The sequence below is a fragment of the Neolamprologus brichardi genome, chromosome 23 (genome assembly GCF_056152115.1).
Source record: "Neolamprologus brichardi isolate AB-2024 chromosome 23, ASM5615211v1, whole genome shotgun sequence".
Lineage (NCBI taxonomy): Eukaryota > Metazoa > Chordata > Actinopteri > Cichliformes > Cichlidae > Neolamprologus > Neolamprologus brichardi.
This window is the reverse complement of record NC_142125.1, coordinates 40,308,775-40,430,670: the sequence shown is the minus strand read 5'-3', so window position 1 is coordinate 40,430,670 and position 121,896 is coordinate 40,308,775. Positions and strand designations below refer to the sequence as shown.

The window sequence follows — 121,896 nt, the reverse complement described above, 5'->3', positions numbered from 1 at the left end:
ACTCGTAATAACACTAAATCCTCCTGTTTGTAGCAGTGTGTACACCTGAGACTGTCACCTGTATGTCTGTCCTGCACTCTCTCTCTGTTTCTTTCTCTCTGATTGTGGAATAAAAGTATGAACATGTATTTATAAGTTACACTTGTGTTTGAATCCTGCAGCTTATCACACATTTGATTTCCATGTGTGACAACTGCAAGTGTCCAGAGTGAGGACAGACTGAGGGACTCACTGCTGCACATCATCTGTGAGGCTTTGCACCCCTGATGATCCACCAGGACAAACTCAGCAGTGTGCGAGGAAGAGGAGGAGGAAGAGCCAGCAGCAGCTGACAGATGGAGAGAATAGACAGACTGTTCCCTGTTTGTGAAGGACTGCTAGGAAAGTTTAACATAACTAATTGTCTGTCCTGAATCAGTCTTATTAGGTAATGTTCAAATAATTTGATCATTCCAGTGTTTTCAGTGTGGGAGAAAGTACTCAGGGCCTTCAAGTTACACACTATGAAAGGCAGCAACAAGTTTAATGTTCAGAAACCTAAAGTATGTATCAGCAGCAGAATGGAGCTAAAAATAAATGTTTGTTTCAGTTCTATGAAGCTTTGAGTATTTTGGATCAGTAGCACTGCTGTGTTTGTTGCATCATATTTCTGTAATTGTTTATATGCTTTATATATTCTGAGCTAAGTTGATCTATAGTGTTACATCATATTCTATAAGGATGATATGTGTTTGTTTACTTTCTGCCCAGTTTGACACATTTAACAGAAGTCAGCCTGTTTAAGGCTCTGATATCTATTCTGTATGACTTAAAGCATGGTCTGATTTTCTCACCCAATAAAGGAATATTTAATATATCAGTCTACTCTGTGTGGCGGAAAACTAACACTGCACATCCCTCTGAACACACCATCCCCACTGTCAGATATGGTGGTGGCAGCATCATGCTCTGGGGGGGCTTCTCTTCAGCAGGGACAGGGAAGCTGGTCAGAGTTGATGGGAAGATGGATGGAGCCAAATACAGGGCAATCTTGGAAGAAAACCTCTTGGAGTCTGCAAAAGACTTGAGACTGGGGCGGAGGTTCACCTTCCAGCAGGACAACGACCCTAAACATAAAGCCAGGGCAACAATGGGATGGTTTAAAACAAAACATATCCATGTGTTAGAATGGCCCAGTCAAAGTCCAGATCTAAATTCAATCGAGAATCTGTGGCAAGATCTGAAAACTGCTGTTCACAAACGCTGTCCATCTAATCTGACTGAGCTGGAGCTGTTTTGCAAAGAAGAATGGGCAAAGATTTCAGTCTGTAGATGTGCAAAGCTGGTAGAGACATAAGGCGAACCGGATTATAAGGAGCACTGTCGATTTCCAGAAACACCAAAGGACTGATTTTTAGAGTGCCTTATTTTTCCAAAAAACACAGTAATAACATAATAAAAACGGGCACTCTGATAGGGGGGAAACTGAGATTTCAGTAAAGCTCAGTCTAAAGCCCTTTCCTAATGATTTCCCTGTAACATTAGTCCTCGAGGTCCCGTCATAGCAGACTACTGTGAGCGCCACCAGACAGTTAGAGACAAAAACGAGACGCTCTTACAGCCAGGAGGCTGCTTAGAGATGAAGCTTGATTAATTTGATTGATTATGTGTGAATAAGTCTTGAGCCTCTCCTCGGTTCTTTATATTTTGCCTGTACTGAGCCAGATGTTCTTCTTCTTCCTTTCTTTAGACTGTCTGAAGGTCATTTAAAGTTTTTCTTTGGACATTGACTGCTTTTTCACCCATTTTCAGTCCAGTCCTTGTACCTGATCATAGGGCTGTGCGATATGACCAAATTCTCATATCCTGATATAAGACATCTATCGTCCCGATAACGATATAAATCACAAAAATTTAACATTTTCTGTAAATTCTGTGAATCTCGGGCAGCTCGACTTGCATAAAGTGTTTCCAGCTGTGCGTCGTGTAGCTGGAGTCGAGTGTTTTAACCAAAGCATGAAACTACACATTTTTAGACATAAGTTGTAACGGCCGCCGTTTTCTTTGTGAGTATTTATTACACGGCGTGCTGCGGGGAAAAGCCTGTTCTAACGTTTGAGTCTAAGGTTTATTTTTTAACACCTGGCGGCTCTTTTTTACTTTTCATCCGTAAACACTCTGCATCTTTCACGTGATTCAGTTTATTTTGAAAAGTCTCAACAGGATCTTGAGCTTTATTGTGAAAGGTTTATGTGGAACATAAACAAGCGGACACCGGTGGTTTTACCGTCATTGTTGCTAACGACAACGCATAAAAACAGTCGCTTGTCCGTCCGTAGTGTGGTTATATTAAATATAAGAGAAAGAGAGAACTTTAAGAAATGAATATAGCCACTAAAATGGTGAAAAAAATATTGCCGTAAAGTTTATTTTGCGACACCACGAAACAAACGATAGCGTAAAATGAAACGATAGATGTTTTTATATCGTCATCCGATATATATCGTTATATCGAACAGCCCTACCTGATCACTTTCAGAGCGATATTTTTGTGTTTTTGGGGGGGTTAAACCACTTAACCTTACTCAAGGGACAAACCCGAGTTGTCAAATACAATACAAAACACACAACTTAGCAAAGAACCAATTTTAAATTTTATCTTTAGGTACTTTGTTACTAGCAACCTGTCACAGAAACACACCATTTCCTCTGAGTTCTTTGGATTGGAAAAGTAAAAGACAGAAAAAAAGGGGACAGGCTGAAAAATCTATCTACAGTGGAGGAACAATACCTGAAAGTCATGTCAAAAAAAAAAAATCAGCAAACACCTGACACAGGACCTGAAAGATGCACTTGGTCCTTCAGTTGGTCCATCTAGTGTTCAAAAAACAGCAGGAGCTCGGTGTGAGGCCACAGTGGGCCAAAAAAAACACACACAAGATGACCTCCAGCAAGGACAAAATGTATCTGGACGTCTCTGTGAGCATCTGTCTCACTGTGTAAGTGTAGCACAGTGTCTGTGTGTGCATGGCTGGGGAAGAGATACAGCACAGCTGAGAGCCAGCACTCAGACGAGGACCTGGTGCATCGTCTGTGTCTCATCTCAGCCAGTTTACTTACAAACTCTTTAAGTTTGAATTTTAAAGCTGACAATGTGCACAGGGCAGTGATATTTAAAATGAAGGTAAACTATTCCGATCTCTGGAGCCCCAATTGTGTATCTCACGCACACACACACAGTCCTGAATTCATTACTGAAGTCTCATCCAGACGTTCAATGTGTACACAAAGGAATTCTTCAGCAGGAGGTGAAAGAAAATGGCCCACAAGTTAATCCAAAATGATGGTTTTATCAACAATGGCCACCAGCGGTGATATTGGCACCTGTGACAAGTTTGAAAAGAACTGTGGGTAATTTGGTTTCACAAAATGCAGCACACACACACACACGCTAAGTTCTCCTCCTGCCTTCAGCCCAACCGTTGAGCGCGATGACAAATAGAGCCGCAGAATTGTGCTGCTCTGTAATTAAATTGAGACGTGGAGTCAAAATTCCCACCTAGATTGAGTGAGATGAAATATAAATCGGCTCTCCTCTAACTGACTTTACATAAGCTGCATTTATAACTGTTATTAAATAACAGCAGCACACGAGAACTAAAGTGTAATCCCAGCACATTTCACTTCGCTTGCACTGATTATTTAGAGATGACGACTGTGGTGGGTAATTAAGGGCAAACAATATACAAGTCGCATGAAAAATGGAGGCCGCATTACCTTTCCAAAGCTTCCTTTCTCGATGGCCCGCAGTATCTGGAAGTGGTCAAAGTTGACTGTGGAGAAAATGAGAAGCGGTTAGTGAGAACGTGTCAGTTTGAGCTGAGCGATAAAACAGGGAGCATGACATGTACAGCACTGTGCAAAAGTCTTGAGCCATCCCTCATTTGCTTCCAGGGATCCGGACTTCCCTGTAATCTTTAAAGTGGTATTAAGGAATAGCTCTCCAGGCTTTTTAAAGGGTTTCTGATTTTTAATCCAGGGCTTGTATTTGACCAGTTTTTGTCTGTTAAGACCTTTCACACTAATCTCTGAAACATTCAAACATAAACAGACACCTAAGTCAGAGAAAGGACCAGAAAACTTAACAAAGAACCAATTTTAAATTGTATCTTTACACATTTACTTGCAGCCTATTGCAAAAAAACAAAACCCCACATCATTTGTTCTCACTTCTTTAGTTAAAGAATGCAGTTAATAACACCGTTAACACAGACTGACCTGGCAAAACATGAAAAAATAAGGGGGTGGTTCAAGACTTTTGCTCGGTACTGTATGAGAAATGGAAATCCAGACTCTTTCTGTGCACTTCATAATGTATCGCTGCACTTTGGCATTACTGTGAAGATTAAATGTTTTTTTCAAAGAATTAAAAAGTCGGAGCGCAGTGGGAGAGAATAATGTGTGTGTTAGATAATGAAACGGGAAAGATTGAAAGGTAGAAATAATGAATCACAACAGTCAAAATGTAAAAAAACAAAAACATTTTCCCTGGAGGATCTGTGCAGTGACACACCGTCACAGTATCGACGATTAGCAAGCAAAACAAAACCCCAGAAATAACATTTATTAAATGAAGACTCAGCTAAACCTTTTTTAAACTTCACATCTGAATAACAAATAACACACGCAGCACATAGAAACAAATATCTAAAATGAGTTAGATCCCAGAAAGTTAGACAAGCTTTCATAAGTTTTATGATCGACTTTTACGAGATTAAATTTGAGCAAGTAAAGACATTTCACAGCTCAGAGGCAGGAGAGTTGTACTTCAGAAAGACATCCAGCTCAGAGCGCTGAACTCATTCATCTTACTTTATTTTCCTATTTCAGTATGCATAATAACACAGCCAGATGTTTTCATTCATTGCCACTGCAGCAGATGCATGTGTGTGTTCTGCAGACTGAATCCTTCTGTACGCAGCTTAAAATGAGTCCTGAGGAAAAAGGTTGAATGGAAGTGGTGAGGAAGAGTGTCATGTTTTTTTCCTCTGTAATAAATAAAAAAAATAATAAGCACAAATATCTTTGTTTTCCAAATATATTTTTTATGAGCACTGAACATGTGATCAAGATTAGACGATAAATACAATTAATTTCACTATTCTGCTGTATTTCTACTTAACACCTACCTGACTCAACGTGTGAGACTAATATTTTTAATCAGATCTTAATTTATGCAAAAATATCCATCATAGACCCGAGAAAAAAGCGTGAATAAAAAGAACACCCAATCCATGATATTAAAAAAGCCTTGATCATTAATAGCAAGTCTTTTTAATATCAACCAATAAGAGTAAAGTTAGCTTAAAGGCACAACCCCTGTTTTTCAGGCAGAGGAGAAAAAGAGGAGCTTTGTTTAAGATAAAGAAGCATGCAAAGCTACTCTAGTAGAGTCCAAGAATAAGAATATCATGTTGGAAACGAACATGAGGATGATCAAAACACATTCCATCCAACAAATAAATACTATAGAGAGCGGAGCTGCTTCATCATTTTAAAAAAACAACGTCTTTGGCACAAACACAAGCGCTCAGGAATCAGATTAACCAACAACAGACAAGATTTGTTTCAACAAGTAAAGAGTAATGAGCTAACACTGAGTAACTGTTGCCAGTAAAATCAACAGTTGCTAACTTTCACATGCAGCAGCTCATTAAGACACTTAAAAGAAATCGGATTAAAGACATTTAAATGTTGGTTGTATTTTCCTTCCCGATGCATGTGAAAGGTTAAGACTTACATCTCCAAATGTAGTGGAACTGATTTGAACCAGAGGACTCAGCCACACTGTTACTATGTACTGCATGCACATGTTTACTGATGAAGGTAAATCAGACACTGTCCTGACTGTGTGGCTGCATTTTGTGCTGAAAGCATCAAATCAATTTAATATGATTAACTTGCTATGAGAGGTTTTTACTCCAAGTGTGACTTTTTCTGGGTTCATACACCTTTCAGGGTCAAATTCAAGCACTTTGTAAGCACGTTTAATGTCTATTTTCAAACTTTTCCAGCACATTACCATAAAAAGGATACATATTTCACTTCGCATCACCTGAGTAAGACCATGTGAAAGGCCAAATTAATACGTTTTTCATCAGATATTGATGCTTCTTTCTTATGTGACACAAAAAATAGGAGACAGATCTTTGCTTGTGTTGTTTTTTTAAGTTCATTCATTCAAAACTAACTGCAAGACGCTTAACTACATTGCAGTCTGTGTTATTGTTGTAGACCTAATTATCACCTTTAAAGTGTTTGTGCTAATAACATCATGTAGAGTAAGACAGGCATAGAGAACAGCACTGACTGGGAGAGGCTTTGAACAGATGAAATACTCAGATCAATTCAACACTTTAAAAATGCACAAGCGTCTTTCAAAAACCTATTGATTTAATCTATCATCATTGATATTATTATGTACAGTTATAATGTACTGTTCATCTCACTTAAATAAACAGGCAGCCTTAAAGTGTGAAATAGTCACTTGTCTACTGTCTCAGTGGCTGATAGTGCCCCACAGGCCTCAATGTGAGCTTGAAGACATTATGTTTAAATTGTTTAATGATAAACAGATTTTGAATGAAAGCGAGGAAACTTCGGTAGCACAAAAAAGTGCCTATTCTTTGTTCCCATATGGTTCAGTCATATTACCGTTATTTCCCCCTAAGGTGTTCCCAAAGACACCAGGTTAATACTTGAAAAAGCTGCAGCAACACACAAAAATATCATCAATATTCTGTTTCCTTGGTGACAACGTCTCTTTTAGCCTTCAATCAGAAAGCTTGACGTTGGCTAGTTAAGCACCGGGCTAACGTTTAAAGCTTTCACTCGAGGGAAGTAACTCGTATTACTGCTACTGCTGTGTAATCTTAGTTAAATTCACAGCATATTCTAGAAGTTACCCTGCAATAACTAACTGTTAGAATAGCGGCACCGTATTGTATCGCACTGAGTGCACTTCAATCCTTTATCTCGCGAGTTTGCTAGCTAGCAAAATAATAATACCAATTTTAAAAAATAACATGTGTAACGTACACACCCGAGAAAATTATTTACTAGGACTTACGCAAACTCCCCCGTGGTGAAAACGTACAAATCCTTCTTGAAGACTCGTTTTCCAGCAAACACTCATTAAAACGGAAACCTCCAGGCACGTTAGTGCACTCACCCCCGACTGATCAGGGAGTGGGTGGGGGGGTCACACATTGAAACAGACTAACGTGCAGAGGTACAAGGCAGCCCAGGCAGAGAAATGTTGCTTTTAGACTTTTCGACTCATTTTATTTCTCTATCTGATAAGAAAACTATTCAATCAGATAGTTATTTGTGGTGAATGAAATACGGTTACAGTTTCAAGAAGTTTTAAGCACCAAATCCAAAATCCAAGCACTGCAATATTAAAATCCAATTCAATTTCTTGTTTGCTCTACGACATGACTATATACAGAAAAGCTTGACATGGTATGCAAAAAAAAAACAAAAAACGAAAAAAATACAAATACACGAACAAAAAATGTTTTAACTGTCAGTTTTGTCATTTTAAAATTTTCCAAAACTAACATTTTCTTTGATTGACTGATATTAAATTGATTAGGATCAAATTTAGAGTGAACAATATTACACAAACAAACACGTGTGTGCGCATGCGCACATATTAGAATGCTTCGATCCCTTGTTACGTGATAACTTTGCTTTGATCTTTTCTGACGTGGTAACTTTGCTTTGATCCCAAACCCCTTAAATAGGAGCGCTCACCTATGTTACTTTATGCTTAACGGACATTGACCTGCAGCAACTAAAACCCTTTCGAGAAGTTTTGAGAGCAATTTACAGGAGAAACCAAAACAAGTTCAGTTTTGTTTCTCACCAATTCACAGCACAAACAGACACATAACACCATGTCAGCCAACCCATCCTTCGGCTCAGATGAGCTTGAAATATCTAAAGGGACCATTTTGGGAGATCACCACGTGGTGGAGGCTTTCCTTGGAGAAGGAAACTTTGGATTGGTAACCAAATGTCGCGATACAAAAAACAACCAAACTGTGGCTATTAAAGTCAACAAAAGCGACCCTGAAATTCTGCTACAGGCAAAACTGGAAATTTTCATCCTGGAGCAGCTACGACGCTTGGATCCAGACAGGTGCAACATTGTCGAATGGAACGGCTATTTCCTTGATGGAGAGCGCATTTGCTTAAATTTTGAACTCCTCGACCAAAGCCTGTCAGATTACATAGGGGACCGGAATAACCAAGGTCTCCCAATGAGAGAAATCAGGCCAATTTTGCATCAGCTCGCAAATGCTCTGTTCCACCTGGGTTCTGTGGGAATAGTGCATGCTGACCTCAAACCTGTCAACATTATGGTTGTGAACCGCCATGAGTCTCCCGTCAAAGTCAAACTTATAGACTTTGGCATCGCATGTAACACTTCTGCAGTGATTGCTGGTGGTGCTGTGGGGACAATTGGTTATTGTGCACCTGAGATTATGCTTGGCATTCCATATGATGAAGCAATTGACATGTGGTCTCTGGGGCTGGTAGCCGTGGAGCTTGCTACAGGGGTGCCTCTCTATCCTGGGGAAGACGATTATGATGTTTTGAAGTTCATAATTGAAACTCAGGGTCAGCTACCAGATCATCTTCTAAAGTCTGGCTTGTACACTGACTGCTATTTCATCGAGGATAACTACAACGAACAGCGCTGGACATTTAAGACCCAAGAACAATTTCAATACGAGACATATTATCAATCCAAGGAAACTCGATCGATAAAACTTAAGTGTCTCGATGACCTCGAACAACTACTGGAGGTTAGGCGAGGACCGGAAAATGGCCAACCATTATTTGTAAGGCTAATCAAACAAATGTTGGCCTTGGATGCAAATCAGCGCATAACACCCTCGGAGGTTCTGAAGCATCCCTTTTTCGACCCTGGCCTCTCAGGGAGAGCCCCCTGCACTGACATGAATAGCACACGGGGACAAAACCTTGTGCTCTCTCAGCAGCCTTCAAGCTGGAAAAGTCATGGATCACAAAAATTCAACTGCAGTTTCCAAAACTCAGTTGAATTTCCTCAAAAAGGACACGTCAACACCTCAGCCAACCCATCTTCCTCTGAAGATGATCTTGAAATAACGGAAGGGACCATTTTGGGAGATCACCACGTGGTAGAGGCCTTCCTCGGAGAAGGAGGTTTTGGTTTGGTAACCAGATGTCGCGATACAAAAAACAACCAAACTGTGGCTATTAAAGTCAACAAAAGCGACCCTGAAATTCTGCTACAGGCAAAACTGGAAATTTTCATCCTGGAGCAGCTAAGACGCTTGGATCCAGACAGGTGCAACATTGTCGAATGGAACGGCTATTTTCTCGATGGAGAGCGCATTTGCTTAAATTTTGAACTCCTCGACCAAAGCCTGTCAGATTACATAGGGGACCGGAATAACCAAGGTCTCCCAATAAGAGAAATCAGGCCAATTTTGCATCAGCTCGCAAATGCTCTATTCCACCTGGGTTCTGTGGGAATAGTGCATGCTGACCTCAAACCTGTCAACATCATGGTTGTGAACCGCAGTGAGTCTCCCATCAAAGTCAAACTTATAGACTTTGGCCTCGCATTTCCTGCTTCTGCACTGATTCCTGGTAACCGTGTGGGGACGGTTGGTTATTGTGCACCTGAGGTTATGCTTGGCACTCCATATGATGAAGCAATTGACATGTGGTCTCTGGGGCTGGTAGCCGTGGAGCTTGCTACAGGGGTGCCTCTCTATCCTGGGGAAGACGATTATGATGTTTTGAAGTTCATAATTGAAACTCAGGGTCAGCTACCAGATCATCTTCTAGAGTCTGGCTTGTACACTGACTGCTATTTCATCGAGGATAACTACAACGAACAGCGCTGGACATTTAAGACCCAAGAACAATTTCAATACGAGACAGATTATCAATCCAAGGAAACTCGATTGATAAAACTTAAGCGTCTCGATGACCTCGAACAACTACTGGAGGTTAGGCGAGGACCTGAAAATGGCCAACCATTATTTGTCAGGCTAATCAAACAAATGTTGGCCTTGGATGCAAATCAGCGCATAACACCCTCGGAGGTTCTGAAGCATCCCTTTTTCAACCCTGGCCTCTCAGGGAGAGCCCCCTGCACTGACATGAATAGCACAGGGGGAGAAAACCTTGTGCTCTCTCAGCAGCTTTCAAGCTGGAAAAGTCATGGATCACAAAAATTCAACTGCAGTTTCCAAAACTCAGTTGAATTTCCTCAAAAAGGACACATCAACACCTCAGCCAACCCATCTTCCTCTGAAGATGATCTTGAAATAACGGAAGGGACCATTTTGGGAGATCACCACGTGGTAGAGGCCTTCCTCGGAGAAGGAGGCTTTGGATTGGTAACCAGATGTCGCGATACAAAAAACAACCAAACTGTGGCTATTAAAGTCAACAAAAGCGACCCTGAAATTCTGCTACAGGCAAAACTGGAAATTTTCATCCTGGAGCAGCTAAGACGCTTGGATCCAGACAGGTGCAACATTGTCGAATGGAACGGCTATTTTCTCGATGGAGAGCGCATTTGCTTAAATTTTGAACTCCTCGACCAAAGCCTGTCAGATTACATAGGGGACCGGAATAACCAAGGTCTCCCAATAAGAGAACTCTGGCCAATTTTGCATCAGCTCGCAAATGCTCTGTTCCACCTGGGTTCTGTGGGAATAGTGCATGCTGACCTCAAACCTGTCAACATCATGGTTGTGAACCGCAGTGAGTCTCCCATCAAAGTCAAACTTATAGACTTTGGCCTCGCATTTCCTGCTTCTGCACTGATTCCTGGTAACCGTGTGGGGACGGTTGGTTATTGTGCACCTGAGGTTATGCTTGGCATTCCATATGATGAAGCAATTGACATGTGGTCTCTGGGGCTGGTAGCCGTGGAGCTTGCTACAGGGGTGCCTCTCTATCCTGGGGAAGACGATTATGATGTTTTGAAGTTCATAATTGAAACTCAGGGTCAGCTACCAGATCATCTTCTAAAGTCTGGCTTGTACACTGATTGCTATTTCATCGAGGATAACTACAACGAACAGCGCTGGACATTTAAGACCCAAGAACAATTTCAATACGAGACAGATTATCAATCCAAGGAAACTCGATATATAAAACTTAAGTGTCTCGATGACCTTGAACGACTACTGAAGGTTATGCAAGGACCTGAAAATGGCCAACCATTATTTGTAAGGCTAATCAAACAAATGTTGGCCTTGGATGCAAATCAGCGCATAACACCCTCGGAGGTTCTGAAGCATCCCTTTTTCGACCCTGGCCTCTCAGGGAGAGCCCCCTGCACTGACATGAATAGCACACGGGGACAAAACCTTGTGCTCTCTCAGCAGCAATCATCGTGTGGGTGGCCAGAATTCTAGGGGAGCTAGAAATTCTTGTGGAAAAAAAGCCCAAAACAATAACATCAACAAAAACAACCAATGAATATGTTCTTAAACTTGGGCACAATTTGGCTTGAAATCCATCAACTAATCTCTCAATATTCAAAGCGGAGCAGCAGACAACTTACCATCACATCAGTCCTTCAATCAGACCTACAACAAACGTCTTCCTTCTCTCACCCCAACCGGTCGCAGCAGATGGCCCCGCCCCCACCTGAGCCTGGTTCTGCTGGAGGTTTCTTCCTGTAAAAAGGGAGTTTTTCCTTCCCACTGTCGCCAAAGTGCTTGCTCATAGGGGGTCATATGATTGTTGGGTTCTCTGTATGTATTATTGTAGGGTCTACCTTACAATAATACATACAGCCTTGAAGTGACTGGTGATGTGATTTGCTGCTGAATGAATTCGGAACTAATTGGAAATCTGGATATTAATTAAATAAACCTGCTTTGAGCATCAATTAATTGTTGTTTGAAATTCTTTATAAATATATAAATATAGTGCCACTCTTCTACTGTTTAAATTGCAACTGTTTAAAACTGACTAATTTATTCATACACTTGAGCATAAACAAACACACGGTAAATGGCCTGTATTTGTACAGCGCTTTACTTAGTCCCCAAGGACCCCAAAGAGCTGTACACTACATTCAGTCATTCACCCATTCACACACACATTCACACACTGGTGATGGCAGCTACAGTGTAGGCAGCATGGATCCATCCTTTCATGCTATTTATGCCAAATTCTGACTTGATCATTTGCATGTCAGAGCAGAAATCAAGACTCATCAGACCAGGCAACATTTTTCCAATCGTCAAGTGTGTAGAACTGTAGCTTCAATTTCCTGTTCTTAGCTGACCAAAATGCTCTTCTGCATTCTTTGGCTGCAACAAATGGTTGTATGAGCTACGGTTGCCTTCCTATCAGACATTTTTCTCTGACTGTTGACATCAATAAGGCAGTTTTTCCGAGAGAACTGCCTTTCACTGGATATTTTCTCTTTTTTGTCACCGAAAAGGGTGTCTGTGTTACTTCTTGTCTTATTTTGATAATCCTAGTCTGTGTTCCCATGTTTGTCCACTTCCCTGATCAGTGTATATATTGTCTCTGGGTTAGGGTTAGAGTGTCTGTTCACCTACCCCCTGTGTCTCCATGTTCCCAGTGTTCAAGGTTTCCGAGTGTTTTCCCAGTTTAGGTTTTCATGGTTGGTTCTGTTTGCTACTCAGCCAGAATAAACAGCTCGCTCTTTTAAAAAGTAGGCTCCAGAATGGATGATGGGATGTTCGCATGTCTTTATGTAACACTGAGTGTGCTGAACTAAAGGTAGGCCTAGTTTCATTTTCATGGTCATTATTATCAAGACAATGATTACGCCTTATTCTGATTATTTCTCCCTTTTGGAGGTGTAACGTTTACATGAGGGGTGTAGGAACATTTCCCCCTAAATATATTTTGATAAACTAATGTTGAAGTCACTGTTTTTGTCGTATTGATGATGCAGCTCAAATAAATGCTTTTAAATAAAAGAATAACCATTCAAAGTGCTCAGTGGTGAAACTGTAACTCTTTCAGAGTTTGACAGCTGGACAAGTGATTTAAAGAAACATGAGATGAGTGCAGCATATTATCTGAACAGAGATCATTCAATGAGCAAGAATAAACACTGACAAGAGAAACACTTCACTGTTGATTATCATATGAAGTCTAATGAAAGCTGTTAATCTGTTAATATCCTGTTAATCTGCATACAGCAAATAAAGAACATGTGACTTTAAAGCATCCAGCAAAGTGATAACTGTCCTCTGCCCACTAAGTAGTGACTCTACAAAAGATTATTTTCAATATCATCTTTATATTATATTTATATTATATTTAGTTAACCAATCACAGTAAGGAGCTCTGTGATTGGTTAGGAAAGGACAGAGTGGCTACCTCGATTTTTCTTCACTGCAAATTGATCCATAGCTTTGCTCTGTAAAGGCTAACAAAGTGCTTTTGCTTTACAAACACATTTAGCCTCGGTATTCACTCTCTTAAAATGCCACTGGACACTGGAGTTAAATGGAGCCCTGATCCTCAGAGTTTTGATGTTCCTAACATTTCTTATAGATAGCACAGTTAGTGCCCCACTGCAATAATCACTCATGTCTAGATAGTCCTGTTAAAAAGGAGTTTTTCCTCCCCACTGTTGCATAGCAAACCTAGCAAACACAAACTATTCTATAAAACGATCTAATTTAAACGAATAATCCAGTTGAAGCTTCAGACAGCCGTCATATGACAGTGAAACACTGCCATCTGCTGGACTCAAATAACAAAGACGCTGCCTTGACAGGTGAGGGAGTTTCAACAAGTCTGCAACGACTCAAGCATCAAACTACAGAACTATTAGAGCGGACATGGTGCTCTAATGGCTGCTTCGTAGGTCAGAAAGGATCAAACATATCAATAAATTATAAAACACAAAACGTCTCTTATTGCCCAGGGCCCAGGAAGTGAGTGTGTTCCTTATAGCCGATTAAACCTTAGCAGGTTATTTTGATGTGTTACAGATGAAACAGCTATCCAGTAACATTCAGCTACAAAATGGTTTTTTTATAATTACTTTTTTACAGCTTCGCACTTTTACACAAGTTTCATCATCAGTCACAATGGCTGCTGCTAAAATTGAGTACAAGATATTTGTTGGCCTGATTAAAAGGTCTTGATGCGTGCTCAATCATCCAGGGAAGTAAATCTCCAAAAGTTGATTCTGTTCTTCTGGACGTAGCGTTTTCAGTCAGAGAAACCAGCCGACTGAAGGAACAATGGGCTGGGAGGTCAGTTCCTTAATCATGATTATGCAAATTCTCATGACCATTGATCAACAACCACTGATCAATGGTCTTGAGTACCATTCACAGAGAATTGGAGAATGGCTGCAATCACAGCACTGTAAGATGGTGAAAGATGTACCCTTAGGCCCCCTCCTTGATTCAGAGATGGTCTTTCCCTTTTCATGTAAATGGCCTCCTTGACTCCGCCCTCAAACCAGCGTTCATTGCAGTTATTGTTGACAATCATATTGTATCGTGTAACCATCCAGCTCACATATTAAATGTAAATGTAAATGATTTGTTGAACTTAAGACATGATGAATGTTCCTGCATTAAAACACATCCAGACTAGTGTTCTCACTCTACCTAAATGGATCTGTTACATTAGTGATATATGGGAGTTGTGTTTCAGTCTTTTCCACATGAGGACATTTACATTTAGTTTTTGCTTTACAGATGAGTGGCTGGTTAACCTGCAGTGGTTGCAGTATGTGTCGGTCGTCTGGAAGCGTAGGTGTAGAAGATGTCTTTAATTAATGTAATGCTCTGAAGGTGTCAGTGATTACTGTGAATTCATTATAAAACTGGATTTCAGTGAATAAACTGAATAAAGACAGGCCCTCATGGTGAAGCTCAGGTGTCCATAAAGTGTAACGGGAGAGCTTTGTCGTACTTTCAGATATTTTACATGAGCCAGTCTTTCAAAAAATAAATAAATAAATAAATAATTCATTTATCCACAGGAAACACAATGCTCATATCTGAAAGTAAACTCTGATATATATCCCCGACTAGGGTTACTACTAAATAAAGGATTGCCCCAAAATGACTAAATATATAAAGACACTCTCCAAAAGAAGAAGTTAAAGGGATTTTATTTACTGTACAAGCAATATCTTCATAAGAATTACAAATTCTGCAGACATATTACCTTCTTACTGAACCTGAATAACTCACACACAGACATGTCCACACATTTAGAATCTGCAGCTTAGAAACATCTTCAGGTTTAAAAGATATATATAGCTGGATGTCGTCTGCGTAGCAGTGGTAGCGAATGTCCTCAAAGGGGCTCAAAATATGCTGGAGAGGAAGTAGATATATTAAAAACAGCACAGAACCTTGTGGCACACCATGGGACAGGGACGTGGAAGATGACCTGTACTTAGAGACCGCCACAGAAAAGTATCGTTCATAGAGATACGAGGAGAACCACTCTAAGGCAGACCCAGATACACCAACCCAGTATTTCAGCCTTTCAAGCAAAATGTAATGGTCAACGGTGTCAAAGGCTGACGTGAGGTCCAACATTAGGAGTACAGAACACTTTCCTGCATCGTTTTGCATCAGAATGTCATTGGAAACTCTAAGAAGGGCTGTTTCAGTAGAATGAGCTCTACGAAAGCCAGACTGAAATTTGTCAAAGATATTATGTTAACAGACAACAGAAGCAGACAGAGTTAACCTGAGCTTGAAGAGTCAGCAGAGTGACTTTTCACAGGGGAACAGGACCTGTTGATTTTTCTAACTGATGGCTACACACAGCTCTGCAGAACAGGTAATTACCGCTGTTCGGTTTAATATTTGATTTTAAACAGTGTTTGAAGCTAAGACAAATACAGATCATATATTTTCATACAGTGATGTTCCAGTCGGGTTAATGTTTGTGTGTCCTCACTGTAAAGACTGCAGGTTACTGGAGCGTGTCTGAAAATGTGACCCTTCAGTCTAATATTGACACCGTTATGCCATCTGCACTTTGATCCCGCTACCTACTCTTGAAAACGATGTGCGCATCTACTTCACTATTTACGGTTCAACATGTTTCCTGTTGCTCTGAGGTGCATCCAACAAACACACAAATCATTTACCACTAATAATAACAATTTTACTTTATTAATTTATTAATATAAACATATATGTAGCAAAGGTTTTATTCAAATTTATGCAGCCCAGGATAAAAGTTGGTCTTTTTTGATATAGGATATTTGGAAGTTATTTTATTGTTATGATTTTTGCATTTTGTTATTTAATTGGTTGCAAAAAAGAAAACAAGTTTATGTAAACAAGTGGAAATTAATCCTCCTGAGAATAAGCCTTTTGAATAACCTTGGTGGGTTTTTTGGTTGTTCAAGAGTTGAACCATACACAGGATCATAGGTGGCTGAATGCAGTTAGGTAATCTCATACATGTCACAGCTGTGTAAGCACTGATATTGATAATAGATGGGATCACAAAGAGAAAACATTTTTGCTAAATGTAATTATTATATTAGAAATTTATAAAACTTGTAATTCGAATTTTTCCAAATGAGAACATATACCTTTTTTTTTGCTTTACTGATCAGTGGTTGGTTGGTTAACTGCAGGTGTTCAGGCACAAGTCAGTCGTCTGGAAGAGCAGGTGGTGAAGATGACTTCAGCGACTGAAATGCCCTGAAAGTGGAATTAACGTTAAACTTTATTTGAACATGAATCGGCAAAGACAGGCCTCCATCCTGACATGCAGTACTTGCATTACTTATGTATGATATGCATCCTCACAGAACCCAGATGATGCCAGCATGTTTTTTAAGCCAATGTCTGGATATGAGTATATGTGCATGTGAGTATAAGTGTGGCAGGAGAGTGAGTTCGCCCTCTTTCTTGGAAGTATGCAAAAGCTAACGAGTTCTTACCGAATGAGAAGTGAAGCCTGGAGATGAGCAGAGATCAAGTCAAGTGCAGTTCAGACACGCTGTTAAGTGAAAGGACACCTCAGAAACAGCCTTTTTATACATGCTGTAACGACACATACACGCTTACGTTTTTTGTTTTCTATATTTAAGTTAAAATCTCCAAACCACAAAAATGTTGGACTTCCAAATCGTCCGAACACACTGTGTGCTCTGTCACTTTTACACTGTGCTGTAATCAACGAACATGTGTTATTGTCGTGATGTTACTGCGAGAAAATCATTTTTGCAGTTCAATGTGGAAGCTGCAGTTAATAACCAAGGTTTGCATGTTGTCGCTGTAACATATGACGTTTAGCACAATAATATATATCAAACTGTGTGACATTTGCCACCGATAAAAGGTCTTTTTGACAGGTAATCTTTCGCTTACGGCCATACCACCCTGAACACGCCCGATCTCGTCTGATCTCGGAAGCTAAGCAGGGTCGGGCCTGGTCAGTACTTGGATGGGAGACCGCCTGGGAATACCAGGTGCTGTAAGCTTTTGCACTTCCACACACAAACTGCAGAGGGCGCCGCTGCCCACTCAGTGGAGGCAGCTTCATGACAACGCTCCTGATTGCATTTCGCTTTTGTGCAAAACAAAACAAAAAAACAACAAGAACGAAATATTTAGGAAATACACGAACTTATTTATTCTGTAAATGTAGAAAATGTCTATGGCTAGTCCGTCTGGGCTCAGTAGTGAGGAACTTGTTAACCTTGTGCAGCGGGCACAGCGTCAACCTGACACCCATGTGCAACGAGTTTGAACTCTTATTGGCTGCCGACTGCGGCCCCGAAGAATACTGAATAAATGCGCATCAGTGTGCTACCCTGAGCAGGGAACACGATATCATGGAGTTTCTAACATGGAGCAAGGTGAAGGTGACGCTACTATGCAGGACCGCCCCTGCTTAGCTTCAGAGATCAGATGAGAACAGGCGTGGTATGGCCGTAAGTGAGAGGCTTCCTCGATAACGGGGTTCATGTAGATACTGTAACCCATTTATTGGGATTTAAAAAACAATTTAGAGTGAAGGATACTGATTAGTTTCTACTTTTATTTTTAATAGCTGCACATGACAGCACAGTTATAATGCATACTTAATGCTGCAATATTCACGTCATAAACAATTGTGAGTGTTTGCAGAAAAACATCCACAGGTGCTCTGTGCATGTACAGTGATATTGATGTAACGCTTGAAGAATTTGACATTACTACACCAGTGGAAGAGCTCTTTGCGCAAACTCACTAACCATCCTAGAAAATGAGCTTAAAGAGTGCCTCAGATCCGTTTCAATATTTAAACTGTCATTTGTGTGTTGAAGTGCAAAAGCTTACAGCATCTGGTATTCCCAGGCGGTCTCCCATCCAAGTACTGACCAGGCCCGACCCTGCTTAGCTTCCGAGATCAGACGAGATCGGGCGTGTTCAGGGTGGTGTGGCCGTAAGCGAGGCACGGCTTCAGAAACAGCCTTTTTATACATGCTGTGATGACACAGTCATGCTTACGTTTTGATGTCCTGTATATAAGTTGAATTGTCCAAAGCACAAAAATGTTGGACTTCCAAACACACTGTGTGCTCTCTGTGACTTTAACACTGTGCTGTGAGAAACGAACATTTGTTATTATGGTGACGTTACGGCGGGAAAAGCATTTTTGCAGCTCAGTGTTGAAGCTGCAGTTCACAAGAAAGGTTTGCATGTTTTGGCTGTAACACGTGACGCTTAGCACAATACTATCTTTGAAAGTGTGTGACATTTGCCAAGTATAAAAGGTGTTTTCTAGCGGGCTTTCCTCGCTTACGGCCATACCACCCTGAACACGCCCGATCTCGTCTGATCTCGGAAGCTAAGCAGGGTCGGGCCTGGTCAGTACTTGGATGGGAGACCGCCTGGGAATACCAGGTGCTGTAAGCTTTTGCACTTCCACACACAAACTGCAGAGGGCGCTAAAACTGTCACTACTCCTTCCTGCTCTTTCTAGTTTCTTCCTGCTTTCTTTTAAGCACAAAAGCGCCTCGCTGACCATTTCCCAGGCGCTAATTACAGACCTCTCATAGGGAATATTTCCTTTTGACAGTAACAGCCATAAAACCTAAAACAGCACCATACTGTCAATAACTGATTAAACGGACAAAACACATTTACTAGGGAGAGAATAAGATGGAGACATAGTAAGTTAGAGAAAAAACAAACAAACAACATGTGCCAAGTGGAATTTAATCTAATTATAAAAAACAATCAAACAGTTTTGGTTCATAGTTAACAGAGAATTACAGGAAAAACACCACATCACATTCATTTTAAAATTCTTTTATTTGCTTTTAAAGCCCTCCATGGCCTAGCCCATAGGTGTCAAACTCTGGCCCGAGGGCCAAATTTGGCCCGCAGCCTAATTACATTTGGCCCGCAAAGCCATACCAAATTACTATTAGAGCTGGCCTACTGGTATTATACAGCTAATATATATATATTGTTTAGTATTAAGCTTTGCTTGTTCCATATTCAGTTTTTCAGCAAAACATGTTTGAGTCCATAAGAAAAGATTCATTCTTATATCTGGAGGAATAAATATATTTCAATATATATTAACGTTAGCCCGCGACTTTGTTCCAGTTTTGAATTTTGGCCCACTGTGTATTTGAGTTTGACACCCCTGGCCTAGCCCCATCTTATCTCTCTGAGCTGCTACAGCCTTATACGTCCAGCCGCTCTCTCAGGTCAGCTGGTCAGCTGTTCCTGAATGTACCCAGGACTGAGCGTAAACTTAGAGGACATCGTGCTTTTGCTGCAGCATTTCCCAAACTGTGGAACGATCTGCCTGTAGAGATTAGACAGGCCTCTTCTCAGCCTGTTTTTAAATCACTCCTGAAAACCCATCTCTTCACCCTGACCTTTGACACCTTGTAAGATGTTAGTTTTAGTTTATTTTTATGTTAGTTGTTTTAGTTGATTATATGCTGTTCTGTCTTGTTTTTTTTAAATATAGGGCTGCTTTAATCTTTACTATGTGTTTTATTTTATTCTGTTTTGTTTTATTCTACTGTTTTTTTTTTTACTTATTTACTGTACAGCACTTTGGTGCTGCACTGGGTACTTTAATTGCAGATGTTGCTGTCAATCCATGTCAATCAACCCTTTACATTAGTGCCATCGTGATGCTGCAGTCAGCTATTTCCACTAAAAGTTGCCATAATTTAAATCTTGTTGGAGACTGTGTGTGTGACAATGTGTGTGTGTGTTCCACTTTTCTTTTGTGATTGTATATTCCGGCAGATGTTCCGCTCATCTCATTTGTCTCCAAGCTACAGTCTGTCTGTGAGACAGTGTTTAATAAAGTAGAAATTTCAACATTAAAGTAGAAAATCTATTTTGGGGGAAAAATGAAATGTTGAGATTACATTTGTTGTTTCAAGACAAACTGCTACAGTTGCTACACCCTCTGAGTTAGTGAAATCATACTTCACTGCATCTGGTGAGACAGAAAATGAACAGCTGCATGATTATCAATGGTTACATCCGATTTCAATACAGAGGATTTTTGGTGTATCACAAGACGTGCGATCAGTTTATTTCATTAAGTCATGTAAACAAGGCATTTTGCAGGCAGTAAAGCAAATGTGGTAGTTTGTCTTGAAACAACAATGGCAATCTCCACATTTCAACATGTTTCTCTAAATTGAATTACAACTTTATTCTTGAATAATAATAATAATTTTGACTTTATTCTCCAAGTAATCAGTAATATTTGTTTTCTTAATGTGGCCCTAACACTCCTTCATGCAGGTGTGTACACAGAAGGAAGCCCAACAATGTTTGACCCTGATCTTTGCAGCAGGAGTGATAGCAACAATATTTAGACTTTTGCTATAATTCTGATGCTTTAAAGCTCATCTTAGAAATAAAATGTTGGCATAAAATGAAAGAAAAAAGCAATAAAATGTAATAACATTAAAAACAAAAAACATCTGAGAGGCAGGGTGCTGAATATGAACATTTCACCTTAGGAGTCCTGTGACTGGTGATGGTAAAAATTGAAGAAAAAAAATGTCAATAAACAAATCAAATAAAAATATTTTATTAGAAGCAAGTTTGATTGAAGATATTATTTCTACACAGCATCCTACAGTCGGTACAGTTAATATATCAGTATTGGTGGGTTGAATATAGTTTGAAAACAGTTTTATATTATTTAATGAAATGTGTGAAGCTGGTCACATGTTAAATGTAACAGTTACTGATAAGACAGGCTCGAGTGAAAAATTGTAACGAACAAGATGTTTCCAGCGACTTTTGGTTAGAGCTGATGATAAATGTTGCTCTTTTGTTTTCTCAGACATGTATATTTGTGGGTACAGAGGTAGAGTCCATGGGGATTTTTCCTATAGTTGCGTTATTGGATTCAAAGGTCACTATGTCCTTCTCATAGTGCACAGGTAATCCTCCACATCGCACTACAACAATTCTGTTAGTGAGAAGTTTGCCTTTATACTGACAGTTGGGTTTCCTGCCTCCATTATTCTTTAGTTCACATTTAACAATACTGAACTTTGCTTTACTCTCTGTCAAGCAAGTATTCTCATAAGGTGACCCATGACCATTACAAATGGCTTGGACCTTTTCATAATCACTAAGGATGAACGTGTTTGTGTCCTTACAAGTGTTGTCAACATTGTAGATCTGCTTGTTTTTTATTTCTGCATCACATTTTTTCGCAGTCATCTTGGCATCTACATGCTGTCGTTTAAACTTTTTATCAGGGGTTTCATTCTGACGCTTCTCAATTGGTTTGGGTTTAAGATTGGCTGGTTTTGAGAGTCCAGTGGCAAAGAGCACCATAAGCGGCAAACAGGCAAACAGGATCCTCATTGTTTCCTGGAGAAAGAAAAACAGGAACATTTTCCAAATTAAGAATTTGGAGCAGAAAAAATATCTTGTCATTGTCGAAGTGGATTAATTATTTAATCTCCTGCTGAATTTGTAATTTTGCTCCATTACAAAGGAATGAACAGTCTCTAATATTTATGGTAGTTTCATTTTAATGGAGAGACAGAATATCAACCAAATCCAGAAAACAACACATCACATAAACAAACTGATTTGCATGACATTGATTGAACTAAGTACTTGATCCCCAATAACCAAGCCAGAATTCTGGCTCCCACAGATTGGATTGCACTTAATAAATTAGCCATTTAAAGACAATCTTGATCTCAGTTTATTCTGTGTAAAAAGCACACCTCTACAGTATCAGTCTCTTCCATTCCAACCTCTACACCACCATGGGGAAGACTGCAGAGGTGTCAAAGGATTTGTTACTGAGGTCTACAGGGACAATACAAATCTACAGTCTTGTGCCACCATAGTCAAGACCGAAGACCTCTTATCTTGCTGCATGCAAGATCTTGCCTCATGGGGTGATGATGATCGTGAGAAAGGTGTTGTCAACAGGGGATCAAATGATTATTTCCCCATGGTATGCAATGTAAATACACAGAACCACGTGACAGATGGTAGCTTCTTTTCATGACCATCTTTTTACTTTTTTTGTCTTTCTTACAAGCTGCTGACCAGAAAACTTTTATTCATAGATGTTTATTGTTTCAGATAAATTTGCAAACTGAACTCCACGTGTCCCATCTCTCAGTTTCTTTGGCAGAGTTTACTTTTCATTAATGGCATTTAATGGCTTGTTGTTGTTTTTTATTGACTTATATAGAAACCCACACAAGTTTAACTTTAAAAACAACTTATGTAACAAAAAATGAACCAACTTAATGGATCAACATAAATAAAAGGATAATTTCAGTGTTTTTCATCTATTTTTTATATAATTTTTCCAAAACGTTTTCAAACGTTCAGATCTATCTTTTATTTTCTTGTTTTAACATTATACATGGTGAACTAAAAACCCTGGAATATGGTTTGAAACATTGAAGGCACCATGTTTCGCTTTTTGGCAGCTTTTATTTTGAAACTGCAACACTAATCAGTACTTCCCCACACCTGTGGTGCACGCGCTGCGCAGACCCCGTCGGACATGCGCGGGAGAGGAGGGGGCTGACTTGAGCAGAAAGCGCGGAGAGACAAGTCGAAAGGAAAAGACAGACGATCTCTGGTAAAGCAAAGCAGACAGAAAGAATTTACCTGAGCTCTCTGCTGGACAGGTAATTACCGCAGTTTGGTTTAATATCTTGTTTTAAACAGTGTAACTACGAAGCGAACACAAATACAGATCATATATTTTCATATAGTTATGTTCCAGTCGGGTTAATGTTTGTGTGTCCTCACCGTAAAGACTGCCGGTTATTGGAGAGTGCCTGAAAATATGTCTGCGAAGCACCCCCTCAGTTCAAATATTAATTTTGGCCCGCTATCTACTCTAGAAAATAATTTGCGCGACTACGTCGCCATTTACGGTTCAATGTGTGGCCGTAAGCAAAGCATTCCTGGTGCTCTGAGGATCATCTAGTAAACGCCAACCATCATTTAAAAATAACCAAAAACAGCTGTCGTTACTTTCTTATTCCCTCTAATGTAGTCTTTTAAGTCATTAAACGATAAAATAAAAAAAATCAAAATCAATATAACAGCTTCAAAAAATTCAACATCTAAACCAGTCAATTTTTTCTTCAGTAAATATTTTGAAACTTATCAGAGAGGCGCTGGAGGACATGTTGAACAATAATATTGTGTACGTTTTTTAGAGTATTACTGGATATTTTTAAAACAGGCAATTGTAATCATTTACTTACATATGGTAGATATGGTAAACGAGTGAAAATGAACAACAAATTAAGTAATTTAAATAAATTTGATGATTTTTGAGTCTCAGTTGAAGAGTTCATGAGGTGTATCTAAAAGCAACTTCTCTACTTGCATCCACACATTGAACCTTACAGAGGGAAACGGTCATTGCACTCAGTCATGACAACATTCTTGCTAAATATAATTATTTATATTATAAAGTTATGAAACTTTTAAGCAAACTTTTCCAAATGAGGACACTTACCGTGCTTTTTGCTTTACTAATCAGTGGTTGGTTGTTTAATCTGCACGAGTCAGTCGTCTGGAACAGCAGGTGGATGTCTTCAAGATGTCTTCAGTAAATGAAATGCTCTAAAGGGGGAATTAAAATTGAACATTATTTGAACATAAATAAAAAAAGATAGGCCTCTGCCTGTGCATGCACATTTCTTATGCACGATATTCATGGTCAGAAAACCCAGATGATGCATGTTTTAAAGCCCATATCTGGTTAGTGAATGTGAGTATGAGTGTGGCAGGAGATTGAGTTATTCAAAAATAAGCCTGTTGTCTATAAAAGATTTTAAATATACAAATAAAAAGTTCTTACCAAACGAGGAGTCAAGATGAGCAGTGACCAGATCTAGTGCAGCTCAGCTGTTTTTAAATTCTACCTGAGCAGGTTGGAGCTCATTTGTGTCACAGAGCAACAAATAACACTTTGGGGGCTTCAGCTTTTAAACATTTCAGCAGCCCCACCTTAAATAATCACTAGCATCAGTGTCTACCTCACTAGCCCACCAGTTAGCACTGCTCTGTTTGTGGTTCAGAACATGCTGCAAACATGATGTGAGGACCAGTGACCACAGGTGCAGATGCAGGTTGTCTTTCATAGCTCGCGTTACAACAATTGCAGCTATTTTTTTTTAAATTCTATAAACCACATTTTAAAAATAAGTAAATTAATAAAATATTGACATTTGTGAAAAAGTACAGAAATTGCATTTTGGCTTAGTTTTTGTTAAGTAAATAATGGCACGGTGTAATATATCACGTGCTGTTATTCCCCTGATGTTGTATATACCTCATTTTAAAGACCTGACCTGAATGCATTGTGGTGCAGGACACATTTTGCTTTTGCAAGATCAGCCACTTAGAATCTCTATAGGCTCCTCTTGTTCATGTGACTATGTTATCTCTTTATTTATTCATTTCTATTTGTGTTATTTCAGTTATTACACTGGTATAGTATGACTATGTCACCTGCAGCCTCCAGCAGTACCAGTTACCTGAGACCACACATCTCAGCGACGTGTGCGTGCCCATCCCAGCAGGGAAAAGAGGGAAGCCCCAGCTGTCCCAGCAGAACACAGCATAAAAGATGATTGATGTCACCCCAGAGTCATAGAAGGTCTTCAGAAACTCCAAAACAATTGAATCTTGCCTTCTAGGTCTCCATCAGGTGTGATGTCAGAGCCACCCGCCTGCAGCTGTTGTTCATTTACATCTGCCTAATTGATCATTTATCCTCAGCACATTTTTCAGTTACCTTGCCTGAAACTGGACAACATGTAAAGTCTAAATTCAAACAAAGGTTGGGGAAACCTGCACTGAGCTGAGACAGAAGAAGTCGGAAGTCGAACTCGGATGAGTGACAGAGCGTTCCTCCTACTGAAAACTCTATGTCCAGATGAACAAAATTAACTTTTCGGGACAGGTCCCCAGATGTTTTCTCTTCTCAGAATCCTCTTCACAGATCAGATCTGTTTTATCTGACATACAGTCATGTGGAAAAGAGTGTTTTCATAGGAATCTATAGAATACTCTGAAAAACTAAGCACAGTACATGAGTGAGTAGGTTGTAGAGCCACCTTTTAGCAGCAACAGTGTCACCAAATTGTTTCTGTATGACTCTTAGTCTGTCACACGGTTGTGCAGGACTTTTGGCTGACGTTTCTTTACATTGTTTCGTCAGTTCATTGAGGTTTGTGGTATTTGTTTATCTAAGGCTCTCTTAAGTTCCCAGCACTGTTTTTCAGGTTGAGGTGTGGACTGTGACCGGGCCATTGCAACAACTTGATTCTGTTGTAGCTCTGCTGATGTGCTTGGGATCTTTGTCCTGCTGCATTACCAAAACTCAGTTTTGACTGTAGACTACTTGGCATACAAGGAAATTCATGGAAAACTCAATGACTGCAAGGGGCCCAGGTTCTGTAGCTGCAAAACAAGCTCAAATCATCACCCCATACTAACAGATGGTATGAGATTTTTGTGCAGTATGCTTTGCAACTTTGCTACCAAACTTGCAGCCATGCTGTCATGCTGTTTTTAGAGAGAAGAGACTTTCTCCTTGCAACCCTTCCAAACAAGCCACACTTATTCAAACTTTTTCTAATTGTCATGGCCTTTAACATTTAACATACTAACTGAGGCCTGTAGAGTCTGAGATGTAGCTTCTGGATTTTTGAGCTTTTTCTGACCACTGCACAGTTTGACCCTGGGGTGAATTTTCTGGGACATCCGTTCATTCAGATATATATAGATATAGGTGTATATATATATATATATATATATATATATATACACCTATATCTATATATATATATATATATATATATATATATATATATAGATATATATAGATATCTATATATAGATATATATATATAGATATAGATATATATAGATATAGATATAGATATATATATATATATATATATATATATATATAGATATATATAGATATATATAGATATATATATATATATATAGATATATATATCTATATAGATATCTATATATCTATATAGATATCTATATATATATATATATACACCTATATCTATATATAGATATAGATATACACACAAATCACGCAATTATAAATATCAAGAGGTGAGGGGAAATATGTGTGACTGACATTTAAATCTAACTTGTGAATTTTGTCATTTGTCATTTTACTGTAGAACATGTGCCAGTGGGTATAACTGTATTTGATGGAGGAGTTGTACAGGGAGATGGCCACGGGCAGGATTGATTTCCTGTGTTGTTCAGTGGTGCATTTTAATAATCTCTGTCTCTCACTGAATGTGCTTCTTTTCTTGGACAACATCTGCCTCTCAGACACCCTAAAGGAGTCCATCTCCATCTCCACTCATTACTGGTCTTGCGGATCAGTTTGAGCCTGTTGGCACCTGTGACCGTCAACCTGTTGCCCCAGCATGCAACAGCATAGAGGATGGCACTGGCCACAACATATTTGTAAAAAATCCTGAGCATCGTCCTCAGAAAATAGAGACGACTCTGGCCCTTCCTGTAGAGTGCAGCTGTGTTCTTAACCCAGTCCAGTTTATTATGCATGTATACTCCAAGTCCAGTTAAAAGGCAGGAGCAACTTAAACATAGTTTTGAAATATACAATTTATATTTTTCAATTCATATTAAAATTGACTGATTAAAAACATTTTTATAGAGATTTAAAAAAAACATTCCTGCTTAGATTTAGTCACAATGAAATGATGACTGTAAATTTTTTAAAGTGAAATATATAAAGAGTTCGACACCCCTGGTGTAATCTATCTGTAATGCATCAAATCTAAATCTGTAATCATCTATAAAAGGCCTTTTATGCATTATGTCTCTCGCTTACGGCCATACCACCCTGAACACGCCCGATCTTGTCTGATCTGACCTCAAAGGGGCTCAAAATATGCTGGAGAGGAAGTAGATATATTAAAAACAGCACAGAACCTTGTGGCACACCATAGGACAGGGACGTGGAAGATGACCTGTACTTAGAGACCGCCACAGAAAAGTATCGTTCATAGAGATACGAGGAGGACCACTCTAAGGCAGACCCAGATACACCAACCCAGTATTTCAGCCTTTCAAGCAAAATGTAATGGTCAACGGTGTCAAAGGCTGACGTGAGGTCCAACATTAGGAGTACAGAACACTTTCCTGCATTGTTTTGCATCAGAATGTCATTGGAAACTCTAAGAAAGGCTGTTTCAGTAGAATGAGCTCTATGAAAGCCAGACTGAAATTTGTCAAAGATATTATGTTAACAGACAACAGAAGCAGACAGAGTTAACCTGAGCTTGAAGAGTCAGCAGAGCGACTTTTCACAGGGGAACAGGACCTGTTGATTTTTCTAACTGATGGCTACACACAGCTCTGCAGAACAGGTAATTACCGCTGTTCGGTTTAATATTTGATTTTAAACAGTGTTTGAAGCTAAGACAAATACAGATCATATATTTTCATACAGTGATGTTCCAGTCGGGTTAATGTTTGTGTGTCCTCACTGTAAAGACTGCAGGTTACTGGAGCGTGTCTGAAAATGTGACCCTTCAGTCTAATATTGACACCGTTATGCCATCTGCACTTTGATCCCGCTACCTACTCTTGAAAACGATGTGCGCATCTACTTCACTATTTACGGTTCAACATGTTTCCTGTTGCTCTGAGGTGCATCCAACAAACACACAAATCATTTACCACTAATAATAACAATTTTACTTTATTAATTTATTAATATAAACATATATGTAGCAAAGGTTTTATTCAAATTTATGCAGCCCAGGATAAAAGTTGGTCTGTTTTGATATAGGATGTTTGGAAGTTGTTTTATTGTTATGATTTTTGCATTTTGTTATTTAATTGGTTGCAAAAAAGAAAACAAGTTTATGTAAACAAGTGGAAATTAATCCTCCTGAGAATAAGCCTTTTAAATAACCTTGGTGGGTTTTTTGGTTGTTCAAGAGTTGAACCATACACAGGATCATAGGTGGCTGAATGCAGTTAGGTAATAGCTGTCACAAAAAATATTATCTTCATACATGTCACAGCTGTGTAAGCACTGATATTGATAATAGATGTGATCACAAAGAGACAACAGTTTTGCTAAATGTAATTATTATATTAGAAATTTATAAAACTTGTAATTTGAATCAGGGCCGTGCAGAGAGGTTTAAAGGGGCGGGTGCTCAAAGTTAAAAAGGGGCACATTGAACCAGGCTGAATAACAACAACACACATTCATCAAGAATCTAATATGGGCAACAAGGCAAAGCAAACGTAGCCGATGCTTTACCCGATGTACAATGTTGCTGTAGAGGGGTTGCTGTGGATAGTGCTGGAGGGCAGGGCTGTGTTGATCTGAGACTGTAGACATTAAAAAGTCCATAGGAGAGATGGTAGCTGATTAAACAAGTGTCATGAGATAATAACAAAATGCAAAGATTGGTGACAGCGCTTGGAACCATAAGGCAACAAAAAACTGTGAGAAATAATTTAGGCTCTGCCTGTGAATCACTCTTTGCTTCTCTTCTTCCTTCCATCCCATCATTTCATATATCACTCTCCACTTGCTGTCTATCTGAGAACAAGGCACAACTTGCTATTGCAATAAACTATAATCTAATTATCCACACCTAACAACTCTTGCACTTAATCTATAATAAAATGATGACAGAAAAATGTTATAGCACTGCCTTTAGTAGCCTCACACAGCTCCTACTGTTTCCTTCTCATGTCCTTACCAGCCATGTCTGGACAATGTTATATCATGAGTAATATATATTTTTTAAATCCATCTAAATAAAACACACACATGCACACACACACAGTGACATTTTAGACCTTCTTCAGAATACTGTATATACTATGGGCATCACGGTGCTGATCCAGAATCCTTACATTATTATTTATTACTAGAGCTACAATAATAAAGCAATGAGGAGGGAGAAGTAATAAATATGAAATAATGTATTTATGATGATTCCATTTGTTTCACTATCCACTCTGTGCAGGGCAAAGCTTGTTACATTTTTAAACTGTAGAGATACAATCATTTTACTGCTGTAAAATCCAAACTTTGTCTTATTTAAAATATAAATCTAATATAATCTGCTTCTTAATGTATGTTCTTTAAAATACAGCGTGTGGTTTTTAATATATTATAATTATAATACTGCATAATTATGTGGACATGCATATTAGATCGTTTTTTAGTGAAATATAATCCCTCCAGAAAGGCAGGAAAAGCCCGGAAACTTACTTTAAAACTAAATATGTTCCCTAAAACGGTGACAGAGCTACAGACCCATGACAGCCTTACACAGGTAGCCAGCAGCTATGACCAGCACTACTTGTGCCGTTAATAAAAGGACAGTTAATGTTTGTCACGCTGTTGCACACACAGCACGCTCGTTTGCTTCAACTTACCAACGTGTACATAATAAGCTAATACTCCTGTGTGCTATACACTACAGTGTACGCTGTACACCTACTTACTGGTTTTGTCGCATCAGTCTGTGTCTCTGAGTTAACTTGTTTCTCCTACAGCTCCGGACCGCAAAAAATGCGCGTGCTCTTTGTGAGCTCGTTCCCGGCTCGTAACCAGCGCGTTCTGCCATCAAGGGCGATCATTGGTTAAATGTGATCATGTGACTGATGCAAGCCAGATCCTTTTATTTAGCAAAACTGTGATTAATAGTTAAATATTATTGTTGAGGGGCACAGACAGGACTCCGCACGCACACACACATTAAAAAAAAAAATACTTTTTTTTTTAAAAAGTTGCCTCAACAAAAGGGCACTTTGGGCACCCATCAGGAAAGGGGCGGGTGCTCAAGCCCCTCTAGCCCCCCCCCTCTGCACGTGCCTGATTTGAATTTTTCCAAATGAGAACATATACCATTTTTTGCTTTACTGATCAGTGTTTGGTTGGTTAACTGCAGGTGTTCAGGCACAAGTCCGTCGTCTGGAAGAGCAGGTGGTGAAGATGACTTCAGCGACTGAAATGCCCTGAAGGTGGAATTAAAGTTAAACTTTATTTGAACATAAATCAGTAAAGACAGGCCTCCATCCTGACATGCAGTACTTGCATTACTTATGTATGATATGCATCCTCACAGAACCCAGATGATGCCAGCATGTTTTGAAGCCAATGTCTGGAGATGAGTATGTGAATGTGAGTATAAGTGTGGCAGGAGAGTGAGTTCACCCTCTTTCTTGGAAGTATGCAAAAGTCTGTTGTCTTTAAAAATGTAATATATAAAAACCAAGTTCTTACTGAATGAGAAGTGAAACCTGGAGATGAGCAGAGATCAAGTCAAGTGCAGTTCAGACTCGCTGTTATTAAATTCTACCTGAGCAGGTTATAGTTCACCTCACTCACAGAAGAACAAATAACATTTGGCTCTGGGAGCTTCAGTTTGTATACACTGTTGTGGCACCACCTTAAGCAGCCATTTGCATCAATACCTACATCACTAGCCCAGCAGTTCTAAGAAACGTCTCCGTTTGTGGTTCAAAACCTAATGTGACACCAATGACCACAACAGCATGCAGCTGCAGGTTGTCGTGCATACCTGGCTTTACAATAGAAGAGAATAAAGAGGCATTTTTCTGTAAAACTTTTCTGTAAAATATTACTTTTAAATAAATAAATAAATAAAATGTGTCTAAAAATAAAATTAGGTAAACACCCAGAATAATGATTTTTTTTTTGTTTAAAACTGCATTTGGCTTAGTTTTTGTTAACTCGGTGTAATATGTCATGTGTTGTTCAGCTGAACTCTTCTTCCACACAACATGATCCCTGTGAGTGCTCCAATCAGAGACAAGGTCAAATGTAGCACTATTAAAACAATGAGATTAATGCTGCATAAAAATGAGCATTTAGCACATAGCACAATTAGAGCCCTGAAACTTCTAATTGGATATGTTCAAACATCAAAGCTTACTCAAAAGAGACATGGAATCACTTTAGTTTGTCTCCAGATCTGTTCTTCCTGTCATCCCCATTTATAATATTTTCTGAATCATCACAGAACGTTTGCAGGAATCATTTAGCAATCATGTAGCAAAATCTGACTCAGTGCAGGATGAATGACGGAGCGCTTCTCCCACTGAAAACGCTACGTCCAGGTGAACAGAATTAACTGTTTGGCACAGGTCCCCCCAATTTTTCCTCTGCTCTGTATTCACACATCATGTCTGTTTTACTTGTGAGCTATAAGGTATAAAATTCTCTTGTGTATATATTTGTCTTCACAGATGTACAGCAGAGCTTTTTGTGAGAGTCAAATAAAAATAAAGCAGTAAAACCGCCAGAATAAACAAAATAAACCACCTTTCAGTTCAACTTTTGCTGTCTCAACAATATTCTCATTTATATTGTTTGCTGTTTAACTTACCAAATATTTCCAGTAAGACATTTGATCAGGTCTTTTAGAACTTCCTGTTAGCCAAGCAGCATTCTCCAGCTGCTGCTGCACTGTTAAGAAAATCTTAACTTAATCCTCATAGCACAGTCAGAAGAAAACAAACAAACATACAGTCATGTGGAAAAGAGTGTTTTCTGAGGAATCTATAGAGTACTAGTAAAAAATAAGAACACTGATTTAGTAACTTATAGAGCTACATTTAGCAGCAATAATGTTACCAAATTGTTTCTGTATGACTATCAGTCTGTCACAAGGTTGCTCAGGATATTTGACTCACTCTTCTTTACATGGCTTTGTCAGATCATTGAGGTTTGTGGTATTTGTTTATGTACAGCTCTCTCAAGTTCCCAGCACTGAATTTTAGGTTGAGGTCTGGACTGTGACCGGGCCATTGCAAAACCTTGATTCTTGTCTTTTTTTTTTAGCCATTTTGTTGCAGCTTTGCTGATGTGCTTGGGATCTTTGCCCTGCTGCTTGACCCAAACTCACTTTTGACTCTAGAGTACTTAGTATACAAGGGAGTTCAGTGAAAATTTGATGGTGCAAGGGGCCCAGGTTCTGTAGCTGCAAAACAAGCTCAAGTCATCACCCCTTCACCACTGTGCTGACAGCTTGTATGAGGCGTTCGTGCTGGTATGCTTTGCAACTTTGCTACCAAATTTGCATTCATGCCGTCATGCTCTGTTTAGAGAGAAGAGACTTTCTCCTTGCAACCCTTATTCAAGGGCCACACTTATTCAAACTTTTTCAAATTGTACTGTCATGGACTTAACATGCTAACTCAGGCCTGTAGAGTCTGAGGTGTAACCTTGTATTTTTGACCTTTTTCTGAACATTGCACAGTTTGACCCTGGGGTGAATTTTCTAGGACGTCCATCTCTAGAAAAATTATGACACTGTGTTAACTGCCAATTATGCTTTCATAGAAATGCTCACACTTGCTGGTAAACCAAGAATCAAGTGCAGTTGATTAGCAGCATCTGGCTGCTATTTATCTTCTTCATTTGTATTGAAGCATTAAAAGTGCTTTCTGAACAACATGAGCTGTGTGAAGTAACCCTCACTGAGTCTCGTTTCAGTTTGGGTCAGAAAGACTTCAAACTACATACCAGTTTTGAGAATCACCTTTAGTGCTGGAAGAAACGGTAAAAACTGCATCTTCTAAGGATGTAACGAAAAAAAAAATGCTAGTAAAACGTGATTTCCATTTCGTATTGGGGGAAAATGCAGCATGACGGCCAATCACAAAATTATATGGCTGCTGAGGAAAAGGAGAAGTTGTTAAAGTGAAGGCCAAACAGCGACATCAACAGCGAGTTTTGAGATTTGTGGCATTTTTGGAGTGTGTAGTCTAGCCTTTTATGTTTTTTTGTTTGTGGTTTTTGAGTGTCAAAAACGCAGCCAAATTGAAATAATAACTGTATATTCTTATTTGTGCTGGTGTGCTGAAAATAATGACACCAAACAAGGCGAAATAAGCAGTTTCTAAAAGTGAAATATATAAAGTTAAACTCAAAAGTAGTCAAAAACGGCCATTTATAGGCTTGATTTCAGAGTTTTACATGACACAAAGTGTTACATTATATATAATGTAACACTTTGTAACACCATATTATAACATGTGTAGTTAGTGTGATAACATCTAGAGTTATTGCAATTGTAGAAGTTTCTTCTGCTCTCAGAACAGATTCAGTTGTTCACAGTTTTGGTACACGGTGCATTACCAAGCTGCAAACACTCATAAGGTGCTGAGTTGTGGTCATAAAAAGAGCAAAGTGGTTAATGATAATTCTGTGATGCAGTGTCATCAGATGTTTGACAAACCCTCAGTCTAGCCACAGTGTGACAGCACGGCTTCACGGAAAGTCATGTTTTGAATTACTTCTCTTGCAGTGTTTTCTGCTCTTAATGTCATGTTCATTTACTTGACCAAGCCTCTGATGAATGTCATCAGAACATATTATATAATGAATTTGTTTTTGTTTTTTACTAATAAGTCGAGGATGAACATTTGGAGTAACATTGAATATAGAGGTTTTCTATCTCTGAAGGTCAGTTTCAATTATGAATTGTAAACTCCTCCTTCATTATTCCATCAATTTGTGCAATGGATCAGTGCCACTGATCCATTGCACCGGAGCATGATCCTACCACCACCAGGCTTAACATCTGGCACCGTGTTCTCAGATTTCAAAGGATCACCTTTGATACACCAAACATACTGTTGTCATTGTGGCCATATAGCTCAGTCATAGTCTAGTCTGCCCATAAAGCTGTCTTTCCAGAAGTAAATTGTTTTTTTGTGGTTGGGATCCTCTCAGTTCACAGTAATAAGAAATTCCCTCTGATCTAAGGGGGACTCTTTGGTCTTCTTCCAGTCCTTGGCAAAGTGGTAACACATTAAAGCAACTTGTAATTACAAACGATTGTTTGAAACAAATCTGTAAGTGTATAAAAATGGCTTAAAATGGTTTACAGTGAGTTCCTTGGACTTTCCGTTGTTCTAAATATTGGTCAATCCAACAAGTGCTTTTAAGATAATCCTTTTTATGCTGCAAAGAGAAACTAACACTTGTCATGATCACTGATAAGAAGTTAATAGGGCTTGTTGAGTTAAATGGTAAATGGCCTGTATTTGTACAGCACTTTACTTAGTCCCTAAGGACCCCAAAGCGCTTTACACTACATTCAGTCATCCACCCATTCACACACTGGTAATGGCAAGCTACATTGTAGCCACAGCTGCCCTGGGGCGCACTGACAGAACATTGCAGAACCTTCACCTCGTATGAAAAATATTTGACTGTGATTTACATCTTCCACAGAAAAAACTGCACATTACTGAAACTTAGTATACTGGACTTTGTTGTTGTCCCACACAGGTTCAATTTTGAGTGGTAGATGGCTCAGTGCTCAGTCAACCAAGATTTTATGATAGTGGGCACAATGAGATAGATAAGCTGCTTGTAAACAGTACTTTTATGCTCTCTTTTTCCATTTGGATAAGAAAGAAATAACCAAGAAACAAAGGCAAACAAATAATCTGTGCCTTTATCCCAGATTCACATTATAGGAACAGCTGCTCAATGACCACTGTAGTCTTTGCTTACTGCACTTTTATCTAGATCTACGCAAAGTGATCCACTACACCTACTTTTACATTTAAATCATTTTATGAGCACTGATGCCATTTTAATCTGAGTTTCTACTCAAATACAATCAGTAAAGAAAAACACAGTCTGTGACGTTTGTTTTGAAGGAAAAGGTATTCCCTGCAAATGTTTATCTGTGCGAGACTATTCAGAAAACAGTAATTTTGTTTTATAGGCGAGACACTTGGCCTCTTTTTTCCTTGTTCTATGTTTGTCTTTTGTCCGATTACTCTGGAACACAAGATGGAAAACTGATATTCTCATGTTAAAAAGATAGAAAAAGGATTTTATCACCCATAAATGTTAACTTCTCTTGCCTCTAAGCACAAGCAGGAGCAGCAGCGCCCTCTGCAGTTTGTGTGTGGAAGTGCAAAAGCTTACAGCACCTGGTATTCCCAGGCGGTCTCCCATCCAAGTACTGACCAGGCCCGACCCTGCTTAGCTTCCGAGATCAGACGAGATCGGGCGTGTTCAGGGTGGTATGGCCGTAAGCGAAAGCAGAGCTGTAAAAAATACCTTTTATCGGTGGCAAATGTCACACAGTTTGATATCTATTATTGTGCTAAACTTCATATGTTACAGCGACAACATGCAAACCTTCGTTATTAACTGCAGCTTCAACATTGAGCTGCAAAAATGCTTTTCCCGCGGTAACATCACCATAATAACACATGTTCGTTGATTACAGCACAGTGTTAAAGTGACAGAGAGCACACAGTGTGTTAGGTCGATTTGGAAGTCAAACATTTTTGTCGTTTGGACATTTTAACTTAAATATAGAAAACAAAAACGTAAGCGTGTATGTGTCGCTACAGCATGTATAAAAAGGTCGTTTCTGAACAATCATTTCGCTAACGGCCATACCACCCTGAACACGCCCGATCTCGTCTGATCTCGGAAGCTAAGCAGGGTCGGGCCTGGTCAGTACTTGGATGGGAGACCGCCTGGGAATACCAGGTGCTGTAAGCTTTTGCACTTCCACACACAAACTGCAGAGGGCGCTGCTCACTCAGTGGAGGCAGCTTCATGACAACGCTCCTGATTGCATTTCGCTTTTGTGCAAAACAAAACAAAACAACAACAAGAACGAAATATTTAGGAAATACACGAACTTATTTATTCTGTAAATGTAGAAAATGTCTATGGCTAGTCCGTCTGGGCTCAGTAGTGAGGAACTTGTTAACCTTGTGCAGCGGGCACAGCGTCAACCTGACACCCATGTGCAACGAGTTTGAACTCTTATTGGCTGCCGACTGCGGCCCCGAAGAATACTGAATAAATGCGCATCAGTGTGCTACCCTGAGCAGGGAACACGATATCATGGAGTTTCTAACATGGAGCAAGGTGAAGGTGACGCTACTATGCAGGACCGCCCCTGCTTAGCTTCAGAGATCAGATGAGAACAGGCGTGGTATGGCCGTAAGTGAGAGGCTTCCTCGATAACGGGGTTCATGTAGATACTGTAACCCATTTATTGGGATTTAAAAAACAATTTAGAGTGAAGGATACTGATTAGTTTCTACTTTTATTTTTAATACCTGCACATGACAGCACAGTCATAATGCATACTTAATGCTGCAATATTCACGTCATAAACAATTGTGAGTGTTTGCACAAAAACATCCACAGGTGCTCTGTGCATGTACAGTGATATTGATGTAACGCTTGAAGAATTTGACATTACTACATCAGTGGAAGAGCTCTTTGCACAAGACTCACTAACCATCCTATTAGAAAATGAGCTTAAAGAGTGCCGCCTCAGATCCGTTTCAATATTTAAACTGTCATTTGTGTGTTGAAGTGCAAAAGCTTCCAGCACCTGGTATTCCCAGGCGGTCTCCCATCCAAGTACTGACCAGGCCCGACCCTGCTTAGCTTCCGAGATCAGACGAGATCGGGCGTGTTCAGGGTGGTGTGGCCGTAAGCGAGGCACGGCGTCAGAAACAGCCTTTTTATACATGCTGTGATGACACAGTCATGCTTACGTTTTTATGTCCTGTATATAAGTTGAATTGTCCAAACCACAAAAATGTTGGACTTCCAAACACACTGTGTGCTCTCTGTCACTTTAACACTGTGCTGTGAGAAACGAACGTGTTATTGTCGTGACGTTACGGCGGGAAAAGCATTTTTGCAGCTCAGTGTTGAAGCTGCAGTTGACAAGAAAGGTTTGCATGTTTTGGCTGTAACACGTGAAGCTTAGCACAATCCTATATTTGAAAGTGTGTGACATTTGCCAAGTATAAAAGGTGTTTTCTAGCGGGCTTTCCTCGCTTACGGCCATACCACCCTGAACACGCCCGATCTCGTCTGATCTCGGAAGCTAAGCAGGGTCGGGCCTGGTCAGTACTTGGATGGGAGACCGCCTGGGAATACCAGGTGCTGTAAGCTTTTGCACTTCCACACACAAACTGCAGAGGGCGCTAAAACTGTCACTACTCCTTCCTGCTCTTTCTAGTTTCTTCCTGCTTTCTTTTAAGCACAAAAGCGCCTCGCTGACCATTTCCCAGGCGCTAATTACAGACCTCTCATAGGGAATATTTCCTTTTGACAGTAACAGCCATAAAACCTAAAACAGCACCATACTGTCAATAACTGATTAAACGGACAAAACACATTTACTAGGGAGAGAATAAGATGGAGACATAGTAAGTTAGAGAAAAAACAAACAAACAACATGTGCCAAGTGGAATTTAATCTAATTATAAAAAACAATCAAACAGTTTTGGTTCATAGTTAACAGAGAATTACAGGAAAAACACCACATCACATTCATTTTAAAATTCTTTTATTTGCTTTTAAAGCCCTCCATGGCCTAGCCCCATCTTATCTCTCTGAGCTGCTACAGCCTTATACGTCCAGCCGCTCTCTCAGGTCAGCTGGTCAGCTGTTCCTGAATGTACCCAGGACTGAGCGTAAACTTAGAGGACATCGTGCTTTTGCTGCAGCATTTCCCAAACTGTGGAACGATCTGCCTGTAGAGATTAGACAGGCCTCTTCTCAGCCTGTTTTTAAATCACTCCTGAAAACCCATCTCTTCACCCTGACCTTTGACACCTTGTAAGATGTTAGTTTTAGTTTATTTTTATGTTAGTTGTTTTAGTTGATTATATGCTGTTCTGTCTTGTTTTTTTAAATATAGGGCTGCTTTAATCTTTACTATGTGTTTTATTTTATTCTGTTTTGTTTTATTCTACTGGTTTTTTTTTTTTACTTATTTACTGTACAGCACTTTGGTGCTGCACTGGGTACTTTAATTGCAGATGTTGCTGTCAATCCATGTCAATCAACCCTTTACATTAGTGCCATCGTGATGCTGCAGTCAGCTATTTCCACTAAAAGCTGCCATAATTTAAATCTTGTTGGAGACTGTGTGTGTGACAATGTGTGTGTGTGTGTGTGTGTTCCCTTTGTGAATTCACTTTTCTTTTGTGATTGTATATTCCGGCAGATGTTCCGCTCATCTCATTTGTCTCCAAGCTACAGTCTGTCTGTGAGACAGTGTTTAATAAAGTAGAAATTTCAACATTAAAGTAGAAAATCTATTTTGGGGGAAAAATGAAATGTTGAGATTACATTTGTTGTTTCAAGACAAACTGCTACAGTTGCTACACCCTCTGAGTTAGTGAAATCATACTTCACTGCATCTGGTGAGACAGAAAATGAACAGCTGCATGATTATCAATGGTTACATCCGATTTCAATACAGAGGATTTTTGGTGTATCACAAGACGTGCGATCAGTTTATTTCATTAAGTCATGTAAACAAGGCATTTTGCAGGCAGTAAAGCAAATGTGGTAGTTTGTCTTGAAACAACAATGGCAATCTCCACATTTCAACATGTTTCTCTAAATTGAATTACAACTTTATTCTTGAATACTAATAATAATTTTGACTTTATTCTCCAAGTAATCAGTAATATTGGTTTTCTTAATGTGGCCCTAACACTCCTTCATGCAGGTGTGTACACAGAAGGAAGCCCAACAATGTTTGACCCTGATCTTTGCAGCAGGAGTGATAGCAACGATATTTAGACTTTTGCTATAATTCTGATGCTTTAAAGCTCATCTTAGAAATCAAATGTTGGCATAAAATGAAAGAAAAAAGCAATAAAATGTAATAACATTAAAAACAAAAAACATCTGAGAGGCAGGGTGCTGAATATGAACATTTCACCTTAGGAGTCCTGTGACTGGTGATGGTAAAAATTGAAGAAAAAAAAATGTCAATAAACAAATCAAATAAAAATATTTTATTAGAAGCAAGTTTGATTGAAGATATTATTTCTACACAGCATCCTACAGTCGGTACAGTTAATATATCAGTATTGGTGGTTTGAATATAGTTTTAAAATAGTTTTATATTATTTAATGAAATGTGTGAAGCTGGTCACATGTTAAATGTAACAGTTACTGATAAGACAGGCTCGAGTGAAAACTTGTAACGAACAAGATGTTTCCAGCGACTTTTGGTTAGAGCTGAGGATAAATGTTGCTCTTTTGTTTTCTCAGACATGTATATTTGTGGGTACAGAGGTAGAGTCCATGGGGATTTTTCCTATAGTTGCGTTATTGGATTCAAAGGTCACTATGTCCTTCTCATAGTGCACAGGTAATCCTCCACATTGCACTACAACAATTCTTTTAGTGAGAAGTTTGCCTTTATACTGACAGTTGGGTTTCCTGCCTCCATTATTCTTTAGTTCACATTTAACAATACTGAACTTTGCTTTACTCTCTGTCAAGCAAGTATTCTTATGAGGTGACCCATGACCATTACAAATGGCTTTGACCTTTTCATAATCACTAAGGATGAACGTGTTTGTGTCCTTACAAGTGTTGTCAACATTGTAGATCTGCTTGTTTTTTATTTCTGCATCACATTTTTTCGCAGTCATCTTGGCATCTACATGCTGTCGTTTAAACTTTTCATAAGGGGTTTCATTCTGACGCTTCTCAATTGGTTTGGGTTTAAGATTGGCTGGTTTTGAGAGTCCAGTGGCAAAGAGCACCATAAGCGGCAAACAGGCAAACAGGATCCTCATTGTTTCCTGGAGAAAGAAAAACAGGAACATTTTCCAAATTAAGAATTTGGAGCAGAAAAAATATCTTGTCATTGTCGAAGTGGATTAATTATTTAATCTCCTGCTGAATTTGTAATTTTGCTCCATTACAAAGGAATGAACAGTCTCTAATATTTATGGTAGTTTCATTTTAATGGAGAGACAGAATATCAACCAAATCCAGAAAACAACACATCACATAAACAAACTGATTTGCATGACATTGATTGAACTAAGTACTTGATCCCCAATAACCAAGCTAGAATTCTGGCTCCCACAGATTGGATTGCACTTAATAAATTAGCCATTTAAAGACAATCTTGATCTCAGTTTATTCTGTGTAAAAAGCACACCTCTACAGTATCAGTCTCTTCCATTCCAACTTCTACACCACCATGGGGAAGACTGCAGAGGTGTCAAAGGATTTGTTACTGAGGTCTACAGGGACAATACAAATCTACAGTCTTGTGCCACCATAGTCAAGACCGAAGACCTCTTATCTTGCTGCATGCAAGATCTTGCCTCATGGGGTGATGATGATCGTGAGAAAGGTGTTGTCAACAGGGGATCAAATGATTATTTCCCCATGGTATGCAATGTAAATACACAGAACCACGTGACAGATGGTAGCTTCTTTTCATGACCATCTTTTTACTTTTTTTGTCTTTCTTACAAGCTGCTGACCAGAAAACTTTTATTCATAGATGTTTATTGTTTCAGATAAATTTGCAAACTGAACTCCACGTGTCCCATCTCTCAGTTTCTTTGGCAGAGTTTACTTTTCATTAATGGCATTTAATGGCTTGTTGTTGTTTTTTATTGACTTATATAGAAACCCACACAAGTTTAACTTTAAAAACAACTTATGTAACAAAAAATGAACCAACTTAATGGATCAACATAAATAAAAGGATAATTTCAGTGTTTTTCATCTATTTTTTATATAATTTTTCCAAAACATTTTCAAACGTTCAGATCTATCTTTTATTTTCTTGTTTTAACATTATACATGGTGAACTAAAAACCCTGGAATATGGTTTGAAACATTGAAGGCACCATGTTTCGCTTTTTGGCAGCTTTTATTTTGAAACTGCAACACTAATCAGTACTTCCCCACACCTGTGGTGCACGCGCTGCGCAGACCCTGTCGGACATGCGCGGGAGAGGAGGGGGCTGACTTGAGCAGAAAGCGCGGAGAGACAAGTCGAAAGGAAAAGACAGACGATCTCTGGTAAAGCAAAGCAGACAGAAAGAATTTACCTGAGCTCTCTGCTGGACAGGTAATTACCGCAGTTTGGTTTAATATCTTGTTTTAAACAGTGTAACTACGAAGCGAACACAAATACAGATCATATATTTTCATATAGTTATGTTCCAGTCGGGTTAATGTTTGTGTGTCCTCACCGTAAAGACTGCCGGTTATTGGAGAGTGCCTGAAAATATGTCTGCGAAGCACCCCCTCAGTTCAAATATTAATTTTGGCCCGCTATCTACTCTAGAAAATAATTTGCGCGACTACGTCGCCATTTACGGTTCAATGTGTGGCCGTAAGCAAAGCATTCCTGGTGCTCTGAGGGTCATCTAGTAAACGCCAACCATCATTTAAAAATAACCAAAAACAGCTGTCGTTACTTTCTTATTCCCTCTAATGTAGTCTTTTAAGTCATTAAACGATAAAATAAAAAAAATCAAAATCAATATAACAGCTTCAAAAAATTCAACATCTAAACCAGTCAATTTTTTCTTCAGTAAATATTTTGAAACTTATCAGAGAGGCGCTGGAGGACATGTTGAACAATAATATTGTGTACGTTTTTTAGAGTATTACTGGATATTTTTAAAACAGGCAATTGTAATCATTTACTTACATATGGTAGATATGGTAAACGAGTGAAAATGAACAACAAATTAAGTAATTTAAATAAATTTGATGATTTTTGAGTCTCAGTTGAAGAGTTCATGAGGTGTATCTAAAAGCAACTTCTCTACTTGCATCCACACATTGAACCTTACAGAGGGAAACGGTCATTGCACTCAGTCATGACAACATTCTTGCTAAATATAATTATTTATATTATAAAGTTATGAAACTTTTAAGCAAACTTTTCCAAATGAGGACACTTACCGTGCTTTTTGCTTTACTAATCAGTGGTTGGTTGTTTAATCTGCACGAGTCAGTCGTCTGGAACAGCAGGTGGATGTCTTCAAGATGTCTTCAGTAAATGAAATGCTCTAAAGGGGGAATTAAAATTGAACATTATTTGAACATAAATAAAAAAAGATAGGCCTCTGCCTGTGCATGCACATTTCTTATGCACGATATTCATGGTCAGAAAACCCAGATGATGCATGTTTTAAAGCCCATATCTGGTTAGTGAATGTGAGTATGAGTGTGGCAGGAGATTGAGTTATTCAAAAATAAGCCTGTTGTCTATAAAAGATTTTAAATATACAAATAAAAAGTTCTTACCAAACGAGGAGTCAAGATGAGCAGAGACCAGATCTAGTGCAGCTCAGCTGTTTTTAAATTCTACCTGAGCAGGTTGGAGCTCATTTGTGTCACAGAGCAACAAATAACACTTTGGGGGCTTCAGCTTTTAAACATTTCAGCAGCCCCACCTTAAATAATCACTAGCATCAGTGTCTACCTCACTAGCCCACCAGTTAGCACTGCTCTGTTTGTGGTTCAGAACATGCTGCAAACATGATGTGAGGACCAGTGACCACAGGTGCAGATGCAGGTTGTCTTTCATAGCTCGCGTTACAACAATTGCAGCTATTTTTTTTTAAATTCTATAAACCACATTTTAAAAATAAGTAAATTAATAAAATATTGACATTTGTGAAAAAGTACAGAAATTGCATTTTGGCTTAGTTTTTGTTAAGTAAATAATGGCACGGTGTAATATATCACGTGCTGTTATTCCCCTGATGTTGTATATACCTCATTTTAAAGACCTGACCTGAATGCATCGTGGTGCAGGACACATTTTGCTTTTGCAAGATCAGCCACTTAGAATCTCTATAGGCTCCTCTTGTTCATGTGACTATGTTATCTCTTTATTTATTCATTTCTATTTGTGTTATTTCAGTTATTACACTGGTATAGTATGACTATGTCACCTGCAGCCTCCAGCAGTACCAGTTACCTGAGACCACACATCTCAGCGACGTGTGCGTGCCCATCCCAGCAGGGAAAAGAGGGAAGCCCCAGCTGTCCCAGCAGAACACACCATAAAAGATGATTGATGTCACCCCAGAGTCATAGAAGGTCTTCAGAAACTCCAAAACAATTGAATCTTGCCTTCTAGGTCTCCATCAGGTGTGATGTCAGAGCCACCCGCCTGCAGCTGTTGTTCATTTACATCTGCCTAATTGATCATTTATCCTCAGCACATTTTTCAGTTACCTTGCCTGAAACTGGACAACATGTAAAGTCTAAATTCAAACAAAGGTTGGGGAAACCTGCACTGAGCTGAGACAGAAGAAGTCGGAAGTCGAACTCGGATGAGTGACAGAGCGTTCCTCCTACTGAAAACTCTATGTCCAGATGAACAAAATTAACTTTTCGGGACAGGTCCCCAGATGTTTTCTCTTCTCAGAATCCTCTTCACAGATCAGATCTGTTTTATCTGACATACAGTCATGTGGAAAAGAGTGTTTTCATAGGAATCTATAGAATACTCTGAAAAACTAAGCACAGTACATGAGTGAGTAGGTTGTAGAGCCACCTTTTAGCAGCAACAGTGTCACCAAATTGTTTCTGTATGACTCTTAGTCTGTCACACGGTTGTGCAGGACTTTTGGCTGACGTTTCTTTACATTGTTTCGTCAGTTCATTGAGGTTTGTGGTATTTGTTTATCTAAGGCTCTCTTAAGTTCCCAGCACTGTTTTTCAGGTTGAGGTGTGGACTGTGACCGGGCCATTGCAACAACTTGATTCTGTTGTAGCTCTGCTGATGTGCTTGGGATCTTTGTCCTGCTGCATTACCAAAACTCAGTTTTGACTGTAGACTACTTGGCATACAAGGAAATTCATGGAAAACTCAATGACTGCAAGGGGCCCAGGTTCTGTAGCTGCAAAACAAGCTCAAATCATCACCCCATACTAACAGATGGTATGAGATTTTTGTGCAGTATGCTTTGCAACTTTGCTACCAAACTTGCAGCCATGCTGTCATGCTGTTTTTAGAGAGAAGAGACTTTCTCCTTGCAACCCTTCCAAACAAGCCACACTTATTCAAACTTTTTCTAATTGTCATGGCCTTTAACATTTAACATACTAACTGAGGCCTGTAGAGTCTGAGATGTAGCTTCTGGATTTTTGAGCTTTTTCTGACCACTGCACAGTTTGACCCTGGGGTGAATTTTCTGGGACATCCGTTCATTCAGATATATATAGATATAGGTGTATATATATATATATATATATATCTATATATATCTATATATATCTATATATATATATATATATATATATATATATATATATATATATATACACCTATATCTATATATATATATATATATATATATATATATATATATATATATATATATATATAGATATATATAGATATCTATATATAGATATATATATATATATATATATATAGATATATATAGATATATATAGATATATATATATATATATATATAGATATATATATCTATATAGATATCTATATAGATATATAGATATCTATATATATATATATATATAGATATCTATATATCTATATAGATATCTATATATATATATATATACACCTATATCTATATATAGATATAGATATACACACAAATCACGCAATTATAAATATCAAGAGGTGAGGGGAAATATGTGTGACTGACATTTAAATCTAACTTGTGAATTTTGTCATTTGTCATTTTACTGTAGAACATGTGCCAGTGGGTATAACTGTATTTGATGGAGGAGTTGTACAGGGAGATGGCCACGGGCAGGATTGATTTCCTGTGTTGTTCAGTGGTGCATTTTAATAATCTCTGTCTCTCACTGAATGTGCTTCTTTTCTTGGACAACATCTGCCTCTCAGACACCCTAAAGGAGTCCATCTCCATCTCCACTCATTACTGGTCTTGCGGATCAGTTTGAGCCTGTTGGCACCTGTGACCGTCAACCTGTTGCCCCAGCATGCAACAGCATAGAGGATGGCACTGGCCACAACATATTTGTAAAAAATCCTGAGCATCGTCCTCAGAAAATAGAGACGACTCTGGCCCTTCCTGTAGAGTGCAGCTGTGTTCTTAACCCAGTCCAGTTTATTATGCATGTATACTCCAAGTCCAGTTAAAAGGCAGGAGCAACTTAAACATAGTTTTGAAATATACAATTTATATTTTTCAATTCATATTAAAATTGACTGATTAAAAACATTTTTATAGAGATTTAAAAAAAACATTCCTGCTTAGATTTAGTCACAATGAAATGATGACTGTAAATTTTTTAAAGTGAAATATATAAAGAGTTCGACACCCCTGGTGTAATCTATCTGTAATGCATCAAATCTAAATCTGTAATCATCTATAAAAGGCCTTTTATGCATTATGTCTCTCGCTTACGGCCATACCACCCTGAACACGCCCGATCTTGTCTGATCTGACCTCAAAGGGGCTCAAAATATGCTGGAGAGGAAGTAGATATATTAAAAACAGCACAGAACCTTGTGGCACACCATAGGACAGGGACGTGGAAGATGACCTGTACTTAGAGACCGCCACAGAAAAGTATCGTTCATAGAGATACGAGGAGGACCACTCTAAGGCAGACCCAGATACACCAACCCAGTATTTCAGCCTTTCAAGCAAAATGTAATGGTCAACGGTGTCAAAGGCTGACGTGAGGTCCAACATTAGGAGTACAGAACACTTTCCTGCATTGTTTTGCATCAGAATGTCATTGGAAACTCTAAGAAAGGCTGTTTCAGTAGAATGAGCTCTATGAAAGCCAGACTGAAATTTGTCAAAGATATTATGTTAACAGACAACAGAAGCAGACAGAGTTAACCTGAGCTTGAAGAGTCAGCAGAGCGACTTTTCACAGGGGAACAGGACCTGTTGATTTTTCTAACTGATGGCTACACACAGCTCTGCAGAACAGGTAATTACCGCTGTTCGGTTTAATATTTGATTTTAAACAGTGTTTGAAGCTAAGACAAATACAGATCATATATTTTCATACAGTGATGTTCCAGTCGGGTTAATGTTTGTGTGTCCTCACTGTAAAGACTGCAGGTTACTGGAGCGTGTCTGAAAATGTGACCCTTCAGTCTAATATTGACACCGTTATGCCATCTGCACTTTGATCCCGCTACCTACTCTTGAAAACGATGTGCGCATCTACTTCACTATTTACGGTTCAACATGTTTCCTGTTGCTCTGAGGTGCATCCAACAAACACACAAATCATTTACCACTAATAATAACAATTTTACTTTATTAATTTATTAATATAAACATATATGTAGCAAAGGTTTTATTCAAATTTATGCAGCCCAGGATAAAAGTTGGTCTGTTTTGATATAGGATGTTTGGAAGTTGTTTTATTGTTATGATTTTTGCATTTTGTTATTTAATTGGTTGCAAAAAAGAAAACAAGTTTATGTAAACAAGTGGAAATTAATCCTCCTGAGAATAAGCCTTTTAAATAACCTTGGTGAGTTTTTTGGTAGTTCAAGAGTTGAACCATACACAGGATCATAGGTGGCTGAATGCAGTTAGGTAATAGCTGTCACAAAAAATATTATCTTCATACATGTCACAGCTGTGTAAGCACTGATATTGATAATAGATGTGATCACAAAGAGACAACATTTTTGCTAAATGTAATTATTATATTAGAAATTTATAAAACTTGTAATTTGAATCAGGGCCGTGCAGAGAGGTTTAAAGGGGCGGGTGCTCAAAGTTAAAAAGGGGCACATTGAACCAGGCTGAATAACAACAACACACATTCATCAAGAATCTAATATGGGCAACAAGGCAAAGCAAACGTAGCCGATGCTTTACCCGATGTACAATGTTGCTGTAGAGGGGTTGCTGTGGATAGTGCTGGAGGGCAGGGCTGTGTTGATCTGAGACTGTAGACATTAAAAAGTCCATAGGAGAGATGGTAGCTGATTAAACAAGTGTCATGAGATAATAATAAAATGCAAAGATTGGTGACAGCGCTTGGAACCATAAGGCAACAAAAAACTGTGAGAAATAATTTAGGCTCTGCCTGTGAATCACTCTTTGCTTCTCTTCTTCCTTCCATCATTTCATATATCACTCTCCACTTGCTGTCTATCTGAGAACAAGGCACAACTTGCTATTGCAATAAACTATAATCTAATTATCCACACCTAACAACTCTTGCACTTAATCTATAATAAAATGATGACAGAAAAATGTTATAGCACTGCCTTTAGTAGCCTCACACAGCTCCTACTGTTTCCTTCTCATGTCCTTACCAGCCATGTCTGGACAATGTTATATCATGAGTAATATATATTTTTTAAATCCATCTAAATAAAACACACACATGCACACACACACAGTGACATTTTAGACCTTCTTCAGAATACTGTATATACTATGGGCATCACGGTGCTGATCCAGAATCCTTACATTATTATTTATTACTAGAGCTACAATAATAAAGCAATGAGGAGGGAGAAGTAATAAATATGAAATAATGTATTTATGATGATTCCATTTGTTTCACTATCCACTCTGTGCAGGGCAAAGCTTGTTACATTTTTAAACTGTAGAGATACAATCATTTTACTGCTGTAAAATCCAAACTTTGTCTTATTTAAAATATAAATCTAATATAATCTGCTTCTTAATGTATGTTCTTTAAAATACAGCGTGTGGTTTTTAATATATTATAATTATAATACTGCATAATTATGTGGACATGCATATTAGATCGTTTTTTAGTGAAATATAATCCCTCCAGAAAGGCAGGAAAAGCCCGGAAACTTACTTTAAAACTAAATATGTTCCCTAAAACGGTGACAGAGCTACAGACCCATGACAGCCTTACACAGGTAGCCAGCAGCTATGACCAGCACTACTTGTGCCGTTAATAAAAGGACAGTTAATGTTTGTCACGCTGTTGCACACACAGCACGCTCGTTTGCTTCAACTTACCAACGTGTACATAATAAGCTAATACTCCTGTGTGCTATACACTACAGTGTACGCTGTACACCTACTTACTGGTTTTGTCGCATCAGTCTGTGTCTCTGAGTTAACTTGTTTCTCCTACAGCTCCGGACCGCAAAAAATGCGCGTGCTCTTTGTGAGCTCGTTCCCGGCTCGTAACCAGCGCGTTCTGCCATCAAGGGCGATCATTGGTTAAATGTGATCATGTGACTGATGCAAGCCAGATCCTTTTATTTAGCAAAACTGTGATTAATAGTTAAATATTATTGTTGAGGGGCACAGACAGGACTCCGCACGCACACACACATTAAAAAAAAAAATACTTTTTTTTTTAAAAAGTTGCCTCAACAAAAGGGCACTTTGGGCACCCATCAGGAAAGGGGCGGGTGCTCAAGCCCCTCTAGCCCCCCCCCTCTGCACGTGCCTGATTTGAATTTTTCCAAATGAGAACATATACCATTTTTTGCTTTACTGATCAGTGTTTGGTTGGTTAACTGCAGGTGTTCAGGCACAAGTCCGTCGTCTGGAAGAGCAGGTGGTGAAGATGACTTCAGCGACTGAAATGCCCTGAAGGTGGAATTAAAGTTAAACTTTATTTGAACATAAATCAGTAAAGACAGGCCTCCATCCTGACATGCAGTACTTGCATTACTTATGTATGATATGCATCCTCACAGAACCCAGATGATGCCAGCATGTTTTGAAGCCAATGTCTGGAGATGAGTATGTGAATGTGAGTATAAGTGTGGCAGGAGAGTGAGTTCACCCTCTTTCTTGGAAGTATGCAAAAGTCTGTTGTCTTTAAAAATGTAATATATAAAAACCAAGTTCTTACTGAATGAGAAGTGAAACCTGGAGATGAGCAGAGATCAAGTCAAGTGCAGTTCAGACTCGCTGTTATTAAATTCTACCTGAGCAGGTTATAGTTCACCTCACTCACAGAAGAACAAATAACATTTGGCTCTGGGAGCTTCAGTTTGTATACACTGTTGTGGCACCACCTTAAGCAGCCATTTGCATCAATACCTACATCACTAGCCCAGCAGTTCTAAGAAACTTCTCTGTTTGTGGTTCAGAACCTAATGTGACACCAATGACCACAACAGCATGCAGCTGCAGGTTGTCGTGCATACCTGGCTTTACAATAGAAGAGAATAAAGAGGCATTTTTCCGTAAAACTTTTCTGTAAAATATTACTTTTAAATAAATAAATAAATAAAATGTGTCTAAAAATAAAATTAGGTAAACACCCAGAATAATGATTTTTTTTTTTTTGTTTAAAACTGCATTTGGCTTAGTTTTTGTTAACTCGGTGTAATATGTCATGTGTTGTTCAGCTGAACTCTTCTTCCACACAACATGATCCCTGTGAGTGCTCCAATCAGAGACAAGGTCAAATGTAGCACTATTAAAACAATGAGATTAATGCTGCATAAAAATGAGCATTTAGCACATAGCACAATTAGAGCCCTGAAACTTCTAATTGGATATGTTCAAACATCAAAGCTTACTCAAAAGAGACATGGAATCACTTTAGTTTGTCTCCAGATCTGTTCTTCCTGTCATCCCCATTTACCAATATTTTCTGAATCATCACAGAACGTTTGCAGGAATCATTTAGCAATCATGTAGCAAAATCTGACTCAGTGCAGGATGAGTGACGGAGCACTTCTCCCACTGAAAACGCTACGTCCAGGTGAACAGAATTAACTGTTTGGCACAGGTCCCCCCAATTTTTCCTCTGCTCTGTATTCACACATCATGTCTGTTTTACTTGTGAGCTATAAGGTATAAAATTCTCTTGTGTATATATTTGTCTTCACAGATGTACAGCAGAGCTTTTTGTGAGAGTCAAATAAAAATAAAGCAGTAAAACCGCCAGAATAAACACAATAAACCACCTTTCAGTTCAACTTTTGCTGTCTCAACAATATTCTCATTTATATTGTTTGCTGTTTAACTTACCAAATATTTCCAGTAAGACATTTGATCAGGTCTTTTAGAACTTCCTGTTAGCCAAGCAGCATTCTCCAGCTGCTGCTGCACTGTTAAGAAAATCTTAACTTAATCCTCATAGCACAGTCAGAAGAAAACAAACAAACATACAGTCATGTGGAAAAGAGTGTTTTCTGAGGAATCTATAGAGTACTAGTAAAAAATAAGAACACTGATTTAGTAACTTATAGAGCTACATTTAGCAGCAATAATGTTACCAAATTGTTTCTGTATGACTATCAGTCTGTCACAAGGTTGCTCAGGATATTTGACTCACTCTTCTTTACATGGCTTTGTCAGATCATTGAGGTTTGTGGTATTTGTTTATGTACAGCTCTCTCAAGTTCCCAGCACTGAATTTTAGGTTGAGGTCTGGACTGTGACCGGGCCATTGCAAAACCTTGATTCTTGTCTTTTTTTTTTAGCCATTTTGTTGCAGCTTTGCTGATGTGCTTGGGATCTTTGCCCTGCTGCTTGACCCAAACTCACTTTTGACTCTAGAGTACTTAGTATACAAGGGAGTTCAGTGAAAATTTGATGGTGCAAGGGGCCCAGGTTCTGTAGCTGCAAAACAAGCTCAAGTCATCACCCCTTCACCACTGTGCTGACAGCTTGTATGAGGCGTTCGTGCTGGTATGCTTTGCAACTTTGCTACCAAATTTGCATTCATGCCGTCATGCTCTGTTTAGAGAGAAGAGACTTTCTCCTTGCAACCCTTATTCAAGGGCCACACTTATTCAAACTTTTTCAAATTGTACTGTCATGGACTTAACATGCTAACTCAGGCCTGTAGAGTCTGAGGTGTAACCTTGTATTTTTGACCTTTTTCTGAACATTGCACAGTTTGACCCTGGGGTGAATTTTCTAGGACGTCCATCTCTAGAAAAATTATGACACTGTGTTAACTGCCAATTATGCTTTCATAGAAATGCTCACACTTGCTGGTAAACCAAGAATCAAGTGCAGTTGATTAGCAGCATCTGGCTGCTATTTATCTTCTTCATTTGTATTGAAGCATTAAAAGTGCTTTCTGAACAACATGAGCTGTGTGAAGTAACCCTCACTGAGTCTCGTTTCAGTTTGGGTCAGAAAGACTTCAAACTACATACCAGTTTTGAGAATCACCTTTAGTGCTGGAAGAAACGGTAAAAACTGCATCTTCTAAGGATGTAACGAAAAAAAAAATGCTAGTAAAACGTGATTTCCATTTCGTATTGGGGGAAAATGCAGCATGACAGCCAATCACAAAATTATATGGCTGCTGAGGAAAAGGAGAAGTTGTTAAAGTGAAGGCCAAACAGCGACATCAACAGCGAGTTTTGAGATTTGTGGCATTTTTGGAGTGTGTAGTCTAGCCTTTTATGTTTTTTTGTTTGTGTTTTTTGAGTGTCAAAAACGCAGCCAAATTGAAATAATAACTGTATATTCTTATTTGTGCTGGTGTGCTGAAAATAATGACACCAAACAAGGCGAAATAAGCAGTTTCTAAAAGTGAAATATATAAAGTTAAACTCAAAAGTAGTCAAAAACGGCCATTTATAGGCTTGATTTCAGAGTTTTACATGACACAAAGTGTTACATTATATATAATGTAACACTTTGTAACACCATATTATAACATGTGTAGTTAGTGTGATAACATCTAGAGTTATTGCAATTGTAGAAGTTTCTTCTGCTCTCAGAACAGATTCAGTTGTTCACAGTTTTGGTACACGGTGCATTACCAAGCTGCAAACACTCATAAGGTGCTGAGTTGTGGTCATAAAAAGAGCAAAGTGGTTAATGATAATTCTGTGATGCAGTGTCATCAGATGTTTGACAAACCCTCAGTCTAGCCACAGTGTGACAGCACGGCTTCACGGAAAGTCATGTTTTGAATTACTTCTCTTGCAGTGTTTTCTGCTCTTAATGTCATGTTCATTTACTTGACCAACCCTCTGATGAATGTCATCAGAACATATTATATAATGAATTTGTTTTTGTTTTTTACTAATAAGTCGAGGATGAACATTTGGAGTAACATTGAATATAGAGGTTTTCTATCTCTGAAGGTCAGTTTCAATTATGAATTGTAAACTCCTCCTTCATTATTCCATCAATTTGTGCAATGGATCAGTGCCACTGATCCATTGCACCGGAGCATGATCCTACCACCACCAGGCTTAACATCTGGCACCGTGTTCTCAGATTTCAAAGGATCACCTTTGATACACCAAACATACTGTTGTCATTGTGGCCATATAGCTCAGTCATAGTCTAGTCTGCCCATAAAGCTGTCTTTCCAGAAGTAAATTGTTTTTTTGTGGTTGGGATCCTCTCAGTTCACAGTAATAAGAAATTCCCTCTGATCTAAGGGGGACTCTTTGGTCTTCTTCCAGTCCTTGGCAAAGTGGTAACACATTAAAGCAACTTGTAATTACAAACGATTGTTTGAAACAAATCTGTAAGTGTATAAAAATGGCTTAAAATGGTTTACAGTGAGTTCCTTGGACTTTCCGTTGTTCTAAATATTGGTCAATCCAACAAGTGCTTTTAAGATAATCCTTTTTATGCTGCAAAGAGAAACTAACACTTGTCATGATCACTGATAAGAAGTTAATAGGGCTTGTTGAGTTAAATGGTAAATGGCCTGTATTTGTACAGCACTTTACTTAGTCCCTAAGGACCCCAAAGCGCTTTACACTACATTCAGTCATCCACCCATTCACACACTGGTAATGGCAAGCTACATTGTAGCCACAGCTGCCCTGGGGCGCACTGACAGAACATTGCAGAACCTTCACCTCGTATGAAAAATATTTGACTGTGATTTACATCTTCCACAGAAAAAACTGCACATTACTGAAACTTAGTATACTGGACTTTGTTGTTGTCCCACACAGGTTCAATTTTGAGTGGTAGATGGCTCAGTGCTCAGTCAACCAAGATTTTATGATAGTGGGCACAATGAGATAGATAAGCTTCTTGTAAACAGTACTTTTATGCTCTCTTTTTCCATTTGGATAAGAAAGAAATAACCAAGAAACAAAGGCAAACAAATAATCTGTGCCTTTATCCCAGATTCACATTATAGGAACAGCTGCTCAATGACCACTGTAGTCTTTGCTTACTGCACTTTTATCTAGATCTACGCAAAGTGATCCACTACACCTACTTTTACATTTAAATCATTTTATGAGCACTGATGCCATTTTAATCTGAGTTTCTACTCAAATACAATCAGTAAAGAAAAACACAGTCTGTGACGTTTGTTTTGAAGGAAAAGGTATTCCCTGCAAATGTTTATCTGTGCGAGACTATTCAGAAAACAGTAATTTTGTTTTATAGGCGAGACACTTGGCCTCTTTTTTCCTTGTTCTATGTTTGTCTTTTGTCCGATTACTCTGGAACACAAGATGGAAAACTGATATTCTCATGTTAAAAAGATAGAAAAAGGATTTTATCACCCATAAATGTTAACTTCTCTTGCCTCTAAGCACAAGCAGGAGCAGCAGCGCCCTCTGCAGTTTGTGTGTGGAAGTGCAAAAGCTTACAGCACCTGGTATTCCCAGGCGGTCTCCCATCCAAGTACTGACCAGGCCCGACCCTGCTTAGCTTCCGAGATCAGACGAGATCGGGCGTGTTCAGGGTGGTATGGCCGTAAGCGAAAGCAGAGCTGTAAAAAATACCTTTTATCGGTGGCAAATGTCACACAGTTTGATATCTATTATTGTGCTAAACTTCATATGTTACAGCGACAACATGCAAACCTTCGTTATTAACTGCAGCTTCAACATTGAGCTGCAAAAATGCTTTTCCCGCGGTAACATCACGATAAGAAGACATGTTCGTTGATTACAGCACAGTGTTAAAGTGACAGAGAGCACACAGTGTGTTAGGTCGATTTGGAAGTCAAACATTTTTGTCGTTTGGACATTTTAACTTAAATATAGAAAACAAAAACGTAAGCGTGTATGTGTCGCTACAGCATGTATAAAAAGGTCGTTTCTGAACAATCATTTCGCTAACGGCCATACCACCCTGAACACGCCCGATCTCGTCTGATCTCGGAAGCTAAGCAGGGTCGGGCCTGGTCAGTACTTGGATGGGAGACCGCCTGGGAATACCAGGTGCTGTAAGCTTTTGCACTTCCACACACAAACTGCAGAGGGCGCTGCTCACTCAGTGGAGGCAGCTTCATGACAACGCTCCTGATTGCATTTCGCTTTTGTGCAAAACAAAACAAAACAACAACAAGAACGAAATATTTAGGAAATACACGAACTTATTTATTCTGTAAATGTAGAAAATGTCTATGGCTAGTCCGTCTGGGCTCAGTAGTGAGGAACTTGTTAACCTTGTGCAGCGGGCACAGCGTCAACCTGACACCCATGTGCAACGAGTTTGAACTCTTATTGGCTGCCGACTGCGGCCCCGAAGAATACTGAATAAATGCGCATCAGTGTGCTACCCTGAGCAGGGAACACGATATCATGGAGTTTCTAACATGGAGCAAGGTGAAGGTGACGCTACTATGCAGGACCGCCCCTGCTTAGCTTCAGAGATCAGATGAGAACAGGCGTGGTATGGCCGTAAGTGAGAGGCTTCCTCGATAACGGGGTTCATGTAGATACTGTAACCCATTTATTGGGATTTAAAAAACAATTTAGAGTGAAGGATACTGATTAGTTTCTACTTTTATTTTTAATACCTGCACATGACAGCACAGTCATAATGCATACTTAATGCTGCAATATTCACGTCATAAACAATTGTGAGTGTTTGCACAAAAACATCCACAGGTGCTCTGTGCATGTACAGTGATATTGATGTAACGCTTGAAGAATTTGACATTACTACATCAGTGGAAGAGCTCTTTGCACAAGACTCACTAACCATCCTATTAGAAAATGAGCTTAAAGAGTGCCGCCTCAGATCCGTTTCAATATTTAAACTGTCATTTGTGTGTTGAAGTGCAAAAGCTTCCAGCACCTGGTATTCCCAGGCGGTCTCCCATCCAAGTACTGACCAGGCCCGACCCTGCTTAGCTTCAGAGATCAGACGAGATCGGGCGTGTTCAGGGTGGTGTGGCCGTAAGCGAGGCACGGCGTCAGAAACAGCCTTTTTATACATGCTGTGATGACACAGTCATGCTTACGTTTTTATGTCCTGTATATAAGTTGAATTGTCCAAACCACAAAAATGTTGGACTTCCAAACACACTGTGTGCTCTCTGTCACTTTAACACTGTGCTGTGAGAAACGAACGTGTTATTGTCGTGACGTTACGGCGGGAAAAGCATTTTTGCAGCTCAGTGTTGAAGCTGCAGTTGACAAGAAAGGTTTGCATGTTTTGGCTGTAACACGTGAAGCTTAGCACAATCCTATATTTGAAAGTGTGTGACATTTGCCAAGTATAAAAGGTGTTTTCTAGCGGGCTTCCCTCGCTTACGGCCATACCACCCTGAACACGCCCGATCTCGTCTGATCTCGGAAGCTAAGCAGGGTCGGGCCTGGTCAGTACTTGGATGGGAGACCGCCTGGGAATACCAGGTGCTGTAAGCTTTTGCACTTCCACACACAAACTGCAGAGGGCGCTAAAACTGTCACTACTCCTTCCTGCTCTTTCTAGTTTCTTCCTGCTTTCTTTTAAGCACAAAAGCGCCTCGCTGACCATTTCCCAGGCGCTAATTACAGACCTCTCATAGGGAATATTTCCTTTTGACAGTAACAGCCATAAAACCTAAAACAGCACCTTACTGTCAATAACTGATTAAACGGACAAAACACATTTACTAGGGAGAGAATAAGATGGAGACATAGTAAGTTAGAGAAAAAACAAACAAACAACATGTGCCAAGTGGAATTTAATCTAATTATAAAAAACAATCAAACAGTTTTGGTTCATAGTTAACAGAGAATTACAGGAAAAACACCACATCACATTCATTTTAAAATTCTTTTATTTGCTTTTAAAGCCCTCCATGGCCTAGCCCCATCTTATCTCTCTGAGCTGCTACAGCCTTATACGTCAGCTGGTCAGCTGTTCCTGAATGTACCCAGGACTGAGCGTAAACTTAGAGGACATCGTGCTTTTGCTGCAGCATTTCCCAAACTGTGGAACGATCTGCCTGTAGAGATTAGACAGGCCTCTTCTCAGCCTGTTTTTAAATCACTCCTGAAAACCCATCTCTTCACCCTGACCTTTGACACCTTGTAAGATGTTAGTTTTAGTTTATTTTTATGTTAGTTGTTTTAGTTGATTATATGCTGTTCTGTCTTGTTTTTTTTAAAATATAGGGCTGTTTTAATCTTTACTATGTGTTTTATTTTATTCTGTTTTGTTTTATTCTACTGTTTTTTTTTTTACTTATTTACTGTACAGCACTTTGGTGCTGCACTGGGTGCTTTAATTGCAGATGTTGCTGTCAATCCATGTCAATCAACCCTTTACATCAGTGCCATCGTGATGCTGCAGTCAGCTATTTCCACTAAAAGTTGCCATAATTTAAATCTTGTTGGAGACTGCAGCTCTCTCTGCAGTGTGTGTGTGTGTGTGTGTGTGTGTGTGTGTGTGTTCCACTTTTCTTTTGTGATTGTATATTCCGGCAGATGTTCCGCTCATCTCATTTGTCTCCAAGCTACAGTCTGTCTGTGAGACAGTGTTTAATAAAGTAGAAATTTCAACATTAAAGTAGAAAATCTATTTTGGGGGAAAAATGAAATGTTGAGATTACATTTGTTGTTTCAAGACAAACTGCTACAGTTGCTACACCCTCTGAGTTAGTGAAATCATACTTCACTGCATCTGGTGAGACAGAAAATGAACAGCTGCATGATTATCAATGGTTACATCCGATTTCAATACAGAGGATTTTTGGTGTATCACAAGACGTGCGATCAGTTTATTTCATTAAGTCATGTAAACAAGGCATTTTGCAGGCAGTAAAGCAAATGTGGTAGTTTGTCTTGAAACAACAATGGCAATCTCCACATTTCAACATGTTTCTCTAAATTGAATTACAACTTTATTCTTGAATAATAATAATAATAATTTTGACTTTATTCTCCAAGTAATCAGTAATATTTGTTTTCTTAATGTGGCCCTAACACTCCTTCATGCAGGTGTGTACACAGAAGGAAGCCCAACAATGTTTGACCCTGATCTTTGCAGCAGGAGTGATAGCAACAATATTTAGACTTTTGCTATAATTCTGATGCTTTAAAGCTCATCTTAGAAATAAAATGTTGGCATAAAATGAAAGAAAAAAGCAATAAAATGTAATAACATCAAAAACAAAAAACATCTGAGAGGCAGGGTGCTGAATATGAACATTTCACCTTAGGAGTCCTGTGACTGGTGATGGTAAAAATTGAAGAAAAAATATGTCAATAAACAAATCAAATAAAAATATTTTATTAGAAGCAAGTTTGATTGAAGATATTATTTCTACACAGCATCCTACAGTCGGTACAGTTAATATATCAGTATTGGTGGGTTGAATATAGTTTGAAAACAGTTTTATATTATTTAATGAAATGTGTGAAGCTGGTCACATGTTAAATGTAACAGTTACTGATAAGACAGGCTCGAGTGAAAACTTGTAACGAACAAGATGTTTCCAGCAACTTTTGGTTAGAGCTGAGGATAAATGTTGCTCTTTTGTTTTCTCAGACATGTATATTTGTGGGTACAGAAGTAGAGTCCATGGGGATTTTTCCTATAGTTGCGTTATTGGATTCAAAGGTCACTATGTCCTTCTCATAGTGCACAGGTAATCCTCCACATTGCACTACAACAATTCTGTTAGTGAGAAGTTTGCCTTTATACTGACAGTTGGGTTTCCTGCCTCCATTATTCTTTAGGTCACATTTAACAATACTGAACTTTGCTTTACTCTCTGTCAAGCAAGTATTCTTATGAGGTGACCCATGACCATTACAAATGGCTTTGACCTTTTCATAATCACTAAGGATGAACGTGTTTGTGTCCTTACAAGTGTTGTCAACATTGTAGATCTGCTTGTTTTTTATTTCTGCATCACATTTTTTCGCAGTCATCTTGGCATCTACATGCTGTCGTTTAAACTTTTCATAAGGGGTTTCATTCTGACGCTTCTCAATTGGTTTGGGTTGAAGGTTGGCTGGTTTTGAGAGTCCAGTGGCAAAGAGCACCATAAGCGGCAAACAGGCAAACAGGATCCTCATTGTTTCCTGGAGAAAGAAAAACAGGAACATTTTCCAAATTAAGAATTTGGAGCAGAAAAAATATCTTGTCATTGTCGAAGTGGATTAATTATTTAATCTCCTGCTGAATTTGTAATTTTGCTCCATTACAAAGGAATGAACAGTCTCTAATATTTATGGTAGTTTCATTTTAATGCAGAGACAGAATATCAACCAAATCCAGAAAACAACACATCACATAAACATACTAACTGATTTGCACGTCATTGATTGAACTAAGTACTTGATGCCCAATAACCAAGCTAGAATTCTGGCTCCCACAGATTGGATTGCACTTAATAAATTAGCCATTTAAAGACAATCTTGATCTCAGTTTATTCTGTGTAAAAAGCACACCTCTACAGTATCAGTCTCTTCCATTCCAACTTCTACACCACCATGGGGAAGACTGCAGAGGTGTCAAAGGATTTGTTACTGAGGTCTACAGGGACAATACAAATCTACAGTCTTGTGCCACCATAGTCAAGACCGAAGACCTCTTATCTTGCTGCATGCAAGATCTTGCCTCATGGGGTGATGATGATCGTGAGAAGGTGTTGTCAACAGGGGATCAAATGATTATTTCCCCATGGTATGCAATGTAAATACACAGAACCACGTGACAGATGGTAGCTTCTTTTCATGACCATCTTTTTACTTTTTTTGTCTTTCTTACAAGCTGCTGACCAGAAAACTTTTATTCATAGATGTTTATTGTTTCAGATAAATTTGCAAACTGAACTCCACGTGTCCCATCTCTCAGTTTCTTTGGCAGAGTTTACTTTTCATTAATGGCATTTAATGGCTTGTTGTTGTTTTTTATTGACTTATATAGAAACCCACACAAGTTTAACTTTAAAAACAACTTATGTAACAAAAAATGAACCAACTTAATGGATCAACATAAATAAAAGGATAATTTCAGTGTTTTTCATCTATTTTTTATAGAATTTTTCCAAAACGTTTTCAAACGTTCAGATCTGTCTTTTATTTTCTTGTTTTAACATTATACATGGTGAACTAAAAACCCTGGAATATGGTTTGAAACATTGAAGGCACCATGTTTCGCTTTTTGGCAGCTTTTATTTTGAAACTGCAACACTAATCAGTACTTCCCCACACCTGTGGTGCACGCGCTGCGCAGACCCTGTCGGACATACGCGGCAGAGGAGGGGGCTGACTTGAGCAGAAAGCGCGGAGAGACAAGTCGAAAGGAAAAGACAGACGATCTCTGGTAAAGCAAAGCAGACAGAAAGAATTTACCTGAGCTCTCTGCTGGACAGGTAATTACCGCAGTTTGGTTTAATATCTTGTTTTAAACAGTGTAACTACGAAGCGAACACAAATACAGGTCATATATTTTCATGTTCCAGTCGGGTTAATGTTTGTGTGTCCTCACCGTAAAGACTGCAGGTTATTGGAGAGTGCCTGAAAATATGTCTGCGAAGCACCCCCTCAGTTCAAATATTAATTTTGGCCCGCTATCTACTCTAGAAAATTTGATGATTTGTTGAAGCCCCATGCCCCCATTCGTTCGCTTCGGTCAGCTGAGCAACTGTTGCTTCCAGTCCCTAAGTCACAGCTGAAACTTAGAGGAGACAGAGTGTTCTTTGTTGCCACTCTGATGCTTTGGAATAACCTTCCTCTCATATTAGACAAGCTACATCAGTGCCAGTTTTTAAGTCCAGATTAAAAACCTATTTTTATTCCCTAGCTTTTAACTCTTGCTGAAACCTCATAAATGGTGAATTTAAAACCCTGGAATAGTCTGAAAAAAGTATGAAAAGGAGCATGTTTCGCTTTCTGGCAGCTTTTATTCTGAAATTGCAACACTAATTAATGCTTCTCAGCGCCTGTAGTGCACGCGCTGCGGAGACCGCGTCGGGCGTGCGCTGTAGAGCATGCGCACCAGAGGAGGGGGCTGACTTAAGCAGAAAGCGCGGAGAGACAGAAGAAAAAGACAGAAGAGCGCTGATGAGGAAAAGCAGACAAAAAGAATTTAACTGAACTTGATATGAAACAAGAACTAGCGAATCTCTGCTGGACAGGTAATTACCGCTGTATGCTTTAATATTCTATTTTAAACAGTGTAACTATGAAGCTAAGACGAATACGGATCATATATTTTCATACAGTTATGTTCCAGGTTGATGTTTGTGTGTCCTCACTGTAAAGACAGCAGGTTATTGGAGAGTGCCTGAAAGGATAATATGTCTGTGAAGAACCCCTTCAGTCTAATATTAACCACCATCTGCATTCCGGTCCCGCTGCTCTTGAAAATGATTTGCGTATCTACATCGTCATTTACGGTTCAATGTTTGGCAATGTTTGTTCAAAGTAAGGAATTCCTGGTGCTCTGAGGTGCATCTAGTAAACGCCAACCATCATTAAAAATAATAATTACATTTAACTAAAAACATCTGTCATTTCTTTCTTATTCCTTTAATGCAGAATTTTAAATCATTAAATGATAAAATAAATAAATCAATATCAATATAACAGCTTCCAAAAATTCAATATCAGAACCAGTCTAATTTTTTTTCAGTAAATATTTTGAAAGTTATCAAAGAGGCACTGGAGGACATGTTGAACAATAATATATGCAACTTATTTGAAGTATTACTGTATTTTTTGAGAACAGGAAATTGTAATCATTTACATACATTTGGTAGCATGTAGATATTATGAAGGGGCTGCTTTACCTAATAAATATTTTTTTAAAGTTACATTCACAAGATTGAACATTAACATTAAAAGACATTGATTTTTGAGTCTCAGTTGAAGAGTTCATGAGGTGTATCTAAAAGCAACTTCTCTACTTGCATCCACACATTGAACCTTACAGAGGGAAACGGTCATTGCACTCAGTCATGACAACATTCTTGCTAAATGTTATTGTTATATTATAAAGTTATGAAACTTATAAGCAAACCTTTTCAACTGAGGACACTTACTTTTACTTTTTGCTTTACTGATGAGTGGTTGGTTGATTAATCTGCACGAGTTCAGGCACGAGTCAGTCGTCTGGAACAGCAGGTGGTGAAGATGTCCTCAGTAAATGAAATGCTCTAAAGGTGAAATTAAGATAAACTTTCTTTGAACATAAATAAAAAGATAGGTCTGTGCCTGTGTATGGACATTTCCTATGCAAGATATGCATGGTCACAGAACCCAGATGATGTCTGCATGTTTTGAAGCACATATCTGGATAGGGATTGTGAGTGTAAGTAACAGGAGATCGAGTTATTCAAAATAAGCCTGTTGTCTATAAAAGATTTTAAATATACAAATAAAAGGTTCAATCCTACCAAACGAGGAGTCAAGAAGAGCAGAGACCAGGTCTAGTGCAGCTCAGCTGTTATTAAATTCTACCTGAGCTGGTTGGAGCTCATTTGTGTCACAGACAAATAACACTTGGTTCTGGAGGCTTCAGTTCTTAAACGTTTCAGTAGCACCACCTTTAATAATCACTAGCATCAATATCTGCACCACTAGCCCACCAGTTCCGAGAAACTTTAGCACTGCTCTGTTTGTGGTTCAGAACATGCTGCAAACATGATGTGAGGACCAGTGACCACAAAAGTATGCAGAAGGAGGTCGTCTTTCATAGCTCACATTTCAACAATTGCAGCTATTTTTTCAATTCAATAAACCAAATGTGTCAAAAAATAAGTAAATTAATAAAATAATGACATTTGTAAAAAAAAAAAAAAAAAAAACTAAAAAAACCCAAAAAACTACAGAGATAATTACATATAACACTGTGAAATAATGACACAGTGTTATAGGTAATATGTCATATGCTGTTATTCAGCTGATGTTGTATATACATAGTTTTAAGGTGTGCACTAAGACTCTATTGTCTTAGTTGAGTCTGACAGCAGCTGGAAGATAAGACCTCTGAAATTTGTCCCCTGAATGCTGTTGTTGCAGCAGTGTGTCATTGTAAGAGCTGCTCTGTGCCTTCAGGTTGACCTGCATGTGGTGGCAGGTTTTTATTTTTAATATCCTGTCTAGTCTGACAGCTTTTGAATTCAGAATTGTGATCTGAATGCATTGTGGTGCCTGACACATTTTGCTTTTGCAGGAACAGTTACATAGAATCTCTATAGGCTCCTCTTGATCACGTGAATGTGTTATCTATTTATTATTAATTTCTATTTGTGTTATTTCAGTTATTACATTATATGTGGCATTGTATGACGATATCTAAGGCAAGACAGGCAAGAGAAAAAAAAGAATAAAGTGGAGGTGGGGGGTAGAGAAATGCACAATGTATCACCAGCTGCTGCATTGATGAGGATGGGAAGCTGCAGCAATGCCCCCCAGAAGCCTGGAGACAGAGATAGAGACAGGACAACAGCGCCATTCACAGCATCCAGGAGTATCAAAGATCTAAGGCACAGGTGTCGAACTCCAGGCCTCGAGGGCCGGTGTCCTGCCGATTTTAGATGTGTCCTTGTTCCAACACAGCTGAATAAATGGCTAAATATCCTCCTCAACATGTCATGAAGTTTTCCAGAAGCCTGGTAATGAACTAATCATTTGATTCAGGTGAGTTTAAACAGGGTGAGATCTAAAACCTGCAGGACACCGGCCCTCGAGGCCTGGAGTTCGACACGCCTGATCTATGCCCATCCCAGCAGGAGAAGGAGGGAGGCCCCAGATGAGGTGCCTACAGCTAAAGAGTGAGAATCCCAGAGGACCAGAGGTAACGGGCAGTCGACCTAACTAGATGCCAGGAATCCTGGTACGAGTCGAGAACAGGGTCCCAGCTGCCCAAGAACCACCCGGCATCCAGAAGATGGGGAGAAGCGTCCAGCCAGGAATGCTGACTGCCATGCATACACAAACACAAGTTATTCGCTCACTCACTCTCACCCACCCACTAGTGACACAGAGAGACATGGAGTCAGGACTGTGGGGTGCCTATACTGCAGTCTACCCATTCAGACACATAATTCCTTATGTAATGAGGGTGGTTGGTAAGACTCACCAGGATCCATGTGGTGATGGTCCACACCTGTGTAATCCAGCCTGTCCTTCAGGATTGTGGGTATAATCGTGTAATCGTATAATCACTGGAGAAATCAAAGCACATGATTCTCACAGTGCTCAACACACTTTCCAGGTGAGCAAGGGATTGATGTAGGAGCTGGATGACAGTGTCATCTCCCCCAATGTTGGGCTGATAGGTGAATTGGACTGAGCTCACCTGGGGCCGAAGATGAGCAAGGACCAGCCGTCCAGGGTGTCCATCAGATGTGATGTCAGAGCCTCCAGCCTGTAGCTGTTGTTCATTTACATCTGCCTAATTGATCATTTATCCTCAGCACATTTTTCAGTTCCCTTGCCTGAAACTGGACAATATGTAAAATCTGAATTCAAACACAGGTTGGGGAAACCTGCACTGAGCTGAGACTGAAGAAGTCACTCGGATGAGTGATGAAGTGTTTCTCCCACTGAAGACGCTACGTCCTGATGAACAGAATTACTTCTTGGGACAGGTCTCCAGATGTTTTCTCTTCTCAGAATCCTCTTCACAGATCAGATCTGTTTTATCTGACATACAGTCATGTGGAAAAGAGTGTTTTCATAGGAATCTATAGAGTACTCTGAAAAACTAGGCACACTCCATGAGTGAGTAGCTTGTAGAGCCACCTTTTAGCAGCAACAGTGTCACCAAATTGTTTCTGTATGACTCTTAGTCTGTCACACGGTTGTGCAGGACTTTTGGCTGACGTTTCTTTACATTGTTTCGTCAGTTCATTGAGGTTTGTGGTATTTGTTTATCTAAGGCTCTCTTAAGTTCCCAGCACTGTTTTTCAGGTTGAGGTGTGGACTGTGACCGGGCCATTGCAACACCTTGATTCTGTTGTAGCTCTGCTGATGTGCTTGGGATCTTTGTCCTGCTGCATTACCAAAACTCAGTTTTGACTCTAGAGTACTTGGTATACAAGGGAGTTGATGGAAATCTCAATGACTGCAGGGGGCCCAGGTTCTGTAGCTGCAAAACAAGCTCAAATCATCACCCCTTAACCACTGTGCTGACAGATGGTATGAGGCGTTCGTGCTGGTATGCTTTGCAACTTTGCTACCAAACTTGCAACCATGCTGTCATGCTGTTTTTAGAGACTTTCTCCTTGCAACCCTTCCAAACAAGCCACACTTACTCAACCCTTTTATAACTTGACTGTCATGTACTTTAACATTTAACATGCTAACAGAGGTTTGTAGAGTCTGACATGTGGCTCTGGGATTTTTGAGCTTTTTCTGACCACTGCACAGTTTGACCCTGGGGTGAATTTTCTGGGACATCCATTCCTGGGGACATTATGACATTGTGTTAACACACACCTGAATACTCCAGACCAGCAAACTGACAAAACTCATGCTTTTATAGAGCTGCTCACATATGCTGATGAGCAATTATTCAAATGCAGTGGATTAGCAGCATCTGGCTGCTACTTACCTTCTAATTTGCACTGAAGCAATAAAGGTGCTTTCTGAATAATATGAGCTGTCTGGTGTGATATTCATATTTAAAATGAATAATCAGGATCAGATTACTTTAATCATCCCAAAGAAAATTATGTGGGTTACAGATTCTCCAAGACAATAACAGTAACAGACTAAGTGTCTGTGAAGGTTCTCAGTCATCCAGGTCATCGTAGTCAAAGGAGCTTGCAAAGAAAAGCGTCTGGACTTCTTTAAGTTGCTTGAAGACGTTTCACCTCTCATCCGAGAAGCTTCTTCAGTTCTGAAGAAGTTTAGTAACAGACTAAACTAATTAAATAATACAACATATTACAAAGTTAACAAATATAAGAAATAGCACTAATATAAATACAAATTGCTCAATTATAAATATCAAGACTATTACAGAGGTGAAATATATATGATTGACATTTAACAATAACCTTGTAACTTTGTCATTTGTTATTTAACTGTAGAGCGTGTGCAAAAGGGTATTACTATTGCACTGTGTATTAGATTGTACAGGGAGATGGCCAAGGGCAGGAATGATTTCCTGTGTTGTTCAGTGGTGCATTTTGGTAATCTCAGTCTCTCACTGAATGTGCTCCTTATTTTGGACAACATCTGCCTCTCAGACACCCTAAATGAGTCCATCTCCATCCCCACTCATTACTGGCCTTGCGGATCAGTTTATTGAGTCCGTTGGCACCTGTGACTGTCAACCTGTTGCCCCAGCATGCAACAGCATAGAGGATGGCACTGGCCACAACAGACTCGTAAAAAATCCTGAGCATTGTCTGACAGATGTTGAAGGACCTCAGCTGCCTCAGAAAATAGAGACGACTCTGGCCCTTCCTGTAGAGGACCGTGGTGTTTTTAACCCAGTCTAGTTTGTTGTCTGTGTATACTCCAAGTCCAGTTAAAGAGCAGGAGCAACTTAAACATAGTTTTGAAATATACAATTTATAATTTTCGTTTCACATTAAAATTGACTGATTAATTTTGATTGATTTTTTACAGATAAAAAAACATTCCTGCTTAGATTTTTTTTTTTTTTCGTTTTGTGAGATTTTAAGTGTTAATGCAGTCAAAATGAAATAACTGTAAATTCTTATATGTGCTGTTGTGCTGAAAAGAATGACACCAAACAGGGCAAGATGAGCAGGTAAACTTAAAAGTTTATAACCATTTATAACCTTGACTTCAGAGTTTTACATGACACAAAGTGTTACATTATAACATGTGTAGTTAGTGTGATAACATCTAGAGTTATTGCAATTGTAGAAGTTTCTTCTGCTCTCAGAACAGATTCAGTTGTTCACAGTTTTGGGACACGGTGCATTACCAAGCTGCAAACACTCACAAGGTGTTGAATTGTGGTCATGAAAAGAACAAAGTGGTTAAAGACAAGTCTCTGATGCAGTGTCATCAGACTGTTGACAAACCCTCAGTCTAGCCACAGTGTGACAGCACGGCTTTGCTGAAAGTCACGTTTTGCATTACTTCTCATGAAGTGTTTTCTGCTCTTTATTTCACTTGACTTGAATACATTTACTTGAACAATCCTCTGATGTGTAAATCAGATCCAACTGAATGTTATCAGAACATATAATAACATTTTTTTTCTTTTGGTAATAAGTTGAGAATGAGGATTTGGAGTATCATTGAATATACAAGTTTTCCCTCTCAGGGGGTCAGTTTCTATGTTGGATTGTAAACTCACTTTAGTAGTCCTCTTTCATTATTCCATCTATGATCACTGATGAGAAGTTAACAGGCATTAGCCATATCAATTTAAGACATTGTACAACTTCATATTAAAAGATTTTAATGTGTGTATACTTTTTAATTTTTCACCATGAGATTGAAGCCCATAATAAGTCATATGAAAATGAAAAGGTGAAGCATTACCTTCACCTTGAGCGATGCGAGAAAACTGTTTGCTCTGTTTTTTGTAAATATGGGCTTTAGGTGGACACTGTGCGTTCTCCATGGTTGACAAGTTACTCAGTACTGTGCCGAGAAATTCCTCTTTCTGTAGAATACTACAGAGTGCTTTCTTTGATTCATAGAATCAATAAGTTCTGTATTTCATGCAAAATTTGTTCTTTTTTTCTTCTATTTTTTTTTTTGCAGACAGCTTGTTGATGCTGCCTCATTTTAAAGTATGATCTGTTTTATTGGAGTCCAGCAGAGGGCAGTGTTTCACTGTCAATAGATGAATGTCTGAAGCTTCAATTGTGTCTTCAGATTGGATTAGGTTGTAATTTATGTTGTCTGTGCGATACTAAAATTATAATGGGATGTTGAAGCTCTTCTAAATCCTCACCAGTTTTTGCTCAAATGCTACTGATATAAACTCACAATATATCGGCAGTAAATAATAGACAGGAGAAAAGAGGAAACAAAAGTCAATTACAAAGTTAATGGGGCTGCTTGGAGCCATATCAACAGTTTAAATGATAAAGTTACAGATATCAGGGGGAGAAAATAAAATAACAGCTGTGGCTCATCAGTAAGGCTCTGCAAAATAGAAAACAGGAGGGAGACTGATATTTACTGTGAGTAAATATCAGTCTTCCATCCACAAAATGTCAGACACATGACACAGAGCTAAACCTCTGCTGGAAATACACACCAGAAAAGTAGATACAGTGAGATGATTATCAAGTTTTGCACAAAAGCGAAATGCCTTATTTTTATAAGCATTTTAATGAAGTTTTTTTTCTGATTCTGTTTTCTGTGAGTGAGCAGCGGCGCCCTCTGCAGTTTGTGTGTGGAAGTGTAAAAGCACCTGGTATTCCCAGGCGGTCTCCCATCCAAGTACTGACCAGGCCCGACCCTGCTTAGCTTCCGAGATCAGACGAGATCGGGCGTGTTCAGGGTGGTATGGCCGTAAGCGAGAGAGGAGATGTTCAAAAGGCTTTTTATAGATGATGTGGAAACATTCATCATCTATAACTATTGGTCTTAGATGACTGTTCTCCGTCACACTGCCCTGCAGTAAATGATCAGTTACACTTTTTAACATTAATTTGATATGTTATAGATAAAACATTATGATTATACAACTACATTAGGCAGCAACACACTTTTTACAAAGTAATACCACACTGTTTTTTTCCCAAAAAATGACATCTGACAATAAAGCCTAATTTGTGCTTTTCAGTATCAAAGAAACTTCGGCTTTCACGATTTATTGCACACTGAAAATTCTTAGCTATGTCTCCAGTAAATCTTTTGTAACTTTGTGTAAACAGAAAAGTTTGTTGTTTTTTTTACTTTCAACCACAGAAATCTCATTTTGTATGACTACAATTAAAAAACAACAAGAACCACAACAACAAAAAATGGGCAATCTGGGCAAAAAGCTACCAGAATGTTGTCTGGGATTTTACACATTTATTTCTTACAATTTAAGTCCAAAAATCTTACTGACAGATTTCTTTGTCAGAACAGCTTTTCTTTAACACGTAGAAAAACTGTTAAATAAGTGCCACTGACAGAAAGGAGACTTTCACTGGTCCAGACGGCTTAAGATCAAAGTGGGCTGTATATATGGTCCGCAATATAAAATGAGTTCGACACCCCTGGTGTAATCTATCTGTAATGCAGCAAATCTAAATCTGTAATCATCTATAACAGGCCTTTTATGCACTCAGTCCCTCGCTTACGGCCATACCACCCTGAACACGCCCGATCTCGTCTGATCTCGGAAGCTAAGCAGGGTCGGGCCTGGTCAGTACTTGGATGGGAGACCGCCTGGGAATACCAGGTGCTGTAAGCTTTTGCACTTCAACACACAAACTGCAGAGGGCGCTGCTCACTCAGTGGAGGCAGGTTTAATTAATCTCTTCCACTTGTTAACTGAATTCTTTTTTCCTACCCTTCCCAGATCAGGGAGTACAATCCTAGCTAAGGTCGAGTAGAAAGCAGGCAACTATTAAAATTCTTCTCGATCAATCAGTCAATCAATCAATCAAGCCTTTATTTGTCACATGCAAAGTTTACACCTGCAGTGAAATCAGATTTGTCCTAACACAAAACTATTACGCAGACACAGTGAACTTTCAGCAAAGCCCTCTTGCACTTGGTAACAATATCAGCTAAATGAGTGTGACTTCTATTTTAAAAATTTCCAAATTATGAAACTTACTGATGAGTGGTTGGTTGGTTAACCTGCGGTCAGTAGCGCTTTTTGATATGGGCGACCTGGGCGGTTGCCCAGCAATAATGATTACACAGTGAGAAGGTAAGTGAATAGAAGATTTCTGTTGCCATAGCACTTTCTCACACAGGGTCATGTGATTTTTGTTGTTTTCTCTGTTTTCTTTTATTAGCTGACCAGTGGGGTGAAAAGAGGAAGATGGGATAAAAGACATGCTTTGGAAGAGAGCCAGAAATTAATAACACTTATGACTCAATACAGAGAGGTGTATTATACAGGGTGGGCCATTTATATGGATACACCGTAATAACATGGGAATGGTTGGTGATATTAAAGTCCTGTTTGTGGCACATTAGTATATGTGAGGGGGCAAACTCCTCAAGATGGGTGGTGACCATTTAGAAGTCGGCCATCTTGGATACAACTTTTGTTTTTTCAATAGGAAGAGGGCTGTTTACTATTTACTCAAAGACAGCAGGCAAATGTAAGCCTGACATCTTTATTAGTGAGTGTAACAATAACAACATTTAGAAAACATGATGATAAACATCCAACTACTGGAGTTATGTAAGAGTATAAATGTAATAGTAGCTGTCAGCAGTTATAAAGGATATTTGACAGAATGGTGGATTTCATCATCATCATCATCATCAAATATCAATTACCAGCATTTACATTTTGTGCTCGATAATGCAGATTTTTCTGTCCTGGGTGCAGTTTGCACTTTACCATTTAACTCCTGTCCTTTCTGCCAGTAAAGATCAAAAAAAGAAAGATTTGTGCATTAGAGAGTCTCTACTATCACCACTTGAACTGACATCAGCTGATTGTGAGAGAGGGGAGATCTAGAAGTGGTCAGTGACATCCCACTCCAGGAACTCAGTCATATAGTGATGCTGCAGTGCTCATAGAAGCTCAGCCTCGTTAGTACTCACATAAACATGTTTCCTGTGTATAAAGAGCTAACAGAGCTCTTTATAAACAACAGACAAGTCTGCATTACTGTTGTGATTATTGTGAACACAGTGTTGATCCATTAAAACATCTTTTTACTCTATTAGAGAAATCATTGGGTAGCAGCTCAGTGTTCAGTGTGATCAACAGAAAACATATCACGTGACCTGTTGTTGAATTCAGACCTCATATTTTTTCAACTTTCACACAGCAGGACTGAAGGAAGTGAACTAAGAGGTTATTTATTATTAATGACTGAACAGAGACGGCCAGTTTTCTCACTAATATTATAACGCTAATGTATATCAGAGAGCTACAGTCAGCAGTCTGTTAATAGAATTAAAAGCACATTAAGGACAAAAATGTAACTTTGTGGGAGTCATTTCAAATTGAAAGGCATGGTCATTATTAATGTCACAGGGTGCTTGTGCATAGAAACACATCAACAATCAACAGAGAGCCATTTATTCTTTTTGCTTTGGTGCAATAAACAGACGCTGAGGGGCAGTCACGTCTCGAGGGACTGCGTTTATACAGGAAGGGTTCATTCATTCTGGTGTGTGCATGGGTGGGGCCCACACTGTTTTTGACCCTGATCTCTGCAGCAGTAGCAGTGAGAGCAATGGTTGCATTACATTAGGCTACATAACTGGAACATCAGATGCCTGCATTTCAAAACATTTATAAGTAATAACTGAAGAAAACACAGCATAGACATTTGGAGCTTTACTTCTTTTGGGGACATCCGTGAAGACTCATCAGTCTGAATATAACTTATAAGCAGCATCGTGACTGCTGCGACAGATTAAGAATATGACACATATATAAAAACGCCAAATGTGTGGGACTCAACAAAACAGCCATTTGAACTGTTACCTGATTAGGGCACGTGGTCTGAATTTAATTTACATGCAACACCGAGTGACTTACTGAAAGTAAGGTTCAGTTAAACAGATCATCTGTTCTTAAGAATATGAGGAGCTGTATGTACAGGATTTGCTGCAGATTTGTACTCATATTCATCACACCTGGTTTTTAAACAAAAAATAATAATTTAGTGTCACTTCATTTGTGATTCTTGCTCAAGGATACTCTATTTTTCGAACCATAAGGTGCATAAAGCGAAACAAAACAGTCAGATAAGTCAAACTTTACTTAACTCGTTCTTCTTGCTTCCTCCACTTCTGTACCAATGATTCATTAATGTTTAATTCTCTCGCACCTGCTCTATTCGCATGTTGTTGCAGTATATTAATGACTATCCTCGTATTGTAAGTTTGGTCCGTTTACAGCATCCTGCCATGCGATTACATTTGTCCCTAACCATCGGGAACCCTCAGGTTAACTTTTATCGAGTGGAAAAAAGTTAGCATTTAGCCTCCAGCTTCACTGTGCTAATGTTATGCTATAATAGTTGTGTCACTAGCGATCAGGTAGCACATCATTATATACCAGCTAGCCCAACTTCAGTACCAAGAGTCACTGGTGTTTTGTTTTCTGTCTTTGTTTATGTTGGAAGTGGTAGCAGAGCTGTACGTTTGAATGTTTTCAGAAATCTCTCAGTCACATAATGCTTATGTTTAGGTGGAAACCAGTGAGCTAACTTCCTGCTAACTTCTAACTCCATTAAATTTAATAAATTCTGTTTTCATGGATGTCTGGATGTTAAACTTAATTGTAACACCTGGTAAAGCAGCAACGCTGATGATTTTATTAAAGATGAAAGAATTTAGACCGTTTTTAACTCTCAGTGATGCTGCAGTGTTTGTTTGACTTTGGGACCTGCAGCGACCGAGTTTTGGACCCAGACTACTCTGTGAGACTCATGACTACGATAACCTAATGCTCCGACAATCCATCAAGCAGTGCGACGTCGTAGCTTACCAAAGTCGTAGTGCAACATTTTTTGACAGATTTTTGAGCACTGTGTACCACATAAAATCAGTTTGAGGTCAGTAACCACAATCAGAATTCAAAATTAAAGGATTTTTAGAGCGCCTTGTAATGCAGAACATACAGTACTCTGACATACAGAGTGGAGGAGCCAGGAAGTGAAGCAGCAACCTTCTGATTTGTAAACGACCCGCTCTACCTCCTGAGCCTGAGTTTTTCTCATCAGCAACAAAATACTAGAACAAATGGTTCAGAAGCAGCAAATAGTTTTTATTGTGTTTGCTTTTTTTGTGCTGTGTTTGTTTATTGTAATTGAGGACAAAATAAGTACATAGTGGATTCTAATTATACAAGAACCATTGAAACTGCAATTTGTCAATACAACAAAAAATCATATAAAATATAAAAACACACAGGGCACTGAGAAAAGACATGTCAACGTGTGAGTCTTGATGTTTGAAGTGTTCAAAGAACATTTTTTTACACATTTACTCTGTGATCAGACAATAAATCATTTATTAGAAGCAAGCTGGATCCCAGAGTTACCAAAATCACCTTTCACATTATTTTAATACATAACTGTACATCTGTATTCTGCAGTCATTGCTATTAATATATCAGTATCGATGATAAAAGAACCAAATAACAAAATTACATGTTTTTTTACTTTGTTTTTTTTCTTATCAGTAACATTTAATACAGTTTTTTTCTCCCTGCATTTGTAGTAAAAATCGTTTAACTGTTTTTCATACAATATGAGTGGAAATACAAGTTGAACACTTGCAAAACATGTATGCACTTAAAAGACAGGCTCGAATAAAAACTTATGATATGGAAGATGTTTCCAGTCACTTCTAGTTAGAGCTGATGCTAAATGTTGCTCTTTTGTTATCTCAGAAATTTATATTTGTGGGTACAGAAGTAGAGTCCATGTTTCCTGTAGTTGCGTTATTGGATTCAAAAGTCTGTATGTGCCTTTCATAGTGCACAGGTAACCTTCCTTCACATCGGACTACAACACTCACGTTACTGTGAAGTGTGCCATTATTATACTGACAGTTTGGTTCCCTGGCTCTATGCTTTCGTTTACATATAACAATACTAAACTTTGCTCTACTCTTTGTAAAGATAGTATTCTTATAAGGTGATCCTTGACCATTACAAATGGCTTTGACCTGTTTGTTATTACTAATGATGAACGTGTTTGTGTCCTTACAACCGTGGTTAACATCGTAGATCCCCTTTTTTTTCATTTCTGTATCACATTTTCCCACACTCATATTAGCATCTACATGTTTTCGTATAAACTCTTCATAACGGGTTTCTTGCTGCGGCCATTTGAGTTGGTGATTAGCTAATTTTGAGCGTCCAGTGGCAAAGAGCAGCACAAGCAGCAAACAGGCAAACAGGATCCTCATTGTTTCCTGGAGAAAGAAATACAGGAACATTTTCAATTCAATTCAATTCAATTCAATTCAATTCAATTCAATTTTATTTATATAGCGCCAAATCACAACAAATGTCGCCTCAAGGCGCTTCATAGATACAGAGAAAAGCCCAACAATCATATGACCCCCTATGAGCAAGCACTTTGGCGACAGTGGGAAGGAAAAACTCCCTTTTAACAGGAAGAAACCTCCGGCAGAACCAGGCTCAGGGAGGGGCGGGGCCATCTGCTGAGACCGGTTGGGGTGAGAGAAGGAAGACAGGATAAAGACATGCTGTGGAAGAGAGACAGAGATTAATAACAGATATGATTCAACACAGAGAGGTCTGTTAATACATAGTGAGTGAGAAAGGTGACTGGAAAGGAAAAACTCAATGCATCATGGGAATCCCCCGGCAGCCTACATCTATTGCAGCATAACTAAGGGAGGATTCAGGGTCACCTGGTCCAGCCCTAACTATATGCTTTAGCAAAAAGGAAAGTTTTAAGCCTAATCTTAAAAGTAGAGATAGTGTCTGTCTCCCGAATCCAAACTGGAAGCTGGTTCCACAGAAGAGGGGCCTGAAAACTGAAGGCTCTCCCTCCCATTCTACTTTTAAATACTCTAGGAACAACAAGTAGGCCTGCAGAGTGGGAGTGAAGTGCTCTAATAGGGTGATATGGTACTACAAGGTCATTAAGATAAGATGGGGCCTGATTATTTAAGACCTTGTATGTGAGGAGCAGGATTTTGAATTCAATTCTGGATTTAACAGGAAGCCAAAACAGGAGAAATATGCTCTCTCTTTCTAGTCCCTGTCAGTACTCTGTGTCCAGATTAAGAATTTAAAGCAGCAAAAATATTGTCACTGGTCGAAATAATCATTTGATCTCCTGCTGAATTTGTAATTGTGCTCCCTTACAAAGAAGTGAACAGTCTCTAAAATGTATGGTAGTTTGAGTTTAATGGAGAAAGACAGAACAACCAAAATCCAGGACAAAAAAACATTACATGAAGGTTTTTAATTGATTTGCATGTTATTGATTGAACTAAGTATTTGATCCCCTATAACCAAACCAGAATTCTTGCACACAGATTGGATTACAATTAATCAGTTACAGATACTCCTGATCTCAGTTTATTTTGTGTGAAAAACACACCTGTCCACAGTATCAGTTTCTTCCATTCCAACTTCTACACCATCATGGCGAGACCAAAGAGCACTCAAAGGACTTTTTACTGAGGTCTACAGGGACAATACAAGATCATCGACCTTCTTCAGGTCTACAGTCCCCCTGCAACATCTTCCTTTGTTGTGGTGTTCGTGTTGCATATGAACGACATCACAGACATTTGGCCACTTTGCTGTAATGATCACACGCACATTAGGTGGTACTTGATTGCAATGGAAAATGAGTTGAGTCATATCAAGCTGATCTGAGTATGTACTAATGGACTATAAGGTCACAGAGTGGTTTAGTCAGTCTCCAGACCTCACAGTCACACAGTCAAGAAACTTAAAGGATTTAGAGAGTTTCAGTAAAGAGGAGTGGCCTAAAATCTGTAAACCAAGAGATGTGAGTACTTTTTTTTTAATGACCATCTCTTGGCCAGACAAAATATGTAAACATATTCGGTGACCCTTTAAAGTCACATACTGAGACCAAAAGCACGACTCTGTTTTTCTCTTCTCTTGCTTCCTACATTTTAAGAGCCACTTTTCACTGATTTACGACCATCACGTAATTTTTCGCAGCTCTCGAAACTTCTATTTTGAAACTGAAACACCCTAAAAAGTGGAAGCATGCTTCTGCACACCTGAGGTGCACGCGCAGCGCAGACCCCCCTCTGCATGTCCGCCGGAGGTGGCTGACTTGAGCAGAAGATGCAGAACATGCAAGAAAGGAAACGACAGAAGCAAAGTTAACCTGAGCTGGAAATAAAACAAGAGTCAGCAGAGCGACTTTTGAGAGGAGATCAGGACCTGATTATTTTTCTAACTGACGGCTACACACAGCTCTGCTGGACAGGTAATTACCCCTGTTTGGTTTAATATTTGAGTTCAAACAGTGTAACTATGAAGCTAAGACAAAAACAGATCATATATTTACAGATCATACTGTGATGTTCCAGTCGGGTTTATGTTTGTGCATCTTCACTGTAAAGACTGCAGGTTAGTGTCTCCAAATGTGTCTGTGAAACACACCTTTAGTCTAATATTGTCATATGTACTTCAGTCCCGCTACCTACTCTTGAAAACGGTGTGTGCATCTACTTCTGCTTCTACTTACTGCAGGAAACAACTTTTTGAACAATAATATTGTCAAAATTTTTAACAATATCACTGCATTTATTAAAGGCAATACTTAATTATTTACATACAAATGCTCACATGCAGACATTATTATTATATGAAGCGCCTTGAGGCGACTTTTGTTGTGATTTGGCGCTATATAAATAAAATTGAATTGAATTGAATTGAATTATGGGTATTATGTGCCAAACAATTACAAAAGGCTGCATTCACCAGGTTAAACCAGTTGACTTTTCACAAAGCCATGATAGATAAAGTTTGCTGATCAGAACTTGGTATAATCTTAGCAATAAATAAATAAAATATGCCTTATAAAGGTTCATATTTTGTTTATCACTTTAGCTTTTACAAAACATGAAAATCATCAAAAAGGTTTCTGGTTACTTGATAAAAGTTTGGAGTGGAGTGTTTTTTTTTATTTAAAGCCTTTTAAATAACCTTGGTAGGTTTTTTTGTTTGTTTGTTTATGTTGTTGTTGGTATTTGTTTGGGTTTTTTTATAGATGAATTTATGATGTGGACCTAAAGGCATTAAGAGTTCTCTACTTACATCCACACATTGAACCGTACATAGGTAAATGGCTGACTGCAGTTAGGTAATAGTACCTGTGTCTAAGCTGTCACAGCAAAATATTATCTTCATACATGTCAGAGCTGTGTTAGCACTGATATTTATAATAGATGTGATCATAAATAGACATCACTTTTGCTAAATGTAATTATATATTAGAAATTTATCAAGATTGAATTCACACTTTTCCAAATGAGGATATATACTTTATTTTTTACCTCACTGATCAGTGTTTGGTTGGTTAACTGCAGGTGTTCAGGCACGAGTCCGTCGCCTGGAAGAGCAGGTGGTGAAGATGACTTCAGTGAATCAAATGCCCTGAAAGTGGAATTAAAGTTAAACTTGATTTGAAAATGAATCAATGAAGACAGGCCTCTGTCTCGACATGCAGTAATTGCAATACTTATGCATTATTTGCATCCTCACAGAACCCAGATCAGATGATGCCAGCATGTTTTGAAGCCCATGTCTGGATAGTGAATGTGAGTATAAGTGTGGCAGGAGAGTAAGTTTCTTTCTTGGAAGTATGCAAAAGCCAACGAGTTCTTACCGAATGAGAAGTGAAGCCTGGAGATGAGCAGAGATCAAGTCAAGTGCAGTTCAGACTCGCTGTTATTAAATTCTACCTGAGCAGGTTATAGTTCACCTCGGTCACAGAAGAACAAATAACATTTGGCTCTGGGAGCTTCAGTTTTTATACATTGCTGTAGCGCCGCCTTAAGCTATCATTTACATCAATACCTACATCACTAGCCCAGCAGTTCTAAGAAACTTCTCCGTTTGTGGTTCAAAACCTAATGTGACACCAATGACCACAACAGCATGCAGCTGCAGGTTGTCATTCACACCTGGCTTAATGGTAAAGAGGCATATTTGCAGGCAGCTGTTTGAAATTATTTTATGTAAATAAAACAAATGTGTCTAAAAAATAGGTAAACAATCAGAATAATTACATTTTTTTTAAATACCGAAAATGCATTTGGCTTAGTTTTTGTTAACTTTGGTGTAATATGTCATGTGTTGTTGTTCAGCTGAAGTCTTCTTCCACACAACATGATGAGTGCCGCCTGCTGCAATCAGAGACGAGGTAAAATGCAGCACTGTTAAAACAATGAGATTAACGCTGCATTAAAATGAGCATTTAGCACATAGAGAGGATTAAACAGTTTAATTTGAGTTAATTATTTATAAGGTAGTTGCTACACATTAGAGCTCTGAAACGTCAGATTGGACACATTCAAATGTTAAAGCTTTCTCTCTCACAGACTAACAGAAGAGACGTGGAATCACTTTAGTTTGTCTCCAGATTCAGTCGGTGCCTCATTCAGTAGTTTTAATTCGATAGCAAGAAAAAATGTATTTTCCCAGCAAGACTCTACTTTACACTTAAAACAAGCTGTAAATAAAATAATCAGTGAAAATTAGTTGATTTTAAACCACAACTTTGAACCCTAACCTGGCTTGATGATTTAGTTTTTTTTCTGTCAGCTGCAAGGTTTAAGAGTAAAGACAGAAAATAAAAAGCGAATTCAGATATGGCTCCAGTCTGGGACAGATTGGGTCTAAAGCACAAGTTACCATGGCAATATAGCCCAGTAAAAAGCAAATCATCTTTGTAGGACATAAAACCCAGAGCTAACCCTAAAGTTACCTGGTTAAGACAAAATTGTGCTTCATTTTTTGTGACTATTTACATTGTAGACTCTCACTCAAGGTATCAGAACTATGAATGACACATATATGGAATGATGTAGCAAACCAAAATGTTAAAAACAGCCACCCTTTGTTGTGATTATTGCTTTGCACACTCTTGATCTTCATGAGGTCGTCACCTGAAATGGTTTTCCAAGAGTCTTGATGGAGTTTCCAGAGGTGCTGAGCACTTGTTGACTCTATTGCTTTCACTCTGTGGTCCATCTCATCCCAAACCATCTCAATATAGTTTAGGTCAGGTGACTGTGGGGGCCTGGCCATCTGCCTCAGCACTCCATCACTCTCCTTCTTGGTCAGATAGCTCCTAACAGCCTGGCAGAGTCTTTGGGGTCATTGTCCTGTTGAAAAAAAAAGACGGTGGTCCAACTAAACGCAAACTGGTTGGGATGGCAGGTTGCTGCAGGATGCTGTGGTAGCCATGCTGGTTCAGTGTGCCTTCAGTTTGGAATAAATCCACAACAGTGTCACCAGCAAAGCACCCCCACACCATCACACCTCCCCCTCCATGCTTCATGGTGGGAACCATGCATGTAGAGACCATCAGTTCACCTTCTCTGTATCAGTCAAAGACATGGCAGGTGGAATCAAAGATCTCAAATTTGGACTCATCAGGCCAAAGCATGGATGTTTACCGGTCTAATGTCCATTCCTTGTGTTTCTTGGTGCAAACAAATCTCTTCTGCTTGTTGATCTTCCATAGTAGTGTTTTCTTAGCTATTTGGCCTTAAAGGCCTGATTCACACAGTCTCCTCTGAACAGTTGATGTAGAGATGTGTCTGCTACTGTTTATTGGTCAGATGAACACACTGCTTCTGCTTCAATCTTAATGTTTATTCCCTGTTCACTTTTCTTAGGTGGAGAATGTTTGTCCTACCAGCTTCTTGGTTTTCCCAGTGCTAATCTGGAGGCGGAGCTGCTGGCACCAGTCATCAAAGTCCTCAGTCAGTCTTCTGTACTTCCTGTCGTCCCCATTTACCAGTAATTACTGAATCATCAGAGAACTTTTGCAGGAATCATTTATCAAAAGTGTAGGAGAAGTCTATTGTTTATATTGTGAATAGAAATGGAGTCAGGACTGTTCCCTGTGACGTACCTATACTGCAGAATTCCCATTCAGACACATAATTATGGGCACTTGTATATTGAGGGTGGTTGGTAATAGTGATGGGATTTCCGGCTCTTTTTAGAGAACCGGCTCTTTCGGCTCCAAACCGGCTCTTCAGGTTGTTTTGTTGCTTTAATTTATTTATTATTAACAATAATATAAAATTATGCACAAAAGGAATTACTAGTGTAAAAAAAAGTGGTTTTATTTATATATGTTTATATATAAATATATGCGGTGGCCCCTAGAGACAAAACACGTACAAACTTGTTACTACCACACACCAAATCCGGTCATTGGTACATGCTGGCTTGTGTAGCCACTAGGCAACGAAAGCTTAACACTGCGCCCAGCATCCTGGAGCACTTCTGTTGTGTATTGTACGTGATTTGAAGTTTGTATGTGCTTTGTCTGTAGGGGCCACCGTAAATACTTTTATTTATTCACTCCACATAAAATGTAATAAATAAATCATATAATACAAAAAAACAACTATTCACATTTCAACTTTTAACTATTTAAATTTTCAGCTTTTTCCTTTTAAACAAATTTAAAGTGAAACAACACAAAACACTGCAAACCACAACACAATTAAATATAAATTAAAATATGAAAACAAAAGAAGATGCACATTCTCTGTCATATGGACCTGCATGAATAAACTTTCTGAATCCTTTATCATCCGCAACTGAAAATAGTTGTGGATGATTACTATACCTTTCTAATGTGATGTTGTTGTCCCTGGCTCTCTTTCTCTCTCTCTCTCTCATCTCGCTCTGTTCCTGTGCTACTGAGTGTAACTACCGCCCCTCACCCCTCTGCCCAGCGCAAAGCACAAGGCTCACGTGCGAAGTGAAGTGGAAAAAAGTGCGAGAGAGAGGGTGAGGGAAAGAAGAAAAAAAAATAAGGAGCCGGCTCACGTCGTTCACTTCAAAGATCTGACTCTAAGAGCCGTTTCGTTCACGAACGACACATTACTAGTTGGTAAGACTCACCAGGATCCATGTGGTGATGGTCCACACCTGTGTAACCCAGCCTGTCCTTCAGGATTGTTGGTATAATGGTGTTAAAAGCACTGGAGAAATCAAAGGACATGATTCTCACAGTGCTCCAAACAATTTCCAGGCGAGGGATTGATGTCAGAGGTGGATGACAGCATCATCTACCCTAATGTTGGTGTAGTAGGTGAACTGAAAGGGGTTCAGCAGTGAGCTCATCTGGGGCCGAAGATCAGCAAGGACCAGCTCTCCAGGGTCTCCATCAGATGTGATGTCAGAGCCTCCAGCCTGTAGCTGTTGTTCATTTACATCTGCCTAATTGATCATTTATCCTCAGCACACTTTTCAGTTCCCTTGGCTGAAACTGGACAACATGTAAAGTCTGAATTCAAATTCTGCTGCACTGTTAAGAAAATCATAGCTTAATCCTCATAGCACAGTCACAAGAAAACAAACAAATATACAGTCATGTGGAAAAGTGTGTTTTCACAGGAATCTATAGCATACTCTGAAAAACTAAGAACACTCCAGGATTCAGTCATTTATAGAGCCACCTTTTAGCAGCAATAGTGTCACCAAATTGTTTCTGTATGACTATCAGTGTTTCACAAGGACGTTTGGCTCACTCTTCTTTACATTGTTTCTTCACATCATTGAAGTTTGTGACATTTGTTTAAGTACATCTTAAGTTCCCTGCACTGAATTTTAAGTTGAGGTCTGGACTGTGACCGGGTTATTGCAACACCTTGACTCTTGTCTTTTTCAGTCATTCTGGGAACGTTGCCCTGCTGTGTGACCCAAACACATTTTTGACTATAGAGTACTTGGTATACAGGGGAGTTCATGGAAAACTCAATGACTGCAAGGGGCCCAGATTCTGTAGCTGCAAAACAAGCTCAAATCATCACCCCTTCACCACGTGTTGACAGCTGGTATGAGGTGTTTGTGCTGGTATGCTTTGCAACTTTGTTAACAAATTTGCAGCCATGCTGTCATGCTCTTTTTAGAGAGAAGAGACTTTCTCCTTGCAACTCTTCCAACCAAGCCACACTTATTCAACTATTTTCTAACTGTACTGTTTTGGACTTTAGCATTTAACATGCTAACTGAGGCCTGTAGAGTGTGAGAAGTAGCTCCTGGGTTTTTTGAGCTTTCTCTGACCACTGCACAGTTTGACCCTGGGGTGAATTTGCTGGGAAGATTATGACTCACAGCTGAATACTCCAGTCCAGCAAACGGCCAAACTGTATGCTTTCATAGAGGTGCTCTCGCTTGCTGGTAAAACAATTTGTGAATTGCAGTGAAGTTGGTTAGAAGTAATAAAGGGAGAACATATTACCCTCGAGAGTCTACAGACAAGCTGGAGCATCCGAATCACATGATCAAGTTAAGATTACTTTGAACATTTACTGAGTCTTGTTTCAATTTGAGTAAGAAGTGCAGACTTCAAACTACATTAAAGTGTTTAAATTGTGCTGATGGATCAAGTAAAACCAGAGTTGTGAAAAATAATGTAGCCCATGCATTTTCCCAAATACTGTCATCAGCTTGAGTGCAGGAAGAAATAATAAAAACTGCTTTATCTAAGGATACAAAAAAAATACCAAAAAAAACTGAAATAAAACATGACTCTTCCTATTGGGAAAAATGCAGCATGTCAGGCATTCACAAAATTATATGCCAGAGTGTGGCATTTGGTTGCTGAGGAAAAGGGGAAGTTATTGGAGTGGAGGCAAATATATGCTGCAGCTGTGCTAAAAAAAAAAAAAAAGAAAAAAAAAAGACACCAAACAAGGCAAGATAAGCAGTTTGTAAAAGTGAAATATATAAGTAAACTCTAAAGTAATTAAAAACAGCCATTTATAACCTTGACTTCAGAGTTTTAAATTACACAAAGATTGCATTATCACGTATCTAGTTAGCGTGATAACATCTAGAGTTATTGCATTCATAGAAGTTTCTTCTGCTCTCAGAATAGATTCAGTTGTTCACAGTTTTGGCACACGGTGCATTACCAAGCTGCAAGGTGTTGAGTTGTGGTCGTGAAAAGAACAAAGTGGTTAGCAAAAATTCTGTGATGCAGTGTCATCTGACGGTTGACAAACCCTCAGTCTAGCCACAGTGTGACAGCACGGCTTTGCTGAAAGTCACATTTTGAATATTTTCTCATGCAGTTTTTTCTTCTCTATATTTCATGTTCATTTACTTGACCAAGCCTCTGATGTGTAAATCAGATCCAACTGAATGTCATCAGAACATATTATATTATGAAATTTGTTTTCTTTTACTAATAAGTCAAGGATGAGGATTTGGAGAAGCACTGAATAGAAGTTTTCTATCTCTGATGATCAGTTTCAATGGTTGATTGTAAACTCACTTTACTAGTCCTCCTTCTTTATTATTCCATCCAGCAAATCAGCCCCGGAGCATGATCCTACCACCACCATGCTTAACATCTGGTACAGTGTTCTCAGATTTCAAAGGATCACCTTTGATACACCAAACATACTGTTGTCATTGTGGCCATATAGCTCAGTCATTGTCAAGTCTGCCCATAAAGCTTTCTTTCCAGAAGTGGTTGGGATCCTCAGTTCACAGTAATAAGAAATTCCCTCTGATCTAAGGGGGACTCTTTGGTCTTCTTCCAGTCCTTGGCAAAGTGGTAATACATTAAAACAACTTGTAATTACAAACGATTGTTTGAACCGAATCTGTAAGTATATAAAAATGGCTTAAATGGTTTACAGTGAGTTCCTTGGACTTTCTGTTGTTCTAAATATTGGTCAATCCAACAAGTGCTTTTAAGATAATCCTTTTTACGCTGCGAAGAGAAACTAACACTTGTAGTCAGCCATGATCACTAATGAGAAGTTAATAGGGCTCGTTGAGTTATGAGGTGCAGAATCTTCAGCGCCTCATATGAAAAGATTTGACTGTGTGTATGCTTTTGGCACTGTGTGCATTTGAGAAAATCCAAAATAAATTCAAACTTGTTTGTGAAAGCTGTTTTATAAATTTCAGTGGTATATTATTCATGCAATAGGGAGTTGTCTTCTCCAACTACTGGGGCTGAAATAAGTTCATCTAGTTTAGAAACTTCCACTGAACAGTCTATTATAGTGTCAGAACTAAGCATGTGCTTAAGAACTTAAACACTTTAAATGAGAATAATAGAAATGTTCCTTTACAGCTTCTACTCAAGTACAATCAATAAAGAAAACCACAGACTCTTTGATGTTTGTTTTGAAGGAAAAGTAATTTCCTGTAAATGTTTATCTGTGTGAGATTTTTCAGAAAACATCAATTTTGTTTAAATGTGAGATACATGGCCTATTCTTTCCTTGTTCTACTTTTGTCTCATCATTAATCTGATTACTGTGGAAGACAAGATGGAAATATAATATTCTTATGTCAAAAAGATAGAAAAAAGATTTTAATACCCAGAAATCTAACTTTTCATGCCTTTGAGCATAAACATGAGCAGCAGCGCCCTCTGCAGTTTGTGTGTGGAAGTGCAAAAGCTTACAGCACCTGGTATTCCCAGGCGGTCTCCCATCCAAGTACTGACCAGGCCCGACCCTGCTTAGCTTCCGAGATCAGACGAGATCGGGCGTGTTCAGGGTGGTATGGCCGTAAGCGAGAGCTTTGCTATATAAAGGGCATTTTACAGGTGGCTAATGTCTCACAGTTTGATATATATTATTGTGCTAAATTCCATATGTTACAGCGAAAGCATGCAGCTATTCGTTGTTAACTGCAGCTTCAACACTGAGCTGCAAAAATGCTTTTCCCACAGTAACATCTCCATAATAACATTTGTTAGATTATTATAGAACCGTGTGTTTTGTAATTCAAACATTTTTGTCGTTTGGAGACTTTAACTTCTATATAGAAGAGAAAACGTGTGCATGTGTCGCTACAGCATGTATAAAAATGCTGTTTCTGAGCTCTGCTTTCGCTTACGGCCATACCACCCTGAACACGCCCGATCTCGTCTGATCTCGGAAGCTAAGCAGGGTCGGGCCTGGTCAGTACTTGGATGGGAGACCGCCTGGGAATACCAGGTGCTGTAGGCTTTTGCACTTCCACACACAAACTGCAGAGGGCGCTAAAACTGTCACAACTCCTTCCTGTATTCTCTAGTCTCCTCCTGCTTTCCTTGAAGCACAAAAGCGCCTCAATGATCATTTCCTAGATGCTAATCAAGGAATATTTAAGGAATATTTCCTTTTGACAGTAACTACTATAAAACCTAAAGCAGCACCTCACTGTCAATAACAGATTAAATGAACAAATCACATTACTATTGCAGAGTATAACATGGAGACATGAAGTTAGAGAAAGAAGAACAACAAGATGTGACATGTTGAATTTAATATAATTATAAAAAACAGAAACACAGTTTTGGTTTATAGTTTACAGAGAATTTTACAGGAAAATAAAACACTGCGTCATATTCATATAAATGCACCGATCTGACAGACTTGCACAGGGTACAAAGCAAAGGAAGTGTTGAGTTCATCTGCATGGAGCCTGAATGACCGTCTCAGCAGATCATGTATGTGGCATACAGCCAACACTGGACCAATGAGCAAGCTTTACCTCATCCCTGTCCTCTCATCTTAGTATTCATACTGAAGTTTGTATGTTATGGAGTTTTTTTTGTTGTTGTTTTTGGCTGTCATATTTTCCTTTTTAAAAAAACGGCACCTTGAAATATAAAAATGTGCTTGACAGTCCTGCTACTAAACCACAAATCATTTCCTGAAACTCGGGAAAGCGTCCCTGTTGCTGAAAATCTCACATCTTCATCATATTTGGAGGAAGTGGCTTGCAGCTCTGAGATGTTTCTCTGGAAAAGAGAGAAGGACATTTGAGAGATTGATGACTCACAAGAGTCTAATCACATCAGTGCAACCAGTAGTTACTTGTATTAGTTTATTAATTAGAGATGAACCGATCTGATATTACGTATCGGTCCGATACAGATGTAAATTACTGGATCGGATATCAGAAAGAAATTTAAAAAATGTAATCCGATCCATTAAATATCACGAAAGCATCTCACAAAACTTGCGACACGGCGTAACTCAGCTCATAACCGTAGCACGTTGGAGCAGTATGCGTCACGTGATAGAGCGGCTGTGGCGTGCGAGACCTGTCGGCGGTCTGGTTGAGCAGTTGGAGCCTCGCTACCAAACCGGCATTTCATCTTCGAGAAAGTTATCCCAGAGAGAAGTAAAGCAAGTGTGTAAGTTCATCTCTGAATGTTTGTAAAGCATTCCCACGTTAAGCTTAACAACCGATATATGGAGCGACTGCCTCTTCTCTCTTTCCAAAGATTCTTTCTTTTGTTTTCAATAGTTCTCATCATGCTGATTGATGTCCAAGGGGTCTCCTTTCCCATAAGTTTGATTCTAATTCCTACCGCGGTGATGTTAAATTGGGGTGAAACGTCATCATAACAGCTTTGACTGACAGCTGCAGTCACGGAGAAACTTGCGTATCTCTGTTCGCGAATAGCAGATAGAGCGTAGGCTCTGAGAGGACGCCCAGCGTTTACGCTACGAAAACACTACCCGATGTGTAAATCAGATCCAACTGAATGTCATCAGAACATATTATATTATGAAATTTGTTTTCTTTTACTAATAAGTCGAGGATGAGGATTTGGAGAAACATTGAATATAGAAGTTTTCTATCTCTGATGATCAGTTTCAATGGTTGATTGTAAACTCACTTTACTAGTCCTCCTTCTTTATTATTCCATCCAGCAAATCGGCCCCAGAGCATGATCCTACCACCACCAGGCTTAACATCTGGTGCAGTGTTCTCAGATTTCAAAGGATCACCTTTGATACACCAAACATACTGTTGTCATTGTGGCCATATAGCTCAGTCATTGTCAAGTCTGCCCAGAAAGCTTTCTTTCCAGAAGTGGTTGGGATCCTCAGTTCACAGTAATAACTCATTCCCTCTGATCTAAGGGGGACTCTTTGGTCTTCTTCCAGTCCTTGGCAAAGTGGTAACATATTAAAGCAATTTTTAATTACAAACGATTGTTTGAACCGAATCTGTAAGTGTATAAAAATGGCTTAAAATGGTTTACGGTGAGTTCCTTGGACCAGGGTTTTAATAGTTTTGCAATTTTCATTAGTTTTTATTTTTATTTAGTTTTGACTTCAGATTTTCAATTTTATATCAGTTTTAATTCGTTTTTACCAATTGTTTGCTAGTTTAGTTTAGTTTTTATTTTTTTGAAAATCCTTAGTTTCAGTTTAGTTTTGATTAGTTTCAGTTATAGTTTTAGTTGTGTTTGCAATAATTAAGTGTAACAAAATCCCAGTTTCATCATATCAGTCATTCTGCTCATCCTTGGGTATGTTGCTATTCCAGCTACCATACTGCACGCTGGACAGGTCGCCTGTCTGTCGCAGGGCTAACACGCAGAGACAGACAACTCACATTCCCACCTATGGGTTCTTTAAATAAATAAATAAATAAATAAATAAAGGCAGATGAACAACCATTGATACCAGGCAACTATAAAACGTATATCTTGGCCCCAATGAGACTATTAACTCTTGCAGCACCGGGTGTTCGTAATTTTGGTTCAAGTGAATTGATAAACTTTTTGAAGGTAATTGACTCACACAGTTGTGTAGATATCCCCGTCCTGTTGTCTCGGGATGCATCACGCTGCCTTGCCTGGGGTTAGCTTCTGTTTTCTGGGGATGAGGGTTGAGTGTGCTCCCTTACCTTCTCAAGGTAAGCTAGGTTAGCCTTCTTGTGTGAGCTTTTCAAGTGCACTTTAAGGTTTGTGGGATTTTTTTCCCTTTAGAAATGTCCCTCATAATTTGTCTGTTTCCACTACAAGACGCTTGCTTTATCCAAAACACAGTCATATTCAAAGTAATCCCAAATTGGACTCTGGCTCCCGACTTTTCCTGACATGATTCTGCGCGTGGACGGAGCAGCAACACAGACGACTCGACTAACGTGCTGCCACCTGCTGGCATAATGAGACACAGCAAGAAAAAAATCTGGAAACTAAACTTCATTTTCACCCTTGACTATTGTATGACACGCACACATCAATGAAAACTAAACACATTTTTGCTATAAATTCAGTTAATTTTAGTTAGTTTTGTGAACACTCATTATAGTTTTAGTTAGTTTTGCTTTTTTTGTTTTTATTTTTATTTCCGTTAACGAAAGTGTTTTTTCACTTCTAGTTTTCCTTATTTCGTTAGTTTTCGTTAACGATAATAACCTTGCCTTGGACTTTCTGTTGTTTTAAATATTGGTCAATCCAACAAGTGCTTTTAAGCTAATCCTTTATACGCTGCGAAGAGAAACTAACACTTGTAGTCAGCCATGATCACTAATGAGAAGTTAATACGGCTTGTTGAGTTATGAGGTGCAGAATCTTCAGCGCCTCATATGAAAAGATTTGACTGTGTCTATGCTTTTGGCACTGTGTGCATTTGAGAAAATCCAAAACAAAATCAAACTTGTTTGTGAAAGCTGTTTTATAAATTTCAGTGGTATATTATTCATGCAATAGGGAGTTGTCTTCTCCAACTACTGGGGCTGAAATAAGTTCATCTAGTTTAGAAACTTCCACTGAACAGTCTATTATAGTGTCAGAACTAAGCATATGCTTAAGAACAAAAACACTTTAAATGAGAATAATAGAAATGTTCCTTTACAGCTTCTACTCAAGTACAATCAATAAAGAAAACCACAGACTCTTTGATGTTTGTTTTGAAGGAAAAGTAATTTCCTGTAAATGTTTATCTGTGTGAGATTTTTCAGAAAACATCAATTTTGTTTAAACGTGAGATACATGGCCTATTCTTTCCTTGTTCTACTTTTGTCTCATCATTAATCTGATTACTGTGGAAGACAAGATGGAAATATAATATTCTCATGTTAAAAAGATAGAAAAAAGATTTTATTACCCAGAAATCTAACTTTTCATGCCTGTGAGCATAAACATGAGCAGCAGCGCCCTCTACAGTTTGTGTGTGGAAGTGCAAAAGCTTACAGCACCTGGTATTCCCAGGCGGTCTCCCATCCAAGTACTGACGAGGCCCGACCCTGCTTAGCTTCCGAGATCAGACGAGATCGGGCGTGTTCAGGGTGGTATGGCCGTAAGCGAGGGAAGCCCGCTATAAAACACCTTTTATACTTGGCAAATGTCACACAGTTTCAAATATAGTATTGTGTTAAATTCCATATGTTACAGCGAAAGCATGCAGCTATTCGTTGTTAACTGCAGCTTCAACACTGAGCTGCAAAAATGCTTTTCCCACAGTAACATCTCCATAATAACATTTGTTAGATCATTATAGAACCGTGTGTTTTGTAATTCAAACGTTTTTGTCGTTTGGAGACTTTAACTTCTATATAGAAGAGAAAACGTGTGCGTGTGTCGCTACAGCATGTATAAAAATGCTGTTTGTGAGCTTTGCTTTCGCTTACGGCCATACCACCCTGAACACGCCCGATCTCGTCTGATCTCGGAAGCTAAGCAGGGTCGGGCCTGGTCAGTACTTGGATGGGAGACCGCCTGGGAATACCAGGTGCTGTAAGCTTTTGCACTTCCACACACAAACTGCAGAGGGCGCAAAAACTGTCACTACTCCTTCCTGTAGTCTCTAGTTTCCTCCTGCTTTCCTTGAAGCACAAAAGCGCCTCGCTGATCATTTCCTAGATGCTAATCAAGGAATATTTAAGTTATGTTTCCTTTTGACAGTAACTACTATAAAACCTAAAGCAGCACCTCACTGTCAATAATAGATTAAATGAACAAATCACATTACTATTGCAGAGTATAACATGGAGACATGAAGTAAGTTAGAGAAAAAAATAAAAACAAGATGTGACATGTTGAATTTAATATAATTATAAAAAACAGAAACAGTTTTGGTTTATAGTTTACAGAAAAAGATAAAACACTGTGTCATATTCATATAAATGCACCGATCTGACAGACTTGCACAGGGTACAAAGCAAAGGAAGTGTTGAGTTCATCTGCATGGAGCCTGAATGACCGTCTCAGCAGATCACGTATGTGGCATACGGCCAACACTGGACCAATGAGCAAGCTTTACCTCATCCCTGTCCTCTCATCTTAGTATTCATACTGAAGTTTGTATGTTATGGAGTTTTTTTGTTGTTGTTGTTTTTGGCTGTCATATTTTCCTTTTTAAAAAAAACAGCACCTTGAAATATAAAAATGTGCTCGACAGTCCTGCTACTTTAACCACAAATCATTTCCTGAAACTCAGGAAAGCGTCCCTGTTGCTGAAAATCTCACATCTTCATCATATTTGGAGGAAGTGGCTTGCAGCTCTGGTCGGTAAGATGTTTCCCTGGAGGAGAGAGAAGGACATTTGAGAGATTGATGACTCACAAGAGTCTAATCACATCAGTGCAACCAGTAGTTACTTGTATTAGTTTATTAATTAGAGATGAACCGATCTGATATTACGTATCGGTCCGATACAGATGTAAATTACTGGATCAGATATCAGAGAGAAATAAAAAATGTAATCCGATCCATTAAATATCACGAAAGCATCTCTCAAAACTTGCGACACGGCGTAACTCAGCTCATAACCGTAGCACGTTGGAGCAGTATGCGTCACGTGATAGAGCGGCTGTGGCGTGCGAGACCTGTCGGCGGTCTGGTTGAGCAGTTGGAGCCTCGCTACCAAACCGGCATTTCATCTTCGAGAAAGTTATCCCAGAGAGAAGTAAAGCAAGTGTGTAAGTTCATCTCTGAATATTTGTAAAGCATTCCCACGTTAAGCTTAACAACCGATATATGGAACGACTGCCTCTTCTCTCTTTCCAAAGATTCTTTCTTTTGGTTTCAATAGTTCTCATCATGCTGATTGATGTCCAAGGGGTCTCCTTTCCCATAAGTTTGATTCTAATTCCTACCGCGGTGATGTTAAATTGGGGTGAAACGTCATCATAACAGCTTTGACTGACAGCTGCAGTCACGGAGAAACTTGCGTATCTCTGTTCGCGAATAGCAGATAGAGCGTAGGCTCTGAGAGGACGCCCAGCGTTTACGCTACGAAAACACGACCCGATGTGTAAATCAGATCCAACTGAATGTCATCAGAACATATTATATTATGAAATTTGTTTTCTTTTACTAATAAGTCGAGGATGAGGATTTGGAGAAACATTGAATATAGAAGTTTTCTATCTCTGATGATCAGTTTCAATGGTTGATTGTAAACTCACTTTACTAGTCCTCCTTCTTATTATTCCATCCAGCAAATCAGCCCCGGAGCATGATCCTACCACCACCATGCTTAACATCTGGTACAGTGTTCTCAGATTTCAAAGGATCACCTTTGATACACCAAACATACTGTTGTCATTGTGGCCATATAGCTCAGTCATTGTCAAGTCTGCCCATAAAGCTGTCTTTCCAGAAGTGGTTGGGATCCTCAGTTCACAGTAATAACACATTCGCTCTGATCTAAGGGGGACTCTTTGGTCTTCTTCCAGTCCTTGGCAAAGTGGTAACATATTAAAACAACTTGTAATTACAAACAATTGTTTGAACTGAATCTGTAAGTGTATAAAAATGGCTTAAATGGTTTACGGTGAGTTCCTTGGACTTTCTGTTGTTCTAAATATTGGTCAATCCAACAAGTGCTTTTAAGCGAATCCTTTTTACGCTGCGAAGAGAAACTAACACTTGTAGTCAGCCATGATCACTAATGAGAAGTTAATAGGGCTCGTTGAGTTATGAGGTGCAGAATCTTCAGCACCTCATATGAAAAGATTTGACTGTGTGTATGCTTTTGGCACTGTGTGCATTTGAGAAAATCCAAAATAAATTCAAACTTGTTTGTGAAAGCTGTTTTATAAATTTCAGTGGTATATTATTCATGCAATAGGGAGTTGTCTTCTCCAACTACTGGGGCTGAAATAAGTTCATCTAGTTTAGAAACTTCCACTGAACAGTCTATTATAGTGTCAGAACTAAGCATATGCTTAAGAACAAAAACACTTTAAATGAGAATAATAGAAATTTTCCTTTACAGCTTCTACTCAAGTACAATCAATAAAGAAAACCACAGACTCTTTGATGTTTGTTTTGAAGGAAAAGTAATTTCCTGTAAATGTTTATCTGTGTGAGATTTTTCAGAAAACATCAATTTTGTTTAAACGTGAGATACACGGCCTATTCTTTCCTTGTTCTACTTTTGTCTCATCATTAATCTGATTACTGTGGAAGACAAGATGGAAATATAATATTCTCATGTTAAAAAGATAAAAAAAAGATTTTATCTAACTTTTCATGCCTGTGAGCATAAACATGAGCAGCGGCGCCCTCTGCAGTTTGTGTGTGGAAGTGCAAAAGCTTACAGCACCTGGTATTCCCAGGCGGTCTCCCATCCAAGTACTGACCAGGCCCGACCCTGCTTAGCTTCCGAGATCAGACGAGATCGGGCGTGTTCAGGGTGGTGTGGGAAATATATATATATAATACATATATATACAGTGGGGCAAAAAAGTATTTAGTCAGCCACCGATTGTGCAAGTTCCCCCACTTAAAATGATGACAGAGGTCAGTAATTTGCACCAGAGGTACACTTCAACTGTGAGAGACAGAATGTGAAAAAAAAAATCCATGAATTCACATGGTAGGATTTGTAAAGAATTTATTCGTAAATCAGGGTGGAAAATAAGTATTTGGTATCTGTATTTGGATGATTTTGTACCTGTTGATCTCATTTCTCACATTTGGAACATGATTTGCTGTGGAGCAGATTAGGTTCAAAGGATAACTTGACCCTTGATGTTAGCTGGATAAGACAGCGTTCTGCTTCATAGTAGCCATGTGGGGGACACAGCAAACATGTGGAAGAAGGTGCTCTGGTCAGATGAGACCAAAATGGAACTTTTTGGCCAAAATGCAAAACGCTATGTGTGGCGGAAAACTAACACTGCACATCACTCTGAACACACCATCCCCACTGTCAAATATGGTGGTGGCAGCATCATGCTCTGGGGGTGCTTCTCTTCAGCAGGGACAGGGAAGCTGGTCAGAGTTGATGGGAAGATGGATGGAGCCAAATACAGGAAGAAAACCTCTTGGAGTCTGCAAAAGACTTGAGACTGGGGCGGAGGTTCACCTTCCAGCAGGACAACGACCCTAAAGATGAAGCCAGGGCAACAATGGGATGGTTTAAAACAAAACATATCCATGTGTTAGAATGGCCCAGTCAAAGTCCAGATCTAAATCCAATCGAGAATCTGTGGCAAGATCTGAAAACTGCTGTTCACAAATGCTGTCCATCTAATCTGACTGAGCTGGAGCTGTTTTGCAAAGAAGAATGGGCAAGAATTTCAGTCTGTAGATGTGCAAAGCTGGTAGGGACATAAGGTGAACCGGATTATAAGGAGTACTGTCGATTTCCAGAAACACCAAAGGACTGATTTTTAGAGTGCCTTATTTTCTGAAAAACACAGTAATAACATAATAAAAACGGGCACTCTGATAGGGGGAAAACTGAGATTTCAGTAAAGCTCAGTCTAAAGCCCTTTCCTAATGATTTCCCTGTAACATTAGTCCTCGAGGTCCCGTCATAGCAGACTACTGTGAGCGCCACCAGACAGTTAGAGACAAAAACGAGACGCTCTTACAGCCAGGAGGCTGCTTAGAGATGAAGCTTGATTAATTTGATTGATTATCTGTGAATAAGTCTTGAGCCTCTCCTCGGTTCTGTACTGAGCCAGATGTTCTTCTTCTTCCTTTCTTTAGACTTTCTGAAGGTCATTTAAAGTTTTTCTTTGGACATTGACTGCTTTTTCACCCATTTTCAGTCCAGTCCTTGTACCTGATCATAGGGCTGTGCGATATGACCAAAATCTCATATCCCGATATAAGACATCTATCGTCCGATAACGATATAAATCACAAAAATTTTACATTTTCTGTAAATTCTGTGAATCTCGGGCAGCTCGACTTGCGTAAAGTGTTTCCAGCTGGGCGTGTATGAAACGATACATTTTTAGCCATAAGTTGTAACGGCCGCCGTTTTCTTTGTGAGTATTTATTACACGGCGTGCTGCGGGGAAAAGCCTGTTCTAACGTTTGAGTCTAAGCTTTATTTTTTAGCACCTGACGGCTCTTTTTTGCTTTTCATCCGTAAACACTCTGCATACTCTTTTACGTGATTACGTTTATTTTGAAAAGTCTCAACAGGATCTTGAGCTTTATTATGAAAGGTTTATGTGGAAGATAAACAAGCGGACACCGGTGGTTTTACCGTCGTTGTTGCTAACGACAACGCATAAAAACAAGCGCTTGTCCGTCTGTAGTGTGGTTATATTAAACATAAGAGGAAGAGAGAACTTTTTTTTTTTCAAATACAATACAAAACACACAACTTAGCAAAGAACCAATTTTAAATTTTATCTTTAGGTACTTTGTTACTAGCAACCTGTCACAGAAACACACCATTTCCTCTGATTTCTTTGGATTGGAAAAGTAACAGACAGAAAAAAGGGGACAGGCTGAAAAATCTATCTACAGTGGAGGAACAGTACCTGAAAGTCATGTAAAAAAAAATTCAGCAAACACCTGACACAGGACCTGAAAGATGCACTTGGTCCTTCAGTTGATCCATCTAGTGTTCACCAAAACTGCATCTCATGGTGTCAGTGAAGGGTGGCTGTCAAGAAGCCATTATTAAGGAAGGGAACAGGGAGAAAAGGCTGAGGGATGCCAAATTACACAAGAACTGGACTGAAAATCAGTGGCAGCAGGTCTTATGGATTGATGAACCAAAATTTGACATTTCTGGTTCAAATTGCTGGTAATATGTCTACAACCACCTATACACTACTGTACAGCTCTGTCATAGTTTGGGTCTGCATTTCAGCCAGGGTGTTGGGGATTTCATCAAAATTGATGGAATTATGAAAAGTACCACCAGACTTTGATGCACCATGCAATACCATCTGGAAAGTGTCTGATTGGCAGCAGCTTACTAAACACATCGAAACACCATCATTCATGGACTGACCTGAGCCGTGTGGGATCATCTCGGCAGAGAATGGAACAAAAAGGCAGCTAATATCGAAAGAAGAGCTCTGAATGTCCTTAAAGAAGCCCGGAGAAGTATTCCTGAAGACTACTTAAAGGAATTCCAAAGAAATGTGCCTAAGAGAGTTCAGGGTGTGCTGAAGATAAAGATGCTCAAGCTCATTAGCTCATTATATCAACTCTGTTTTTGCCTTTTATACTGTATTTTCATGTACACTTTTCAAATTTAAACTGTTCCACCCGTTTCCCATTACCCAGCAAGTTATATGTTAGAATTAAGGTGTGGCTCAAACTTTTGCACAGTCCTACATTTCACATCTGATTTGGCACCTGGTAAACCTTTAAAAGCACTGACCTATCTCTCCAACTATCTGTTTTAAACAACACGCACTTAGCAGCAGTTGTGTTGCGTTTTCGTCAGGTTAGTGGCTCAGACCTAAAACAGCCCAACATTATCTCTAATTCAGGTCTGGATCCAAACTGACCCATTAAAGTACGTGGTACTTCTTTTATTTGTACTCGTGTACTCAGGCATAAATTAGACTTTTCAGGTACAAACTAGATAACACAAAGAGGAGCTCTTATAAATAAGAATGAAACTGAGATGCCCACTGCAAGAAGATACACATCCAAGTGCTGAGATTGTAAAGATGAAAAGTGAGCAAAGGAAAATGAGTGTTTCAGGAGAAGGAGGCGGTTTCCTCTTTTTCCCATCTGGCAGCCTCACAGCGGGGAGTTATGAGGTAGCCCCAACCTACCTCACATCTCCCCGCTGTGCAAGAACAAGCTCAGCAACACAAGCATCCTCTGTCTTTCGCGAGTGCATACGTGCACATCTACAGTGCTGCATGCGGATTAACGCATTTTCTTGGAGCACCTACACAAGCTGCAATATACAGATCATGTTTCACAGCGCTACAGCAAGAGGTAAACACCTCCCTCTGTTTGTGCTTCATTCTAGCTTCTCCCTTCTCTTCCCAACCACACACAGCAACACCTTTCTCTTGTGAATTTTATTTTAATCCTTAATATAAAGACAGCTATAAATTAGGATAACCAAACCTGATTTAATTGAATTGTGAATAGTGCAGAATAGTGCAGAATTGTGCTGCTCTGTAATTAAATTGAGACGTGGAGTCAAAATTCCCACATAGATTGAGTGAGATGAAATATAAATCGGCTCTCCTCTAACTGACTTTATAGAAATAATTACATAAGCTGCATTTATAACTGTTATTAAATAACAGCAGCACACGAGAACTAAAGTGTAATCCCAGCACATTTCGCTTCGCTTGCACTGATTCTTTAGAGATGACGACTGTGGTGGGTAATTAAGGGCAAACAATAAACAAGTCGCATGAAAAATGGAGGCCGCATTACCTTTCCAAAGCTTCCTTTCCCGATGGCCCGCAGTATCTGGAAGTGGTCAAAGTTGACTGTGGAGAAAATGAGAAGCAGTTAGTGAGTGCGTGTCAGTTTGAGCTGAGCTATAAAACAGGGAGCATGACATGTACAGCACTGTGCAAAAGTCTTGAGCCATCCCTCATTTGCTTCCAGGGATCCGGACCTCCCTGTAATTCCATGTATGTATTAAGGAATAGCTCTCCAGGCTTTTTAAAGGGTTTCTGATTTTTAATCCAGGGCTTGTATTTGACCAGTTTTTGTCTGTTAAGACCTTTCACACTAATCTCTGAAACATTCAAACATAAACAGACACCTAAGTCAGAGAAAGGACCAGAAAACTTAACAAAGAACCAATTTTAAATTGTATCGTAACACATTTACTTGCAGCCTACTGCAAAAAAACAAAACCCCACATCATTTGTTCTGACTTCTTTAGTTAAAGAATGCAGTTAATAACACCGTTAACACAGACTGACCTGGCAAAACATGAAAAAAATAAGACTTTTGCTCGGTACTGCATGAGAAATGGAAATCCAGACTCTTTCTGTGCACTTCACAATGTATCGCTGCACTTTGGCATTACTGTGCAGATTAAATGTTTTTTTCAAAGAATTAAAAAGTCGGAGCGCAGTGGGAGAGAATAATGTGTGTGTTGGATAATGAAATGGGAAAGACTGAAAGGTAGAAATAATGAATCACAACAGTCAAAATGTGAAAAAACAAAAACATTTTCCCTGGAGGATCTGTGCAGTGACACACCGTCACAGTATCGACGACTAGCAAGCAAAACAAAACCCCAGAAATAACATTTATTAAATGAAGACTCAGCTAAACCTTTTTTAAACTTCACATCTGAATAACAAATAACACACGCAGCACATAGAAACAAATATCTAAAATGAGTTAGATCCCAGAAAGTTAGACACGCTTTCATAAGTTTTATGATCGACTTTTACGAGATTGAATTTGAGCAAGTAAAGACATTTCACAGCTCAGAGGCAGGAGAGTTGTACTTCAGAAAGACATCCAGCTCAGAGCGCTCAACTCATTCATCTTACTTTATTTTCCTATTTCAGTATGCATAATAACACAGCCAGATATTTTCATTCATTGCCACTGAAGCAGATGCATGTGTGTGTTCTGCAGACTGATTGAATCCTTCTGTACGCAGCTTAAAATGAGTCCTGAGGAAAAAGGTTGAATGGAAGTGGTGAGGAAGAGTGTCATGTTTTTTTCCTCTGTAATAAATAAACTAAATAATAAGCACAAATATTTTTGTTTTCCAAATATATTTTTTATGAGCGCTGAACATGTGATCAAGATTAGACAATAAATCGATAAATACAAGATTAATTTCACTATTCTGCTGTATTTCTACTTAACACCTACCTGACTCACTTTTGAATTAAATTAATGCAACATGTGAGACTAATATTTGTAATCAGATCTTAATTTATGCAAAAATATCCATCATAGACCCGAGAAAAAAGCGTGAATAAAAAGAACACCCAATCCATGATATTAAAAAAGCCTTGATCATTAATAGCAAGTCTTTTTAATATCAACCAATAAGAGTAAAGTTAGCTTAAAGGCAAAAAAGCCAAAACCCCTGTTTTTCAGGCAGAGGAGAAAAAGAGGAGCTTTGTTTAAGATGAAGAAGCATGCAAAGCTACTCTAGTAGAGTCCAAGAATAAGAATATCATGTTGGAAACGAACATGAGGATGATCAAAACACATTCCCTCCAACAAATAAATACTATAGAGAGCGGAGCTGCTTCATCATTTAAAAAAAACAACGTCTTTGGCACAAACACAAGCGCTCAGGAATCAGATTAACCAACAACAGACAAGATTTGTTTCAACAAGTAAAGAGTAATGAGCTAACACTGAGTAACTGTTGCCAGTAAAATCAACAGTTGCTAACTTTCACATGCAGCAGCTCATTAAGACACTTAAAAGAAATCGAATTAAGACATTTAAATGTTGGTTGTATTTTCCTTCCCGATGCATGTGAAAGGTTAAGACTTACATCTCCAAATGTAGTGGAACTGATTTGAACCAGAGGACTCAGCCACACTGTTACTATGTACTGCATAAACACGTTTACCGATGAAGGTAAATCAGACGCTGTCCTGACTGTGTGGCTACATTTTGTGCTGAAAGCATCAAATCAATTTAATATGATTAACTTGCTATGAGAGGTTTTTACTCCAAGTGTGACTTTTTCTGGGTTCATACACCTTTCAGGGTCAAATTCAAGCACTTTGTAAGCACGTTTAATGTCCATTTTCAAACTTTTCCAGCACATTACCATAAAAAGGATGCATATTTCACTTCGCATCACCTGAGTAAGACCATGTGAAAGGCCAAATTAATACGTTTTTCATCAGATATTGATGCTTCTTTCTTATGTGACACAAAAAATAGGAGGAGACAGATCTTTGCTTGTGTTGTTTTTTTAAGTTTATTCATTCAAAACTAACTGTAAGACGCTTAACTACATTGCAGTCTGTGTTATTGTTGTAGACCTAATTATCACCTTTAAAGTGTTTGTGCTAATAACATCATGTAGAGTAAGACAGGCATAGAGAACAGCACTGACTGGGAGAGGCTTTGAACAGATGACATACTCAGATCAATTCAACACTTTAAAAATGCACAAGCGTCTTTCAAAAACCTATTGATTTAATCTATCATCATTGATATTATTATGTACAGTTATAATGTACTGTTCATCTCACTTAAATAAACAGGCAGCCTTAAAGTGTGAAATAGTCACTTGTCTACTGTCTCAGTGGCTGATAGTGTCCCACAGGCCTCAATGTGAGCTTGAAGACATTATGTTTAAATTGTTTAATGATAAACAGATTTTGAATGAAAGCGAGGAAACTTCGGTAGCACAAAAAAGTGCCTATTCTTTGTTCCCATATGGTTCAGTCATATTACCGTTATTTCCCCCTAAGGTGTTCCCAAAGACACCGGGTTAATACTTGAAAAAGCTGCAGCAACACACAAAAATAGAATCAATATTCTGTTTCCTTGGTGACAACGCTGCTTTTAGCCTTCAATCAGAAAGCTTGACGTTGGCTAGTTAAGCACCGGGCTAACGTTTAAAGCTTTCACTCGAGGGAAGTAACTCGTATTACTGCTACTGCTGTGTAATCTTAGTTAAATTCACAGCATATTCTAGAAGTTACCCTGCAATAACTAACTGTTAGAATAGCGGCACCGTATTGTATCGCACTGAGTGCACTTCAATCCTTTATCTCGCGAGTTTGCTAGCTAGCAAAATAATAATACCAATTTTAAAAAATAACATGTGTAACGTACACACTCGAGAAAATTATTTACTAGGACTTACGCAAACTCCCCTGTTGTGAAAACGTACAAATCCTTCTTGCAGACTCCTTCTTGTATTTTTCGTTTTCCACCAAACACTCATTAAAACGGCCTCCAGGCACGTTAGTGCGCTCACCCCCGACTGATCAGGGAGTGGGTGGGGGGGTCACACATTGAAACAGACTAACGTGCAGAGGTACAAGGCAGCACAGGCAGAGAAATGTAGCTTTTATACTTTGCGACTCATTTTATTTCTCTATCTGATAAGAAAACTATTCAATCAGATAGTTATTTGTGGTGAATGAAATACGGTTACAGTTTCAAGAAGTTTTAAGCACCAAATCCGAAATCCAAGCACTGCAATATTAAAATCCAATTGAATTTCTTGTTTGCTCCGAAATCTACGACATGACTATATACAGAAAAGCTTGACATGGTATGCAAAAAAAAAAAAAAAAAAAACGAAAAAAATACAAATACACGAACAAAAAATGTTTTAACTGTCAGTTTTGTCATTTTAAAATTTTCCAAAACTAACATTTTCTTTTATTGAGTGATATTAAATTGATTAGGATCAAATTTAGAGTGAACAATATTACACAAACAAACACGTGTGTGCGCATGCGCACATATTAGAACGCTTCGATCCCTTGTTACGTGATAACTTTGCTTTGATCTTTTCTGACGTGGTAACTTTGCTTTGATCCCAAACCCCTTAAATAGGAGCGCTCACCTATGTTACTTTATGCTTAACGGACATTGACCTGCAGCAACTAAAACCCTTTCGAGAAGTTTTGAGAGCAATTTACAGGAGAAACCAAAACAAGTTCAGTTTTGTTTCTCACCAATTCACAGCACAAACAGACACATTACACCATGTCAGCCAACCCATCCTTCGGCTCAGATGAGCTTGAAATATCTAAAGGGACCATTTTGGGAGATCACCACGTGGTGGAGGCTTTCCTTGGAGAAGGAAACTTTGGTGTTGTAACCAAATGTCGCGATACAAAAAACAACCAAACTGTGGCTATTAAAGTCAACAAGAGCGACCCTGAAATTCTGCTACAGGCAAAACTGGAAATTTTCATCCTGGAGCAGCTAAGACGCTTGGATCCAGACAGGTGCAACATTGTCGAATGGAACGGCTATTTCCTCGATGGAGAGCGCATTTGCTTGAATTTTGAACTCCTCGACCAAAGCCTGTCAGACTACATAGGGGACCGGAATAACCAGGGTCTCCCAATGAGAGAAATCAGGCCAATTTTGCATCAGCTCGCAAATGCTCTGTTCCACCTGGGTTCTGTGGGAATAGTGCATGCTGACCTCAAACCTGTCAATATCATGGTTGTGAACCGCAGTGAGTCTCCCGTCAAAGTCAAACTTATAGACTTTGGCATCGCATGTCCTGCTTCTGCAGTGATTGCTGGTGGTGCTGTGGGGACAATTGGTTATTGTGCACCTGAGATTATGCTTGGCACTCCATATGATGAAGCAATTGACATGTGGTCTCTGGGGCTGGTAGCTGTTGAGCTTGCTACAGGGGTGCCTCTCTATCCTGGGGAAGACGATTATGATGTTTTGAAGTTCATAATTGAAACTCAGGGTCAGCTACCAGATCATCTTCTAAAGTCTGGCTTGTACACTGATTGCTATTTCATCGAGGATAACTACAACGAACAGCGCTGGACATTTAAGACCCAAGAACAATTTCAATACGAGACAGATTATCAATCAAAGGAAACTCGATTGATAAAACTTAAGCGACTCGATGACCTCGAACAACTACTGGAGGTTAGGCGAGGACCGGAAAATGGCCAACCATTATTTGTAAGGCTAATCAAACAAATGTTGGCCTTGGATGCAAATCAGCGCATAACACCCTCGGAGATTCTGAAGCATCCCTTTTTTGACCCTGGCCTCTCAGGGAGAGACCCCTGCACTGACATGAATAGCACACGGGGACAAAACCTTGTGCTCTCTCAGCAGCCTTCAAGCTGGAAAAGTCATGGATCGCAAAAATTCAACTGCAGTTTCCAAAACTCAGTTGAATTTCCTCAAAAAGGACACATCAACACCTCAGCCACCCCATCTTCCTCTGAAGATGATCTTGAAATAACGGAAGGGACCATTTTGGGAGATCACCACGTTGTAGAGGCCTTCCTCGGAGAAGGAGGCTTTGGATTGGTAACCAGATGTCGTGATACAAAAAACAACCAAACTGTGGCTATTAAAGTCAACAAGAGCGACCCTGAAATTCTGCTACAGGCAAAACTGGAAATTTTCATCCTGGAGCAGCTACGACGCTTGGATCCACACAGGTGCAACATTGTCGAATGGAACGGCTATTTCCTCGATGGAGAGCGCATTTGCTTAAATTTTGAACTCCTCGACCAAAGCCTGTCAGATTACATAGGGGACCGGAATAACCAGGGTCTCCCAATGAGAGAAATCAGGCCAATTTTGCATCAGCTCGCAAATGCTCTGTTCCACCTGGGTTCTGTGGGAATAGTGCATGCTGACCTCAAACCTGGAAACATCATGGTTGTGAACTGCAGTGAGTCTCCCGTCAAAGTCAAACTTATAGACTTTGGCCTCGCATGTCCTGCTTCTGCAGTGATTGCTGGTGGTGCTGTGGGGACAATTGGTTATTGTGCACCTGAGATTATGCTTGGCACTCCATATGATGAAGCAATTGACATGTGGTCTCTGGGGCTGGTAGCTGTTGAGCTTGCTACAGGGGTGCCTCTCTATCCTGGGGAAGACGATTATGATGTTTTGAAGTTCATAATTGAAACTCAGGGTCAGCTACCAGATCATCTTCTAGAGTCTGGCTTGTACACTGACTGCTATTTCATCGAGGATAACTACAACGAACAGCGCTGGACATTTAAGACCCAAGAACAATTTCAATACGAGACAGATTATCAATCAAAGGAAACTCGATTGATAAAACTTAAGCGTCTCGATGACCTCGAACAACTACTGAAGGTTAGGCGAGGACCTGAAAATGGCCAACCATTATTTGTAAGGCTAATCAAACAAATGTTGGCCTTGGATGCAAATCAGCGCATAACACCCTCGGAGGTTCTGAAGCATCCCTTTTTTGACCCTGGCCTCTCAGGGAGAGCCCCCTGCACTGACATGAATAGCACATGGGGAGAAAACCTTGTGCTCTCTCAGCAGCCTTCAAGCTGGAAAAGTCATGGATCGCAAAAATTCAACTGCAGTTTCCAAAACTCAGTTGAATTTCCTCAAAAAGGACACATCAACACCTCAGCCAACCCATCTTCCTCTGAAGATGATCTTGAAATAACGGAAGGGACCATTTTGGGAGATCACCACGTGGTAGAGGCCTTCCTCGGAGAAGGAGGCTTTGGATTGGTAACCAGATGTCGTGATACAAAAAACAACCAAACTGTGGCTATTAAAGTCAACAAAAGTGACCCTGAAATTCTGCTACAGGCAAAACTGGAAATTTTCATCCTGGAGCAGCTACGACGCTTGGATCCAGACAGGTGCAACATTGTCGAATGGAACGGCTATTTCCTCGATAGAGAGCGCATTTGCTTAAATTTTGAACTCCTCGACCAAAGCCTGTGGGACTACATAGGGGACCGGAATAACCAGGGTCTCCCAATGAGAGAAATCAGGCCAATTTTGCATCAGCTCGCAAATGCTCTGTTCCACCTGGGTTCTGTGGGAATAGTGCATGCTGACCTCAAACCTGGAAACATAATGGTTGTAAAGTGCCATGAGTCTCCCATCAAAGTCAAACTTATAGACTTTGGACTCGCATTTCCTGCTTCTGCACTGATTCCTGGTAACCGTGTGGGGACGGTTGGTTATTGTGCACCTGAGATTATGCTTGGCACTCCATATGATGAAGCAATTGACATGTGGTCTCTGGGGCTGGTAGCCGTGGAGCTTGCTACAGGGGTGCCTCTCTATCCTGGGGAAGACGATTATGATGTTTTGAAGTTCATAATTGAAACTCAGGGTCAGCTACCAGATCATCTTCTAAAGTCTGGCTTGTACACTGATTGCTATTTCATCGAGGATAACTACAACGAACAGCGCTGGACATTTAAGACCCAAGAACAATTTCAATACGAGACAGATTATCAATCAAAGGAAACTCGATTGATAAAACTTAAGCGTCTCGATGACCTTGAACGACTACTGAAGGTTAGGCGAGGACCTGAAAATGGCCAACCATTATTTGTAAGGCTAATCAAACAAATGTTGGCCTTGGATGCAAATCAGCGCATAACACCCTCGGAGGTTCTGAAGCATCCCTTTTTCGACCCTGGCCTCTCAGGGAGAGCCCCCTGCACCGATATGAATAACACAGGGGGACAAAACCTTGTGCTCTCTCAGCAGCAATCATCGTTTGGGTGGCCAGAATTCTAGGGGAGCTAGAAATTCTTGTGGAAAAAAAGCCCAAAACAATAACATCAACACAAACAACCAATGAATATGTTCTTAAACTTGGGCACAATTTGGCTTGAAATCCATCAACTAATCTCTCAATATTCAAAGCGGAGCAGCAGACAACTTACCATCACATCAGTCCTTCAATCAGACCTACAACAAACGTCTTCCTTCTCTCACCCCAACCGGTCGCAGCAGATGGCCGCCCCCACCTGAGCCTGGTTCTGCTGGAGGTTTCTTCCTGTAAAAAGGGAGTTTTTCCTTCCCACTGTCGCCAAAGTGCTTGCTCATAGGGGGTCATATGATTGTTGGGTTCTCTGTATGTATTATTGTAGGGTCTACCTTACAATAATACATACAGCCTTGAAGTGACTGGTGATGTGATTTGCTGCTGAATGAATTCGGAACTAATTGGAAATAATCTGGATATTAATTAAATAAACCTGCTTTGAGCATCAATTAATTGTTGTTTGAAATTCTTTATAAATATATAAATATAGTGCCACTCTTCTACTGTTTAAATTGCAACTGTTTAAAACTGACTAATTTATTCATACACTTGAGCATAAACACACACAGGGTAAATGGCCTGTATTTGTACAGCACTTTACTTAGTCCCCAAGGACCCCAAAGAGCTTTACACTACATTCAGTCATTCACCCATTCACACACACATTCACACACTGGTGATGGCAGCTACAGTGTAGGCAGCATGGATCCATCCTTTCATGCTATTTATGCCAAATTCTGACTTGATCATTTGCATGTCAGAGCAGAAATCAAGGCTCATCAGACCAGGCAACATTTTTCCAATCGTCAAGTGTGTAGAACTGTAGCTTCAATTTCCTGTTCTTAGCTGACCAAAATGCTCTTCTGCATTCTTTGGCTGCAACAAATGGTTGTATGAGCTACGGTTGCCTTCCTATCAGACATTTTTCTCTGACCGTTGACATCAATAAGGCAGTTTTTCCGAGAGAACTGCCTTTCACTGGATATTTTCTCTTTTTTGTCACCGAAAAGGGTGTCTGTGTTACTTCTTGTCTTATTTTGATAATCCTAGTCTGTGTTCCCATGTTTGTCCACTTCCCTGATCACCCCTCAGTGTATATATTGTCTCTGTTTTCCTCTGTCCTTTGTCAGAGTGTCTGTTCACCTACCCCCTGTGTCTCCATGTTCCCAGTGTTCAAGGTTTCCGAGTGTTTTCCCAGTTTAGGTTTTCATGGTTGGTTCTGTTTGCTACTCAGCCAGAATAAACAGCTCGCTCTTTTAAAAAGTAGGCTCCAGAATGGATGATGGGATGTTCGCATGTCTTTATGTAACACTGAGTGTGCTGAACTAAAGGTAGGCCTAGTTTCATTTTCATGGTCATTATTATCAAGACAATGATTACCCCTTATTCTGATTATTTCTCCCTTTTGGAGGTGTAATGTTGACATGAGGGGTGTAAATATATTTTGATAAACTAATGTTGAAGTCACTGTTTTTGTCGTATTGATGATGCAGCTAGAATAAGTGCTTTTAAATAAAAGAATAACCATTTAAAGTGCTCAGTGGTGAAACTGTAACTCTTTCAGAGTTTGACAGCTGGACAAGTGATTTAAAGAAACATGAGATGAGTGCAGCATATTATCTGAACAGAGATCATTCAATGAGCAAGAATAAACACTGACAAGAGAAACACTTCACTGTTGATTATCATATGAAGTCTAATGAAAGCTCTTAATCTGTTAATATCCTGTTAATCTGCATACAGCAAATAAAGAACATGTGACTTTAAAGCATCCAGCAAAGTGATAACTGTCCTCTGCCCACTAAGTAGTGACTCTACAAAAGATTATTTTCAATATAATCTTTATATTATATTTATATTATATTTAGTTATTCTCCAGCGCAACAATGTAAGGAGCTCTGTGATTGGTTAGGAAAGGACAGACTGGCCACCTCGATTTTTCTTCACTGCACATTGATCCATAGCTTTGCTCTGTAAAGGCTAACAAAGTGCTTTTGCTTTACAAACACATTTAGCCTCGGTATTCACTCTCTTAAAATGCCACTGGACGCTGGAGTTAAATGGAGCCCTGATCCTCAGAGTTTTATTGTTCCTAATATTTCTTTTAAATAGCACAGATAGTGCCCCACTGCAATAATCACTCATGTCTAGATAGTCCTGTTAAAAAGGAGTTTTTCCTCCCCACTGTTGCATAGCAAACCTAGCAAACACAAACTATTCTATAAAACAATCTAATTTAAACGAATAATCCAGTTGAAGCTTCAGACAGCCGTCATATGACAGTGAAACACTGCCATCTGCTGGACTCAAATAACAAAGACGCTGCTTTGACAGGTGAGGGAGTTTCAACAAGTCTGCAACGACTCAAGCATCAAACTACAGAACTATTAGAGTGGACATGGTGCTCTAATGGCTGCTTCGTAGGTCAGAAAGGATCAAACATATCAATAAATTATAAAACAAAAAACGTCTCTTATTGCCCAGGGCTCAGGAAGTGAGTGTGTTCCTTATAGCCTATTAAACCTTAGCAGGTTATTTTGATGTGTTACAGATGAAACAGCTATCCAGTAACATTCAGCTACAAAATGTTTTTTTTCTAATTACTTTTTTACAGCTTCGCACTTTTACACAAGTTTCATCATCAGTCACAATGGCTGCTGCTAAAATTGAGTACAAGATATTTGTTGGCCTGATTAAAAGGTCTTGATGCGTGCTCAATCATCAAGGGAAGTAAATCTCCAAAAGTTGATTCTGTTCTTCTGGACGTAGCGTTTTCAGTCAGAGAAACCAGCCGACTGAAGGAACAATGGGCTGGGAGGTCAGTTCCTTAATCATGATTATGCAAATTCTCATGACCATTGATCAACAACCACTGATCAATGGTCTTGAGTACCATTCACAGAGAATTGGAGAATGGCTGCAATCACAGCACTGTAAGATGGTGACAGATGTACCCTTAGGCCCCCTCCTTGACTCAGAGATGGTCTTTCCCTTTTCATGTAAATGGCCTCCTTGACTCTGCCCTCAAACCAGCGTTCATTGCAGTTATTGTTGACAATCATATTGTATCGTGTAACCATCCAGCTCACATATTAAATGTAAATGTAAATGATTTGTTGAACTTAAGACATGATGAATGTTCCTGCATTAAAACACATCCAGCCTAGTGTTCTCACTCTACCTAAATGGATCTGTTACATTAGTGATATATGGGAGTTGTGTTTCAGTCTTTTCCACATGAGGACATTTACATTTAGTTTTTGCTTTACTGATAAGTGGCTGGTTAACCTGCAGTGGTTGCAGTATGTGTCGGTCGTCTGGAAGCGTAGGTGTAGAAGATGTCTTTAATTAATGTAATGCTCTGAAGGTGTCAGTGATTACTGTGAATTCATTATAAAACTGGATTTCAGTGAATAAACTGAATAAAGACAGGCCGTCATGGTGAAGCTCAGGTGTCCATAAAGTGTAACGGGAGAGCTTTGCCATACTTTCAGATATTTTACATGAGCCAGTCTTTCAAAAAATAAATAAATAAATAAATAATTCATTTATCCACAGGAAACACAATGCTCATATCTGAAAGTAAACTCTGATATATATCCCCGACTAGGGTTACTACTAAATAAAGGATTGCCCCAAAATGACTAAATATATAAAGACACTCTCCAAAAGAAGAAGTTAAAGGGATTTTATTTATTGTACAAGCAATATCTTCATAAGAATTACAAATTCTGCAGACATATTACCTTCTTACTGAACCTGAATAACTCACACACAGACGTGTCCACACATTTAGAATCTGCAGCTTAGAAACATCTTCAGGTTTAAAAGATATATATAGCTGGATGTCGTCTGCGTAGCAGTGGTAGCGAATGTCCTCAAAGGGGCTCAAAATATGCTGGAGAGGAAGTAGATATATTAAAAACAGCACAGAACCTTGTGGCACACCATAGGACAGGGACGTGGAAGATGACCTGTACTTAGAGACCGCCACAGAAAAGTATCGTTCATAGAGATACGAGGAGGACCACTCTAAGGCAGACCCAGATACACCAACCCAGTATTTCAGCCTTTCAAGCAAAATGTAATGGTCAACGGTGTCAAAGGCTGACGTGAGGTCCAACATTAGGAGTACAGAACACTTTCCTGCATCGTTTTGCATCAGAATGTCATTGGAAACTCTAAGAAGGGCTGTTTCAGTAGAATGAGCTCTATGAAAGCCAGACTGAAATTTGTCAAAGATATTATGTTAACAGACAACAGAAGCAGACAGAGTTAACCTGAGCTTGAAGAGTCAGCAGAGCGACTTTTCACAGGGGAACAGGACCTGTTGATTTTTCTAACTGATGGCTACACACAGCTCTGCAGAACAGGTAATTACCGCTGTTCGGTTTAATATTTGATTTTAAACAGTGTTTGAAGCTAAGACAAATACAGATCATATATTTTCATACAGTGATGTTCCAGTCGGGTTAATGTTTGTGTGTCCTCACTGTAAAGACTGCAGGTTACTGGAGCGTGTCTGAAAATGTGACCCTTCAGTCTAATATTGACACCGTTATGCCATCTGCACTTTGATCCCGCTACCTACTCTTGAAAACGATGTGCGCATCTACTTCACTATTTACGGTTCAACATGTTTCCTGTTGCTCTGAGGTGCATCCAACAAACACACAAATCATTTACCACTAATAATAACAATTTTACTTTATTAATTTATTAATATAAACATATATGTAGCAAAGGTTTTATTCAAATTTATGCAGCCCAGGATAAAAGTTGGTCTTTTTTGATATAGGATATTTGGAAGTTATTTTATTGTTATGATTTTTGCATTTTGTTATTTAATTGGTTGCAAAAAAGAAAACAAGTTTATGTAAACAAGTGGAAATTAATCCTCCTGAGAATAAGCCTTTTAAATAACCTTGGTGGGTTTTTTGGTTGTTCAAGAGTTGAACCATACACAGGATCATAGGTGGCTGAATGCAGTTAGGTAATCTCATACATGTCACAGCTGTGTAAGCACTGATATTGATAATAGATGGGATCACAAAGAGAAAACATTTTTGCTAAATGTAATTATTATATTAGAAATTTATAAAACTTGTAATTCGAATTTTTCCAAATGAGAACATATACCTTTTTTTTTGCTTTACTGATCAGTGGTTGGTTGGTTAACTGCAGGTGTTCAGGCACAAGTCAGTCGTCTGGAAGAGCAGGTGGTGAAGATGACTTCAGCGACTGAAATGCCCTGAAGGTGGAATTAACGTTAAACTTTATTTGAACATAAATCAGTAAAGACAGGCCTCCATCCTGACATGCAGTACTTGCATTACTTATGTATGATATGCATCCTCACAGAACCCAGATGATGCCAGCATGTTTTTAAGCCAATATCTGGATATGAGTATATGTGCATGTGAGTATAAGTGTGGCAGGAGAGTGAGTTCACCCTCTTTCTTGGAAGTATGCAAAAGTCTGTTGTCTTTAAAAATGTAATATATAAAAACCAAGTTCTTACTGAATGAGAAGTGAAACCTGGAGATGAGCAGAGATCAAGTCAAGTGCAGTTCAGACTCGCTGTTATTAAATTCTACCTGAGCAGGTTATAGTTCACCTCACTCACAGAAGAACAAATAACATTTGGCTCTGGGAGCTTCAGTTTTTATACACTGTTGTGGCACCACCTTAAGCAGCCATTTGCATCAATACCTGCATCACTAGCCCACCAGTTCTAAGAAACTTCTCTGTTTGTGGTTCAGAACCTAATGTGACACCAATGACCACAACAGCATGCAGCTGCAGGTTGTCGTGCATACCTGGCTTTACAATAGAAGAGAATAAAGAGGCATTTTTCTGTAAAATATTACTTTTAAATAAATAAATAAAATGTGTCTAAAAATAAAATTAGGTAAACACCCAGAATAATGATTTTTTTTTTTGTTTAAAACTGCATTTGGCTTAGTTTTTGTTAACTCGGTGTAATATGTCATGTGTTGTTCAGCTGAACTCTTCTTCCACACAACATGATCCCTGTGAGTGCTCCAATCAGAGACAAGGTCAAATGTAGCACTATTAAAACAATGAGATTAATGCTGCATAAAAATGAGCATTTAGCACATAGCACAATTAGAGCCCTGAAACTTCTAATTGGATATGTTCAAACATCAAAGCTTACTCAAAAGAGACATGGAATCACTTTAGTTTGTCTCCAGATCTGTTCTTCCTGTCATCCCCATTTACCAATATTTTCTGAATCATCACAGAACGTTTGCAGGAATCATTTAGCAATCATGTAGCAAAATCTGACTCAGTGCAGGATGAGTGACGGAGCGCTTCTCCCACTGAAAACGCTACGTCCAGGTGAACAGAATTAACTGTTTGGCACAGGTCCCCCCAATTTTTCCTCTGCTCTGTATTCACACATCATGTCTGTTTTACTTGTGAGCTATAAGGTATAAAATTCTCTTGTGTATATATTTGTCTTCACAGATGTACAGCAGAGCTTTTTGTGAGAGTCAAATAAAAATAAAGCAGTAAAACCGCCAGAATAAACACAATAAACCACCTTTCAGTTCAACTTTTGCTGTCTCAACAATATTCTCATTTATATTGTTTGCTGTTTAACTTACCAAATATTTCCAGTAAGACATTTGATCAGGTCTTTTAGAACTTCCTGTTAACCAAGCAGCATTCTCCAGCTGCTGCTGCACTGTTAAGAAAATCTTAACTTAATCCTCATAGCACAGTCAGAAGAAAACAAACAAACATACAGTCATGTGGAAAAGAGTGTTTTCTGAGGAATCTATAGAGTACTAGTAAAAAATAAGAACACTGATTTAGTAACTTATAGAGCTACATTTAGCAGCAATAATATTACCAAATTGTTTCTGTATGACTCTTAGTCTGTCACAAGGTTGCTCAGGATATTTGACTCACTCTTCTTTACATGGCTTTGTCAGATCATTGAGATTTGTGGTATTTGTTTATGTACAGCTCTCTCAAGTTCCCTGCACTGAATTTTAGGTTGAGGTCTGGACTGTGACCGGGCCATTGCAAAACCTTGATTCTTGTCTTTTTTTAGCCATTCTGTTGCAGCTTTGCTGATGTGCTTGGGATCTTTGCCCTGCTGCTTGACCCAAACTCACTTTTGACTCTACAGTACTTAGTATACAAGGGAGTTCAGTGAAAATTCGATGGTGCAAGGGGCCCAGGTTCTGTAGCTGCAAAACAAGCTCAAGTCATCACCCCTTCACCACTGTGCTGACAGCTTGTATGAGGCGTTCGTGCTGGTATGCTTTGCAACTTTGCTACCAAATTTGCATTCATGCCGTCATGCTCTTTTTAGAGAGAAGAGACTTTCTCCTTGCAACCCTTATTCAAGGGCCACACTTATTCAAACTTTTTCAAATTGTACTGTCATGGACTTAACATGCTAACTGAGGCCTGTAGAGTCTGAGGTGTAACCTTGGATTTTTGACCTTTTTCTGAACATTGCACAGTTTGACCCTGGGGTGAATTTTCTAGGACGTCCATCTCTAGAAAAATTATGACACTGTGTTAACTGCCAATTATGCTTTCATAGAAATGCTCACACTTGCTGGTAAACCAAGAATCAAGTGCAGTTGATTAGCAGCATCTGGCTGCTATTTATCTTCTTCATTTGTATTGAAGCATTAAAAGTGCTTTCTGAACAACATGAGCTGTGTGAAGTAACCCTCACTGAGTCTCGTTTCAGTTTGGGTCAGAAAGACTTCAAACTACATACCAGTTTTGAGAATCACCTTTAGTGCTGGAAGAAACGGTAAAAACTGCATCTTCTAAGGATGTAACGGAAAAAAAAATGCTAGTAAAACGTAATTTCCATTTCGTATTGGGGGAAAATGCAGCATGACAGCCAATCACAAAATTATATGGCTGCTGAGGAAAAGGAGAAGTTGTTAAAGTGAAGGCCAAACAGCGACATCAACAGCGAGTTTTGAGATTTGAGAGATTTGTGGCATTTTTGGAGTGTGTAGTCTAGCCTTTTATGTTTTTTTGTTTGTGTTTTTTGAGTGTCAAAAACGCAGCCAAATTGAAATAATAACTGTATATTCTTATTTGTGCTGGTGTGCTGAAAATAATGACACCAAACAAGGCGAAATAAGCAGTTTCTAAAAGTGAAATATATAAAGTTAAACTCAAAAGTAGTCAAAAACGGCCATTTATAGGCTTGATTTCAGAGTTTTACATGACACAAAGTGTTACATTATATATAATGTAACACTTTGTAACACCATATTATAACATGTGTAGTTAGTGTGATAACATCTAGAGTTATTGCAATTGTAGAAGTTTCTTCTGCTCTCAGAACAGATTCAGTTGTTCACAGTTTTGGCACACGGTGCATTACCAAGCTGCAAACACTCATAAGGTGCTGAGTTGTGGTCATAAAAAGAGCAAAGTGGTTAATGATAATTCTGTGATGCAGTGTCATCAGATGTTTGACAAACCCTCAGTCTAGCCACAGTGTGACAGCACGGCTTCACGGAAAGTCATGTTTTGAATTACTTCTCTTGCAGTGTTTTCTGCTCTTAATGTCATGTTCATTTACTTGACCAAGCCTCTGATGAATGTCATCAGAACATATTATATAATGAATTTGTTTTTGTTTTTTACTAATAAGTCGAGGATGAACATTTGGAGTAACATTGAATATAGAGGTTTTCTATCTCTGAAGGTCAGTTTCAATTATGAATTGTAAACTCCTCCTTCATTATTCCATCAATTTGTGCAATGGATCAATGCCACTGATCCATTGCACCGGAGCATGATCCTACCACCACCAGGCTTAACATCTGGCACCGTGTTCTCAGATTTCAAAGGATCACCTTTGATACACCAAACATACTGTTGTCATTGTGGCCATATAGCTCAGTCATAGTCTAGTCTGCCCATAAAGCTGTCTTTCCAGAAGTAAATTGTTTTTTTGTGGTTGGGATCCTCTCAGTTCACAGTAATAACAAATTCCCTCTGATCTAAGGGGGACTCTTTGGTCTTCTTCCAGTCCTTGGCAAAGTGGTAACACATTAAAGCAACTTGTAATTACAAACGATTGTTTGAAACAAATCTGTAAGTGTATAAAAATGGCTTAAAATGGTTTACAGTGAGTTCCTTGGACTTTCCGTTGTTCTAAATATTGGTCAATCCAACAAGTGCTTTTAAGATAATCCTTTTTATGCTGCAAAGAGAAACTAACACTTGTCATGATCACTGATAAGAAGTTAATAGGGCTTGTTGAGTTAAATGGTAAATGGCCTGTATTTGTACAGCACTTTGCTCAGTCCCTAAGGACCCCAAAGCGCTTTACACTACATTCAGTCATCCACCCATTCACACACTGGTAATGGCAGCTACATTGTAGCCACAGCCGCCCTGGGGCGCACTGACAGAACATTGCAGAACCTTCACCTCGTATGAAAAATATTTGACTGTGATTTACATCTTCCACAGAAAAAACTGCACATTACTGAAACTTAGTATACTGGACTTTGTTGTTGTCCCACACAGGTTCAATTTTGAGTGGTAGATGGCTCAGTGCTCAGTCAACCAAGATTTTATGATAGTGGGCACAATGAGATAGATAAGCTTCTTGTAAACAGTACTTTTATGCTCTCTTTTTCCATTTGGATAAGAAAGAAATAACCAAGAAACAAAGGCAAACAAATAATCTGTGCCTTTATCCCAGATTCACATTATAGGAACAGCTGCTCAATGACCACTGTAGTCTTTGCTTACTGCACTTTTATCTAGATCTACGCAAAGTGATCCACTACACCTACTTTTACATTTAAATCGTTTTATGAGCACTGATGCCATTTTAATCTGAGTTTCTACTCAAATACAATCAGTAAAGAAAAACACAGTCTGTGACGTTTGTTTTGAAGGAAAAGGTATTCCCTGCAAATGTTTATCTGTGCGAGACTATTCAGAAAACAGTAATTTTGTTTTATAGGCGAGACACTTGGCCTCTTTTTTCCTTGTTCTACGTTTGTCTTTTGTCCGATTACTCTGGAACACAAGATGGAAAACTGATATTCTCATGTTAAAAAGATAGAAAAAGGATTTTATCACCCATAAATGTTAACTTCTCTTGCCTCTAAGCACAAGCAGCAGCGCCCTCTGCAGTTTGTGTGTGGAAGTGCAAAAGCTTACAGCACCTGGTATTCCCAGGCGGTCTCCCATCCAAGTACTGACCAGGCCCGACCCTGCTTAGCTTCCGAGATCAGACGAGATCGGGCGTGTTCAGGGTGGTATGGCCGTAAGCGAAAGCAAAGCTGTAAAAAATACCTTTTATCGGTGGCAAATGTCACACAGTTTGATATCTATTATTGTGCTAAACTTCATATGTTACAGCGACAACATGCAAACCTTCGTTATTAACTGCAGCTTCAACATTGAGCTGCAAAAATGCTTTTCCCGCGGTAACATCACGATAAGAAGACATGTTCGTTGATTACAGCACAGTGTTAAAGTGACAGAGAGCACACAGTGTGTTAGGTCGATTTGGAAGTCAAACATTTTTGTCGTTTGGACATTTTAACTTAAATATAGAAAACAAAAACGTAAGCGTGTATGTGTCGCTACAGCATGTATAAAAAGGTCGTTTCTGAACAATCATTTCGCTTACGGCCATACCACCCTGAACACGCCCGATGTCGTCTGATCTCGGAAGCTAAGCAGGGTCGGGCCTGGTCAGTACTTGGATGGGAGACCGCCTGGGAATACCAGGTGCTGTAAGCTTTTGCACTTCCACACACAAACTGCAGAGGGCGCTGCTGCTTGTGCTTCTCTGTGCCTCTCTCTCCCTCTTTGTGCTGACAATCAAGCCAAACACCAACATCATCAAATATACAGTTGAAACCAGATATTTACAAACTCTTTAAAAACACAAACACTTTTTTAATTGTAACATCAAATCAGACTAAATGTTTATTTTTTTTAGAAAACATATTTGTTAACTTTAAGAGTAAAGAGAGAAATTGTCTGTATTTCTTAATTGCAAATGGCACCAAATTGTATTCAAAATTGAGCCACACTTATGGAGCTCCACAATTCTTTTTCTGGTGTTTTGGTTGATATCTCTTGATTTTCCCATTTCAAAGAAACAGGCTCTGTGTTTTGCCTTATATGCATCCACAGCTGTGCCACCAATTTACTCACATGGACTCTACTAATCTATCAGAAGCTTCTTCAGCTCAGAATGGAAACGTCTGCAGTTTTCTTATTAATTAACAATAAACTTAGTGTATATGTACTCCTACATTTGATGAAAGTGATAAAAATAGACAGCTCTCTCTCTCTTTATTCTGACATTTAACTAATTCAAAAGATATTTCAATATTTATTTATGCAAAACCAAACAAGTTTACTCTAAATTGATGTTGTACAGTAAAAAAACGTTATTGTGTTTTCCATAAAGTGTATGTAAATATCTGGTTTCAACTGTGAATATACTGCTGTGTGAAATTCCTCTTGTTTTGCACAGAAATATACTGAACAACATACAAAGCATAATATATAAAATAACATCTACCAGAGTTTTTTCTTTGAAAGAAGCCCCGTATGTCCATTCTTGTGCATTACTGAAACCGATTTATTTAGCCGCGGAGGGAAACAACTGAAAATATGAAATAAACATGTAAGCTAAGACTCTAAAGAAACAGCATAGTTGTTGTTCGGCTTTTCATTTCACCTTTTGTTCATTCACTTGAAGAGCAAGTAACGTAATATAGGTCAAGTGATCAGTTTGATATCAATCTTTCGTGATTCACCGTCATATTTACATTATTTGTACAGTACGAATGATTTGCTTTAGTACCTGGTCAACTTCAGTTCTCCTGTTTGCCTGGCTGCGCTTCTCCAACAGCGCACTCGTAGGCAGCAGCTGCCCCGCCCCCTCGCTCAGTGCCTGAGCTCGGATCATACCAATATTAGGGGGGATTTACTCACAGTCGTAAATTCCCACAGTGTGCACTATGTGCTTCGAATATTGTGAGTGGTTTTTGTTTTATACAGTTGTCAGCCAGGCATCTAACTATGAAAAAATTACACTCCAAAAGACCCCAAGACTGGGAGAATTCAGTCTTTTTCAAAATAAAACACTGTTCATGTTGACATAAGAAGAGAAAATGCTCTCAATTATGGAGACAGTCAAATGGTTCATTTATGTTTGATGTGTGGTTTACATTTGTGTGGCTGTTAATAAAGTTAGCGCGCTCTAGGGGGCGTATGCGTTCATCAAAATGGCCGAAGGCTGACGTGTGTTTATTCCTCCCTAAATATCGTCGACGAAGTTTGCCATGCACGTCAGATTTTCCTGCGCATTTTCATACCTCTGCCAACAGGTTATGGGCCCAGGAAGCTAAGAAGTCTTCCGAAGGAGTCCATGTGGTTTTGCCACCGAGAGAAAACGCCGCGACGTACTGCGCACTCGGTGAGGATTAGCATACCATGCTAGCGCCATGAGCCGACGAGCCGCTGAGTCAAGTAGCCGTTGGGCTCGGCTAGTTTTTGATGGAGACGAAAAGAATTACGAACTATGGGAGACGAAATTTTTGGGCCAGCTTCGTTTGCAAGGTTTAAGAGACATTATTTTGGAGCAGCCTACCGACGCGGAGGAAGAAGAAGACAGAGCAAAGAATGCAGAGGCCTACGCGGAGCTGATCCAGTTTTTGGATGACAAAAGTTTGTCTCTTGTTATGCGAGAAGCAGCGGATGATGGACGGAAGGCGCTGGGGATTCTAAGAAACTATTATGCAGGTAAAGGAAAGCCTCGTATAATTAGCCTGTATACAGAACTCACTTCGCTCCAAAAGTCCAGCAGTGAGAGTGTGACTGAGTATGTGATACGAGCAGAGACAATAATCACAGCCCTGAGGAATGCTGGAGAAACATTGAGTGATGGGCTATTGGTAGCAATGGTTTTGAAGGGACTGCCAGAATCATTCAAACCGTTTGCTATCCATGTCACACAAAGTGAAGTCGAAGTGACTTTCGCTGAATTTAAAACTAAACTGCGAAGCTTTGTAGACACAGAGAAAATGCGTGCCGCAGCGTCAGATGACAACATCATGAAAGCACGTGCAAGACCGAGCGACAATCCCACGTTTGAAAAATCGAATGACCGTGGGGCCGGCAACGCAGACATAGTGTGTTTCAGATGCGGACTAAAGGGACACAAAGCCAGGACGTGTCAGCGCAAGCAGTGGTGTAGCGAGTGTAAAAGCACCACCCATCGGGACTCTACATGCAGACGGAAACGGCGACAAGACAACGCACGGAAAGTTTCCGAGGAGTCGGGTAGCAAAGACTACGCATTCCGGGTGAGCAGCAAGGATGCAGCGTTCCAGTCAGAGCATAGCATCAACAAAAAGGGTCTGATGGTGGACACAGGGGCAACTTCGCATATTGTTACAGATATAACGAAGTTCAGGAGATTCGACGACAGTTTCCAGCCCAAGTCACACTACGTAGAGTTGGCTGACGGCTCTAAGTGCACTGGATTTGCAGAGCAAAGAGGGGAGGCAGAGTTTTGCTTGATGGACAGCAGGGGACAGTGCCACAAAACAACCTTGAAACAGGCACTGTACATCCCATCGTATCCACAAGACATCTTCTCTGTGAAAGCAGCTACCTCAAATGGAGCAACTATGATCTTCAAGCAAGGAAAAGACACTCTGCGACACAAAGACAGTACAAGGTTCCCAATATATGAGTACAACAGACTGTACTACCTGCAAACAGTAAACACTGAAGGTAAAGACCAGTGTAAGGGTTGCTATGACATGCAAACATGGCATGAAATTCTTGGTCACTGTAATTATGATGACATTCAGAGATTACAAGGTGTTGTTGATGGTGTGGCAATCAAAGGAAAAACAGATAAATCTGTCCTGCATTGTGAAGTGTGCACACAGGGAAAGTTTGTTCAAACTAGAAACAGGGACCCTGATGCACGAGCCAAAACCGCCTTAGAGTTGGTACACACAGATGTAGCTGGTCCAGTAGACCCAGAGTCCAGAGATGGATATAGATTTGCACTATCATTCACTGATGACTATTCCAGTGCAGTGTTTGTGTATTTTCTGAAAAATAAGAGTGACACAGCAAAAGCGACACAGAAGTTTTTGGCTGATACAGCCCCGTATGGGCAAGTTAAATGTATCAGGTCTGACAATGGAACAGAGTTTATGGGAAATGAGTATCAGGCACTCCTTAGCAAAAATGGAATCAGGCATGAGACCTCAGCACCATACTCACCACACCAAAATGGTACTGCAGAACGCAATTGGCGCACTCTTTTTGATATGGCCAGGTGTATGTTAATGGAGAAACAGTTACCTAAAGAGTTGTGGACTTACGCAGTGCAAACAGCAGCTGTAGTGAGGAATAGATGTTTTAACAGATGCACAGAACAGACACCATATCTAATGCTGACAGGAAGAAGGCCAAACCTTTCCAGGATGCAGACATTTGGGTCAGTGTGTTATGCCTACAGGCAGAACAAGAGAAAACTAGACTCAAGGTGTGTGAAAGGAATTTTTGTTGGATATGACAAGAACAGTCCAGCTTATATGGTCTACTACCCAGACAGTGGGAAAGTACAGAAGCATAGACTGGTGAAGTTTGAGACTAAAACAAGAGTAGAGAGACAAACACAGACTGACAAAGTGCCAGATGATGAGGGTGACTTTGAGACACCAAACAGGTTCACCAAGACCAGAGAACAGACTGATGTGAGTACAGAACACACAGATACTCAGGAACAGATCCCAGTAAGCATGTCTGAGATGAGCAGCCAGTCACAGGAGAACGAACTCGACTGCGAGGCTGCAAGGTATCCTTCCAGAGTGAGAAAGAGGCCTGGGTACTTAAGTGAATATGTTACTGATAAGGAGGATTGTGATCAAGTACTCACAAACATGGATTATTGTTACAGAGCGATGTGTAACATCCCCCAAACATTCAAGGAAGCAATAACTTCATCTAACTCAGAGAAATGGGTCAGTGCAATGGATGAAGAGATGCAATCACTAGGAGAAAATGACACATTTACCTTAACCACTTTGCCTGAGGGTAAGAAGACAGTGGGGGGTAGATGGGTGTACGCAGTCAAAAACAATGTTGATGGATCTGAGAAGTACAAGGCACGTTATGTTGCTAAAGGATATAGTCAGAGGATAGGTGTGGATTATGAAGAAACATTTTCCCCTACTGCTAACCTGACTAGTATCAGAGTGTTGATGCAAAAGGCAGCACAAGAAAACATGCTTTTACATCAGATGGATGTTAAAGCTGCCTATCTTCACGCACCAATAGATTGTGTGGTATTCATGGAACAACCAGAGGGCTATGAGGTAAAATCCGACACAAATGAAAAACTGGTGTGCAAGCTGAAAAAGTCGCTATATGGGCTAAAACAATCAGGCCGAAATTGGAACAAGTTGTTGCATGAATATCTGAGGGAGAACAACTTTGTGCAGAATCCCGCTGACCATTGTGTTTACACAAAAACGACAGAAAATAAGAAGGTGATTCTGATTGTATGGGTAGATGACCTGATCATTGCTGCTAGTGATGAAAGTGAAATAACTGTTGTGAAGAAAATGCTTGCAGCAAAATTCAAAATGAAGGATTTGGGTAAACTGAGACATTTCATTGGTATAGATTTTGACCAGAGTGATAACTGTGTAAAAATGTCACAAAAACAATATGTGGAAAAAATACTTGAAAGATTCAACATGCAGGATTGTAAAGAAAGACAGACACCTTGTGAGCAAAAACTGAACTATGCTGGTGATGCAGAAAGGATGAGTGATGTCAAAAGGTACAGAGAGGCAGTTGGTAGTCTGATCTATTTGGCTACATGCACAAGACCAGACTTGAGTTTTATAGTCAGTAAACTTTCACAGTACTTTACTGAGCCAACTGAAGACCAATGGACTACAGTAAAACATGTACTGAGGTATCTGAAAGGGACAACCGAGAAAGAACTGTGCTACAGGAGATGTGACAACAAAGAACTGAGGTTGTGGGCATACAGCGATGCTGATTGGGCAGCTGATGTAACAGACAGACGGAGTACAACTGGTTATTGCATAAGCTTGTCTGTAGATGGTCCTTTAATCTCATGGAAAACCAAAAGACAACCTACTGTTGCATTATCTACCTGTGAAGCTGAGTACATGGCTTTAGCTGCAACCCTACAAGAAGTTTTGTACCTAATGCAACTGTTACAAGGTATCAATGGACAAAAATATCCACCGCCAAGAGTTCATGAAGATAATCAGGGTGCAATTGCGTTGGCGAAGAATCCTGTGACGAGACAGAGATGTAAACATGTTGACATAAAGTACCACTTTGTGAGGTCAACTGTGAGTGCAGGAAAAATAACTCTGGATTATTGTTCAACAGAAGAGATGGTTGCAGATGTAATGACAAAACCTGCAACAAAAGTTAAGCTGTTCAAGTTTGAGAAGTTTATGTTTGGGCATTAACATGGTATACAGACATGTATACTGTACTGAGGAAGAGACCCTTTGTTTGTTTGTTTGTTTTTGTTTACTTAAGAACATCATAATATGAGAGCAAGTGGGGGTGTTGACATAAGAAGAGAAAATGCTCTCAATTATGGAGACAGTCAAATGGTTCATTTATGTTTGATGTGTGGTTTACATTTGTGTGGCTGTTAATAAAGTTAGCGCGCTCTAGGGGGCGTATGCGTTCATCAAAATGGCCGAAGGCTGATGTGTGTTTATTCCTCCCTAAATATCGTCGACGAAGTTTGCCATGCACGTCAGATTTTCCTGCGCATTTTCATACCTCTGCCAACAGTTCAGAGTCGGATAATAAATAAAACGGAAATAATGTAAGTTATTTATTTTTTCTGTGCGGTATGAGCCTCAACTCTCTTGACCCGGTACCAAACGACTCAAGGCCTGGTACCGGTCCGTGGCCCGGGGGTTGGGGACCGCTGCTATAGACTACAGTGTACGCTCTACACCTACTTACTGGTTTTTGTTGCACCAGTCTGCATCTCCCAATTACTTTGTGTGTTTCGCTTACAGCTCCGCACCACCCAGGCGGCAAAAAATGTGCATGTTCTTTGTGATCTCGTAACCAATGCCCTCTGCTGTCAAAGTCGAGAATTAGTTAATGGGCATCATGTGACTAGTGGAAGCCAGATCCTTTTATTTAGCAAAATTGGGATTAATAGTTAAATGTTATTGTTGAGGGGCACAGACAGCACATGTACACAGATTAAAAAATAGTCATGCCTCAAGAACAGGGCTCTTGGGACGTCCAAGAGGAAAGGGGCAAATGCTCAAGCCCCCTCCGTTATGGCAACGACGTTTAGACTTTTGTCTTTTGGACATTTAGAAAAGTCTTAGAAATGAATCGCATGCCAAAATGAAAACAAAAAAATTGGATGACATTAAAAACAAAAGAAACAAGAGACAGGGCGCTGAATAAGAACTTGTCAGCTTGTGAGTCTTGTAACTGGTGATGCTCCAAATGTTAAAAAATAAATATATAAAAACCAACAAACACCAAAAAGTGACATTTATTATATGCTTATTCTGTGATCAGATAAAAAATATTTTATTAGAAGCAAGCTGGATCTAAGAGATTATTTCTACACAGCATCCTACAGTCAGTACAATTAATACGTCGGTATTGATGGGATGAATATAAAATTCCCTAATCAGAAGGAAATAATAGTTTTATGTTATTTCATGTAACGTGTGACGAAATAGAGGTTGATCACATGTTAAAAAATGTATATACTTATTGCTAAGACACACTCAAATAAAAACTTATAATGAAGAAGACGTTTCCAGCGACGTTTAGTTAGAGCTGATGATAAATGTTGCTCTTTTGTTATCTCAGAAATGTATATTTGTGGGTACAGAAGTAGAGCTCATGGGAATTTTTCCTATAGTTGCATTATTGGATTCAAAGGTCATTTCATCACCATAATAGTGCACAGGTAACTTTCCTCCACATTTGACCACAACTATTCTGTTAGTGAGAAGTTTGCCTTTATACTGACATTTGGGTTTCCTGGCTCCATTGTTCTTTAGGTCACATCTAACAATGCGAAACTTTGCTACACTCTTTGTCGTGCCATTCTTCTGATCATATCTTCCTTGACCATTACAAATGGCTTTGACCTGTTTGTAATCACTGAGGATGAATGTGTTAACATCCTTACATTTGTTTCGATCAGCATATATTTTCTTTTTTTTCATTTCTGTATCACATTTTTTCACGCTCATCTTGGCATCTACATGCTGTCGTCTAAACTTTTCATAATTTGTTTCATTCAGTCGCTTCTCAATTCGATTGGGTTGAAGATT

General features: G+C 39.2%; 2 protein-coding genes, 18 non-coding genes and 2 pseudogenes across 20 annotated transcripts; 12 read left to right on the top strand and 10 right to left on the bottom strand.

The window, feature by feature from the left end:
• The first annotated feature begins 7,940 nt into the window (after positions 1–7,940).
• Positions 7,941–11,942, top strand: LOC148096423 (uncharacterized). Its single transcript, XM_087836319.1, has one exon. The coding sequence runs from the start codon at positions 7,941–7,943 to the stop codon at positions 11,472–11,474; it is 3,534 nt and encodes a 1,177-aa protein (XP_087692445.1). The 3' UTR covers positions 11,475–11,942.
• A 5,472-nt stretch (positions 11,943–17,414) lies between these two features.
• LOC148096422 (5S ribosomal RNA) lies at positions 17,415–17,533 on the top strand. The gene has a single exon (XR_015717268.1). It is a non-coding gene; the product is annotated as a 5S ribosomal RNA (ribosomal RNA).
• An 834-nt stretch (positions 17,534–18,367) lies between these two features.
• On the bottom strand, positions 18,368–18,486 carry LOC148096421 (5S ribosomal RNA). The gene has a single exon (XR_015717322.1). It is a non-coding gene; the product is annotated as a 5S ribosomal RNA (ribosomal RNA).
• Positions 18,487–18,834: 348 nt separating this feature from the next.
• LOC148096420 (5S ribosomal RNA) lies at positions 18,835–18,953 on the top strand. The gene has a single exon (XR_015717267.1). It is a non-coding gene; the product is annotated as a 5S ribosomal RNA (ribosomal RNA).
• Positions 18,954–35,543: 16,590 nt separating this feature from the next.
• Positions 35,544–35,662, bottom strand: LOC148096419 (5S ribosomal RNA). The gene has a single exon (XR_015717266.1). It is a non-coding gene; the product is annotated as a 5S ribosomal RNA (ribosomal RNA).
• Positions 35,663–36,019: 357 nt separating this feature from the next.
• LOC148096418 (5S ribosomal RNA) lies at positions 36,020–36,138 on the top strand. Its single transcript, XR_015717302.1, has one exon. It is a non-coding gene; the product is annotated as a 5S ribosomal RNA (ribosomal RNA).
• Positions 36,139–36,976: 838 nt separating this feature from the next.
• On the bottom strand, positions 36,977–37,095 carry LOC148096417 (5S ribosomal RNA). The gene has a single exon (XR_015717325.1). It is a non-coding gene; the product is annotated as a 5S ribosomal RNA (ribosomal RNA).
• Positions 37,096–37,441: 346 nt separating this feature from the next.
• On the top strand, positions 37,442–37,560 carry LOC148096416 (5S ribosomal RNA). Its single transcript, XR_015717264.1, has one exon. It is a non-coding gene; the product is annotated as a 5S ribosomal RNA (ribosomal RNA).
• Positions 37,561–53,925: 16,365 nt separating this feature from the next.
• On the bottom strand, positions 53,926–54,044 carry LOC148096415 (5S ribosomal RNA). Its single transcript, XR_015717263.1, has one exon. It is a non-coding gene; the product is annotated as a 5S ribosomal RNA (ribosomal RNA).
• Positions 54,045–54,401: 357 nt separating this feature from the next.
• LOC148096414 (5S ribosomal RNA) lies at positions 54,402–54,520 on the top strand. The gene has a single exon (XR_015717301.1). It is a non-coding gene; the product is annotated as a 5S ribosomal RNA (ribosomal RNA).
• An 838-nt stretch (positions 54,521–55,358) lies between these two features.
• LOC148096413 (5S ribosomal RNA) lies at positions 55,359–55,477 on the bottom strand. The gene has a single exon (XR_015717331.1). It is a non-coding gene; the product is annotated as a 5S ribosomal RNA (ribosomal RNA).
• A 346-nt stretch (positions 55,478–55,823) lies between these two features.
• LOC148096412 (5S ribosomal RNA) lies at positions 55,824–55,942 on the top strand. Its single transcript, XR_015717262.1, has one exon. It is a non-coding gene; the product is annotated as a 5S ribosomal RNA (ribosomal RNA).
• An 11,920-nt stretch (positions 55,943–67,862) lies between these two features.
• On the bottom strand, positions 67,863–67,981 carry LOC148096411 (5S ribosomal RNA; annotated as a pseudogene).
• Positions 67,982–68,748: 767 nt separating this feature from the next.
• Positions 68,749–68,867, top strand: LOC148096410 (5S ribosomal RNA). Its single transcript, XR_015717261.1, has one exon. It is a non-coding gene; the product is annotated as a 5S ribosomal RNA (ribosomal RNA).
• Positions 68,868–83,741: 14,874 nt separating this feature from the next.
• Positions 83,742–83,860, bottom strand: LOC118453410 (5S ribosomal RNA). The gene has a single exon (XR_004843310.2). It is a non-coding gene; the product is annotated as a 5S ribosomal RNA (ribosomal RNA).
• A 319-nt stretch (positions 83,861–84,179) lies between these two features.
• On the top strand, positions 84,180–84,298 carry LOC118453411 (5S ribosomal RNA). Its single transcript, XR_004843311.1, has one exon. It is a non-coding gene; the product is annotated as a 5S ribosomal RNA (ribosomal RNA).
• Positions 84,299–88,265: 3,967 nt separating this feature from the next.
• On the bottom strand, positions 88,266–88,384 carry LOC148096409 (5S ribosomal RNA). Its single transcript, XR_015717318.1, has one exon. It is a non-coding gene; the product is annotated as a 5S ribosomal RNA (ribosomal RNA).
• Positions 88,385–88,703: 319 nt separating this feature from the next.
• On the top strand, positions 88,704–88,822 carry LOC148096408 (5S ribosomal RNA). The gene has a single exon (XR_015717260.1). It is a non-coding gene; the product is annotated as a 5S ribosomal RNA (ribosomal RNA).
• Positions 88,823–91,618: 2,796 nt separating this feature from the next.
• Positions 91,619–91,737, bottom strand: LOC148096407 (5S ribosomal RNA; annotated as a pseudogene).
• A 7,812-nt stretch (positions 91,738–99,549) lies between these two features.
• Positions 99,550–103,944, top strand: LOC148096406 (uncharacterized). The gene has a single exon (XM_087836557.1). It carries the CDS (start codon positions 99,931–99,933, stop codon positions 103,462–103,464), a length of 3,534 nt encoding a protein of 1,177 aa, XP_087692683.1. The 5' UTR covers positions 99,550–99,930; the 3' UTR covers positions 103,465–103,944.
• Positions 103,945–113,682: 9,738 nt separating this feature from the next.
• On the bottom strand, positions 113,683–113,801 carry LOC148096405 (5S ribosomal RNA). Its single transcript, XR_015717259.1, has one exon. It is a non-coding gene; the product is annotated as a 5S ribosomal RNA (ribosomal RNA).
• Positions 113,802–114,158: 357 nt separating this feature from the next.
• Positions 114,159–114,277, top strand: LOC148096404 (5S ribosomal RNA). The gene has a single exon (XR_015717319.1). It is a non-coding gene; the product is annotated as a 5S ribosomal RNA (ribosomal RNA).
• Positions 114,278–121,896: the final 7,619 nt, after the last annotated feature.

Bases quoted from the DNA above. Each gene is read 5' to 3' on its own strand.
- LOC148096423 (XM_087836319.1), top strand. From the start codon at position 7,941: ATGTCAGCCAACCCATCCTTCGGCTCAGATGAGCTTGAAATATCTAAA.
- LOC148096406 (XM_087836557.1), top strand. From the start codon at position 99,931: ATGTCAGCCAACCCATCCTTCGGCTCAGATGAGCTTGAAATATCTAAA.